This window comes from Diadema antillarum, unplaced genomic scaffold (assembly GCF_040938485.1).
Source record: "Diadema antillarum isolate AM-2024a unplaced genomic scaffold, OU_Dant_1.0 seq00001294_RagTag, whole genome shotgun sequence".
Classification (NCBI taxonomy): Eukaryota; Metazoa; Echinodermata; class Echinoidea; order Diadematoida; family Diadematidae; genus Diadema; species Diadema antillarum.
The window spans coordinates 510,515-654,693 of NW_027272073.1; the positions used below are offsets into that span (position 1 = coordinate 510,515).

The 144,179-nt window shown below is 38.4% G+C and overlaps 3 protein-coding genes across 3 annotated transcripts; all 3 read right to left on the reverse strand.

Moving 5' to 3' along the window:
* Positions 1-20,930: 20,930 nt before the first annotated feature.
* Positions 20,931-95,263, reverse strand: LOC139708029 (hephaestin-like protein). Its single transcript, XM_071620017.1, has 18 exons — positions 94,757-95,263; positions 80,652-80,848; positions 62,669-62,910; positions 60,416-60,625; positions 59,337-59,474; positions 50,298-50,464; positions 49,238-49,361; positions 43,492-43,663; positions 42,158-42,438; positions 37,918-38,129; positions 37,514-37,658; positions 36,206-36,422; positions 29,686-29,922; positions 26,459-26,928; positions 25,636-25,800; positions 23,675-23,857; positions 22,687-22,806; positions 20,931-21,280 (listed from the first exon to the last, which is right to left on the reverse strand). The coding sequence occupies exons 1-18, from the start codon at positions 95,261-95,263 to the stop codon at positions 21,174-21,176; spliced, it is 3,894 nt and encodes a 1,297-aa protein (XP_071476118.1). The 3' UTR covers positions 20,931-21,173.
* A 13,220-nt stretch (positions 95,264-108,483) lies between these two features.
* LOC139708030 (uncharacterized) lies at positions 108,484-109,167 on the reverse strand. The gene has a single exon (XM_071620019.1). The coding sequence runs from the start codon at positions 109,165-109,167 to the stop codon at positions 108,484-108,486; it is 684 nt and encodes a 227-aa protein (XP_071476120.1).
* An 11,047-nt stretch (positions 109,168-120,214) lies between these two features.
* LOC139708031 (uncharacterized) lies at positions 120,215-120,877 on the reverse strand. The gene has a single exon (XM_071620020.1). The coding sequence runs from the start codon at positions 120,875-120,877 to the stop codon at positions 120,215-120,217; it is 663 nt and encodes a 220-aa protein (XP_071476121.1).
* Positions 120,878-144,179: the final 23,302 nt, after the last annotated feature.

The following is a 144,179-nucleotide window of genomic DNA, read 5'->3' on the forward strand; positions in this document are numbered from 1 at the left end:
AAGATTGAACAGAAACAAGTTCTTCATTTATTATGTTTATAAGTTCATCAGGATTTGGATGAGAAAAGAACAAATTTGTATCGTCTGCAAAACAAACGAAGGAAAGGATCTTAGATGAGTTCTGAATATCGTTGATATACAAAATGAAAAGAAGTGGACCTAACAGGGAACCCTGAGGAACCCCGCAAGAAATTAACTTAGGTTGGGAATCGTGACCGTGGATACTTACAAATTGTTTTCTATTTGTCAGATAATCAGAAAACCATTCTAGCGCCTTACCCCGAATTCCGTAATGATTTAATTTATAAAGTAAAATATCATGATCTATTGTATCAAACGCCTTTGAAAAGTCAAGAAAAACACCAACAGTATGAGATACATCATCTATAGCATGAGCTATCTTATCAATAAACTTGAGTAATGCGTGAGTTGTACTATGTTTTTTGCGAAATCCAAATTGAGAATCAGTAAATATTTTTGACTGAAGAAGAAAATTAAGGGTACGTTTATACACAAGTCTTTCGAGTATCTTTGAAAAGGAAGTTAAAAGGGAAATAGGACGATAATTACTAACAAAATCTTTTCGCCCTTTTTAAAAATGGGAACAACTCTGGCTACTTTCATTTTGCAAGGAACTTTACCACTAGATAAGGATTGATTCAAAATAAAAGTAAGGGGTGAAATTATTTCATGAATCACGTTCTTAACCAAAAAAATTTGTGATTCCATCGTATCCCGAACTTTTTTTGTTATTTAATCTATCAACAATCTTTATTATTTCATCTTCAACAATCGGTACAAAAAATAAAGATGCCACATTCCTATTATCCAGAAAAGAGTGAAATTCCTGGTGCGCTGAAGGGATTTTGTCAGCCAGATTTGGGCCAATGTGTACAAAGTAATCATTAAAAACTTCAGCTATGTCTATGGGGTCGTCAATACGAACATCATCCTCTTGAACATAACTAGGAGCATTATTGTCAGTATTACATGTCAACGCCTGATTTATCACCCTCCACGTACCCTTCACATCATATTTGCATTTATCGAATTGATTCATGAAATACATCCGTTTGGCTAACCGTAATGAAGAAGTAAGGATATTACGATACCGAGTATATCGGGACTTATTCATAACAGTGGGTACTTTACGATATTTACGAAACAGTTTATTTTTCTTATTAATGGATTTTAAAAGTGATTTAGTAACCCATGGCTGCCGAGGTACTTTTTTATGATTTGATTTAAAACATTTACGACAAGGGGTAACAGTATTGAGCTGAGTAATGAAAATATCTATGAAATATCAAATGATAAGTTTACGTCATTTTGATTATAAACAATCGACCAATCAACGAGTTTTAACTTTTCTCTAAGCCTGTTAATATTTGAGTCTGACATCACACGAAAACCGGAAGTGTTGTGCACACTTTCTGTCAGAGTGTCAACGTTACCAATAAGTGCATACACAGGAAAAATGATCAGAGATATCAGTAACCACAATACCAGGTGAAATAGGAGAAGATAACTTGTTAACAAATATATTATCGATTAAAGTAGAAGAAATATCAGTGATTCTTGTAGGTTTTCTTATAAGAGGAATGAAAGACTTAGACAGCATTTGATTGAGAAATTCTTGACAATTATGGTTATCGTAGTTTAAAAAGATTTAAATTAAAATCACCCATAAGAAAACATGATTTATTTCTGAAATACTGGTTCAACAAAATGCCATCGAGTAATTCAACGAACTCAGTTAAATTCGAATTTGGTGGCCTGTAAATTTCCCCGACAATTACATTTCCTTTATTTGGTACTTTTATCTCGATGAAAATACTTTCAAAAAATTCTGTCATAAAACTGAACTCCTCTAATAACCGATGGTTTAAATTTTCTGTGACATAAAAACCAACTCCACCTCCTTTCTTACATAATCTATTGTTTGTTATAAGTTTAAATTGATCAATGTGAAACAAGGAGGAAGGTGACTTCTCCTGTAACCATGTTTCACTGAGGCCGATGACACCATGAGTAAATCGTAGTTCATCAATGAATAGAAGAAATTGATCAAAATGTTGGTTTAAACTCCTTATATTAAAATGAGAAATGAAAAGTTGATTTGGGTCAGAATGGGATGATGAAATGAGATCTTTTTCTGAGCAGTAATTTGCAGAAAACATATATGCTGGAATGTCATTTAGATCAAAATCTAGTTTTAATTCATCAGATTCTGTAGTTAAGAACATTTTAGAAGCAAAATTATCATCGTTCTCATTATTTGTAGTGGTTACGGAACTTCCACCTTCCGATAACTGAACATCTGCAAGAGTATCATTCATATTCATTGGGATAAAACTCTATGCAAATCATCCTATTTTCCACAGTATTTTCGTTGAGAAATGTGACAAAATGAGCAGGAATACTAAACATGACATATTGCCATTGACCAAGATACATGGTGGTAAAAGACACGGTATAATATTTGTCCTGGGGACATGTATGCACCTGAGTAGCTATTGCCGACATTGGGAAAACATGTTTACGTAAGAACGGGGAAAAATACACCAGCATCAACGCATGGAATTCGGAAGTGCAAATAGCGAGTGAGCGAATAAAAAGTACTGGGGTTCTGCAAACACGAATGGAATGTGTCACTCGATTGGATAACGCGTGAAACAATGTATACAACGGATACAGTGGATACATAGATTCAACTGGTGCGAATAACATTTCTGTAGGTTCAATTAAGAATTGCGAACATGTGACCTTCCCTAAGAGCAGACATGCACACTTGGCATTGCTAATAAATACGAAAATGTAACATTTAGACAAAAACGCAAAAACAAACAAAAGAAAAATAAGCATGTACAACACTGGCTCTATCTTAGAGCACATCACTGTCATCACAAGTGATAATAAGGTGACAAAAAATGTAAAACTATACATTTCTTAGAGTCATGAGATATCGACTGCCAACCCACCCTCCCCTCCCTGATACAATTTACAATAATTGCAGACTTAAGCTTGGTCCATGAACTGAGTTTAAAATTGAGTTGGTGTAGTTAAAGATAAGGTTCAAAGTAAAGTACACTGCATCATAGAAAATGAATATACCAAAACCCCTCAAAAAGGGTCCTTTTGCATTATACCGTAAGTTTGTAGTAAAGCATGGAGTGAGTACTTCAGAATTCATGAAAAAAATATACAGTATGTATATTTAAAAGAAAGATGCACTCCATTCTGGCGTTCCCCCCAATCAACCATTATAAATCAGAACACATCTGAGAAAGTTGTGGAGAGAGAGAAAAAAAAAAACCAGGCAGCAGTATAACTGTCTATATTATAAAAATATATAATGTAGTTTTATGATCCTCCTGTTGATAACAAAAATAATGCATTTATCTGAATCATATGCCAGAATAACCTTTAAAGAAAGACATACTCTTATAAACAGGTAACATTTAGTGAATTTAGTACATATCTTGTTGGTGTTTATAGTGACAGTAAAAAAGGAGAACATAGCATTGGTTTTACGTACCAGCTTACGATATAATGTTGTCTGCCCCTCCCCCCCCCCCCCAAAAAAAAGGAACAAAATATCTTGAAGATGTTATAACAGTCTTTCCTCTATGATGATAATGACTTGCAGAATATTTCAACAACAAAAAAGCGAAGATAAGATATTTAGAGATAGGCACTACTTGCTGTTGGGTAAGGTAATGCTGACAAAATTGAATTTGAGCAGATCCACGTGACCATGTTTGTACTGGCCTGGCAAAAACTGCGTCTTCGGTGAGAGGCTCAGACACGACGGTGGGAATGCTATCATGTTTAGTTAGCTGGTTCTCTTTCAGACATTCCCATGTTCAGTTTATCATCGTCTGCACTACAGTAACTGAACCCTATCTAGTTGTCATTGAAAAAAACCTTCAAACGATCATCAACCTTCCCTATCCTGCCATATTCTGTGTTTATGCAAAAACTTGATAATAAATGCATAACTACCTACTTTTTCCCATTTGAAATGGTTTTATTGAGAATTCAAGGCAGTGATAGGCCTGTATACCTTGCCTCAAATTATCTTGGAGGAAATAAGAGACGTGACATTATATTCATTATGGAACAGGGCGTCAAAGTGACTCAATCGGTAATGCGTCGGGTAGATGCCACAAGTGATACAGCCCACGGGTTATTACAGCTCAAGAGTCCTACGCTGCCCACGAACTAGTGGAGACACTTCACGCACAAGCTCGACAGGATGAACAGCGCCATCTATAAACCAATATCAGTTTCAGGAGAGTCTAGCTCATTGAACTTTTTGCCTACTCTCGAGCTCGTGGCCATGAGTCCAACACTAGGCAAAAAGCCCCGTGATGTAATGAGTGTTGAACTCGTGGGCCTTGTTTGCCAAGTGTCGAGCTCATGGGCGGTCGATATGGCTGGTGGGTTCCAGACTCGTTGGTGTCGAACTCGTGACGTGCACTCACATGACTCGTGGGTATATTACTAAAGTCTTTTTTCCCCCGATGCCTAGCTCTGGGCGGTATTTTGACTCGTGGGTGCACTATAGCTTGTGGGATGACCCACGTGAGTCGGTCGGGTACAATCAAACAGCTCTGGTTCAGTCTGAGCGAGTCCATAGCTGAGCAGTGTAATCATGAAGTTCCATCTTGTATAAGATCTCTGTTACTACCAGCTCCGATCTTTTTCTTGGGTAACAGGTACGCTCTAAAAAAGATGAAAATGGTAAATCAACATTTTGAATGTTGTCACTCCTCCAACCTTTTGTAAATGTAGAATTTTACACTCAAATGTTGATTTTACCATTTTTATCTTTTCGAATGTATCATGGTGATATGAGATCAAATTTAATACCTGATAATGTATAGTAAATAAGATATTCCATAACATGAGAATTATGATAATAAAGTTGAATAAAAAGGAAGGAAAACTTCTTCCACTGAATACCCCAACTCTACGTGGAAGGAAGTGACGCATACATACTGGACGATTAACCTCATTTAACTAGTAGCTAATTGCGTGAGAAAGTACCGCTCCGAGACATATGGATGTCTACTCGCAAATTGTAAATAGACGACTATTCTAGTTCCTGCCCTACGATAAGACCTAATTGCATTGGAAGATAAAGGCGTTTTGACTAGACGGTTGTTGTTGCGAGTGACGCAAACAGTAAAAGTGCGTGAACCTAAGTTCGTGCGTGTGTGTGTGAGTGTGCGTGTGTGTGCACGTGTGTGTGTTTTCAATTGTTCGATCAACCGTTCGATCGTTTCTATTGTAAAATGAAAAAGGGACAGTTAAATGATTTACAAAGTACTCTTCCCATTTTATAAAAAGTTGATATGATAGCAACTCTTGCTTGAATGGCAAGAATCCAGCATTCTGATTGGCTGTTGCTATGGGAAATTGACATTCTATTGACATGCTATCCTAACATGAAATGGAGCCCAGGCAAAGTGTTGACGGCATAAGCGCGGTTTTTCATCTCAGCGTCTTATTTTCTTCTATTCCTGAAGTCATGATTTCTCAAAATTCCCCTACGTCGTCACAGTTTTCATACTTTATTCACATAATACAATAATTTACAATGCAAAAAACAATAACACGGTCTTCTTCTTCATTGTCTTTTCATTTTTCATCTTTTGCATCTCCATATCCTACACAATGCTTGTCTTTTTCTTTCTTTCTTTCTGTTTTTACTGTACCGTTTGTTATCATTTTTAGGATTCCTGTTAAAGAGACAACCGGATGATTTTCAGATGCTAGCATTTGAACATCTTTAATACTGGGTACATTAGAGTTAAAGAATTTATAGTGTTTGGTATGAGGAATAAGAAAGCTTCGAAAATACCATACAAATCACAATGAACGAGGATGATGTCATATATACAATGTATATATATATATATATATATATATATATATATATATATATAATGATTACTATTATATTATTATTATTATTATTATTATTATTATTATTATTATTATTATCATCATCATCATCATCATCATCATTATCATTATATTCACATAAGAACACATAATTGGTTGCTCAAGGAAGTAAAACAAAAGAAAAAAAAGCATGCGTAAATTCCACCCAGGTGATGTTGCTGAGAAAGTAGTAGGCCCTATACTGTAATGGAATTACGTTGCTACATTACTGGAATATGTGAGCCTTCTATGTCGTCATCCTTGTTCAGTGTAATATGTCTTTGGATAGTTTATTCAGAGTATTGTTCTATCTGCTCAAGGGCCACTATAAAGTGCCACAAATCCATACGCGGCACTATTGTATTATGTTGTACTCATGAGATTACAAAAGTCGTCTGGAATGTTCCTTTAAGCAAATGATTGGTCAAACTCTGATCAATTGCTGGCTAGCAGCAAGCAATTGCTTTTGCTTGCTGCTGCTCACTTTTAAGGCCATTCATGGTCAGGCCCCAGGATACTTGTCTTCCTTAATCGAGCGGCGTCAGCCTCGCCCTGACCTTCGTTCATCTGGGTCCTGTTTTATGAAGAGTTATAATTGATTGTATAGTCGATTTCTATGGTAGCTCTATGGCAGCCTGTGTGGTATTAAGGAAATTTATAATAGATTTTGATAAAACGGGGCCCTGGCCTTACTTTCCAGCTGCCCACTATACATCTCAAGGGATGTGGAGACCGGGCATTTTCCTCTATTGCTCCTCGCCTATGGAACTCCCTCCCATCTTTTCTCCGTGAAATTTACCAGCTGGATCACTTCAAAGCCTTACCCAAGACTCACCAGGCATCCAATTGCTAACTCTCTTGGAGGAGTCTGCGCCTTTGAATGTTTCTATAACAGATATGGCGCTATATACTGTGGATCCTCATCCTCATCATTATCATCATCATCATCATCACCACCATCATTACCATTATCATCATGATGATCACCATCATCATCACCATCATCATTATCATCATCACCACCATTATCATCATCACCGCCACCATCACCATCATCATCATCACCACCACCATCATCACCATCATCATTACCATCATCACCGCCATTATCATCACCACCACCATCACCATCATCATCATCACCATCATCACCATCATCATCACCATCATCATCGTCATCACCATCATCACCATCATCATCACCATCACCATCATCATCGTCATCACCATCGTCATCACCATTATCATCATCGCCATCATCATCGCCATCATCTTCGCCATCACCATCGTCATCACCATCGCCATCACCATCGCCATCACCATCGCCATCACCATCACCATCGTCATCATCACCATCATCACAATCGCTATCACCATCACCATCGTCATCACCATTATCATCATCATCGCCATCATCATCGCCTCCATCATCGCCACCATCATCATTATCATTACCATCATTGTCATCATTATAATCAAAAGCGTTTGCTCGCTGCTTGTTTTCATACACACGGATTCAAGCAGAAGGCAACCCTCAGCACAAGCAAATGTTACTCTCAATGCATACGGCCCTATAATGTATGACCATGAATTTGTCTCATATGTGGCACACAGAATTAGAGGACTGACGGCTTTGAACAAGACTATCATTCAGAGAAATTGTAGAATTCCGGAATAGTTGAAGTTCTATGTTAACCGAATGTTGATTTTTTTTTTTTTTTTTTTTTTTTTTTTTTTTTTTTTTTTTTTTTAAGAGAGAAAGGGTGCCGCGAGTTTAGGGAGAGAGACAAAGAAATCATAGAAATTATTTATCATTATTCCGGGTAGGAATTGAAAATCATGATACAATATTGCTGGTTAATTTATGCGACTACTCTTTCTGAACATTCACCCTTCTGTGCTACGAGTCAAATGTGCACTAATTTCACTCACGTACCTTTGGAGAGCAAGTTAATGTGGCATGCAGACGGTTAAAGAAGAATGTCTAGGTGGGAGGCCGTGTCAGACACGTATCGACCTGGTCGATGAAAACCTTTCTTATTGTCACTGAGAAGACCTTCTCATATTACCATCACACACACACACACACACAAACACACACACACACACACACACACACACACACACACACACACACAAGCATACATGCATGTGTATGTAAAATGGTTTACAATTTGTATAAATGTATACTGGATTATATTCATTTCAAAGTTTACTAGTATTCCTAATCATTTACACATATTCACGAATTCAGGCATAACTCCTTCGTATGTATTCACACTCACAAACTTACAGTACTGCATTATACAAAGCTCTGATATACACTGTACGTAGGCCTACATATGTGTTTGGTGTTTGTGTATGTGAATTAAGGCCGTGTCACACCTTTCCGGGCAGCGTAAGACGGCACAGATTGGGGCATGGCGCGTGTTAAACCTATGGGAAAAACGTTGGGTTAGGGTTTTTGGTTATGGTTATGGTTAGGGTTAGGGTTAGGGTTGGGGTTAGGGTTAGGGTTAGGGTTAGGGTAGGGTTTGATGGTTAGGGTTAGGATTAGGATTAGGGTTAGGTTTAGGGATAGGGTCCCCGATAGATTTTTAGTTTCCCCAATCTGTGCCGTCTAAAAAAAACACGCTTCCGGGCAAGTCTCGCGTGCAACTTGCGAAGAACAATTTTTTACTACCCGGAGGTCACCGCAGATGACCCGCACATGACAATTACTAGCAAGTGGTATCTCACCCATAGTTACCCGGAGTTGCTCACGCAAGTCCCATTCACCCGCAGCCAAGTTTAGGACCTGTCAAACCTTTCCGGGCAAGCTAGGCGGGCTTGTTGCGTGTGGAGATTTTCTAACACGCGGGACGATTTTTGCAGGCGGACAAGGATTTGGGCAAGTTTCGCATGCGTCTTACCGGCTGGACCCGTGCTACTTACGTTATACTTTCGTGTGACCTGCGTGTCAGCGGCGTGGGTGTCGAGTGAGGGCTGACAACTCGGTGAATCCCTCTGAATGAATGGCAGAAGTCCCACAGAATGTCATTATCTTGACGCATACGGGACTGCGAAGTACCTGCGTGGGAGTTGCCTGCGAGGTGCTGCCACTAAGGGCCTCCAACTGACGTGCTGCGTGGACCTCTGCGGGCAATCCCCGTGACTCACCCGGAAAAAGTTTTGGTCATGCTCAAACCTTGGCTGCGGGTAAATCGCATTGCATGCGCACCTCCGGGCAACTACGGGCAAGATACGCGCTAGGTACGTTCAGCTGCGGACCAACTGCTGGGAGGTCCGGGTATAGCAAACATGTCTCTGCAAGTCGACCCGCAAGGCTTCCCAAGACACGGTGTGACAGGGCCTTGAGCATGCTCAAAACTCGTTCCGGCTGAGTCGCGGGGGTTTGCCCGCAGAGGTACACGCAGAACACCAGTAGGAGGCTCTTAGCGGCAGCACCACGCAGGCAACTCCCACGCAGGTACTTCGCAGTCCCCGTATGTCACTCGTAGATGAAAATGGATCAGTTTCAAAGCTCTCACGCAGGTCACACGGAATAGATGCAAGTAGCAGGTAAATAGCACGCGTCTAGCAGTAAGACAAGTACGGAACTTGCCAACATCTATCCTTGTCCGCACGCAGAAAATTATCCTGCGTGCCGGAAAATCCCTACTCGCAACAAGCCCGCGTAGCTTTCCCGGAAAGTTATGACAGGGCCTTTACTTTTGCCACAGGAAAAACAAAACACAAAAACAGGCAGGCAAATTTCCAGGTTATGAAAAACATCATCGCTAATAACATGCTGGAACCGAATCATCTATCTACACGTAATTTACATAAATGTCAGTGTTGTTGTTATTGTTTTATCGGCTGTAGTTTCTCATTAATGAAGACGTGACTGAAGTTTTCGTGAGTTTCACGAGTTCATCACCTCAGAACATTATTCTCCCCTTCACCGGCCCGAGGACTTCATGTGTGTAGAAGGAAAGAACGTCTTTATGTTTGCAGTACGTGCTTCCCTCAGATTCAAATATGGAGCTCTCAAACCGAGTGTGCGTGGATAACGTGTGTTTATACATGTTCACACTGACACACACACACACACACACATACATACATACATACATACATGTGCATTATTGAGGATTACTATAATCATTTTACAAAGTACAGTGTATTAATATACACACGCATATGAAATAATGTAAACACAATCACGAATGCACTCATACATGCTTGTGGGTATTCACATACACAAACAGGATGTGTTGCATATACTAGGTGTTTCAAAAAACATTTCCCACTTTTGATCATTAATAGCTCAAAAACTATTCATTCGATAAAACTGTCATTGATATAAATAATAGCTGAATAGAGTACAATTTGGTTGGAGATAATTTGAATGTGAAAGCATTAATCAGTTTCATTAAATCTAAGATTGATTTTGAATTAAGGTTTCAGATTTTGGTCAATTTTTAACCCTCTGTACAAAAATTGAACTTTGCACAGGAACCAATGATGTGTATGTGAGTGTGTGCTGACAATGGCCCTTAACAATGGACATGCCTGAACCACCTGTTGACTAGGCGTCGGTCTCGTGCTCCCAGGCACATGAATGCTTAATCAATAATTCATGTGGATTGCCCTGTGCACTGCTAGTCTGGATTCATGCACGGTAAAGGGTAACCTGCATGCACATGGAAAAAGGGAGCACACGTTTCCATGTGCCTGCAAACACCACATTCCATTCCAGCTGGCAATCATTTTCAATTTTTGCTTCACATATCACTACATTTGGGATATAAATAAGCATAAATGATCTAAAGTTCCTCATTTTAATTTAACTGTCTACTAATTAAATAGTCTGACAAATTTTTCGCTTTTTGATAAAAAGAAATCATTTTTTGGTAAGAGTTCAGCAGCATTTAGGGGCGATATGTTTCACAGTAGATTTATTTAAGGCTCCATTTACACAAGTGTATACTCTAATTGATTTTCTTTGCTTCCTGTCACCATGTTTACGATAGAACAGAAGGTATTCATTGTAATTTCGTTTTTCAGAAGTATATAGGGAGAGCACTGTCGAGACCCAACGACAGTATCGGCAGGCGTTTGACTTTACACAGATACTGCCAGAGGCTGAATAAAGACTAGTTGGGATAGTGGAATTTCTCATGAATAAGTAATGAAGCATTCAAACCCTAACCATTGTTTAGGACCATTGTCGGGGTGTTAACCACACACTCCCATACACACCCATTGACCCCTGTGCAAAGTGAAATTTTGTACAGAGGGTTGAAAATAGAGCAAAATCTGGAACCTAACTGTGAAATTAATCATGGATTTCATGAAACTAATTTATGTTTTCATATTCAAACCACCTTCAACCAAATTGTACACTATTCAGCTATTACTCATATCAATGCCAGTCTTATCTGATATATAGTTTATGAATTATTAAGAATCAAAAGTGGGAAATGTTTTTGAAACACCTAGTAGATATGTGCTAGGTGTGAGTGTGTTTGTGTGACTATACATACTTTTGTATTCATATGTGTATGTATGGATAGGTGTATGGTGTCTTAACTATGAATGGTATGAATTATGTTGGTACTTTGTTGTTTCGTAACTAAACAGCAAAACGCATTTGCCGCCGTCCCACCCTTTTGGACCCGATGTCTGGCCTGGAGATGAGAGTTAGAGGGATCATTATAGTTTTAGTTGAGACCTAATTTTAGGTTTTCAACATTTTTTGGAGAGATAATGAGAAACCTCTTGTGAAATATGAAAGAGCGTGTAATTCCAAGAGGAATTCAACGTTTTGTAATTTGATGAAAATTGGTTTTGAAATGGCTGGGATATCCAAAACAGAGCGATTTTAGTAAAGTGTGGGACCCACACTTTATAAGGATTGCTTTGTTTTACTTTTTTTTTTTGATGTTTCAGTCATTCCAACCCCGATTTTCATCGAATAAACTTTGAATTCCTCCTAAAATGGTATGCACTGTACTATTTCGTAAGGGTTTTCTTGGTATCTTGCAAAAAGTTAAAAGCCCAATTCTCATCTCCACCAATACTGCACCATCCTTTTAAGAGGTTGTCTACAGAATATTATTGTTTGAACTTCATAAGCGTCACCCTTCGTTTGCTTTGAAATATTATGCAGCGGAAGGCAAGAGCACCAGAAATTTTTACTTCAGTCCCCAATCTATATTTCTTTTGAACAGAAATGAATTAACAACGTAGGATGATATTTTACTTTTAAAAAATCCACAATTGTCACCCACGATGAGATCGTTGAAATTAAATTCTAATGCAAACGCTCTCTGACGTTGAAGCGGGATATACTCCTCTAAACACCCTCTCCATGCTTGGTTGGTGTCCGTAGTAATACTTTGATGATTTGAGGATTTAGTTTGTGCAATTCAAATAAATGACAAAAAAGGGATCCTCTTTACGTTTTCATGACACTTTCACAATTCCCATGACACGGGGAAGATCCACGAAAGAATCTTGTTGCTCCTTTTCCTATGTCACGGGAGAATGAATAGAGAGACAGAGGGGCGAAAAAAAAATGCTGCCGTCATCAGAATGATTCTTTTCTTCCCAAGACGCGCATGACATCATGGCTATTAATAAGCAGGAACCGAATCAGCCATCTAGTTATTTGCATAAAGATGGCCACGTGTTTCCTCGACAGTAGTTTCTCATTAATGAAAACATTGCCTGTAGGTTTTCCTGGGTCATAGGAGGACACGTCAGAACATTATTTTTCCCCGTTCACGATGCCGTTCCCGAGGACTTCACGTCTGTTGATGGAAAGTACGTCTTCATGTTAGCAAGCAAGGGATCGTTTAGTTTTGGTTGAGACCTAACTTCAGGACTGTTCCTAACATATTTGATGAGGTAATGAGAAACCTTGTGTACGGGGGGGGGGGGGGGGAGTAAGCCCCCCCCCCCACACACACACCCCCCCCCCCCCCCCACACACACACACTCACTCACACACACACACACACACACACACACACAAACAAACAAACAAACACACACAAACACATACACAAAGTAGCCTAACCGTGCAATTGAACGATCTAGCGCAAACTTTCGGGGGGGAAGAGAATATATGGAAAACTTTAGTAAGTACAATAAACGGGTGCACGTCACGAGACCGACACCCACGAGTCATACAGCCCACAAGTCATACAGCCCACGAGTCATACAGCTCACAAGTCATACAGCCCATGAGTTCGACACTAAGCCAACGAGGCCCAATGGGACCAACACATTACGCACCGTGTTGTATCTGTCGAACTCGTGGGCTGTTTTTACCTTTATAGTGTCGAAGTCATGGGCTTTATTCGCCTAGTGTCGAAGTCATGGGCTGTATGACTCGTGAACTGTATGACTCATGGACCTGTTTTCAATGTCGAACTCGTGGGCTGTATGACTTGTGGGTGTCGGTCTAGTGGGATGACCCCGAATAAACATTGAGGGACATGGTAACCGTGACAGTTCAGTGTTGAGAGCATTATTGCAATCTGCATGTATTCTTAATGTGAAAACATAGTTCTGATAGGTAAGGGTTTGAGAACACGTCTTATTGGCTTGCAATTATATCGGAAGAGTCTATCAAGAAACTTACCTGGTTGAGGCGATTTGACGGGATGAAGTTGTTTCGGAGTATTTTTTAAGATCAAACATAAAATTCGGTATATACCGACTTTTATTCCAGAAGGATGCCAGGTTAACTCCGTCTCAGGGACAACTACAGGCCCTATTTCGAACAATTCATACGCAGTTCGTAATCGCCATATTCTACAGGAAAATGGAATGTCCCAGACCCCTTCACAAATTCGTACCAAAGATACCAAAATAAATGGAGAAAAAAATTAATTAAGAATCAATTATGCAGTTTGGCTAAAAACTGAATAGCTGCAAATATTGAGTAGGAATTCCTCTACAAACTGCATTTATTTTGGAAGATGAAAGGTTTTCTCATGGAATTTGAAGGGACTATTATCTCATTAGGTGCGTGCGCAGAAAATAGGGGATTTTTTGAGTGACAAGAACTCGTAGTCTGGCTTTGCGGACCCTTGGACGGAGTTAAATTTGAGCTGAAGGACAAGTCTTGGGAATTTGATGGATGAAAGGGTATATATCTCACTTATCCAAGTTAGTGAACCTCATTTCTCCCAGCTATTAGGGATTTAGAAAAAATTTTGAATTTTGAATTTTAACACACGTCTCTATGGGGAATTATTTGCCCGTGCGAGCCCAATAGAGCATGCGTGTAATGTACACAAGTCAATGGGAAGTATCCTTCCCATACAAGTTCTGCTGGTTTATGTTGATCTATTCTGTCAAATCCCTCCCTCCCCCCCCCCCTTCCTTCCCCTCTCCTCCCCCACCTCCTCTACCCCCTAACTTTGCTTAACTACAGTTTGCTTTCTTATTATGTTCTTGTGGTATACTAGATCTTGGTATTACATATAGTAGTCATCAGTATTACATAACTTTGAATGATTGTTGCATTTTAATGTATTTCTCTTTTTTTGGCTACCGCACTGAAACAGCTCAAAAAGACATAAAGTTAATCTGTTTGATAAATCAAAGTCTTTTACAGTACTTTGTAAGCAATAAGGTGATGATGACAACCCCTAAATCAAGGATAACTGCCTGCATCTAGTATGTATTCATCTTATGAAGAACTAATCAATACTGCAAGATTTATTTTTGAAAAAAACCCCAAGGGGTATCATTTTCAAGCGTCCCTTTGAGAAGCTCTACAACCTTTCAATGTGCAAGATCACCGTGATGACGGGTGATCAAGAGGTTGCAGGTTCAAATCCTGCTAGAGTATTATGTACGCCCATGATTTTTCATCATGGCTACTCCTAAATTACTGATCAATTTAGTGCTTATTTACGTCGATGTAGGGCAATTTGTCAGTCAATTGCAATGAAAACATCTCGACGGAAGAATTTCATGAATTTGAATAAAGTATGGTTGTGTATCATACAAAAATAAAAAAATAGATTCTATTCTCATATTCATGCAGTATAATACAGCATAACAATCCTACTTAACGTCCATTTTCAACGTCCATTTTCAACATGAATTATGATGGTTATGATAATAATAACAGATTTAGTACTATCTGGTTCAGCAAATATTATTTGAATACTTTGGAATACAGTAACCTAAACAATTTCTAGATGTCTACTAGTAGTCATGATGACATTGTATGTATATTGTATAGGCCCTATAATTCATTTATGTATGTACACACACACACACACACATATATATATATGTATGTATATATATATATATATATATATATATATGAGAGCTATGCTCCGTTCTTAAGATCTTCAAGATCTAGGATTTATTATTTTTTTACGGCGTTCTTCTTCTACTGATTCGTTAACTATATATATATATATATATATATATATATATATAACGAAGAATAAACCGGTAATGCAATATTTCGCCAATATAGAGTTTATTGAGGAACTCAAATTTTCGGTGGCTTCCATCCACCTTCTTCAGGAGTCTCGACATTCCGCGTCGAGACTCCTGAAGAAGGTGGATGGAAGCCACCGAAAATTTGAGTTTCTCAATAAACTCTATATTGGCGAAATATTGCATTACCGGTTTATTCTTCGTTAAATTGGAGCCAATACGTGAATTCGCAACATGTTTATATATATATATATATATATATATATATATATATATACATGTATATATACACATATTTATGTATCACTTATATAGAATAGAAAGCTCCTTCATTTCATTCATGTGCGCATGTTGCGGTGTGATATAAGGAGATCTATAAAATATCATTGCTGGAACTAGAAAATGGGGCATTGACCCTTGACTTAAGTCACTCTCCCCCGTCCAATTAGAATCATAATCTTGAAAAAAATCTATTATAGGTTTGCTTTGAAAGGGCAAAAAAACGAGGATTGTTCTGTTTTATTTTTCCTGTTAAAGTCAGAGTGCTGCTATATGTCAGTGGAACTCACAGAGCTAATCATCACGGGTGGCACTCTCTCCACGCAGATATTATCTAACGGATACCTTATCACTTTCTCTCCCTTCTAACATACATGTATACACACAAAAACACACAGAAAAGACTGATGTGCCTTAGAATATATATATATATGTATACCAAAACATTGGCCAAAATAAACGCGACACCCCGTCAGGAGTTAGCCACAAACTGAAATTGAAACAGGTTAGTCCCAATGTTAACAATTTCAGTTTTTGGCTAACGGATATATATATATATATATATATATATATATATATATATATATATATCCGTCGGGGATATATAGTTTGTTGAGGATTGAAAAGTGCTCAATGCTGTAAAGGAGAGCATTATTATATATATATATATATATATATATTGAAACAAAGAAGGGAAATCTGACCAGAAAATAAATGATAAATATTGAAAACTTTGAGCGAAGAAAGTGGGTTTCCAATGGAAAACATTTTCTTTGCTCAAAGTTTGTAATACAGTATATGTATATATGTATATGCTTATATATATATATATATATATATATATATATATATATGAAGAGTTTGTTCGCAAAAATCGATAAGTCCACTTTTGCCAAATTGAGATATTTGCGATTAAAGGTCAAGAAAAATAAAGAGAATAATAAGAAAATTTCTACTTCAATTGACCATAACTTCAAAAATATACCTTTATATGTAATGACCAATATATAATTTAAAAGGTATTATATTGTACTTTATGACAGAGACCGTACTTCAAAATCTTCAAAAATGGACTTATCGGTTTTTGCAAACAAACTCTTCATATATATATATATATATATATATATATATATATATATATATATAAGTGTGACGGAGACGTCATAGCGATTTAGGTAGACTCAAGCTCGAATACCCGACGGACCAACCTTGCAATTCTTTAGGCGCATGTTCCTTTTTGGGGCAGAGAGTTATGAAAAATAACCAGCCACGTGCCTCAACTGGTTCTTCTGATGACATTCATGTAGCAGTGAATTGGGATAATGTTTTGCAAAAGAAGTCACCATTACAACAGCATTTGGCTTCCTCTGAATAATTTTGCACATGTGAGATATGAGAAAGTAAGGTAAATATATATATATTACATATTGATTCCTTTGTTCACACAGAACCATTCCAACTCACCTTTGATTCCCCTTGTAATAATGTCAGTAGTCTTGAAAGCAAGCCCAAGAAAATCATTAAGTTGAACTGGATGAAAGAACTCAATCAAGTTTGGATGATTATATTTTCAATGTTTTCCACACAATCTCAGACTAGAACAAAACAGAACAAAAACGAATATTCTTTCATCACAAAATAATTGTTTTCCTTCATTTTTTTTCTTCTTTTTCTATCAGAGCAAACATTCAGATCCCATTATCTGTAATCATATACATGCATTGTAACTACCTCAGGGCATTATCCAGCACCTATTTTCTTTTTTTAAAGTTGAAAATACGACACAAATCAACATTATTGTTTATTTGACATACACGCATAATAATAACATTGCTTGAAATTAGATAAATTTGAATTGCGTATTTCTGCATTACATTATAAAAAGACATGATTTATTTTCTTTCAAATAGACTACACATCTTTATCACAGAATATGGAAAGATTTAGCTTTTCAGATCTACATCGTGAACAAACCTTGCATACACAGACAAAGATCACAATCTCATATGGATTCCATGCAGGTCAGGATGTGTGGAAAAAGAGGAACTCTGTGTGATATGCGGCCAGACTGGTTCAATCAAGAACTCTCACTTCGCTAAGTCAATGAAAATTTCTGTTTGTGACAGGAATTAGTATCATCTTTGATAAACACAGGCTAAACTCATTCAAGCCTGGAAAAATTTTTGACTGTAATGATAAAGAACAAAAAGGGGATTGTCAATAGGTCTTCTCCACTCATTGACACAATATACACTATATTATGTAAAAACAATAAGACAACATGGAAGGGGGAGAAAAATTAAATGTACAAGAGTGAATGACCCCTTCTCAAGGTGCAAAGGCACTTACAAAACTTCATGGCTGTACAATGGATAAAAGTCAATAAAAAGTTCTGTACAACCAATAAGTTTACACATGTACAACAATTAATAAGAAACACAAAATGCAAAAATCCAGATATGTACACTTACACTAATTCTCTACCAGTCAGACCGGTCAAGGCGCAATGTTCATTACAAGGTACAAAAAATTCCCTGCTGCACAGCATACCACCAATATTTGAAATAATCTTGATTTGAAATAATCTTGACTAGTTTGTACAGGTATATTCCAAACCAGAGGCTGGCACTACTTAATGCATATGAAGGAAGCCTGTCATCTGTCCTTTTATTTTCTTTTGTTTCTATTAAATGCACATGCTTTTCAGACTCCTCAGCATTCTCACTGCAGCATGAACAAAAATCTCATTCACTTTCTCTTAATTTTATTATCCCTCTCATACGACTTTCTTTCACTTAAAGTTTGCATGGGTGTCTTCATGTTTTGTTTTGGTTTTTTTTTTTCTTTCTGCTCTAGATTGTATACCACATTACAAGCATGCATGCCCTCCTTTCTTATCCTGCTCAGTAACATTGAAACTCAAACCTTTCTCAAGGTCACAAAAGTATGATCCACTTCATCAAATTCCATTATGTAAATGTCACATTAATGACCACTTTCACACCAAACAATATTGTGTTTCTTTAAAATTCTGAAAGCACAGGAGTGCATGCATAGTTTAAAATGAGGCCTAGCCTATAGTTGCCCTAAGGGTTCTGATGTTGAAGAGATGACAGAGATTTGAGTTACACTATGTTGCAAGTGGGCTTTATTGACACAAAATAAGAAATTGTCATGCATCATGCATGGCCTTCAGTTTGCTGCTTATATATCTCGGATTGTTCATTATAATGGCACACAGGTTTTCTGTCGTTTTTTTTTTTTTTTGGGGGGGGGGGGTGGGCATTCAAACTGCATTCATTTCCATCTGTGCTTTGATAGAATTCAACATTTATGATGTTAAAGGACAAGTCCACCTTCACAGACATGTGGTTTGAGTGAAGGCAACTATATTAGTAGAACACATCAGTGAAAGTTTGGGGAAAATCAGACAATGTGTTCAAAAGTCTTTCTAAAGTTATTTTTTTTTTTAGTATCTGTGCAGTCACTACTGGATGAGAAGACTGCCACAGTGTATGATGTCACATGCGTACAACGATATAAGGGAAATAAAAAGAGAATTTCACAAAACTTTATTTTTTGAATAAAGTGCACATTTCCTTGACTTGTTACTGATGTATGTTAAGGATAATATTACCCCCCTTGCCATCTGAAAGAGAGAAAATGAGCGTTCTTTTTTTATGTGAGATAAGTAAAATTATGTTGAATTTTTTTTTTATACTTTCTTTATGTCATTGTACGCATGTGACATCACAAGCTATAGTAGTCTTCTCATCCAGTCATGACTGAGCAGAAACTTCAAAAATTCATAACTTTTGAACGGATTGTCCAATTTTCCTCAAACTCTTGCTGTTTTGTTCCACTAATATTGCTGTACTTACAAAACCCACATGTCTATGAAGGTGAACTTGTCCTTTAAATGTGAAGCTCTTGTATCTCTACACACCACTGGGACACCACACATCCTTACTACAACTCTTCGGCTGATTAACGTTAATGGATGTTGTACGTGAAGCGACATGCAAAATATTATAAGAAGGATGTCAAGCATGGTAGCAGTTGCCTTGTAACAATACCACTATAATTACCACAACAACAACTGTTGACATGGTATGCCATACACTTACAGTTAGACAATAGGTGTCAAACAGGTAAAGAGATTTGAACTTTCTACAGATTTGAAGAGATTTGATTCAACTTGAAGCATGTTCTCAATTTCTTTCAATCAGTGTGTTTGGTCACCGAGGAATGGTGTGCAGATTTGCCATTACAATTTGCCATTCCACCATCACTAAAATGGAGCAATGTGAATGTGACTGTCTATAATGTATTGCATAGAAACTCACAAAATATTGGCTCAATGAAACTTCCTCCCTTTTCAGAAAACTAATATCCATAAACTTTCAAGTGCTGTTGTGAAATTCATACCAAAGATTTGTCATCACAATGATAGCCAGCAATGCATCACAACATGTTCATTATCTTTAAAAACAATATGTACTGTATATCAATATAAAAACAGCCTAATGACAATGCTTTGTTTTTTAGTCTTTTGAAATCCACATTAGCATGTTAAATGAAAAATATTCCATTCTGAGCCAGTAGAGTAAAGAAACCACAAATTATTCTAATTTGCACTTTGGTTTGAAAGCTCTTGTCTACAATGAAAGATTTCAAGGATATGGCAAGTTTAAATAAACATTACATGTCATTTATAAAGTACAGCTTTAAAGCATATGTACTAAAAATTTAAAGTGACATTCACATATTCAACAAAAATTGTACTAATGCAAAGTGTTAAAATGCAGACATATAAGAAGAAAATTATAATTTTCCTGAAACACTCATTACAATCAGTCCATAAGACTCCACTATAGTTTGTTCTGTCATTAGAACAGATAAGTAACATTTTAAACCCAGCAGGGGTGAAGAGAAGCAGATATATATACCATCTATCTCTATCTGACTATATAGAAATGAAGCAATATAAAGTTTTGTCTATCTGAAGGTAAAAGCTTAATTTTCTGTTTCGAGTCAACTGCTATGTATCAACATTGCCAATTCCTCGCTCAAATTTGAGTAACAGCGACAGGTAGGTCTATTTTCATTTTAATCCTCATAATCATTCTATTTTTAGATCCGTTGGTTAATCCATCATATGCGGTACAAATGACCTTTATAAATCAAGGACTGCTCATTACTTTCTGATTAGGTAGTTTCATGTTGCAATTAATGACTTTAGGATAGCATAGAGTCCTCAATTCGGATATCAGCAAATTATGTACATATCACAACCAGATGGAAAAGCCTAGTAGGATTTACTTGTTTACGACTACACATATCAACTGCTGTATCTGATGGTATCATCATGGAATGACATTGTCATATTGTATAGACAAAAGAAAAGTTTTTTTTTTTCAGTGTGATATCTTGTACCATTAGCGATTCTTTAAAACAAAAGCACTCCAACATGGAACCTCCATTTAAAACGATGTCCACAGTGTAACAGTCCATGCCAACAAGAAGGTGAGAACAGCCATGCTTTTGTTTGTGGGAGACATCAACGTTGTAGTTTCTGGGGTGGTCGTTTCTGTAGTTAGGATGAAATGATGGAAGAAAACACCACAAAATGAACGAAATATATCTCTTATTGTGCTTGCAGACTTACCTATGAGATGCCATCTGGCTTTGGAGAGGAAAATTTCCCTGGGTTCTGTTGACATCCCAGCTTGAAGTGGGACCGATGGGTTGAATTTGACAATTTCACTTTTTCATGAAAATCCAAGATCTGATTTGTATCGTTTTGTTGGCAACAGTTGTTCAAGAGGCCCCCGGGAGATCCATGATTGGGCTTTAAATGACCAACAACCATGTAATCTTTCTTTTCTACTATGTACAAATCAAAAAGTGGTGCTGTACAATTCAAAAAGTGGTGCTGCACTAAGAAACTCTGGGAGGGAAAAACAGATAAGTTATTCAAGATATTTCAATTGTCAAAGTCTTCCCGTTATTCTTCAGCTTTTGTTTGTGGGAGACATCGACGTTGTAGTTTCTGGGGTGGTTGTTTCTGTAGTTTGGAAGAAATGATGGAAGAAAACGCCATGGAATGAAAAAAATATATATATCTAATTGTGCTTGCAGACTTACCTATGAGATGTCATCTGGCTTTGGAGAGGAAAATTTCCCTGGGTTCTGTTGACATCCCAGCTTGAAGTGGGACCGATGGGTTGAATTTGACAATTTCACTTTTTCATGAAAATCCAAGGTCTGATTTGCATCTATGTTGGCAACAGTGGTTCAAGAGGCCCAAATGGAGGTGGGGGTGGGGGAGGGGAGGGGGGGGGGGGAGATCTAGGATTGGGCTTTAAATGACCCACAGCCATGTAATCTTTCTTTGCTACTATTGCAAATCAAAAAGTGGTGCTGCACTTAGAAACTCTAGGAGGGGAAAATAGACAGGTCATTTGAGATACAGCTGTATTTCAATTGTCAAAGTCTTCCAGTTATTCTTGGAGCAAGTTTTACAAAGCATACTACTTTGTAGAACTATTTTGACAGACCATCAATTCTATTGACCTTTCTTTCCTGACCCTTCCATTATCACATACTATCTCATTTCCATAAACACAATGATTTTGAACAAATAGTTTCACATAGGTTCTACTTGTTCTATTTTCTCTTCTGCTTTCATATGTATATATTTTGTATTACGCTTATTTGTTAAAAACTGTGTATCAGAGAATTTGTGAAAGTGGAAATTCTCACCTCCAACCTGGCTCTTATCTACTAGCATTCAGTTTGCTTTAGCTTAATAATGAATACTGGTAAGAAATTTACCTCCACCACTTCAAAACAAAGCAGCATTCAAATAAGGCCACTGGTCCCAAGTTAACTTCTCCATCTATAGGCATTTAAAGCTCTTCGTTAGAGAAACAAATTTCAAACACATAAAATTGAAACATCCACTCCAGTGGTCGAGCAGAATAAACCACTCACCATCTGCATCGTGAACGATGTAGTAAGTCTCCATTCCTCCAAGGATGTGGTCGTTGACATGGCAGTGGAGCAGCCAGACTCCGGGGTCGTCGAGCACCATGTTAAGTGTCAAGAAAGTCCCTAGATTTCACACACAGGATTTGAGACATAAGAGTAATTTGACCATCTTGCCGGCAATTACAGCTCATGCTAGTAACTTATTCACTTTCACATTGACTGCTACCATCACAGATTCTTACTTTAATATAATTCAACATCCACTGAAAACTGACTACATCATTAACTCAAAATACCGCCAGCTTACATCAAAATGAGGTGATAGCTGCACTGTCCCTATAAGCTTCAGCAATGGTAGTACACAATATCTATGACATAATTATCACTATCTACCAATATCATTATTATCTTCATTAATATACCAACAAAAATAGAGTAGACTCAATAATCATACATTGATATACATGTAATATGAAATGAAATAACATAAACTTAAAGATATGACAAAAATAAACTAGAAAAGCACTTGTAACGTATTGTTGTCCACACATGACATCATGAACTCTACTAGTCTCCTTATCCAGTCATTACAACACCAAAATTAAAAAAAATAATAACTTTTGCATTGATTGCCCGATTTTCCTTAAACTTTCACTGATGTGTTCTACTAATGTTGCTGCTTTCACTCAATCCACATTGCTCTTTGGGTTTGGGCTTCCTTTAACCTCCTCCTTCTTTGTCATAGCTCAGGTCTACCAACATTCCCACATCCAAATCAGGGAGATTCCACAAACCAATCAGGGAGATGTCTGTGTGTTACATGCATTTCAATGGGTGAAACTAATTCTCAAATCAGGGAGATTTTAATATTCTCTTATTCAGACATGAACAGATTTTGACATTTTCAGGGCGACTCCTGCAGAATCAGGGAGACTTGGCGGCTCTGGTAGGTATGAAACAAATGAAATAACACACGATATCAGACACACACCTGGTATGAGTTCGGAGACGTCCAGTCTGTTGGTATGCTCCGTCTCGTAGGTCAGGGTGTGGCCATGGAAGTGAACCGTGTGGAGATCCACTTCATCGCCGAGACCGATGAGATTCCACGCCACTCGCTCCCCAACCCTCATCTCCAGGTGGTGGAGGTTGTTGTACAGGTAGCCATTGATTCCTGGAGGGCAAAGGTCATGAGAAAAATGAGAGAACGATGTGGCCCATTGGTGAATGTCCAAGCAGAGACACAATTTTCCTCGTCCGAATGAAAGCAACACAAAGACTACAAATCCATAATTTTTCAGTAAACTTGACACTGAGAGAACCCATCAAATAGCATATCATTCACTGAAGAATAGCTGTAATTTTACTATGTGAAACATACAGTTGTCAAATTTTATACTTACAAAAGTTTATTCCCTCAAGTAATGTCAACTGGAAATTTGTGTATTCTTAAATTTTGTTTTATAATCTGGTCACCATCTTTTCAGAGGTAAAAAATAGAACAAAAAGATACAGGTGCACAGACATATCTTAACTATTTTCATAGCACATGGGACTAAGACATGAAGAGACTTCTTTTTAATTAGCTTGAAAGAAATGCACATACATCTGCGCAACAAATAGGCAAAAATCTTGTGGATTAAATTTAATAGCAGAAGACACACACAACACCCACAGGTTCAAGAGAAGGGTAAACCTGTCCCTGCGGGATGGAAAAATATCATACTTTGGATGCGATCTACGAGGTTGCAGAAGACAATGGGTTCAGATGTCATTCTTCATAGGTCTCACTCTTCTTCATCCTTCTTCTCCTCCTCCTCCTCCTCCTCCTACTCCTAATCCTTCTTTTTCTTCTTCTTCTTCTTCTTCTTCTTCTTCTTCTTCTTCTTCCTCTTCCTCTTCCTCTTCCTCTTCTTCTTCTTCTTCTTCTTCTTCTTCTTCCTCTTCTTCTTCTTCTTCTATCTTCTTTGATCTTCTTCGATCTTCTTCGTCTTCTTTTTCTCCTCCACCTCCACCTCCTACTCCAATCTCTTCTTCTCTTTTCAGTTAGAGTACAGTTAACCATCTGGTATGTTGCCATGCTTATTAACTGGTCTGTTGTAATTTCCCTGTGTGTATTCAGGGCAGATTCCCTCACTGGGTTTTCATAGCAGCCTTCTCTTTGTCAAGAAGGAATGAAGTGGGATCCTTTACATGCCTAAGTTTTGACTCTTTTGCTCATGGCAATCTCCATTTCATGTCCTATCACAGGGACAGCGTGTTTTGCTTAACTTCTAGAGGGAATGCATGAAAATTGTTCACCAAGATTCAACAGACTTCGAACCTGAACCATGTGATTGCAAGGCAAACTTGAATGATATCACTCACATCAACTGAACATCAACAGAAACTTCACAATTTCATAGATTCTCTAATTTTTATTTAATCTTGATTAAGTCTTTACTGTTGTGCTTGTAAACTTTCACTCTCTTCTTTTAGAGTAACTTTTAACTTGGTTGGATATGCAATTTTCTCATTGTTGGACATCCAGGTACCTAATGTGACACAAGTCATGGGAAAGCAGCAGCTAGGGTAAAAACAAACCCAAGATCACCATACTTTTGAGACAAAATTATCAACTTTTCTTCTGTCATTTGCTTTGAAATTCCCTGAAACCATCAGATTAATCTTATAGCCACAAAGAAATTCATGGACACATCACAGAAAAGAACAGTGGATCGATGACTCTGAACGCCAACAGTCCAAGTTCGTGACTGCCGTATCGTGTCGTCTCTACATCGACACATAGATTTGTGCACTGTGATGCTCGTGTGCATTGCAGGCACCCTCCAGCTCCTCCCATGTACAGGCAAGCTTCTTCTATTTTTTTCTTTTTCATCCCAGCTACCAGAAAAGATGCGTACCCAACCTTGAGAATAAGTGCTAGCATTTTTGACAAAAATTTCCTCTTACCGTGCATAAGGTTGCTTTCTTCGAAGTCAGGGTCGCTCTCATCCACTGCGTCTGGTGTCAGGCAGTAGTGCTGGATGTTCTGCCTCAGGTACCAGCTCTTGTTTTCATTCAGGACCGAGAAGTAGAGGTGGAACTCCCGGTCGACGTCTCTCCTCCGCCCATTCTCTGCAACAGGTACGGATGTCACACGATCAATCATAAGCACTGCTTTGGTTCTTGGCAGAAATACTTCAGTTTGACCTTTGGAGTATTCTCCTTGTATAATTTCCCTAGCAAGTCTGTAATTATAGGTTTGTTGACCATCTTCTAGTCACCTGAGGTGAATCACATTTTTTGTCCCTTAACCCGTTGAGGACGGACTGATTTTGCTACAGCACACATTTCCCATAGGCACCTGCCCGAGTATACTCGGGACTTGTCCTCAACAGGTTAATGCATTATTTCACCCTCACAATTTTCATCATTAATTGCTAGTATTTCATATCAAAGATCAAGAGGAAAAAAGATTGTCTTTTATTTTAGATTTGTGTTGCTCATATATGTTACTGCTATTTGTGAAAATTGTGTAGTCTCTGCCTCATAAAACACTACGAAGAATTGGAAGACTTGTGAAGGAAAACGGATACATCATTTAAGGATAAATATGTGATTTCTAAGACTTGATGACTTGATCTCTTCATCCGTTGAGAACAGACTTATTTCGCTATAACACACATTTCCGAAAGACACCTGCCTGAGAATACTCCAGACTTGTCCTCAATGGGTTAAAGGGCATGAATGAGGACTTGCACAGGTAGTCTAGAGTAGCATTGTGCAGACCTACCTCCGAGAGTCCCTGGACGACAAAGGACCATCGGTCCCACGAGACCACTATTGGTATCTTCCACCCGCAGGACACCGGAGTAGTACACTGAGGTGAGGCACGCATCTTCGGTTGCGGAAGGTCCGTGCTCTTCAGACACGTACCAGGTGTACGTCCTCTGTTCTTGGGGCTGGACGGGCGTGTCGCTGACAGTCCGATTCCCGTAAACCTCGCCCTCATTGGCCTTGTCGTAGAGAAGATTCTGGGGATGGATGCTGTATGGTCGCGTCGCCATGTTCTTGAAGACGACCTCGATGGTGTCGCCGACCTCAGCCCTGATGACAGGGCCCAGAAGTCCAAGGGAGAGGTCCTCGTTGGACGTCCGCATCACCTGCCGGACGAACGTGCCATCCTCGTACTCTCGGAAGAGGGCCTTGCGGTACCTGCTCCCAATCATGGTATCTCCTCTATTTACAAAGACGTACCCGGGGCTGAAAATATCATGTGAACATTGACAGAGTTCATAATTATACTGTTTTCATGGGAGAAAATGCCTTTGATGTTGTTGTTTTTTTTAGAGAGAACAAAGATATAAAGAAATTGGGGATTTGTTACTAAACATGGTGAATCATGCATGTCCTAATACATTCTAGCTCATTAAAGTACAATGATATTAAAGATATATATACATGACTGCATGGCTGCACATTAACCCATTTTTTTTTCTACAGGTCCAACCTGTCTGCTGGACCAGTGGTTACCCAGTTTTTCCATTCTTTACTGGCCCATTTCTGAAAAAAAGTTACAGGTCCAACAGTGATTTTTACCAGTCTAGACCATCGGACCAATGCCAGCATGCAGCGTTGCATGAGTGTCGAAGTGTCAAACATACAAAAACTGGCTGAATATACATGTACTACACAGCTGAAGAACTGCCCTGTGCTCTCTCTTTTGTGTGTTTGGTGGCTTTATAGTACATGATGCAAGATGACATTTAATGAAGTAACCACCTTAAAGGGAAGCAGTCCTGAGATTTTCACTGTACTGATGATTAAGAAGAGTAAAAAATATAAACTTTCACCAATTTATACGCTTGGACATCAAAAATTGTCTCCGTACGCGATTTTTGAAAAATAATTCCTGCAAGCGATCGTGAAAGAGCCGGCAAAAAGATGCTACGTAGTGCATGCCCTACTCACCAAGTTGACAGCCGTGCCTCTAAAAACCAATTTAAGTGTTCAAATGATTAGTTGCAATTTTATCATATAATGTGAAAGTTTGTGGTTTTATAATTTTAAACAAAATATTTCAAGCTTAGATATATATAATTTACGAAAAATTAATATTGCAAACATAAATTTATATGTATTCTTAAACCAAATATACCATGAACTTGACATCAAATAGGCACGGTCGTTTTCTAGCTTCCGTCCGTGTTGCATACTTCTTAGCGTAGAAACCACTCTCGCGCGCAAATCCTTACCATACCAATGTATACATACACAGTACACTCGACTCCGTCCAGTCGATTTTGGCATTCAAACCGAAGATAACCTGTGCATGAGAGAGTCGAATTCTTCAAAGAAAATATTGTTTGTATCTCGATATTTCTGTAAGTAGTCAGATAATCGCCTTTCCTCGAAAAAAAAAAAAAAATGACGTGAGCCGGGAAGGGTAAACACAGGGGGTCGTAGGGATATAATTTCGCTCCACTTTGCCGTGCATGTCCAGTCGGCACTGGCAGCAGCTAGCTCAGTGGCACTGTACTGCAGTCCAACCCCGGCTGCAGGCCCACGGTAAATTAAACATAGCTAGCCACTTTCCTTACCTCTCTACGCTTTTTTCCCTCGGTTCTCTTCGAAGTCGATGCTCGAGGTGTTTCTGTTTTATAACTCATGTGAGCAAATGGTCAGGATTGCATCTGGTTTCAGGAGTTTTCTCGGTTTATAACCGAGGGCCACAGCCTGCCGGTCCACGTAAAAACATCGCTTCACAAATTGTCCACGCACAGGTAGGTCACAACACGATTTCGAGATTTTGTAGGCCCTAAGTTTCTTATGTTCGGCATCGTTGTACCGATATTTCCCAGCCATACAGCTCACCTTTCACGATACTTTTGTTGGTCTGGGACGGAAAAAAGGATTTTCCTGGGAAATTTTCTGCACGATTCGAGCAAAACTACTGATGTAAGATAGCCTGACCAGACGACGCTGAATGCGGTCGCCCCTGTAGTGTACTAGCAGGCCTGTGTAGAATCGTTTCTACCTACAAATATGTACACTGTGTACGTACTATAGAACATGCATGAGCGGCGACAGGTAGGGCTGCAGCTGCGCTTGAGACTGGAAAAGTGCGAAGGGCAAACCGCGTACGGGGTGCGTACGCGTATCTACCGTAGATCTATCATCTAGTTGTACCGTCCACACGTGCGAATATAATACACAATACATACACACACACACGAACACACACACACAACGTAGAAACAATGTCAAATACGAGTCGGAGTAGCCACCGACATCTTCATGCATCCGGGTAAACTAGGGAGCGTACGGATAACGAGCAGAACACGGCTGGGAAGAGTTGTGCATCGACGACGTATGACTCTCCGCCAAGACTTGCTCATTAGCATATTCACCATGCAGAGTCACACTTTTTCAACCAAAATGTACGAGCTTATTTGGTGATTTTAAAGTTTGTTTTTGGTGAAAGTAGTTCATTGGAGGTACCAACAACAACATATTTTTTTAAATTTCGTGAGGACTGTGTCCCTTTAACCCATTGAGGACGGGCCAATTTCACCACAACCAGAGACTCCAACCCCAACCACCTTCTGATCTGGAGATTCTCCCGCCCGAACCCCCTAGCAAACGGGAGACTCCAAGTTGATGTGTGCGAAGCACGAACTTCCTAGGGTTCTAGATGTTCTCTGGTGCTATCTAAGGCTTATTTTCTCAACATACAATGGCAATAAGTAAGAAATCCTTTCCACCGGGAGACACAGAGCCAGGGCGGGAGAAATCAAATCTCCAGCGGGAGAACAGGAGATTTTGCAAAAATGGGTTTACGGCACGAGATCTCCCGTCGAAAACGGGAGAGTTGGAGTCTCTGCTACAACACACATTTCCCATAGGCACTCGCCAGAGTATACTCAGGAGTTGTCCTCAACAGGTTAATATTCAAAAAGTAAGACTGAATGTGGTTGAAAGTGAAAAGGATAAACATTCCCCAACTGCAGCCATCCTAACCTTGCTTCATCCGTGAGAGCCTGGCTCCTGACGGGGTCGTGGAGAACCGGGGTGTAGTCCCACTCCACCTCCACTGCTCCGATGAAGAACCGCCTCACTGTACCACTCTCAGGGACCACTCCATCCTCTGGCCCCGTTTCCTGCTGGTTGGAGGAGGAAGAGGGGTCTTCTTCTACCTTGTAGAGTGCATACATGCCATCCACAAGATGTGTGTTTGTGTGGCATTCAATGAGCCATGTACCAAGGTGTAAAATATATTGCATGATTAAATTGTCATGATGATAGAAACAATTATGATATTTGATAAAAATGATAACAGCAGTGATAATATTGTGAAATAATGATGGCACAGATGAAAATCAAGCTGGGGATGATGATGACAGTGAAATGATGATGAGATATGATGACGTTGATGATGGCGAAGGTGATGATGATGATGATGATGTTGCTGCTGATGATGATAATATGCATTAATCTTGTTGATGATAGTGATAATAACCGGTGATGAAGAATATGATAATGAAGCTGGTGATGAAGATGATGATGATCAGGCCTGGAGATACGGTGCAATTAACTCTGCAAAAAGGGGCGTAAGCTTTTGAATTCGTAACGGTCATCGAAGCAACGTGCGGAGCGAAGGACAAAAAAAATTCTCCAAAGCTCACCTCCTCGTATCTCCCTTATTTTACCACCAAATCCTTTGAAACCTCACACATATATCTAATATGGATATATATCTTCCTTCATATGATTTTTGGGCGAAAATACTGATGTATCTTTCGAGATATGTGCATTTTTCGGTTTGAGTCGACCGTGGGAAAGGGTTACGATTATTTCCCGACATAAGTCTGCGCCTGCATGAATATGCATTTGATTAACATATTGCTAGTCTGTATACACCAGACTCACTACCTGCGTAGTCTCGTGTTTGCGCAATTGGTAGTTGGTGAAAATCAGAGCAAAAAGACAAAAGAATTTAAGAGAAAATACTGCACATGCACAACTAGATCATCCTCCTGCGCATGCGTTCTCTACCGGTCAGCGCATGCTTAGCCAATCAGCGGTGTCAGGTTTGGCGCACGGCGACAGGGTTTGGTTTTTGGTCCACAGGGTGGTGAGTGGGCGAGAGACAAACCCTGGAATGTGCGTCAACTGCTTCATGCAGCACAAAAACCGATACATCGGACGGCGTACTGCTTATGCTTTGGATTTTACATGGGTCACTAGTGACAGTGATCACAATTTTTACCGACATATCCGTGCGCCAAATGATACAGAAAAGATATTTGGAAAACAGTATGGATATACTACCATAAGTCATATACCGAAGTTTCATTTTTGGGCAATGAAGCAAAATGTGAGAAAAAAACACTTGTTTAGAAACCAAATTTTCTGTTTTGGAAGCTAAGTTTTGACATTATTTTCACAGGTTTATTTTCAATAAAACCCCAAAAAACGCAACACTGCTGTCTACAAACACTACAGAAATAAAGTCTCCCGAGAAATAGCCACTGCGAAAAGCACTTTCTACTCGACAAAAATTCAAAACTTGAAAACTAGCAACCCAGCTGCGTGGTATCGTGGTATACGTTCGATGACGTCAGGTAAAATCCAGCCAACTCGAATCACTGTACCTGATGTCGACTCAGAGAACTATATCGAGATCTCTCAACGCATCAATGAACGATTTGCCTCATATTCTGTAGACCTCATACCAATTAACCCCAGCCGACTTCCAGCGTATCTACCATCTCGTCACCCTGTGCCACTCATACAACCATGGGAGGTGTATCGCGAACTCAAATCGATCAAACAATCGCGATCCGGTGGACCAGATGGTATTTCGGCCCGTCTCATCAAAGAATTTGCTTATGAACTGAGTTGTCCCTTGACCAAGGTTCTCAACTGCGCATTTGGCAAAGGCATATTCCCTGACGTCTGGAAGAGAGCAATCATTACCCCTGTGCCGAAAACATCGCCAGCAACAATCGACGGTATTAGACCGATCTCTCTCACAGACCACTTTGCCAAACTAGCAGAGGGCTTCATCGCAAAATGAACCCTAGATGACATGAAACCATCCCTTGACAGCCATCAATCTGGTAATCGGCGAGGCATGTCAACATCTCATTGCCTAGTGAGTCTTCTACATGAGCTCTACCTCAACACTGACAAGCCTAAATCTTCATCTACAATAGTCCTCACCGACTTCGCAAAGGCGTTCGATCACATCGATCATGGTATCGCGATACAAAAGCTTCTAGCAATGAATGTCCGCCCATGTGTAGTGCAATTGATAGCTAATTTTCTAAGTGACCGGAAGCAGTGTGTCCGATACTTCCAACAGTTATCTGAATGGATTTCACCACATGGAGGTGTGCCTCAGGGGACTACGCTCGGTCCCATTATCTTCTTGGCCATGATTAACAATGCCTGTCTCGACGACCCAGAATCCAGTCCTGCCCTGAGTATCTACAAATATGTCGATGACCTAACGCTCGTCGAATGTCGCCAAAGCGAACAAAGACCTGTCATCCAAGAAGCCGTCGATGATCTCTGTGAATGGTCTCGTATGAATAACATGAATCTAAATCCAAAGAAGTGTGTCACAATGGAGTTTTGTTTCTCGCGGAACCACCCCGACCCCCCACTCGTTTGTATCAACAACGAAGTCCTTCGCCAACTGGATTGTGTGAAACTACTCGGTGTCCATATCCAAAAAGATCTCAAGTGGCATACCCACATTTTGGAAATGTTGAAAAACGCCAATCGCAAACTCTACATGCTACGGCTACTCAAAAAGTTTGCGCTCCCACTGTGTGACCTATTAACTATATACACGTGTTATGTCAGGCCAGTGATGGAGTACGCTACTCCCGTTTGGAACGCCGGCATCACAAAGGATCAAGCTACCAAGCTAGAGTCCGTGCAGAAGCGAGCCCTCCGAATCCTACTTGGTTCGCAGTATACGTCCTATGACGAGGCTCTCCTCCTCGTAGACCTACCTACCCTAGCTCACCGCCGTACTACATTGTCCCGCAAATTTGCCTTGAAACTTTCTGCTCCTACCTCAGGTCTTCGCCATCTACTCCCAACTCGAAATCCCGGCATACGGACAACGAGACACACCCAGCCTATCCCCCAACTTAGATTCCGAACAAATAGACTCCGAGATTCCGCAATACCATATTTTGTTACTCTCATCAACCAGCCGTAATTATGTCTTTAACCAATCGTTAACCGACTCTGAAATAATTGTATCAAAGATTTTGCAGTATATTGCTTTATTTTCTGTCACCCCATAGCATGTGTATTTAAATGCACTGATCATTATTATGCATGTGTTACACCGCTGTTCGCATGCTCAGGGCACAAGCAAACTATTATGTCGTACTTGTGGGTGTACGTGTGTGTCTGTGTTGTATACTGCTTGGGTATAATTATGCGTATATACCTGTATGTTCGGAAAAGTATAATATGCGTATGTATATGCCTTGTGTACAGCACATTATGTCCTGTATGTGTGGGTGTGAATGTGTTTGAGCGTGTATAATGGGTATGTGTGCCTGTGTGCATGAACTACTATTTGCCTGTTTGTACATATGTATGTACCAGATCGAACACATTTATACTTGCATTATTATAAATGAGTGGGTGCGAGTACAAGTTCATATAAATTGAAATACTCACGGTAGGTGTGGCTCTGTTTGGTTGTATTATTATTACCGCAACGCGAACTGAATGGATTTAATCACGGAATTTACTATGTCCATTTATGTGTTTGTAATTTTTTTTTTCTCCTTAGGAGTGATTGCAAGTGATTTCAAGCTTCTGATGCAATGTAACATGTGCAATTTGAAGTTAACATATTGAAGATGAATCTGATATATTTTTTGAAGATACTGTGAAGTTTTTACAGCTTTGTTTATAGACTCAACACTGTTGTTGTTTTTTTTTGCCGCTCTCATGTACTTCTGTATTATATATTCACATCCGAAATCATTTACCCTTTATTTGTGTGCGTTTGTGTGTGTATGTGTGAATGTGTGTGTCTGTGTGTGTTTGCGTTTGTGTACGTGTGTATATGTGTGTTGGCGTGGGTGCGTGTGCGTGTGTGTGTTGTGAGGGTATGTGTGTGCATCTTAGTGTTTCACTTGTCACATGATTGGTTTATGCCATATTTCAAAGCACGCGGAATAACTGGAGCGCTAATATTTATCACTTGGTTCAGGTTATATTTTAGTACACCATGTAATAGCAACAAATGTAACCGATACTCATAAGTGAGGCAATAATTTTTATACTTTTGATATGGTCAATGATAAATAAGTGATTGATATTTTTATTCATGTTGATTGTTGCCGTTTAAAGAGGTATTCTTACAGCGTGAAGCAAACTTATTATTTTCTCACAGTTTTATCTGTGAATATAATATGTACGAGTGTATATGTGTGTGGGCGTGAATGTGTGTGTGTGTGTGTGTGTGTGTGTGTGTGTTGTGAGGGTATGTGTGTGCATCCTAGTGTTTCACTTGTCACTTGATTGGTTTATGCCACAATTCAAAGCACACGGTATACAGAATAACAGGAGTGTTGATATTATCATTTGGTTCAGGTTATATTTTAGTACACCATGTAATAGCAACCCATGTACCCGATACTCATAAGTGATGCAATAATTTTTATATTTTTGATATGGTCAATGATAAATAAGTGATTGATATTTTTATTCATGTTGATTGTTGCCGTTTAAGTATGTATTCTTACAGCGTGAAGTAAACTTATTATTTCCTCACAGATTTATCTATGAATATAATATGTACAAGTGTATATGATCATTATATATTGTTTCCATGCAATAATGACTTTTTATATTTCATTGTGTATACAGTTGTACTACTCCGCAATTCAGCCATTTGGCTGCCATGGCAGTATTATGAATAAACCTGATTGAATTGAATTGAATTGAAAAACTAACATTGCGAGTTAGAGGACAGTTTCTCCTTCAATTTGCTGCATAGATTTATTCATTTGATGGCTTCTGAGGTGAGATATTGCAATTGTCCTGCAACACTTACCCAGCGGTTTTGCTTACACAAGCTGTTTACTTTATGCAGATGAGGCTTCGAGGTCATATCTATGCTTTTGGCGAATTAATTGCACCGTATCGCCGCACCTGATGATGATGACATTGGTTTTGATAAAGTTATGTGGTGATAATGATGATGACGTTAAGGATGATAATGATACAGTGTACTAATGATGATGACAAGGATGGTTGGTAATAATGGTGATTATGATAATAATGCTGCTGTTGTTGATGTTGATGACAATAATATGATGATGATGATGATGATAATGATGATGATGATGATGATGATGACAGCCAAGTAGGCCTATTGACTGGTACAAGTTTGTACATTTGTTTCTCATTTGATTCAAATAATTAAAGAATAAGAGGGTGAATCATTCTGGTGTGCAGGACTTGTGCAGAACACATGACCTGTCATGTTTACCAAACAGCTGTTTCCATTTCCAAAATGGCAGACACTATTTGCTTTGAGACTGCATATATAGACTGTATCATACAGTAGAGAGCAAATCTGGTGACCTAACTTAGATGCTCGAGTAAGAAGAAGAGACCCAATAATCACCATATTACATTAGTCTGGTGAAACAAGGTAGAAATTTGTGAAATGTGTGTTTCATACTATACAACTTATCTATGCATGTGGAATTTGTCAAACACTGGCACAAAATAAAAGTTACTTACATACAATAGGCCTATACATAATGTTTTGAATATCAATTCAAGCCTTTTATGTAGACTGTCCCCCTTTCTGACCAGAAAGTTCTAATATGGATAACCAGATATGGATAAACATTTGTATGGCATATTGATCTGCAATGTTTCATGTATCTAAACTGCTATTCTTCATATTTGGTTGCATGAATAAAGATCACTATAATATTGTCTGAACATACATCATGTATCGAAATGACATCTTGAGCCCTGTCTTGACATACAAAATAATATATTTGTTTGCATGTCCTCATTATATGTGGTGCAAGTAGGTGGGGCACTTTTATAAACTACCATAGATAGGAATCAAACACGATGTAAAAGCACATTGTGCAAAACCCGTGCGTAGTTCATACTGCCAGAGAGATTCATACAATATATATTCATGAGCTCAACTCATAAAACATGATGGTGCACAAGGTATGATGCAACCATACAGTTATTGTAGATCAAGACATTGTGTCTATGTGGTTTAATATCATACCTCGTATTTCCCTACATCTAGGAAATATACAATACTGTACAACATGATATTTTTAATAGCAGAATGAAATTTTCACGAAGTGCCTCTGGCATTCAATGCATAAAGTGTAGACAAGAGCCTTTGCATGCATTTTTTTCGCAAATCTTGGCTCTCGCAAAATTAAAATGTACATGAACATTCATGGTTTTACACTAACTTGGTGTATCTGAGAGCACGTAATTTATGAACATAAACTCACCAGGGTTTCTGGGTGTGCTCACAAAGGACTGGGTGGTGCCAGGGAAGAGGGGCACGCTGTCCACTCTCCGCCCCTCCCAGAGGAAGCTGAGCTGGTGGAAGTAGGCTGTGTGCTGGTCTGTGTCCTTGCCCAGGTCGAGAATGTGCCAGGCAACCCTTTGACCCGAGGTCATCACAGGCTGAGGCAAGTTGGCGAAAGAGAAACCATTGATACCTACAGAGGACAACAAGCAGGCACAAATAAAACAATTGTAGTTCCAAGCAGGAACAAGAATTACTCTATTTCTGTCTCTTCTCTTTCAAAGCTCTAACTAGAAGTTTACTTCCATATCTCACAAAATCAGAAATATCTCAAAGACAAAAAACAAAGAAAACCAACCAGACCAGAACATTGGCTTCCTGACAGCCTAGGTTTTTGAGACATCAGCTATGTAATGCTGATGATGTCACACATGTCAAACATTGTTTTTAGACTCAGTACCTCAAATTTGAAACACTATGGCAACATAAATCATTTCAGGATCCGGACATCTACACATGATGCACTCAAGATATCACACCTTTGCAACTAGATTTTGAAAAAAAAAAGACTTGCGTATCTATCTTGATCTCATATCTATTTTCATCAACTTGAGATATTTCAGAGTGAAGCTGTTGAGAAATAGAGAAAATAATTAAGATATATGTTATAATTTCCATAATATCTTCAAAACTATTTCTTTTGATGCAAAGAGCAGTATCATTGTAAAGATTCATTTCTCTCTACTTTTTAATTATAATGAACTTACTTATTTTCTTTTAAATAGTGTTATTCTGCTTTTTATTCAAACAAAGGATATTAGTATTAGATTCACTCATTCATTCACTCACTCAGCCAGTCATTCATTCATTCATTGACTCATTCATTCATTCATTCATTCACTGATTCATTCATTTATTCATTCACTTATATATTCATTTATTCACTCATTCATTCATTCATTTCTTCATTGACTCATTCATTTATTCATTCACTCATTTATTCATTAACATATTCATTCATTCCCTGAATCATTCATTCATTCATTTACTCACTCATTCATTCACTTATTCATTCATTCATTCATTAACATATTTATTCATTCACTGAATCATTCATTCATTCATTCATTTACTCACTCGTTTGTTCACTTATTCATTCATTCATTCATTCATTCATTCATTCATTCATTCGTTCATTCATTCATCCATCCATCAATCCATTCATCCATCCATCCATTCATTCATTCATTTAGACAATCACAGAGAGATGGAAAGAGACTGCACCTGTCAACAAATTCGAGCTCATAAAGTCTCCATCTTCAGGATCAGTTGCACAGGAAGTATAGTTGGCGATGTTTTCATCAATGTACCAGCTTAGATTTTCATCGAAGATCATGAAGAGGAGGATAAACTCCTGGGCAACGTCAGTCTGAAATCGAATGCAATATCAGCTAAATGTCTTCAGTATCTAAATTGCACGAGTATCAAGAGCATTTCAAACCCTTTGGATGGAATATTCTGTATGTTGTCTGTATCGCATCTCTGATACCAGTTAGAAAATTCATCTCTGCAGCCCTGGCGACATTCTCTACTACCTTCATCGGCATTGACCAAACTACACAAACATCGCATTAAAAGTATGTGGGATTCTGATGAGATTAAAAAACATATATTTTCTTTTCTCTTACCCTCTGGTTTGCATCATTCAGAGTGCCTTCCTTGCAGATCAGGAGAGGGCCGACCAGACCCGAGTAGAGGTCCCGCACTTCGTCGAAGGCTGATGAGTAGGTCCAGACGAGGCACTCGTCATCCAGGTCCGTGGGGCCAAACGAGGGAGGTACGCTCCACTCGTAGACGTACGTTTCTCCGGGTGCTACGGCACCATCCTCCCGAGAGGCAGCTGCAGAAAAAACAGAAAAAACTCTTTTTTAACCCTTACTGTTCTTTGTTTCCTGATTCGCTGATGCTGAAGTGCTTTCTTTGCTGCTCGGCACAGGCGTCTGGAACTATTGTCAATGAATAGACCATCTCCTGCTTGGCAGAAGGACGCTAGCATGAAATTTGGGTTCCACGACCATTGCCCCCGCGACAATTGCTCCCATGAAATATTTGCAAGCTAAGCCAAACATAACCATTAAAATACCCTGATCCTACTCCTCACATCAAACTAAACCTAAAGCCCTATCACAACCCTAACCCTACATCCTTGGAGTAAATCTGACCGGTTGCAGTAGCAAATGTTGTGCCACCTGAAACTTTACCACAAAATCAAATTTTTGTTCATAATTTATTATAATTTGACACAGTTTTGAAAGCTGTTTCATTATACGTGTATAATTCAATCATCATTTGTTCGTGATATTTTGAGCTTGCAAGCCTGAGGGCCCTGCTGCCGGGCAGGCGACAAGATATTACACATAATCATCTATATAGGACGTTTTAGCGGCGCATTAAAAACGCGTATTGTTGTCCGCTCAATTTTTAACGTTCAATATCAGAGCATATTGAACGAAACGCATAGGCCAACGTATTAATTCCCCATAGGCTACCATTGTTACTTGCCGTTCAAGATCACACCGTATTGCGCGAGTGCTTGCTGAGTGCGTTAACGCTTGCTACTAGTGCGCATCATTTTGTTACATCACAAGTGCGCATAATCTTCATACTAGTTGCTTTATCGCTTTATACGCAGTTTTAGGGGCTTCCCCTTTTCAGCGCTGGGATGCGACTGCCGAGTTAACTTCAAATACGAGTAGAAGCCCGGTATTTTTGTACAGTTTATGCTTTCTCTACATAATTGGAGATGATAATATTGGATGGCATTAATTCATGGAATACCAAGGAATATTGCACTCATTAGGGCCAATATTGCACTCGTCTTCGATTCGTGCAATATTGGCCCTAACTCATGCAATATTCCCTGGTATCCCATTCATAGCCATCCAATATAATATAAATATCATCCTGATCCCATTGTGTCCCCATGACTTTCCTCTTGGACCGAGGCACATTGCGGCACCTGACTGGGCTTCCTAACCTTTACAACTATGTCAAGTTTGGATGGTTTACTAAATATTATTAAAAAAAGAGTGGCAAGTTCAGCTACATTCCTGAATACGTGAAAGGTTAATCTTTTTTTTCTGGTAGATTGTATGTTTATCAGTAAGCTACTATGAAGGGGAGGGGGGTGGGGTGGCTGTACACATTCACAAATTAAAAATTAGGGCAGTTTCAAGGAGGAAATTCGAGGAGATACTTGTGTATTACATGCATTTCAATAGGGTTTAACCCTCAGTGTTTGTGTGAGAAATTGTGCACATTTAAGTCATTGGCACAAATGGAGTTAATAATTCCCCAGATCAAGGAGGCTTTTTATATATCGCCTGATTATTTTCAGGTAGCCTCCTACAGAATTTAAAAGGAGGTTTGGCTGCTGGGAGTCTCTTAAATTCTTTTCACATCAGTTAATGCAAGAAGGAGTTGATTGCTTTCTGTTTCATTTAAACAATATGCAGATTTCTCAGAGCAATATGGCCGAAGATAGAAAGCATAAAGAGAATTCAGCCTTTCCTAGACACTTGTATTTACTAGCTGAAGTTACTCAGTTTCAATCAAAGCCTGTCAGGCACCCACCCCCCCCCCCCCCCTGCAAAAAAAAAGTTAACCATTTGAAGACTTTAGTCCCAAATAAGCTTGAGCAGCTGTCTATGGGAAATTGGGGTTATAGCAATTATGGTGCACCAGTTGCAAGGAAGTTAGATACTCAACAATTCTAGAAACTTTGTATGGGGGTAAAACAGTCTCATAGAATTTAACTGTATCACTTCTATACGCCCCCCCCCCCCTTCTCCTAGCTCCCCCTTTATGTTATACCAAACAGGCAAGATAATTTCTTTCTCAATACAATGGATGGAATTCAGTGAGTCAAGCAATGTGACCTTTGGACTCTAGTATATCAAAGAATTGACAATGGCTCAGATTAAATGTGATTACATAGTACATAGTACATAGCTAAGTTTGTAGATACAGTTCAGGGGACAAGGTGATATGGAAAGAGTTTGATATGTATGCAAGTGTACTCGAATCAAAATGCAATAGAAAAAAATTGGGGTTAATAGCAGACAAATGAAGGACTTCCAACTTTACTAGCTCTTCATCAGTCAGAGTCTGTAGAAATTGGTTTTATAGACTTATAAATGTCCAATAAAAGCATCAGTTTGTGGAATTACTGATTCAGCACAGCATGTGCATCAATTAAATTACATTAACCCTAACCAGGCCGGGCTTTTTGGAGTGTTCTGTGGCCGAGGGGGGGGGGGGGGGGGGGGTTGATTCAACCCCCTCCCCCCCTCGGCCGTCGATCGCGCAGTCGCCATGGAAATTGGCACATGCATTACCTGTGGTGTAATCTACCACATCATACAAAAAGAAATGGAAATTTTCTTTATATTAATTAATTATGCTAATACATGCATAAAATCATACATTTTGCTCTGAATCAGAAAGTAAAGGTCCTAGAATCCTAATTTTTGGTTATAACATTCTTTGTAGCATTCCTAACAATGTACTTGAAAAAAAAATCTGGTATCAAACTTAAATACATCTCATGTATTTTATTGTTTTATGAATTTCTTATGTATTTCTTTGTTTTTCGACCTTTTGTTTTTATCATTTTTGCAAAATTTATGACAGAACCTTTTTCAAGCATAATTATGCTAAAATTAATTGATGTCAGCCTATGTAAAGTGAAAATAATCATATCTTTATGAATAAGGTGAGAAAACTCCATTTGCATAGACTTTATACACAAAATCACGTTTTTGCGCCATTTTCGGTCTAACGGGCTTGTATAAAAGGTCGTGCAGCGACGTAATGGTAGGCACGATTTTCGCGAAAGTGGTATCAAAAGATGTGCGAGACTTGGAAGTAAAAAGTCAGAGAACGGCGCGGTCAAAAACTTTCGCTTGGCGGAATAGTCACAAAAAATGTCGAGGGGGGTTGATTCAAACCCCCCGGCCTTTTTAGGGTTAATCAATACATAGCTTCTAGATTGTTACAACTTCTTCTTTTCTATTTTTATTTTCATTCATTCATTCATCAGTTCATCAATCCAACAAGTCTTTCAGTGAACCTCTTATATTCACTAACTAAAAATCATTATTTTACTTGAGTTCCTAAGGTTGTCTATAATTATAATTGATAGCACTGCATAGTTTTATGATAGAAAATTGAGCAAAACAACTAGAAAGCTTGCCTGCTCAATCTTCTCCTGACATACATTTTTAAGCCTAAAGACCCATGCAGGAAAAAGGGATCAGGGAATTGAATTGATAACTTAGCATTAGAGAGCTCACCAAAATGAATTGAAATATGGTATGTCTTAGTGTATCAACTGCATTGTATTAGTCACAGCAAAATTCTGGCCAATTTGATGGAAAGAATGTATATTACAGATTTAGATTTTGATATTCATAATGACACCCCTGCACCTATATATCTGAAGGTTTCATTTCAATAGATTCTGAGTTTTGATTAGAGTTAGTTTATGGAAACATTTAATTTAGTGATGATTATATTATACCCATGATAGTGTGCCATGCAGTGCTCAAGATAGCAGGGGGGGGGGGGGGGGTAAGGAGGGAAGTGACATGCCTTTCTATGTCAGTAAATCAAGATTTTACACCAGCCAACATGCTCCCTTATGTGCTACTAAAACATATTCCTCGGAAGATTTGCCAAAAGTAGACCTATGTTACCTTCATGAGCATAAAGTTTGCTGTTATTGATTACAGTACCACAACCGAACCCCTGTTTTTACGGGTCTTCCTTTCGGCAAAAAAGAAAGAAAGAAAGAAAGAAAGTCGAATTATAGCACATCAGTAATGTGGTACAGTGGTAAACTGGCCAAACAGGTTCAGGATAATGTACCGTCAGTGCCGTCTTCATAATTCATCCCCTCGTTGGTTTTGTTGTAGAGCACGCCTTTTGGATGGATGCTGTGGGTGAAGTTCCCATTGTTCCTGAAGGTGACGCGGATGGTGTCGCCGACCTCCGCGCGGATCACCGGACCCAGAATGCCCAGGTACTCTTCCGCGGAGCTGCGCTCAATGACCTGGGTGAACTGCTCATCAGTGTACTGAACATACCTGGCTTTTATGTACGAGCCAGGAATTCTGTTACATTCATCGGAGAAAAAATTGTACGACGCGCTGTGAAGAGAAACAAGGCGAAAGCAAGACAGAGTTTGTAACATTCTGGTTTTCACTCAGCTCTCATATCTGTTCTCAATCCCTTGTGAAGATCAATATTCTCATGTGAGTTATTTGTGGTTGATCTGCCATAATTTAGCATTTACAGAATTTGTATGAGCGCGTTTCACTAAATGAGGTAAAGATGTATCTATTTCGTTCAAATCTTTATTATAAAATATATTTTCATGTTACCATTTAACAAAGATACAAATGACAACTTTTAAGCATATCCACAGGACCTACAATGACACACAATATGGCATGGTCAAATGATAACATTGATTATCATTATCTAATGATAATGTAACTCTCCTCCCCCCGAAACCTTACGATGTCCCCTTGCAGATTTTTAACAGTTGATAATTTTCAATATAAAACAGCATACGTACAGTGCTTATTCATTGGAGATCCAGCTGGTAGATTCAAATAACCTTTCCTCCAAGGTTTTCTCGATATAGATTAAAAGAGTATATGCGTACTGACAAAATAACATTGGAAAAGAGACAGTTGGGTAGAATGGGGGTCCCTGTCTTGCAGAGTGTGCAATTCATTAGGGGGGGGGGGCGGCAGGGAGGCTTGGGGCCCTCCACTTTTTGTGTACCACACAAAGGAATACAGAAGGTGTCATCACTTTGCCCCCCCTTTTTTTTGAACGCAGAAGTACGTACATTGTAAGTGGCACTAAAAAGAAATAGGTAAGAGGTAGAAATCTTGAAGTGTGAGTGCGATAAGGTTATGTCTACTAATTGCGCACTAAAGACCCCCCCCCCCCTTTTTTTTTTTGGCTTGTCAGCTGAAGAAACCCAAAAGTGGAAGGGGAGAGATGAGCTGAAGACCGTTTTTTTTTTTTGCTTGCTTGCTTGCTTGCTAGTTTGTTAGCTCTAAAACTTGGAAGTGCCCCCCCACCCCACTTTTCAAAATGCTCTGCGGGTCCTGCAATTTACTACCAGCCTGTATATCACTGTTGGAAAATGTCTGTCGAAAATGTGTTCAGATGGCGTAGATTTGCACCTGTCTGGCTCAGTGAGTGGAGTGCCATCCAGACCGTTCATTCCCGTTGGGCCGTAGTTCCACACCTGCGGTTCAGCGGCGATGAAGTACTCCCTCGTTTGGCCGGAGAGCAGCTCGGGAGTGTACCCTGGTCCACAGTCCTGATTCACTCTGTACAAAACTTCTGCTCCAGCTGTAGACAAGTGTTCAGTTGAAAGAGGAATTCATCTTGGTCAGACTAGTTTTTTGTTTTGTTTTGTTTTGTTTTGTTTTGTATTGTTTGCTGTTGTTTGTTTCTGCTTTTCAAATTCAAATTCAATTCAAATTAAAATGCTGAAATTTTATTTCCAATATCACATTTTCATTGTCAATACAAGTTCATGGAAAACAAGAATATACAATGCATTACAACAATATATATATATATATATATATATATAAATATATATATATATATAGAAAGATCTATAGATCTATAGATATAGATATAGGGCTAACATTAACACATGAAACTAATTGTTCAAAATAATTGTGTCATTGGAAAAGAGAGGCCCAAGTTAAACAAGCTTGTCGAAAGCCATTTTCCGCTTTACTCCATGGGCGTACTCAATCTCAAATTTCAAAGTTTGCCAGAGCAATTAAATGGAACCCAAACCCAAAGAGAAATGTGGATTGAGTGAAACCAGCAACATTAGTAGAACATATCAGTGAAAGTTTGAGGAAAATCGGACAATCGATGCAAAAGTTATGAATTTTTAGAGTTTTGGTGTTGGAACTGCTGGATGAGGAGACTACTAAAGGTTTTGTTGTATGTGTGGACAATAATATAAAGAAAATATAAAAGGAATTCCACAAAAATTCATTTTTCATGAAAATTACACATTCCATCAACTTGATACTGACATATGTCAAGGGTAGCAATATTCCCCCTACTTTCTGAGAGCGGTAAGTCAAGTGCTCTTTCATAATGCTAGAAAAGTGAATTTTTGTGGAATTTTCTTTATATTTTCTTTATATTGTTGTCCACACATTATGTTATAACCTCTAGTAGTCTCCTCATCCAGCGGTTCCAACACCAAAACTTTTAAAATTCATAACTTTTCCATCGACTGTCTCATTTTCCTCAAACTTTTACTGATGTGTTCTACTAAAGTTGCTGCTTTCACTCAATCCACATTGCTCTTTGGGTTTTGGTTTCCTTTAAGCCAAAGTGTACGTGTGCCTTGTCACAATGGATCATCTGGACATGAGGTCTAGAACCAGCCCACAGCAAAGCCTATCCGCATCAAAACAGATTGAATGCTATCTTGCCACGTCACACAAGTCTTAATTCCTGCAATGAATTTCTACACAATTTACATCACATTGATAATGCAAGCAAACATAATCATAGTTTTTCATTAATGCATCAACAAAAGAAAAATGTGTTTTGTCTATATTACACGGGGGAACATGAAAGAGGTATTTACTGGACTGTAAATTAAACCATTTTGCAACACATCATGCAATTTTGCATCAAGCTAGTGTTTAATCTGACCATGATAAAAGGTGAAGAGCAAACTTGTAAACTAACCTTTACAAAATGTGGGCATGATAAAGTGGGCCCGACTATCTAATCACTTCATATATCATTCACAAACTATTAGCTAATACAACAAAAGAATTTCCTCCCAGTAGTATTTAAGAAATCAAAAGGGAATTTTCCCTTAGTGTTGTTTCATAGATCAAAAAGGTTTTACAATCACTTATGACTATCATAAAAGATTTCTAAAGCAGTACTCAAGCCTGCAAAATATGTTCTTCTCGCTTGCATTTGCAGGCCTATAATCTCAATCAATTATGTTTGTAATTTGGGTGGGACAATAATATATTTCTCATTGAGATTAGGGTGTTTTTCCCCCATAGATATGCATAAGTCATCACCATTTGGGCATCAGTTTCCGAGCATGGTGATACTTGTTTATGGTTATCTTTATTTAGAAAACTTTGACAGTTTCTTTTTATTGAGCCTTTAATGTGTGATGGTACTGGCAAGGCACGTACAACTCGTGTGCCACGTTTACCTATACGACGTGTATGAGTAAATGTTTGTTCCCACACATTAGCATTCCTCCAATTGTTGAAACCAAACAAGACAGTACTGAGTGTACAGTGAGTTGGGGGAAAATGAGATGTGATCACTGGGATAGCTTAATGTTTTATTCTCCATTAGAGCATTATCTCAAAAGTTCAAGAGACTTTATGAAGGCACTTGGTAGGCCTATCTATGTGTACTTTGCATTATCCTGGAACGAAGTAAACAATAATGTGTTATCTTTGGGAGACCATAGAGATAGCAGTTCTTTTATTCCCCTATCAGCATCTCAAGCTTCATAACACACACAAAAAAAAACAACAACAAACAAACAAACACAATACAAAGCAAACCAAACAAAATGAGATAAAATAATAGAAAAGAAGGGATACGCCCCACTGACAATCTCAGGGGAAGTTGATGTCAGTGTAAGTAGCATGAGTCAAATTCATTGTCACACTTCACCCTTAGTTTTATGGGGTGTGGTCTTTTTTTTTCTGTGATGTTCAGTTTCTAAAATAAATTCCAGTAAATTTTCATAATTTCACATCATGTACTGTACAAGGCCTGCATAAATTGACATCTAAATGTTTAGATTTGTGGAATTAATTATGGTCCTTGAGCAGAAAAACCTACTCTGGAACCCCCCCCCCCCCAAAAAAAAAAAAAAAAAATAGATAAATAAATAAAATAATAATAATAATAATAAAGAAAGAAAGAAAAATAAATAAATAAATAAATGAATAAAAAAATAAAAAAATAAATGAATAAAAAATAATAAAAAATACAAAAATACAAAATAAAAATAAACAAAATAAAATAAAATACAAAAATTACACCGAACAAGGATGATGACATTATGACATTGCAGCTTCCATAAGAATGCTTGAGTGGTGGCTCACCATAAGAATGCATGAGTATGAAGTATAAAAATATAAATTTTGAAAAAGTTCTTTAACATGGGCTCAGATCAAGTATTAGATGATTTTCAGTGTATCCTCGGGTATTTGGAAAAAAACAAGAGACCCGCAGGTCTAGCGCTCACCTGAGTATCGCAAGTTCACCTTCACCTTTCACGCAGTCACTAATCCAAATTACCCACAGCTCTACCAAAATTTGAACAGGCATTCTCAAGCAGAAGATGGAAATGTGCAATTAGGGTCCAAATTCGAACCCCCACTCATAGTATCAATTTTAGCTCTATCACTTCTGGTTCTAGAGAAGAACACTTTTTTTAAGATTCCTTAATTTGGGGGCTGGGGGGGGGGGGGCTGGGACCCCCTGGGTGGAGCATGGTGCCCATTTTAACAAATTGAGATCCTAACCCCCTAGGGATGCTACCTGTCAAGTTTTGTGAACATCCATCATGCAGATTTCAAGAAGAAGATGAAAATGTACAATTTAGGCCCCAACTTGGACCTCCCCACCCCTCCCCCCTGCCCGCAAAAGGGGGGGGGGGGCATCCCTGGATCTGCTGTGAACAAACTTGAAACTACAGTCATTAATGTACTAACTCATAGAATTAACTAAACTCTATCACTTCTGGTTCTAGAGAAGAAGATTTTTAAAGATTCCTTAATTTGGGGGTGGGGGTTGGGGGCTCCCCTGGGGGCCCCGGGTGAGGCATGGTGCCCATTTTAACAAATTGAGATCCTAACCCCCTAGAGATACCTACCAAGTTTGGTGAAAATCGGTTCTGGGGTTTTCAGGAAGAAGATGAAAATGTAAAAAGTTGATCCACGACGCATGACGCACGACGCACGACAGACGCCGGACGCCGGATGCCGGACGAAGAACAATCGCAATAGCTCACTTGAGCCTTCAGCTCAGGTGAGCTAAAAAATGTTCTATGTGACCATGACCATAATGTTGAGATGGCAATGCATCAAAACTAACTCCTAGCAAAGTGCCGTCTCAGTCCATTAAAAAGGCACTGTTTAACCACGGACTGCTATAGCTCCATGGTTTATATTACGGCGCGCTTGTCACTTTTGGAAGTTCCAAACTTCAAATTCAAATGCATGAAAAAAAAACACTCCAGCACAAAAAGTTTTTTGACTCATACTTCCACTATCAAGAGATCTATGAACAACTAATCTGGCTAATAGAAACCATTCATGGAATGGTATAATTATTTGAAAATTAATTCTCTGTGGGAAATATTGTGCATGGTAAATCTGATGGTTACTCAAAGATTTGATTTTTGAAGCACGTGTATTGTTGATTTTGATATGATTTGATATGATTTCATTTGATTTATTTTTTGTATGGCATTGCTATATACAATTTAATCAATTTTCAGCAATTTCCTTAAACAATATTGTACAAACAAATATGACATTACACAGTAAGGTTATTTTTTTCCAATTTCAACAAGTTTTGCAACAAAATATAATACATCTGTAATACAATCATAATCACATGCATTACGTACGTGTAGTAATTTAGATACAGGAGCCTCATTTTTCGTAGCTTCAAATCTGTTCAATATCAGAGGCTCTGATAGCACGAGGGACCACGCAGACCACATATTTCAAACTGAAAACATTGTTAACCAGTGTCTTCAACCTTCGATGTGTATCTTGACTTTTTTTAGCCAGTGCTATGGTGATAACTTTTTGGTGTCGGGTTCATTTGCTGCCTTCAGCCCATTGAGGACAGGCTGATTTCGCTACAACACGCATTTCCCATAGACACTTGCCCGAGCATAAATGAGACTCGTCCTTAACAGGTTAAACAACTTATAACAACTGTTGGTACAGCTGCACAGAAAGGCTGCTGGAAAAGGCATATAGAAATAAAACTAAGATGCCGTGGGAATTACCCAAAAATAATGCAATCAGTCTTGCATCTCAGTGGTGGATCCAGGGAGGACCGCAACCGGTGCACGTCCCCCCCCCCCCCTTTATTTTTGTTGAAACAAAAGAAATAAAAAGAAAAAATGGGGGGAGGGGTGCGTGCGCCCCCTCTTTACGGAATTCCTGGATCCGCCCCTGCATCTAATGCAAACATACCAAGATCAACAGATGGAGACAATAGCTGCAAGCAAATGCTTGGTGAAAATTCAAAGTACAACTGTTGGAACTCCGCCAATATGACACACAACCAGATAAAAGAGAATGTACGCAATTTCACATAATGATTGAGCACAATAAGCGGTTTCGCAACATATTCAAATTTCATGCATACCTTTTCAACAGAGGTTGTTCTTGACAACCTGAAAGCTTGTCCGAAGCTTATCCTATACTGTACTTATCAACAAGTAATATATGCAAAACTGGATTGAAGCAACTGAATTTCATTTAAAAAGAGCAGGTTATTTAGCTTGTCTCTATGCTTCTGGGAATAAAACATTCATAAATTTGAATACAGTTTGAAAAAAGCCTAATCCATGCCATGTTCAAGTTGGCATTCATAACACAGTGTCAAATAAGACTTAACGCAATGGTAGAATGGCTTATCAAAACCAGATTTACCTAACATAGGAAGGTGATGAAATCCAAATTTACCCAAATTTTACATTTATAGTAATAGGCCCTACCTTAGCAACTATACATGGTGAATTTTACGGTGAAAGGGTTTATATTTGCTAATTTATCCTCCCAAAATATGATTTTTCTAAATATTTTTTTTTGTGTGTATAAAAGCAAATATGCCAACAAGAAAAATAACTACACCGAAAGGGCAACTCACCAAGTTTGTGAGTGACCACATGTGACTTGGCCAGCCAGGTGCCTGGGTTGATTGCTTCCATATTCCCTGTGGCTATGACAGCTGGTGTCAGGCTGAGAGTGTCAACACGACGATTTCGCAACTCCTTGAGAGTGAGGAAGATAGACAAAACATTGGAAAGACATTTCGGCCCAAATTCACGAAGGTGGTACGATGGAAACCATGGTTTAAACCATGGACAATTTGTATGGAGCACCAAGTGTCGCATGGCCTATTTCGTTACGAAATCAGTCATCGACGAAATGACTGATTTCATAACGAAATAGGCTATGCGACACTTGGCACCACTCTACATACAAATTGTCCATGGTTTAAACCATGGCTTCAATTGTACCACCATCATGAATTCGGGCCTTAAGCTATCCATTTCAAGCTTGAGATGACATGGTCTGATAATAATGTATTATGAAACAAAATTGAAAGTCTAACTGCACAGTCATTTACCTTGTGTGTAAACAAAACATTGAAACAAGAGGAAAGAAAAACACTCTACATAGTCCAGGTGTCTCCTGCTGTCATGCATAAGCCATTAAGGTACTAGAAAATCAGGATGGAAAAGAAAATCATTTTGATATAAAAATACTCATTTACTGTGGTTTCTGGAAAAATGGGATTACCTAAAGTGATTCTTGAAATGTATGATATCATAAATAAAATGCTCTGCCTCTGTAAAAAATAAATTTTGCAAAAATTCTTTAGTTTGCATCAAAATTTTGCATCCACTCTATAGTGGAATGGTACAACATTTTCACACAATTAAAAAAAAAAAGAACAAGGGCAGGGCTTCTACAACTAAGATATACATGTATGAGATTTGCAAATTGTAATTTAATGTGAAAAATGTCTATGTCAAGACTGCTTCATAAAGCTCTAAAACATAACAAATATTTCTTGGTACTCTTCCTCTTTCTCTCTCCCTCTCTGATAAACTTCTGCAATTCTGGTCAGAAAATATCAACAACTAGAGGGTGCCGAGAGTAAAAAAGGTTTTGCCCCAACAATCCCCCGTGGTATGTCTCACCAGAACGTTTCCATGGAAACTGACGGTGTGCACATCAATCTCCGTGCCGATACACATAATGTGCCAAGCCACTGTGTCCCCTAGACAGACGTCCAGTCCTGGCAGACTACCAAACAGGTAGCCGTTGACGCTGTCCATCCTGTTACTTTCCAGAAAGTCTTCGTCCTCTGTTTTATTTTTTTTAAGAGAAAAAATAAGGAACAAGAAGGATGTATGGTAAATGTTTCAATTTTAGCAATACTTCCACACTACTGCTGAAATTACCAATTAGTGCATTGAATGCAATCATGCTCCACAGAAATAAAAAAAAAAGACAGTCTACTGGTTGTGGAAGCCTGATATGCCGTGTATTAAATCCATGGCACATATATCATAATTAGGTCATAGACATTGTCAGCCTGGGTTAATTTATAAAATGTGCACATGAACTCCACAATAGTGAGATCATAAGTCATCTGATTTGATTTCTATCGATGCTATCATTCGAACTATATACTAGTTATAATTGTACCATGATTTAAAATATTTCAAGATATTTGTGTATTCCTTTCATATTCAAATAGTTATATATGAAGAGTTTGTTTGCAAAAACCGATAAGTCCATTTTTGAAGATTTTGAAGTACGGTCTCTGTCATAAAGTACAAAATAATACCTTTTAAATGATATATTGGTCACAACATATAAAGGTATATTTTTGAAGTTATGGTCAAAAGAAGTAAAAATTTTCTTATTATTCTCTTCATTTTTCTTGACCTTTAATCGCAAATATCTCCATTTGACAAATATGGACTTATCGGTTTTTGCAAACAAACTCTTCATATGTTGTAAATTTGTTGTATTTGTTTTTTTAAAAGATGTGAAATAAACCTGAAACTTGAAATTTGAAATATACTCATACCAAACACAACTACACACCAAATTGGATACGCGTACAAACATTCAGACCAACACAAACGTATGAGAATTTTCACGGTTTGCCGAACCTTTTTTTCTTCTTAAATCATTCCTGCTCTGAAGAAATAAAGACACTAAACTAATTATTTAATGACCTGGCCTTTGCTTACAATGGTGGTCCCATATTATTTTTCTCGGTGATATTGCAAAGAATGATAAATCCAAGAGGTCTGAAATGCCATTGACGGACTCATGACTTCCGAAAGATAGAACTTTAAAGTCTGAAGTTAGAACATTCCGCATGTTTCCATCAACAGAAAGGCATAATCTGCTATGCAATGAAGGTTTTAATAGTCAGAGTACTTTGAAGCACATTTTCGATGGTAATCATTTTCACAGTGTCATCACCAAGCACACGTATGTAGGGGTGGGAGGGGGATACCATTGACCTTGTTGATCTCTGACCCCCCCCCCCAAAAAAAAAACAACAACAACAACAACAACAACAACAACTTCTGCGACCCCTGGGTGTTAAGTCATGTTCCTTCCCTACATCAAATTTTATATGCATCACAAATTATTCATAACTCAGTTTTGACCACTGCACAAAATCTGAAATATGTGCTATTGACTGACAAAACATAAACAGCTTTATTATTTGGTACCAATCCTGTGTGTTTGCATGAAAAGATTCTCCTATGTAAGAATATATTCAAGCATTCCAAAAACAAATGATCATGAACCAATCACAGAAAGGTATACTACTCCATATTATAATGTATCAACTGCAGTAAAGTCAAATGTATTGAACATATATAATAAATGAACCTGTTTGCACTCTAAAATATCACATCATATTCATAACTCTTTTTTTTCATCACCTCATACGTAATACAGATTTTACAAACTGATGCCTGCATTCTAAATGTCAAGTGGTATTCCTTTTGCAGTAGTACAAACAACCTAGACCTACAACATAGAAATAGTTTTCAGCTGAACTAAGTATCTAATCAATGTTCTTGTTACAGATTGTGGGCATGACGGACAGCCTTATCAAAGAGTAGGAAGTATCAAAATACATTTTTAAAACTAGAAGTGTCGCTATGGCGACTGGTATGCCTCCGCCATAATGCACGATTCTCCTAATAGGTCTATAGTACGTGTGGACAATGTGTGATTACATTTTCACAAAACTGGCAAAATATCAAAATGACATGTTTGTCACAAATGCATCAAATGTTTACCTTCCTTGACCTATGTTTAATTGGATGAATAGGAGAGCATGTACTTTAACTTCGACTTTGACCCTTTCATAAGTTTACGCACTTGAGTAATTTTCAAGGTATGGAGAAAAAGTGCAATTTCTGTATTGAACAGTAAATTGTTATCATTTTCATCTGGCCTTTGATTCATAAGAGAATCACTGTCAGGCAGAACATAAATAAATATGTACTAAGTTTAAAGATTACTTGAGCCGCTTCCGAGATATGGAAAAAGTAGTAAGTTCAGCACTTTCACTTGATCTTTGACCTTTTGACCTTTGACCTTCTTGGCAAAAGAAAAAATCCCAGAGAATCTCTAGTGGGTAATATACATGCATACATTAAGTTTTAAAAAAATAATCCTGCTGGCATTGCATAAATATAAGGAAAATAGTAAAATTTCAAAATATTGCCCTTGACCTTTGACCCCTGACCTTTGACCCCATAAACCCCAAATTCCCTAGCTAACTACTGACAGTCAGTACATGCATGTATACTTTGTTCCATAAAGATACTGAACAATTTCCAAGATACAGAGAAAAAAGTGAAATTTTAACATTTTACTTGACCTTTTGACCTTTGACCTTTTGACCTCATGACCCCAAACTTTCACCAAAGAATCTTAATTGGGTAATACATGTATACACTAAGTTTCAAGAAAATATCTTCAGGCATTGCATAGATATGGGGGAAATAGTGCAATTTTAAGCATTTGACCTTGACCTTTTGACCTTTGACCTTGAGCATGTGCACCCAAAAGTTGATAGGCACAACTTCACCCCCTAATACACATACATGCCAAGTTTCATTAGTCTACCTCAAAAGGTTTTGATAGTTACCCTGATGTCCACAAAATTCATTACGGACGGACGGAAGGACGGACGGACGGAAGGACGGACGGACGGACGGACGGACGGACGGAAGGACGGACGGACGGACGGACAACCCGAAAACATAATGCCTCCGGCACCACTTCGTGGCGGAGGCATAAAAATCTGTGCAATGCACACATGTTTATTCTCCCATGTACAGTGTATGCCCACAGGAGGGATCCCAGTCAATAAAGTATACCCTTTAAAAGGTAGCATACAAAATTATTGCTGTGCAAAGAAAAAAGTTATAAAAAAACACATCAGCATATTAACATACTTTGAATGACTCCCATATAAGACATGGAGGTCAATATACAAAAATAAAAGTAATTTGTGGCTGATGTGACTGAACAGTTTATGACCCTTGGTTCAAGGTTTCAGATATGTTTGTCAAATTTGGGTTTGGTGTCATTTCGTGAAGGCGTTTTATCTTTATCTGATGCAAATTTCAAATATTAGCTTTTGAGCAGCATTGAGAAAAAAAAGATAAAAGGGTGGAGGGGGGGGGGGGGGGGGGGGAGGGGGTGATGCCAGCAAATAAATGATAATCAAATTTCAAATCATTCTTTGACTTTCAAAACTCAGACAGACTGAAGCTATCAAACTACTTGAATATCAAATTTCAGATTTTTTAGTTAAACCACCTTCAGTACTTTATCTCCCTCTGCATCAGGTTCCTGGCTACATTCTATTCTCTATTCTTACTAAGATATTAACACACACATACATGCACACATACCCACACACACACACACACTACTGATGAAATCTGCCTTTCCTTCTAAACATGGCTAAAAATATTCCATGGAAATAATCATGAATAGTTTTTGCATTAATACATCAATTTTATAGAAATATATTGCTGCTTTGAATACTTTATTTAAAAGGTATGATTTGCTTGTATGAGCAAATCATTTCAGGATGAGAAGAATATAGACAGGGCAGAGCCAGGCAAAAACTGCCTTTTTTTCCAGTCAAGGTTTTCTCACTTGATTCTGGTACTTTAGACCATACTTAACAAAATAAGCTTCTGCGCCATCTTGAAATCTGTCCCGAATCCAAGATGGCCGCCAAAAATCCAAAATGGCCGCCAGAGGACCTAAAAAGTGCCTTCTGTGGTTAAGATTTGTCTGGGGATGGATTTTTTAAAACTCTATTTGATGATAAATGGTAAGAGAAATAAGATTCAGTGGATTAAAATTAGAATCAGTTTCTTTTTTATTGCGAAAATCCAACATGGCCGCCAGACGCAGCTCCCGAAATTAATAAATGTCATAATAACCGGAGGGCCAAACCCTAAAAACTCGCTTACTTAACGAGTGAGTTCCACTCTCTCTACAAACTAAGTAGACCATGCTTATTTTCAAATTTCTATTGTAACAAACAACATACCACTGGTCTACCTAAAAAAAAAAAATTGTTGCGAAAGCCTCCAAATCCAAAATGGCGTCCAAGATGGCCGCCATATCTACTGAATTTGCTATTTGAAAGATAGAATTTGATAGAAACATCAGATTTCAACAAATGCGATGTCATATGAAAGAAAATAAAATTTTCTACAAGTTGATACCATTTTTGTGGGAGATTGTGATAACTGGATTGAGATTTTAAGGAAAAATACTCAGTTTTTGATATTTTTCTGAAAAAAGGAAAATCATGAAAATGCTTGATTCAGCATAAATCAGAAAAATACGGAAGGATTACCTTGAAACGTTTTTAAGAATTTTGTTTAACATATAATTAATATTTGGAGAAAATTAGGGGTCAGTACCATATGCGGTTCAGGAGTTATAATGTCTCAAACTTGAAAACTCACTATGTAAAAATTTCCACTTTAGCTGTGACAAGACCTTGTTGGTCGTAAAGAGAGTCTGCACGCGCCAAGACTACTACACGCACCACTGGCACTGATGCTTGTAGCAGTGCCAGTGGTGCGTGTAGTAGTCTTGGTGCACGCAGACTTTTTTGACAAACAACAAGAGTTTGTGCCTGCAAACTAACTTTTCATACCAAGTGGTAGCTCAGGTGACGCCGATCGCTATCATTTCAAAGTAGATTGTTCTGGAGCAGATGAGATGAAGCAAAAAATGTCTTTCAAATAGAGGTAGAAGCTTGAAACAACCATGCTATAGAAAGTTTAAAACAAAATTTGGATCAATCACTAAAAAACTTCAAGATTGCAGGCCATCAAAGCTGACATAGTTTATTGCGCCAAATTAAATGTATTATTTTAATTTTGGTACAATTTTGTCTGTTGTGCTATCCATTTATAGTTTTTATATATTTTGAACATTGTAGTGCCATTTCAAACCGTCATGGGTTTTTATGGAGATATTTTTAAAACCAGTGATATTCTACTCCGAAAAAGAAAAAAAATCCAGTGGAAGTTTCATTTTTGAAGGAGTTAATAACGGAAATCAGTAAATTTAAAGTAAAATTGGAGTGAATTTTGAGTGAAAATTTTCATTTTCACTCATTTTAGGGTGACCTTAGGGATCACTCGTCACTCTTTGAGTGATCCCTGAGATCACTCTAAAAGGAATGAAAATGAACATTTCCACTCTCGAGTGATCCTGATATCTAAAATGTGAAAGCATCTACCAATGGCATTAGTTCAATTCAATTTTGACACTATAACCCACATGAAATCAGCCTAAAACGATGTAAGAAAAATCTAATCACAGTGAATACACTTTCAGCAAGCTTATTTGTAAATTCCATTCAATTCAATTCAATTCAATTCAATTCAATTCAATTCAATTCAATTCAATGTTTTATTTCATTTTTCGACAAGAACATATAAACATCACTTCTTCTTTTTTGGTAACAGAAAATCAGGTGCTCAAAACTATGTAGGATGAAAAGAATATAATAATTGTAGCACCTTACAATCATTACAGATTATCATAAAACTTGAGTGATTTGAAGTAAGTAAACATTGTGGATAATTCGAAAAATGGAGGGACCCACTATAAAGACAAGTCTTGTAGAATGTGGGCCCCTCAGAAATGTGAATATACAGCATGAATAATCATTTTGGACAGTGTTATTTGAACAACATACTGAAAATTAATTTCGCACAACACATTTAAAAGCAACTTTGAGAAATTGCCGCCATGTCGGATTTTTCGGGGGGGGGGGGGGGGTGCTCGGATCAGAAGGGCTTTCAACGACATGTACGGATCAGATATTATTACACATATGCCATCCTCATTCACGTTTCTACAACAGCAGAGAAACATACAAGTACAAAAGCATATCTTTGATACAGAAGCATTTCTTTTTTAAATCAAAGATCGGGCCTTACCCAAACACTGAAATGAGCTCCACCCCCCCCCCCAAAAAAAAAAATAAATAAATAATCCCTCAATATGGTTTAAACAAGGACAATATATATGATAGACAGCAATACAAGAAATTCTAAAAATATATCAAATTATTAATCAAGATTTGACTCTGACGCAACACACTAAAGGTATCGTTTACCGTTGGAAGAGATATCACATTCGATTTATATGTGCAGGTTAGTTGTATCACAAAACATTCTACCATGTTAAAATATATATATATATATATATATATATATATATATATAAAATGAAGCCTAAAACATACGGAGATATCACCATTTCTTTTCAAGAAACCATAACATTGATAACTGTTGACAGCTTAGTATAAAAAACTAGAAATGTCGCTACGGCGACTGGTATGCCTCCGCCATAATGCATGGTTCTCCTAATAGGTCTATAGTACAATGTTTTGACAATGTGTGATGACAGTTTCACACAATTGGCAAAATATTAAAATGACAGGTTGTTTGTTTGCCACAAATGTGCTGAATGTTCACTTTCCTGGAACTAGGTTCAATTGGATGAATGATTAAAACGTCAGAGTGCAGGTATTTGGGGAACTGATGATTTTTACTTGACTTTTGACCCTTTTATAAGTTTATGCATTGAGTAATTTTCAAGGTATTGAGAAAAAGTATAATTTCAGTATCAAATGGTAAAATAGCATTATCTAAACCTGGCCTTTGACCTTTGACCTCACAGTTCCAAAGAGAATCAGTGTCAGGTAGAACATGCATAAATATGTAAGTTTCATGATGATACCTTGAGTTACTTTCGAGATATGGAGGAAAAAGTGCAATTAAGCACTTTCACTTGACCTTTGACCTTTTGACTTTTGACCCTTTGGCGAAAACTTCCCACAGAATTTATATTTGGTAATACATGCATACATCAAGTTAAAAATCAAACCTTCAGGCATTGCTTAAATATAAGTAGTGATATTTTGAGCAGTTGCCCTTGACCTTTGACCCCCCCCACCTGACCTTTGACCCATGACCCCCAACTTTCCTAGATAATCACTGCCCATCGGTACAAGCATATATATACTAAGTTCCATGAAGATACCTTTAGCCATTTGCGAGATATGGAGAAAAACATGAAATTTCAACCTTTTTTTCACAAAATAACCTGTGACCTTTGACCTTTGACCCCATGACCCTAAAATCCAAATAAAGTATTATCCCCCAGGATATACCCTCATACCAAGTTTGATGTAAAACCACCACACGGTTCTTGAGATATCGACAAAAACAAAACGGGACGGACGTCCGGACGTACGTACGGACGGACGGACGGACGGACGACCCGAAAACATAATGCCTCCTGCCACTTCGTTGGCGGAGGCATAAAAACATATCAGAACAATCTACTTTGAAATAATAACGATCAGCGTCACCTGAGCTACCAATTGGTATGAAAAGTTAGTTTGCAGGCACAAACTCTTGTTTGTCAAAAAAAGTCTGCGCGCACCGAGACTACTACACGCACCACTGGCACTGCTGCAGTGGTGCGTGTAGTAGTCTTGGCGCGTGCAGACTCTCTTTACGACCAACAAGGTCTTGTCACAGCTAAAGTGGAAATTTTTACATAGTCAGTTTTCAAGTTTGAGACATTATAACTCCTGAACCGCAAATGGTACTGACCCCTAATTTTCTCCAAATATTAATTATATGTTAAGCAAAATTCTTAAAAACGTTTCAAGATAATCCTTCAGTCTTTTTCTGATTTATGCTGAATCAAGCATTTTCATGATTTTCCTTTTTTCAGAAAAATATAAAAAAATGAGTGTTTTTCCTTTATATCACCATTGAGTTATCACAATTGCCCACAAAAATGGTATCAACTTGTAGAAAATTTTATTTTCTTTCATATGACATCACATTTGTTGAAATCTGATGTTTCTATCAAATTCTATCTTTCAAATAGCAAATTCAGTAAATATGGCGGCCATCTTGGACGCCATTTTGGATTTGGAGGCTTTCGCAACAAATTTTTTGAGGTAGACCAGTGGAATGTTGTTTGTTACAATAAAAATTTGAAAACAGGCATGGTCTACTTAGTTTGTAGAGAGAGTGGAACTCACTTGTTAAGTAAGCAAGTTTTTAGGGTTTGGCCCTCCGGTTATTATGACATTTATCAATTTCGGGAGCTGCGTCTGGCGGCCATGTTGGATTTTCGCAATAAAAAAGAAACTGATTTTAATTTTAATTCACTGAATCTTATTCCTCTTACCATTTATCATCAAATAGAGTAAAAAAAAACCCATCCCCAGACAAATCTTAACCACAGAAGCCACTTTTTTGGTCCTCTGGCGGCCATTTTGGATTTTTGGCGGCCATCTTGGATTCGGGACAGATTTCAAGATGGCGCAGAAGCTTATTTTGTTAAGTATGGTCTGAAGTACCAGAATCAAGTGAGAAAACCTTGACAGGAAAAAAAGGCAGTTTTTGCCTGGCTCTGCCCTGTCTAATAGTATGAAAAAGCAATGATACATCTCACCGCACTAGAATAACGTAATACTTCTATGTGTTGATCATACTTGAATGATCATACAATGTTTGAACAATGTATAAAAGTGGGGAAAATATATTTCAATTTATTAAGAATTACACAAACACACACACTATACACAAGACTCAGTTGTACCAAATAATTAATACCTGGATCCAGCGTGGTCGACGTCGTGAACCTGTCAATGTTCTCCTCGATGTAGTAGCTGAGGTTTTCGTCGGTGACAGTAAACATTAGGAGGAAGTCCTCGGCGACGTCCGTCCTCTTGTTCTGGTCATTCAGAATGCCTACGTTGGACAGAGAAACCAATGGAACCAAGGCTTAGTGAGTCTGCTTTTAAGTGAATTCCCACATGATATCTCTTACATATTCACTTAGATTAAAATTCTGATAAATTGACCATTATATTCCATGTAAGTAACATTTTATTGTACATGCAGGCTGGATATCATACATTATTCTATTTGGTATATATCAAATTTGATGTATTTTCATTGGGGAATACAAAAAAAAACTACAACATAAATTGCAAATGACAATGGCACCCATAACAAATATGTGCATACATTCCACGTGTATTTTCATATTACAATACAGACTTAGAAATTCAAAACACTTGCCTATCTTGGCATCAGAAATAGGCAATCATGACATGTGCGTGTTTGTGTCATCTTCAAAAAGAAGTCGCCCAGCCCCCTTGTACTGTATATAGGTCTGAAGTGCACAGCAATATCTTGAGTTCAGGCATTTTTAACAATTTTGTTTACTCATATTTCTTACGTGTGAAATTGACTTCAAGTATATTTAACCCAATAAGATAGGTGGAAGTGTGCCTGAAAACTATAAGATAAAATTGTCACTGTATTAGTTTTACTGATAACTGGGTTTTTTTTTATTCACTGTTACTGTGGAAAAAAAAAAACCCACTTATCAGTAGAACTGATTCGTTGACATGGTCATGAATAGAATAGGCTTAAGATGAGTGAAGCCTGATTTCAGGTTAATCTGATAATCCTTTCATAGTGGTGACTATGGAGTTCTGCATCCCCTTGTTGTTTCAGACACACAATAAAGAGTATCTCAATATATGTCATGCCCTTTCTCTTGACAGAAATATAGTGGCACCTGTAGGTTGAGTGTTTTGTCACATATTTCAGTGGCATCAGAGTACAAAATTTTGATGAATCATATCATTTGAGTGAATCTCCTCTTTTGAAATCTAATTTACCTGCCCGACAGATAAGCATGAATCCGACAAGGCCACTGTTAGTGCCAAAAGTGCTCTCGATGTGGGAGTGGTACATCCAGGGCACGCAGTTGGGACCACCCTCGGCTGGCCCTGCCCTTTCGTTGGCGACCCACCGGTAGGTGTGACTGGTCCCTGGTGGGAGGTAGTCCCCTCCCCTCTCCGGGACATTGTCCTCATACACAGCACCTTAACAAACCAGGAAGGGCAAAAAGAATGATTAAAAAACAACAATCACAAGCTCAATTGTTTACGCAATTATGTTCTACCAGATTGAAAATTGCTGTTTGGTCACTCCACTGGGCTAGCAACATATAATTCCCTTGTATACATATTGACCAGTCTTCTTCTTAAGGTCAACTTACTTCCTGGTCAAATATACATTCTACCATATCAATAGAACCTTCTTTGAGTGTAAAAGGTCACTAATTGATTGCTGGACATCCTGGACTGACTTGCTGTGGTGTGTGGGGCAAGGATTGAAACTATAGCAAACACAAGGCAGAGGCAGATCCAGGAATTCCATAAAGGGGGGGGGGGGCAAACAATATTCTGGTGCTACTTCCGGGTTTCATCTCAATTTTTCTTTTTATTTCTTTTGTTTTAACAATAAATAAAGAAGGGGCGCGTGTCTCTTGACATACTCAGCTAGCACAAAATTCCAAGACACTGTTGAAAAATTCACATTAATTCAACACATACACACCAAGGTCAACAAACAGTACATGCTAGACACCTCCTGATGTATACGTACTAGTAAACATATTTTATTGAGGGATAATATCTGCAATAAACGGGCAAATATCAGCCATCCCAAATTCGTCCATTCCTCTGAACGCCCTGAGCAAACATCCCGCTGATTAGAATGTCACAAAGAGACGAGTTTGTTTTGTATTCAACAAATATTATACGAGAGATGAGAAAAGCTTCCATAAAAAATTAAGCAGGACTAAACAGTCTTCTCTCCTCTGACTTATTTAAAGGAGAATTAAACTAAATATATAAGCGGCTTCAGGGAAATGCTTCCAAAGTTAAGGTTTGCTGCTACCATTGCAAGGTGAGAAGACTGCTACAGTTTGTGACATCAAACACATAGGTCTACGCACAACAATATAAAGAAAATATATCTATGTAAAAAAATTCATCATACCTCTACTTTTCAAATATAATAAAAGAGCATGTCCAGGCTTTCGATACCTTTTCCGGAATGCAGGTTGAATGATATTACCCTTAAGATACATGTACGTCAGTAACAAGTTAAGAAAATTGCACTTTACAATTAAAAAAGAAAAACAATTCTCCTCACAATTTCTTCATCACTGTCCATGCATGATGTCACAAAAGAATAGTCTTACTGCATCCTGGTTGCAGGTCAGAAAATTTCCTTGTAGTATTTTCAGACCTAGCAAGTCTCACATATTACGCTTGAATCTCACAGCTCAAGGATCTTTCTCAAGATCACATGCTTGACAAGCTTCTAGTCATTCATTTGTTATTTTCAAAAAAGTTCCCTGAACAGAAAAAATTGATTTCCAACCACTAACACTGTCATATATCAATTAAAAAACAACACACACATTTTGTTATCAGAATAAAAAAGCCAAAATGTTATAGTTAGTATGCAGCAGATTGCACAATTTACATCTTCAAGATACCTCACTGCAGGGAAATTTACAAATTTTACAGCCAAAGTGATCAGTGAAGTTTGTTGATATACAGGTGTAAATTGTACACACAAACTACGCTGCACCTTTTGTGCACTTCATAACAATTGTGATTTCTTCTCAGATGTGTAAGATTTATGTTTATGGATTTTTTTTAAAGGCTATTAGAAATATATAATCAAAAAGGCAACTGGAGGATGAAAGGAAAGTTGACAACTATGGCAAGATATAGGTACTCACATACAACACAGCTACTCCCAAAAAGACTGACACCCACGAGCCATACAGCCCATAAGTCATACAGCCCTTGAGTCATACAGCCAACAAGTTATACAGCCCATGAGTCATACAGCCCATGAGTCATACAGCCCATGAGTTTGATGCTAAAGCAAACAAGGTCAACAAGACCGACGCATTAAACCCTGTAGATGTTGTAATGTCACACTCGTGGGCTGTTTCTACCTGGTGTGGACTCACTTGCTGTATGACTCATGGACCTTTTTTCGGTATTGAACTTGTGAGTGTCGGTCTTGTGGGATGACCCCCCAAAATCCTAATTCTTACTATCCTTCGGAGTCCTTGAAGTAGAAGACTCCATGTGGATGGAAACTGAAGTTCTTGGATGCCATGTTATTGGCATGCACCAAAATCGTGTCTCCGACCTCGGCGTAGAGCATGGGTCCCAGAAAGCCCTGCCAGGCGGACTTAGGGACCCGCTCCGTGTAGGTGTCGTCCGTGTACTCATAATACAGAGCCTTCTTGTACACGCTGCCGATGCGGTCCGGACCTCGAATCACATACTGGCCTTCAGGACTGCATGATGGATTAAAGGAAGACAAAGATACATTAAATGCAAATTAACGGACCAGCTCCTTGCTTTTCCAAAACATCAAATTAAGCCTGGTGGCTATGATATGATAGACTGCAAGCTGTACATGTAGGAGAAGATTACAAAGCCTTCTTTTTCTTTCTAACTAGTGTCAGCATTGAAAATCAGGGGTCAACTTTGCAGTGGGGTGGCGCAAACGTCACAAGGGCCTTTTTGAGATCTGTGAAATGAGCTATGTTGCCTGGAAAATTTTGTTTAAGATAATGTTAAGACCCAAATAAATCTATAGCCATGCAAAAGGAGAAAAAAAAAGCCACAGTATTAATTCTAAAATCATATAAAAGGATATAGTCCAGTCAATCTAGCGATTTTTAGGGGGTAACCCACCACTAATTGCAACAGTAGGAATTTCACTGCAGAGCAAGTCGTTGAGGCCTCCTGAACACCATACTAAAAGTCCCAAAAAATCCAGCGGGGCAAAATAGTAAAATTTGCATAATATGCAAATTAGCACCTGAAATGAGAGGAAATTGACAGATCTCAGCTTCCTGTTATCCAATTTTAAAGATTTAAATGTATAAATTTATATTTTGTAGGTCAATCAACACGATAGATGCCTTTTCGAATTGGTAGTACAAAAATAATTTACATAAAATGCAAATTAGTGGTAACTGTAAGAGTACATCCATAACAACAGTACTCACATTGGCATAATGCACGTTTTGCATATGGGGACGCGGGGTTGAGGGGGTAACTTTGGGCGCCTCCCAAGGGGCCGCTTTAAATGTGCACCACTTTTTACTATATAAGTATTGTAAAGCAATGTCTCCTGTACTGATTACATTGCATTTTTTGAAAACAAAAATACCCTTGCTATAAGACATGATCGAATTTTGACAGTATTTACTTTTGGAACATATATATTCGCGTTATATGATATTATATGTTTTCTATATTGCCAAGAGGATAAAGGGCATTTCGGGGGCACACGCCACAGGGTCGCCCTTCTATAAGCACCCTCTTTATTGTGTAGATCTTGTAAAGCAAATCTTCTTCTATCATATTCATGACTTTTCATTTATATAAGAGTGTATTTGCTGTATTGCTGGACCTACATTTAAAACCATTCACGCTAGAACAACTGCATTTGCGTTGCTAATATCCATATCTTGTCACAAAGGGCGTGAGCGAAGGTGTAAATTTAGACACCTCCCCAGGGATTACCTTTGCATGTCCACCTTTTTGACAATGTAGTTATTGTAGAGCAATTTTTCCTCTACTTATTAGTTGCATTTTTTTGGGAAACAAAAGTGCCTTTGCTATACGGCACGATGGACTTTCGAAAACATGTACGTTTGGAACATATATATTCGCGTTATATGATATTATATGTTTTCTATATTGCCGTGAGGGTGGAGTATTTTTGGCACATCCCACAGGGTTGCCATTTGATGCGCACCCTCTTAAGTGTATAGATCTTGTAAAGTTAAGTTTCTTCTATCATTTTCATAAATTGTCATCGATGAAAATTGTATTTGATGTATTGCCGGAACTACTTTTACAACCATTCACGCTAGAACAACGGTATTTGCGTTGCTAATATGTGTGTTTTGTAATAAGGGGGCGTGAGCGTAGATGTGAATTTGGACACTTCCCAAGGGATTACTTTTGAATGTTCACCCTTTTGACAATATAGTTATTGTAGAGCAATGTCTCCTCTATTAATTAGTTGCATTTCTTGGAATCAAAAGTGCCTTTGCTATTCAGCACGATGGAATTTTGAAAACATGTACGTTTGGAACATATATATATTCGCGTTGTATGATATTATATGTTTTCTAAGTTGCCGTGAGGGTTGAATATTTTTAGCACATCTCACAGGGTTGCCATTTAATGTGCATCCTCTTCACTGTATAGATCTTGTAAAGTTAAGCCTCTTCTATCATTTCCATGACTTTTCATTGATAAATAGTGTATTTGCTGTATTGCCGGGACTACTTTTAAAACCATCCACGCTAGAACAACGGTGTTTGCGTTGCTGATATCTGTGTTTTGTCTTAAGGGCGCGTGAGCGTAGGTGTAATTTTGGACCATTCCCAAGGGATTGTTCTTTAATTTTCACCCTTTTGGCAATATGGATATCGTTAAGGGATGTCTCCTCTATTAACTACAATGTATTTTTGAAAACAAAAGTGCCCATGCTGCATGGCATGATCGAAGTTTGAAACATGTACGTTTGGAACATGTATATTCGCGTTAATGATATTCAATGTTTTCTATATTGCCGTGAGGGTGGGGTACTTTGGGGCACATCCCACAGGATTGGAATTTAATGTGCATCCTCTCACTGAATAGATATTGTGAAGCAATGCTTCTTCTATCATTTCCACGACGTTCATCGATATAAAAGTGTGTAGCTGTATTGCCGGAACTACTTCTAAGACCATGCACCAAAGAACGTCGTATTTGCGTTCATAGTATCCGTGTGTTGAGCGGAGGTGTAATTTTGGACACTTCCCAAGGGATTGCTTTGAAATGTTCACCCTTTTGACAATAAAGTTAAGGTAGAGTATTTTTTCTTCTTTTAATTATATTGCATTTCTTGAAAACAATAGGGCACTTGCTGTACAACCGTTGGAAAATTGGAACATATTCGTGCTAAATGATAGTGCATGTTTCCTATATTGCCCTGGGGGTTGGATGATTTGAACACATCCCACTCGGTGGCCTTTGATTGTGCACCCCTTTGACTATATGAATATTGTAAAGCAGTGTCTCTACCATTTAAAAATCATGAAAAGTAAAGTGTTTTTATTTACAACCCGGCAAAACGACTTTCTACATGCATGTACAACTGAATTTGCTTTGGCATATAATGCATGTTTGGTTAACCTGTTTTGGGACCACGAAGGTCAAGGTATGGGTGATTTGGGCACTTCCCAAGGGCTTGCGTTTGAATGTCCAACTTTTTGACAATATAGATATTGTAAAGCAACGTCTCCTGTATTACCTGAATTGCATTTTACAAAAATAAAAGACTATGTGCTAGACAGGTGGAAGAACTTTTCAGAGGCATGTACCCATGGAACATTTTTTTTTTTCGCTGTTGTATATACTGCATGTTTTTCATTGCCTTTAGGATTTCACCTTTTCATCTTATAGATATTGTAGAACAATAATTCTTCTATAACTTCCACTGAAATTTAATGGAAATGAAACGAAAAGGACGTTATAGAGGGTTGTTTGTTTGTTTGTTTGTTTCGCTTCAAACAGCTGTATTCACGTGTATATACTGTGTTTTGTACCGGGCTGTGACGGTATAGGGATAAATTCGGGTACCTCCCTCCGAGTCGCTTTGACTCATGTGCACCACTTTTTAAAGGTACTACTTTCATGGAAATAGTCTTTGCTAGACGGCCAAACGACTTTAATAAAAAAAAAATCTTGTATGCTTAGAACAACGGAAATCGCGTTGGTTGATGCATGTTTTGCAAATGGCCGTGGGGATTTGATCGATAGGGGTAACTTTGGTCACTACCCACAGAGTTTCCTTTGACTGTGCTATCTTCAATATCTCAAAACCCTCAAGGGTGCAAGAGCTGAATCATCCAGGTTCAAATAAGCAAATCTCCAAATAGAGTTCATTAATTACAAAATTGGACAAGTTATAGATGTTGACAGTTGTTTATATTCGTACTTTGATTCTACGTAATTAATGGATAAGCTAGCATTATCTGTCTGATAACAAACTATTATTCGCTTAAAATTATTCATGCTAGGTTTCTAATGCTGAAAAGTTTGTTTTTGGTGAAGAGAAACTGAAATATCACATTTGAACACTCTTGATATGCTCATATCGGGCACTTTGGTGCATTTGAATATTCCGTTGGCTCGGTACCCTTTGCATATTATGCAAATGAGGCCCAGATTATGTACATGGAATTGTTTGCATCACACTAAGTGACATTGCAAACATATGTTTCAACACTTTCGGTGTTCCAATCTGAAACTTAGAAGCATAGTTTTCATGGAAACACTGTATTTTTATCATTATTGGAGCTAATTTGCCTACTATGCAAATGAGGCCCAGAATATGTACATGGAAATGTTTGCATCGCACTAACTTATAGTGCAAACATATGTTTCAGCACTTTGGGTGTTCCAATCTGAAACCTAGAAGCATAGTTTTCATGGAAACACTGTATTTTTTATCATTATTGGAGCTAATTTGCATATTATGCAAATGAGGCCTAGAATATGTACATAGACATGTTTGCATCGCACTCACTGACATTGAAAACATAAGTTTCAACACTTTCGGTGTTTCAATCTGAAACCTAGAAGCATAGTTTTCATGGAAACACTGTACTTTTATCATTATGGGGAGCTAATTTGCATATTATGCAAATGAGGCCCAGATCATGTCCATGGAAATGTTTGCATCGCACTAGCTGACATTGTAAACATAGGTTAAAACACTTTCGGTTTTCCAATCTGAAACCTAGAAGCATAGTTTTCATGGAAACACTGTATTTTTATCATTATGGGAGCTAATTTGCATATTATGCAAATTTAGCCACTTTACCCCATTGGATTTCTTGGGACTTTTAGTATGGTGTTTAGGAGCCCATAACAAGTTGCACTGCAGTGGAATTCGTACTGTTGCAATTAGTGGTGGGTGAAACCCTATTTTGACTGGACTAATAGAACATATTGAGTTCTCAATATAATAAGATATGCCCATTTTCAATCAAAATAAATGATATAATAAGATACAATTTTATGGTCCAGGAAGCAAAAAATAAAAACATAATTAAGATTGATGTCCACATATCTTTTCTATCAAGGCAATGTAACACAAGTGGATATATAGTCAATTCTGACAGTCCTCTGTCATTTGCATTTCTAGAAATACTTCATACTACAGACATTTATCAACCTGATGTCAAAACTGAAATAGAAGTGGAGGTTTTGTCAATGTCATTGCATGATACTCGATTCATATCTGTATTATATTTCAGCACTGAAATCCTAACTTTCATGACTAAAGAAGAAATTCAACCTCCTCCCAATCCCCCCCCCCCCCCTCCCCCTTCCAGACACAAGCTTATCATTCTCAAAACTCCAGACATAGACTGAAATTGAGGACTTTATAGTTGTGAATCAAGTTGCACGTGTGGGATTTGCCTGTCTGGCAACAGGTATATATTCTGCCAAGTTTATTTATTTTGTTTGTTTGTTTCTTTGTTTGTTTTGTTTTGTTTTAGTACTATCAAGATACAGTTGGTTTGAAAATAATTATATGAGGACCTGAAGGTTTGATCTACATTTTACTGGACTACATGTATGTAGCATAACCAAAAAAAAAAGTGACAAGCAAATCTACAACTATACCAATTATATTAAGTGTACTGCAGCACAAATGGTTCCTTTAATGCAAGACCTGTCTTTTTCAAATGACATTTCTTCCATATCCAGCACTGACTACTTGACATATGCCTCTTGTTTAAAAAAACAAAAGAATCCTGAATTTATTGACACTTTGAGGGGATATCCTGGCTCATAGGACATCAAGAATATCCAAAAACCTGAAACATTGTGGTTTGGTTTCCTGTGCAGTGGAAGCCACAAAAACATTAAAACAAAAATATAAAATGAAATCTGTCACATACTGTAAAAAACAGAAACTTTTGCGTGCATGAAACTTTTGCAAATTTCGCAAGGAGCCAAGATTCGCAAAAACATCATGCACATCAAAGGTTTTGTCTAGTCAATGCATTGAATGCCAGTGACAAATTGCAAAAGTTTTATGCCGCGAATGCTTCTGGTTTTACAGTATTCCCCCACCTCCTTAACCTGTTGAGGACAGACTGATTTTGCTATACTATTTCCAACAGACACCTGCCCAAGTATTCCTGGGACACATCTTCAACTGGTTAAAAAAAAAAAACTACCAGTAATCGAGTCATTATTCTGTTAATGTCCCCTCCAATTTACCCCTCCCCCTCCATTTTCTGCCACTTCTTCTGCATAGTCCATTACCATTTTACTTTATAGGCCCTAATACCATTTGATGGGAATCCCAAACCAGGTTCTTTCTGGAAGAATGCCACAGTCTACCAGAGAAAGGCAGAAGCGACTTCCTTTAGCCTTGCACTGGGCTTTACATCAGAGATAGCGGTGGCCTCCAGATTTATGTGGTGTCTAGAGGTCAAGTCAGATTTCATGCAGAGGAAAGGGGGGGGGCAGGGAGAGGGAGAAGAGGTACATGGAAGGGAAAGTCCCTTTTTGAAACTGATCATGCCTCATGGTGCCATATAACTAACAATTACAGTTGAACAAACTTTGCAAACAGTTCACAGCAAACGACTTGTGTACTTGTGTGTGTATGTGTGTGTGTGTGTGTGTGTGTGTGTGCGTGCGTGTGTGTGTGTGTGTGAGTGTCTGTGTGCAGTAGAAGATAAGGTAAAGGAAAGAAGGGTAGTCAAATCAGAAGTGACATTTATGGAAAAATGGAAAAGAACACCATAAGTCTTTCATGATGGTAATGAATGCTTGCAAGTTGTGGACTTGAAATTTGGGTTATATTACAATTGATATTGGGGCATAATGTAGCTTGAAATAGTAATGCAATTGGTGAATGAATCATGAGAGCACATTTGAGTACTTTGCAATTTATTGTAATTGCCTATTTCAGGCACAGAATCATTTTCAATTTGTCACATGACTCCTACATTGGCAACACATTTCAGAAGATTAAAATTCATGTTTCTATCTTCAATATGCAATTTCGTATGCATTTCTTTCTGTATTTGTGCAAAGATATTTTTTACAACTTTAACAAGTTCCATTTCAACCGTTTTCAATACAAGCTATACCGTGAAATTCTAAGTGCCAATCTAATGACACCAAAAATTATGATTTTTTTACAGCTAAATTTCCCTTGGGACATGGTGCATTCACATTGCTGTAGCTCAATTTTCAGAACTTGTCTAACCTTGATGACATTGCTGTAGGATGATTTTCAAATTATTCAAATTTATGAAGTTCTTCCGTCGTGATGTTTTCATTGCAACTGATTAACAAATTGCCCTACATCGACGTAAATAAGCACTGAATTGATCAGTGTTTTAGTAGTAGCCATGATAAAAAATCATGGGCGTACATACTCGAGCAGGATTCGAACCCACGACCTCCTGATCACCGGACAGGCGTCATCTCCACTAGACCACCGAGCTTTCGCCCGACAGCAAGTGTTGGTTCTAATCCTTATAGCATGCAGCGGGTACTGCTTTTGTTATTCAAATTTATGAAGTTCTTCCGTCGTGATGTTTTCATTGCAACTGATTAACAAATTGCCCTACATCGACGTAAATAAGCACTGAATTGATCAGTGTTTTAGTAGTAGCCATGATAAAAAATCATGGGCGTACATACTCGAGCAGGATTCGAACCCACGACCTCCTGATCACCGGACAGGCGTCATCTCCACTAGACCACCGAGCTTTCGCCCGACAGCAAGTGTTGGTTCTAATCCTTATAGCATGCAGCGGGTACTGCTTTTGTTATTCAAATTTATGAAGTTCTTCCGTCGTGATGTTTTCATTGCAACTGATTAACAAATTGCCCTACATCGACGTAAATAAGCACTGAATTGATCAGTGTTTTAGTAGTAGCCATGATAAAAAATCATGGGCGTACATACTCGAGCAGGATTCGAACCCACGACCTCCTGATCACCGGACAGGCGTCATCTCCACTAGACCACCGAGCTTTCGCCCGACAGCAAGTGTTGGTTCTAATCCTTATAGCATGCAGCGGGTACTGCTTTTGTTATTCAAATTTATGAAGTTCTTCCGTCGTGATGTTTTCATTGCAACTGATTAACAAATTGCCCTACATCGACGTAAATAAGCACTGAATTGATCAGTGTTTTAGTAGTAGCCATGATAAAAAATCATGGGCGTACATACTCGAGCAGGATTCGAACCCACGACCTCCTGATCACCGGACAGGCGTCATCTCCACTAGACCACCGAGCTTTCGCCCGACAGCAAGTGTTGGTTCTAATCCTTATAGCATGCAGCGGGTACTGCTTTTGTTATTCAAATTTATGAAGTTCTTCCGTCGTGATGTTTTCATTGCAACTGATTAACAAATTGCCCTACATCGACGTAAATAAGCACTGAATTGATCAGTGTTTTAGTAGTAGCCATGATAAAAAATCATGGGCGTACATACTCGAGCAGGATTCGAACCCACGACCTCCTGATCACCGGACAGGCGTCATCTCCACTAGACCACCGAGCTTTCGCCCGACAGCAAGTGTTGGTTCTAATCCTTATAGCATGCAGCGGGTACTGCTTTTGTTATTCAAATTTATGAAGTTCTTCCGTCGTGATGTTTTCATTGCAACTGATTAACAAATTGCCCTACATCGACGTAAATAAGCACTGAATTGATCAGTGTTTTAGTAGTAGCCATGATAAAAAATCATGGGCGTACATACTCGAGCAGGATTCGAACCCACGACCTCCTGATCACCGGACAGGCGTCATCTCCACTAGACCACCGAGCTTTCGCCCGACAGCAAGTGTTGGTTCTAATCCTTATAGCATGCAGCGGGTACTGCTTTTGTTATTCAAATTTATGAAGTTCTTCCGTCGTGATGTTTTCATTGCAACTGATTAACAAATTGCCCTACATCGACGTAAATAAGCACTGAATTGATCAGTGTTTTAGTAGTAGCCATGATAAAAAATCATGGGCGTACATACTCGAGCAGGATTCGAACCCACGACCTCCTGATCACCGGACAGGCGTCACTCCAGCATAGCAAACTATCTCATAAATTCATAAATTTTGAAAAGATTGTCCAATTTTTCTCAAGCTTTCCTGATGTGTAACTAATATTATTCACTTAATTCACATGTAAGGGCCTATACTTGGGTGAACTTGTCCTTAAATTTGTCCTTAGTTTCACATACAAGTGTACATGGACAGACTGAAGTGGAAAAGAATCTAAATGCAAGTAGTACCATACATTTTCCAACCTTGATACACGATCAACCCTTTAAGCTTTATGCATTATGAGTGCGGATTAGCACAGAAAACCTGCATAGCCTTGTACACACTACCCAAAGTCCCTGGTGCAGAAAAGCTTTACTACAAAATGTTCCCTTTACAAAGACTGACACTCATTCTTTTCAATGTCAATTTGTTTTGCTCTATCATGGTATTGATGCACAGCCCTCCTACAAAAGTGATGCTAGGATAGGTCTCCTATGACTTTCTCAAGGGGTTGTTTTTCTCTCGTTTCAATATGATTCATGCAAAATATTGCAGTATTTGGCAAGGTAATGATCTCCAGCTACCAGTGGCTATATGATTCTGATATCATTTGGCTAGTAGCCATTGGGTAAAAAGACCTTGAATCTCTACGAATCATGAATTTTTAGGAGAGGGAAAAAACGATTACATGCCAGATGATGTATGACTCGTGTTATTTAATGTGCAGTGCTCCACTGGAAATAATTGCATTTGGATGTGAAAACCTTGCTTTGCTGAAAGATTTTGATAGCAATCTCAATTTTCATGTGTCAGCGTGAATCAATCCCATGATAGCTAACACTGAACCTGTTCACTCACATATTCTAAAACATATCACATTTGTATCTTATGTATGTTTATTTTTTAACTCATTATATGCCATGGTGTAAAACTCCTGTGTGCCACATCATTCTGAGCAGTGATAGCAACATAGTCAAGCTTTGAGAAAATGTTCTGTTTCTCAAATCTATATAACTTTTATAGATTTTTGTTACCTTTGAGATGTAATGAGCAAAGTTTTACAGAAAAATGTCAAGCTCTGTTTTGATGTGAATTGTACTATGAATTTATGATGGCTTTTCTTTCAAATGACCTGTTGCCATATAAAAAAAAAAGGTATAAAAGGTATGATTTTTGCACACAAAACAGTGACAGAAACTGAGAGTTTCTCGCAAATCCAGTAAAGAATACGCCTTGATAGTCAAGTGAGTTTCTTTAGCCATGTGTGAAAGGTGGTGAATAAAATAGATTTTTGCGTCGCGATCTAGAAACCAATAACTCTTGTGAGTGAATAGGCCTTCTGCATGTAATTCAAGCAACATCTTAAAGGGTGCATGTGTACAGTTCTGGTCGAGGTGAGGATTTAGCTTTTAACGTTTTGCGAGATATTCAGAAACCACTCTCAGAGATGTCAAAGAGCATACAGTTCTAAGGGGTATCAAAAGTTTAATCGATGAAAATCGGTTTTGAAATTGCTGAGATATCCAAAAACATGGTGAAACAAAGAGATCCTAATAAAGTTGTGCCATGTCGCTTTTTATTATTAGCACTTCTTTGGATATCTCAGCCATTTGAAAACCAATTTTCATCAAATAAATGTTGAATCCTTCTTAGAATTACATGCTCTTTCATATTTCATATACGAGGCTTTTCATTATCTCACTTAGGGATGTTCAAAACATGAATCCCCACCTCAACCAGTACTGTACAGTCCCTTTAACACCTTGAGACATATCATACATGTGCGTTCTTGTATACCACTTCTGTCTGCATTTTTTTTTATCACCATGGACCAGCTCAAGAACAACCATTGGCTGAAGCAGGTCCCGTACGAAACTAAAACAAACTGAATTGAACTGAAAATCAATCTGAATTACTTTTTCAAACTTTTCCTAGAATCTGTAAGAGGACGCTATATGAAGTTGGGCCTTTGGAAGGTACATAACTTTAAAAGTTTGGTCTTGATTGTTTCTGGAAGAAATTTCATGCCAAATACAGGTAGATTGGAGAACTCAAATCTGTCATTTCATTTGATAGTAAAATAAGACATTAAAGGGAGGCACTGATCAATGTCACTTTATTACATTTTTCATTGTTTTGGGCATAAAGAATAATATTTCTGTTCAGATGCAAATACACAATCCATAATGGAGGTGTTCTCTCTCATATCACCTTGTTCTAGTATTACAACTCTGCAATGTTTTAAAATAAATGGCAATTCCAAACATATGGTAAATATCAGGGCTGCACACTAACCCATTTTTTCTACTGGTCCGACCTGTCTGTCGGACCACTAGGTATCCAGTTTTTCAATTCTTTACATGTCCATTCCTGAAAAAGTTTCTGGTCTGACAGTAAATTTTACTGGTCAGGGACCGTTGGACCAGTGCCAGTGTGCAGCTTTTGGTAATTATGTAGGAGATTTTTTTGTTTGTTTTCTTTTTCATCTAAAGTTCAGTTGAACTTGAAATGAATATATCTTATAGTATAAAGTTTTCTCAAAGGTTTTATACCATTTTCCCAGGGTCAATACTACTTTTGCTCAAATCAGGTCAGCATTTATTTGATATCTATGCCCTCCTGTACCTCGTGTGAATCATATCACTTTCCGCAAGGTGTTTGTTTTTTTTTTCGCTACATAGTACATTCCTCACTTCCTTCAGCTTTTACCGTTTTACATTTATCTCAGGATATCTGTCCATCCCAACAGGGCAAAATAACAGTTTAAAAAGCTGATATGGAGGGGGGGGGGAATGATTTTGTTTATACATGCAGAACTGAAATCAAAGGCAGTAATATGTTCTCCACAGGGTGCTACATAAGCACTTGCCCAATTGCCCAGGGAAAGTGAAAATCAAAGTCGGGCAAGTGTTTTGGAACAATGAGAAAAAATGCTTGCCCGAATTGGGCAAGCAAAAAGTTTTGAAGCCATCTTTACTTCTCACCACTTATGTGAAAAAGTCCCATCACTCCAACACTAACACTCTATCCAACCAAGTCTGTTACTCCCCATATGTGCTGTTTATTCAAATGATTGGGTTTTGTCAAACCCTTAGCTTTACAAGTGATTTCTTATATCTTATAGTTTCTTTTCGGGCAAGTATAATTCATGTTTGGGCAAGTGTTCTGCAACAGTTTGAAAATTTGCTTGCCAGACCGGGCAAGTGGTAACAAAAAGTTATTTAGCACCCTGCTCCATTCCATACACTGCAAGATTTTCTTTAAAAAAACAAAAACATTATTCAAATGCAAGTTAAGCCTGTACCCCAAGCTGCCATCTCCATCCATCAAACTGTGATATGTTGCTTTTGTTTTCATGACACTTTTTATGAGGGTATGGCAAGAAAGTTGAAATCAATTGCAAATCCTGAAAAGCAATTGCAAATCTTGCAACTGAGTGCACATTTGCAATTATTGATTGCTAATCTTTTTTCCTAAAAGAGTAAGCTGTGACTGATCACAAGTGTGTTGATCTATCACTTGCAAAATTTGCAATGGATTTGCGATTGATCCCAACTCAACTTTCTTGCCATACCCGTTCATCTTTATCTCAAAGTTTGTCCGATTGTTTATTGTTTCTATCAGATATGTGGTATGACAAAGTTGTATGATAATTATACTGTCATTCACACAGTGGTCTATTGCATTGCTGATATATTTGTGCTCTGCAGTTTATGCCTTCTGTATCAGAATATATATTTTTGAAACCATCCAACAAAAGTTTAGAGTTCATGACTACAGTTAAAATTTTAGTCACTACAGAGTGTGGGGTATCTTTTCCTTTTTTACTGTGATATCCTCAAATTCTCCAGACCATAAAGCTTCACATGAATTATATTTTACTTGCTCAATTTTACTTCCATTTCACTATCAAAGTTCTTAAATAGTAACAAGGTTGGCTGACCAAACAAAAAAAAAAAAATTTGGGGGAAAAGAATAAATCAGCTTTGAAATTAGTGTGCATTCAATCACGTGGGGAAACCAAACGTTTAACCCTTTGTGTGCTTTGACTGCTGATTTGCACAGATAAACCAACTGTTGTACACACTATCTGTTGTCCATGGCACAGAAAGGTTAAATACAGCTGGTCAACAACAAATACCAAAGCCAGATGAGCATTATGGACTGTAGAGGTGTGAACTCCAAGAAATTCTTTACAGGTTTTGAAATTTGGCCTTTACGGGTTTTTTTCCTTTCTCCCCTTTTTTTCAGCAAAACCACCTAATTCTGCACAGCTTCCTTTACTCTATTATCTGCCAACTAATCATGCTACCATGCTAACAGATCAAATATTTGGATGTGAAGGTTATCACTGCACTGCAGTTACTGGTAGGCCCTATACTACGTAATTGATTTTGGAATATATCTGTTCTTCAGTTGACATGATCCTAGTATTTTCATGTTACCAGTACCATTGTATTAATGCACCAATATGCATTAAAGCTGTATGCACAGTTTCTGTAACATGAAGAGTTTCATCACACACACACACAAAAAAAATCCTCCATCACATAGAGCAAAATAAAATCTTTCCAGTGATATCTCATTTGCAACATTTACAATAAGGAATAATCTTAAACTTATGATTAAAAACATACCACATTTTCTTCTTATTTTCTTTGTTTTTAACAGTTTTAATCGCAAATATCTAAACTTAACAAGAATGGAGTTAAGTCCTTTTGCAATCAAACTCTTCATGCGCACTCTTTATTAGTTCCTAGATGTGTCAGCATGTATACACTGAAATTGGAGAGGTACCACTGAGCAATCAGGGAGCTGGATGTATCCCATCTACTAGTACCCATATTATGTGCATTACATGCATCATTCTCAGTAAGCTAAAATAATTCAAAAATCAGGGAGGCTTCAATGAGTTCCTGTCAGGATATGAACACATCAATTAACCCTTTCTGTGCCATGAACTTTGGACAGTGTGTACAACGCTATGAGGTTTTCTGTGTCAATCAGCACTCAAAGCACATTATGGGTTAAGATACTAGTACATTTACAGGAAGTCTCCATCCTGCAGAATTAGTGAGATTTGGAGCTCAGTCAGTAATGTTGTATGCTAGACTACTGTATACGCCATATATTTCGTGAGTCTAAATTTTCGCGAATCGGGAATTCCCGACGATTTCGCGAGTGGTTAAATTCACGTTCATGGTGGAATCCTGTACTGAACGGAGAAGTGTTCACACGTACGTCACATTCACATCGGGATCAAAGTCAATATTTTTGCGGGTCTATAATTTCGCGAAAAGCACCTGACTCGCGAAATTCGCAAAAATGAAACCTCGCGAAATATTCGGCATATACAGTATTACATTACATCCAACAGATGGATTGTTGAATCTACAGTAATACCTCAATCAAGTTTGACAAGCAAGACTTCTAATTTTAGCAATGTGCTTGAACAATGTTCTACATACTCTTGAAATGAACGGTCACCTTTAACTGCCCAGGCTTTCCAACTATTATGTTGCATCATGCAAAGGTACATTTTAGCACTAGCTTCTTTCTGAAAAGTACTCACAATATCAAAATGAAGTGTTACCCCATTGAACACTGATCTTCTTTGATAGGATTTGCAAACATTGTTGGCAGACCCTGCGCTTTGACCAAGTGGATGCAAAGGCTGTGTTGTGGACAAAGATTAGGGGTGTATTGCCTCAACAATGATGATGATGTAAACAGAAGTGGTACTTTAGACCAGATCTTTTTGTCTGAATAAATAACAGAAGTTTTGTGGCAGAATTCTGAGAAGATTTGTAATAGATATATGAGGTGGCATTCACAGCCCACTAAAAATTTGCTTTGAAAATTCCCCTTCATGAAGTCACTCGAGATTGTACCAAGTTCAAAGTGGATAGCGATAGAGTTATTTCTTCAAAGAAAGTCTTGTACCTGAAGGAGTATGTGGACTGTAATTGCTGAAATAGGCAAAATGGTAATAGTTCAAGGAAAAGGGTGATTCTTCCTACATCCAGTGGATTGAAATGAGTCATGACAAGGGTCATGCAGGCTTAAGGGAAACATATATCCTAAGACCTAAGGAAATACAGCAAGACAAAAAAGGAGACATAGAAAAAAAAACACACACACAGAGGAAAATGAGAGTGGGAATATAATTACGAATGATATATTTCATATGTTACATTATGAACTGCAAAGATATACTGCAGATAGAGAGTGGGATAATATGAGCAGAAAACAGATGGGCAGGCAGTGAGTTAAAGGGGTAGGGACAAAAAAAAAACAAAAAACAAGAGAATTAAAACAGGAGGGGAAAGAACACAGAGACAAAGCATACAGAAAAACAGAGAAGAAACATAGAATGAATTATAGAGATCAAGGGGGAGGGAGAGAGAAACTTGATGAAAGGAAGAGCAGAAGAAACAGAGGAAAAGAGAGAAATATACTAGCTAGGGAATGGGAGGTGAGTGATCTAGGGTGTGCATGTTCACCCACAGCCAAAAGGAGTGGTATCAAAGAAGGGGAAAATGGAAATAAATTATTACATTCTACAAACACTGTCTTTTTGATAAGTTTCTCTGATGTTTTGTTTTGTTTTAGAGTTTTGTTGTTGTTGTTTTTTTTGCACGATGCATATGGATACTTCACTTTATTTCAGTACGCCTACTCATAACTAATTTCTTATTTGTTGTTTACTATGTTCAATCCACATTATCTTGTTACATTATTTCTGCCGCTATAGAAAGTGAGATGTGATATTATGTTCTCAAAAATGAAATAAACTTCAACTTGAATTAGGCACTTATACTTATTGTGTGTGACAAATGTAGTATTAGGATCAACATTGCAAATGACAGAATCAATTAATCTTGATTTTTCTTTTCTTTTCTTTTCTTTTTTTGATATTGATAATTTGGTGCATGCAGTGTTTGTGAATGGCATGGGAATGTACTTTTTTATACAATGTTTCAGCTAACCACAGTTTGCCAGGGTGAGGTATAACAACAGCAGCCCAGGGTCATGCTCCAGATCAAAGTGCCCTGCTTGTAGCTGAGTTACAAAAGCTTGAACTGATGTGAATGGCAACAGATACGAACAACTGTTAATGTGCATTCAAGCAACGTACAAAAGAACAAAATTTTGCTGGCATGTATCTGGCTCACAAACAGCAACTGGCACCATGACAAAAGTTTGTTTTTTTTGAGAAGAGAAGGAAGTTCAAAATTACTGAACAGCACACTATCAGCTGTTCCTGTCTAAGCATCGAAGAAGAAACAAATCATGGCAATATCCTCATCTTATGCCACAGATGTTAACTTGTGGATTGTCTTACAAGTTCCATACTATGTATGACATCTCATCAAAATGATACATCATTGAATTTTTCTTAACATCTATATACAAGGAAGTCTTAATTTGACGGACAATTGAATAGTTAGGCAACTATGACAATAGGTTTGCTTAGGGCCTACAGATCACACAAAAACTAAAATGTCACCCAAGTATCAAACTTCACAGGTTTATGCCAAGCACAGTAGAATAATCATGCAGATTGTAGAGAGAGAGAGAGAGAGAGAGAGAGAGAGAGGAAAAAAACTCAGCAAGCCTTTTATTTTTGATCTACTCCAAGCTGTTGGTTCCACCACATCGATCAGAGCTTGTTAGAGGCTAATACCAAATTTTCACTATTCACACTTGGCAAAATGTCCAATTGTTAGGGATTGGGAAAAAAGAGCTATTCATAGTCACATACAGCTGTAACCATGTTTCTTGCGTGTGGGTGGGTGGATGGATGGAATGCATTTGTAAGTACACAATGGTCTCTTTTGTTCATTCAATGTCAGAGTTCTAAGTTTCCATTGCAAAAGTTATGAAAAAAGAGCAATGTGAACAAAAGAGGAGGTTCAGGGTGCTTCAACCACTGAACATACTGTGACAAGGTCATCATAAGAAGGGAATCCCACTAAACTCTTTTATCTAAAAAGCGGGGGGGGGGACAATTATTTAGGCCTACTAGAGTATGAACTCATAAAGGGAATTTGGCATTTTGAATTTGGCATAAAATGACAAACAACCGCAAGAATGACACAAGTAGGTTCAGGGGATGAAGTACAAAAGCTTGGACTTCTGAAAGTATATTTTGTTAAAAACATGATACTATGAATTTTAGAATCACATTTTCATCAAACTATGAATGTGAAATTAAGAATACAAAAAAAAAAAAATGAAACTGGCGGTGATGCCCCTAACAAGAGTGATAATTACAATGATGAAAGCACTTAACAGTGGTAGGGATTTCAAAACATTTGTAGCATTATTCCCTTTCAAAATCTTTACAGTCAGCTAGAATCAATGTACAGTATATCATAATTATTGTAGTAATGTTTCTCTTCATGGATATGAAAAAGTCATTTCAGGCATACATGTCATTAAATATGTAATATCAACAATATTACCTATAAATGTTTCATAAGCAATTTCTATACTTTTCCAAAGTGAAAGGGAATTTAATCTCAAATACATATCTCTCACAATCAAATACCCTACATGCTGATCATGATGGCACAACAAACTGCCATAAACTCTACTGCAGGGGCGGATCCAGGAATTCCGTAAAGAGGGGGCGCGTTTACAAAATTAAATGGGGGGCGCACGCACCCCTCCCCTCATTTTTTCTTTTTATTTCTTTTGTTTCAACAAAAAATAAAGGGGGGGGGGCGTGCGCCGGTTGCGGTCCTCCCTGGATCCGCCCCTGCTACTGGTCCAGAAGTTGAGTATATGATTGAGTGCCTTGAATGTGATTGGTTTTGTGGGTGTGTATAAGCCCATGCAATCTAGTTAAACCAAGACACTTGGCAAGGGGTAAACTATCTCTAACAACTGAAAGACATAAGAGAAGTCTGGGAACAATCAGTAGCCCCACCTGTCCGCGGTGATGTTCTCCCCCGTGACTTCGTTTCTCTTGTCTGGTGAGTAGTCCCAGTCTTCCTCGACGATACCCACGTAGTAGACCCTCTCTCTCCCCGCCACTTCGCGGGTGAAGAAAGCGGCGAGGACGACGACGAAACTCAGCAGGTACCCCTGCAACCTGAGATGCATCCTGTGCAGTCTCTTTCTGTACTATTGTTGTAGCAAGATACTTTCACTGTCGATGCTTTCACAGGAACTCTCGGGAACTAGATAACACTAGATACCACCTACCACCTGCATCTACAGCGAGTAAGGTTGTTCAAACTGAGGGGCGTTAGCACAGAGATCGCTTACCGACTCCACTTGGTAGGTGCCGTGGTGTTGTGCAATCTGTAAGTGTAACTCTCCAGGAGCTAGGAATAGATAGCGTGGAACCAGGGCTGAGAGTTATGTATCGGAGGCAGTTCACAGAAAGCAGGTTAGACCCGAGGAAACAAAGGTCTGATTTTGACCTCAGGTGAAAGACGTCGTCGCATCATCGCACGCGTTGATCAAAGTACACGAAAAACAAAATTGCTGAGGTACCGCGTTGAAGAAAGTTCAGGCAGTGTCGGCTGCTGCAGTTTTGAGTAATTGAGCTCCTTGGTAAAAGGTAGTGCGCTGCCCTCTTTTTTAAAAAGGCGAGATTGGAGAACAGATTCATACAAAGATCCTCTGTCATCATCTGAGCGAATGATTTCTATGCTATTATGATGGTAGTGGGAGGGTATCAGCTCCCTTCTTTGTGGGAATATGTACATTAAATAATTGTACATTGACTGTACCACTGTCTAGAATTCACTTCCTCGTGAGCTGAAAGATTCAAGTTTCATAACGTCTTTTAGGAGTAACCTAAAATCCCATTTGTTATCCTATTTGTCTGACAGTGTGTTTTGAAGACAGACTTTTATGTCTTGATCTTTTTCATCTTCTTCTTTTTTATGCTATATATATCTTTCAGTCTTTTTGCTTTTGTGTAGAGCGCCTTGAACATTAAATCAGAATGGATAATGACGCTACAGAAATTGTACGTATAGTGTAAGTATTATCATTATTATTACAGTGGCAGATCTACGGTGATGTGCATAGAAAAAAAAAGTATTAGGCCTACGCCGATTTGTCGCTTGAGGGTGAGAAGTGGGCGCAAAAAATGTGGAGACTTTTTGTTTGTTTGTTTGAATTGAGAATTGTCACCCCCCAGCCCCCCTAAGCAATTAAAGCCAGATCCGATCATCCGCCCCTGTTTTGTGTTGACTTTTACACAAAGTCGATTCGTATATCATAACTCAAGTGTGGCTCGAAATCCCTATTGCGCTCAATGGCATTAGATACATCTAAGGAGCGTGTGTTTGATACATCGTCTTCGTTTGTGTCTACTAGTATATTTGAATCCTCTATCTGCCACCTTCTTACGGTTATTTGGTGTGCCCCGCCCCTTTAACCCTAACTTACCTGGGCTATTTCAATAGCGAGCTTGAATTCCGGGGGGGGGGGGGGCAGGGGCGGATCCAGGGAGGACCGCAACCGGCGCACGCCCCCCGCCCTTTATTTTTTGTTGAAACAAAAAAAAAAAAAAATAGTAAGAAAAAATGGGGGGAGGGGTGCGTGCCCCCCCCCCTTTAATTTTGTAAACGCGCCCCCTCTTCACGGATTTCCTGGATCCGCCCCTGGGGGGCATTATGGCCCCCCTTCAGATCTCGGCCGTTGATCCGCGCCATCGCCGCAAAATTTTGCATGGACATAAAGCCGGATGTAGTCTACAAGACTGTTAAGTTAAATTTTCCAAAAATTTGCATTTTCTATTTTAAGTTGATTAAATATGCAAATATATGCAAAAAACTCATTTTCGTCTGTAATTGGCTTATAAAAGCGTATGGAATACTGATTTTTGGTGTAAATATTCCTAGTGACATTCCTAACATCTATGTGCAAAAAAAAAATCAGTATCAAAGTTAATTTCTTATGTTTTTTATTGTTTTATCATTTTTTAATTTCTTTTTTTCGAATTTTGTTTTTGTTATTTTTTCAGCAGAATTTGACATACACATTTTTTGAAGCATAATTATACTAAAATAAATTGATTTCAGGCATTAAAATTAAAGATATGAATCTTAATATGAATTGATTGAAAAAACACAATTTGTATTGACTTTGTACACAAAATCACGTTTTTGAGCAATTTTGGGTTGACGAAAATTTTTTGAAGGGGCGTGGCTTCGGAACGGTGTGCCCGGGCGCGACAAATTTGGTCTCAAAAGTTGCGGGAGACTTGAAAGTAAAAAGTCAGCGAGCGGCGGGTCAAAAAAAAATTTGCGCGCCGGAATTCGTCGGGGGGGGGGGGGGGGAGGGGGGCAATTTTTTTTTTTAATTCGTCGTAAGTTAGGGTTAATATTATGTTAGATATGCGCGTGCGCGTTCCCTCCTTCGAAACCACCCTCAATATCTCAGAACTATAAATGCTATTTAAATATTTTGAACCACCCATGGGCTTACATTTTCGTGGCTTCTGAGACTCCCTCCCCCTAATTTCGGACCAAATGCACCCCCACCCACCCCCATCTCAAGCCAGACACCTCTTCAAGTTGAGGACAGGCGCCAAGTGAGTTACTAACTTACAGAATGAAATAATCCTGGATGAAGAATGAACTATGTGTTTACCAACTGTCACAGGTTTCTTCTAGTGTGATATTCGAGATTGCTATTTCGAAGCCCCTTCCCCCTTTATTTTCCATGAGTCCAAAGAGAAAGAGAGAGAGAAAGAAAACAAAACTTTTCAAAAGAATATCCACGTGAAAAGTTAAATACATCCCCGTTTTATCAATTCTCGTTGAGGATTTCGAACCCCCCCCCCCACTATAGAGATTCTATTGAAAATTTGTTTGCCCTGTTTTTAGACCTGCGGCCGTTTGATGCCTTTGATCACAAAATTCTTGTAGCCAATTTACGTCAATACGGAATTAATAGTGTTACTATATTCAGTATAAACTTTTAAAAAGCAACTTAGACAAAAAGTTTTTGTATTCTTTATTATTTATTCAAGATTTCATGCTTGTTCACAAAATAGGAATGCATACAAATGTATGCAAGTACATCTCATATAGCCAAGACTGAATATATACAATAAGTATAAGAAGCAGTAACAGGATAGTAGACAGCTCCACTAAGAGAGCTACATTATTCAAGGTAACGAACACGCAAATGAATTGCAACATAATAAAGCTTGAAAATCGTTGCAACCCCCGTGCACACAATCTATATGCTTGCAAAATAGTTTAAATGATACTTGATAGGAGTTGGGGGGGGGGGGGTATTTACAAAGAGAGCATGGGAACATGAGGGGGAAATAAGAAATGCATGTGTGGTGCCTATTTGTCCTGTCGGACATTGACAAGAGATAGCAAGAAAAAGTTTAAAGTGTCAAGTCATTATAAGCAAATTATACTGATTAAATTGATTAAATTTCTCATAAATCCCATTCAAATGTCGATTTCAGGGGAAATATATGATCACAGGCAAGTTTAAAGTATCCATGAGTTCAGCCTGAAGCTGATAATAGAATATGTTTGATCGACCTTTTGAAAGTAACTATTTTTTGTAAATTACGAAAATGCTGAGGTAGCGCATTCCAGACATCAGGACCGCTACGTCTGACTGATTTATAGGCTAGTGAAGTACTAGGGGTTCACTAAATGTATATCTGATGCTTGTCTCGTGGGATACAAGTGAACTGCACTGTTAAGTTGAAACATTGTCGAAAAAGAGACAGGTATAGGTCTTGTTTAGAACGAAACATGAAGAGGGCAGTCTGTAGGAAATGTATATCATCTACTTTTAAACATTTTTTATTTCAAGAACAATGGGTCTGCATGTTTCTAGGAAACCAGACCCTGTATAAAACATATGCGAAACAGCTTTCTTTTACTCTTGTGTACAATGTATCCATGATATAGGGTTTTTTTACCCCCCCCCCCCCCTTGAGGTTTTCCTTTTTCAAAATTGTCAGCCGATTTTTGGAAGGATGGCAAAACACACGAAAAAAGGTTAAGATTTTTATTTTCTTGTCATGACCCAAACTTCAACGTCCCCCTCCACCTTTCAAAATGCTGGATTTCCTAGATTTCGTTGGTCCGACCATTAAAAAAAAAAAATTTCTTTAGATCTTTCTTGAGTATAAACGACTCCGGACTCCGTCAGTTTCCAGTTTCCCTCTTGACAGAATACTAATTACCTCTCGCGACCCCATTGCCATTCCGTTCTCTGTTAATGGATCATCACATACATGTTCGTTCTGGTTCTTTGCGTTTGATGCATCTATATAAGCGGGTTTTTTTTCTCTCTCTCTCTCTGTCTTTTTTTTTTTATGATCTATTATTTTTCTTTAATTTATGTGCGTAAGAGCTCCTTTATCACATGTTTTGTATAGAGTAGGCCTGTATGGTTACAGAATCAACCCCCCCTTTTTTTTTCCTAAGAAAAACAACATGGATGAATTCCCCCCACATTAGACGGCTCATACCTGTAAATAAAAATGGAATGTCCCAGACCCCTTCACAAATTCGTATCAAAGATACCAAAAATAAATGAAGAAAAAAAATTAATTAATAATCAATGATGCAGTTTGGCGAAAACTGAATACCTGTAGATATTGAGTATGAATTCCTCTACAAAACTGCATTTTTGGTTGGAAGATGAAAGCTTTTCTGTGGAATTTGAGGGGGACTATATTTTCATTCGCTGCATAGACAGAAAAAAAAAGGTGATTTTTTTTTTTTAGTGAAAAGAAACTCGTAGTCTGGCGTTGCGGACCCTTGGACAGAATTTGAGCTGAAGAAACCCACTTTGGAAATTTGATGGATGAAAGGGTATATCTCACTTATCCAGGTTAGAGAAGATGAAAACACCTCATTTCTCCCAGCTATTTTTACAGAATTTTTTTGAAAATTGAATTTTAACACACGTCTCTATGGGGAATTATTTACCCGTGTGAGCCCCAGAACCGCGCAGTAACTAGTCTAGCTTCTGGACTCTTTTTACTCGTAGGGGTGATTCAGTGTACGCGACAAGGCGTATGAGGGGCGTGACACCCGAGGATTGAGATACGCCGAGAACTGCGATACCCGAGAAAAAAAAAAAGGGTTTTCGTTGGGCGCGCAGTCTCTCGATTATCGCCATCAGAAAAATTTGCGCCCCTCTCTTGGTTTATCGCACCAAGGAAAAGGGGACGGAGCCCAGACTACGCAGTAACCTCACAGAAACTCTTACACAGGTGTAAGAGTTTCTGTGAGTAACCTGCTAACATCGCTGCAGCCGCGGTTAGTGCACAGAGACTGGAAAAGCGTTCGATAGAGGGCGTATCAAAAACGTTTCTTCATTTTACAGAGCTCAGCTATTTCTACTAGTGAACTATCAAAAATCCATGAGAAGTCCCACTGAAGAAGATGAACATGGCACGATATATATATGGCTTTCTCCCCTCTCTCCCTCCCCTTTCTCTCTCTTTTCATTCTCTTGAAACTCAACAATTAGCCAAGTTTGATGCTCTATATTAAATCTATTTTTCCGTCCTAAGAGGACAATAAGCTCAACATTGTTTATTGACACAGTGTACAGTTTACCGAAATGACAAGAGATTACCGATACTAATGCCAATACAATGTAGACACTTCTATACTAGCCCACTCAGTTCATGGATCAGCGCAAACAGTGTTTGAACTAGCCAAGCAAGCGGAAACGAATCCATTGTGCCTTTCGTATAAAACGCACCTACAGATAGGGTTCTTATTCTTTTAACTGATATCATTTTTTTTTTATTCATAATGTCGAGTCTTGCATACAGCGATATCAATATTTGGAAGTAATATGAATGCAGGTGGTGGCGCCTAAACAATCGCGTAAGTTTGGCCAGACTATCATAGAATAAAGGATCACGCCTTTAGATTGACAAGCATTGGTATAACTTGGCCATTCAGGAAAACGTCGCCGTTGATTAAAAAAAACAAGGAAAAGTAGAAATTACGCGGTGCGTAATATTATGTCCCCCGCCGGAAGTAGAGTTTTGAAGCAAAAATGTACAACATAGGTCAAAAATCAAGGTCAAAGGTAAAAAGAAGTCAAAGGTCTAAATTCTGTGTAGAAGTTTTTGAAGCCCTCACCTAGTGCCATCACATAAAGCAAAACAGAATCAAAATCGGGTTAGAAAGGGCGAAGGAGTAGCATTTTGTAGCCAATGTACAATAAAAATGTCGGTCAAAAAATCAAGGTCCACAGGTCAAAGAAGTCAAAGGTCAAAATTCTGTGAAGAAGTTTTTGAAGCCCTCACCTAGTGCCGTCACATAAAGCAAAATGGAATCAAAATCGGGTTAGAAATGGCGAAGGAGTAGCATTTTGTAGCAAAAATGTACAATACAGGTCAAAAATCAAGGTCAAAGGTCAAAGATGTCAAAGGCCAAAAATTCTGTGTAGAAGTTTAGAAGCCCTCACCTAGTGCCATCACATAAAAGCAAACGGAATCGAAATCGGTTTAGAAATGGCGAAGGAGTAGCATTTTGTAGCCAATCTACAATACAGGTCAAAAAATCAAGGTCAAAGAAGTTAAAGGTTAAAATTCTGTGTAGAAGTTTTGAAGCCCTCACCTAGTGTCATCACATAAAGCAAACGGAATCGAAATCGGTTTAGAAAATGGCGAAGGAGTAGCATTTTGTAGCAAAAATGTACAATATAGGTCAAAGGTCAAGGTCAAAGGTCACAAACTGATATTCTGTGTAGAAGTTTCAAAGCTCCCATGTAGTGCTATATATCATATAAAGCAAACAGAATCAAAATTGGCTCATAAATGACAGAGAAGTAGCAAATTGAAGATTTTGATCACACACGGACGCACACACGGACGGACACACGGACGGACACACGGACACACGGACACACACCAGCTGCACACACGTACGGAGGCCCGTTTTCATAGTCCCCCTGCTCGAACTCGTTCGGCGGGGACAAAAAAAAAAAAATGTTTTACTGAACGACCATGAAAAAAAAAAAAAAAACTCTTCCACATTACATCATTTTTCTCGTTTAATATCATTTAGGATTTTAATAGAGTCCTAATAACCCAAATGGGATTAATCTTAGCTGAGACACAGAAAAATTGAATCGCGAGAAACTTCCATCTGCATCATACAAACACTGAAAAATTAATGTCTTTACGATGATACATTTTATTGTTTATGTATTACCAGGCAATGTTATGTGCTGATGAAATCATGCGTGGCGCCTTTCTAAAACACTGTCACAGTTTTGTATGACACGTGATTTCACTTAACTAAAGTAATTCGTCTCATTATCTGATATAATCAAGTGTGTAATCTCTACATAGACAATTGTTTATTTCCTATGAAGTTTTTCATGCACGTATTTAACATACTCACGTGATGATTTACGTGTAGGCCCTACTTTCTAAACCAAGACAAACTCGGTACTAGTCATTCTCAACTTTTTCCATTTCATTTTTGTTTCAATCATTTATTGTCCCATATCATTAATATTTGTTTTGTTCACATGATTATATATATAGTTTCAAATACACAAACAGCATTTAAATGACATTATAAAAACAAAAGAGAGACATCATTTGCCAACATAATAAGACATGGAAAAATAGTATCATATCATCATACTAATATATCATTTTATGTATCGTAATATAATTGATAATGAATACAACAATACTGACATTGGTGGTTTATTTTCCGTGTCTTGAGGGTACAAAATGCAAAAATCCTACAAATCATTCATTTTATAATCACCAAATAAAGTGAAATACCTAAATATTCTTACTCTGATGAGCTAAAAATATCCTCCAACTTCTCAACATATCACATTAATCATAAAATAAATAGATATCATCAACTTAATCCAGACCTTCTCTACAACATCATCTTTACAACCCTCAAAAAAATGCCAAAACCTTACAAACATTGTCAATCAACATTTTTCAGCCTGTCAGATCCGGAATGATCCCCTCATTACAAACCTGACAACGAGAATCTTGAAAATTGGAATAAATATTACACAAACAGGCTCACTAGGAGACTACACGGCGACGGCCGCTTGAATTAATTGCACTGCAAAATTCTATGACATTCTGCATTGGTTAAAAAGTGGCACATTTTTTTCGTATTGTATAGGATTTCTGAAAGCACACTTGAACGGTTTAAAAACCTTTGGTCTTCAACCTATTACAGTAAGCCTACTCAGGCCCGTAGCCAGGATTTTTTCAAGGGGGGTGCGGTCACTAAAAAAAACCGGACCTTCGGTACCAATACCAATGATGACACACACACACACACACACACACACACACACACACACAATTATATATATTTATATATATATATATATATATATTCTTTGGACGACCGAACTACAAAAAGTTGTATAAGAAGTTGCGCGCGAAGCGCGCCGCAAAATTGTGAATTTTTGACTGTTTTAATGACGTTTTAAAGTCTCGAGGAAAATTTGTATTTTTTGTCTGTTGCATGCAAATCGCGTTACGGTATTTCATCTAGGAAATAGTCAAAAACTCATTTTTGCCAGGAAGTTGCAAAGTTTAATTGTGTTTCGAGACTCTGCGCGCGTAGCGCGCCGCAAAAATTGAGAATAGTGATCAACACTACATTTCCGAATTTGGCCTGCAAAGAAATCCGCTACCTGTAAGTTAGAAAAGAGATTAGTAAAATAATGATAAAATAAACAACAAAAAAAAGAATGAGTTTCTACCGCCGTATCCAGAACAGAGCCTGAAAACGGTGCAGGCTCAAGAAATCGTTTGTACTATAATACGTCTTGAAGTACTGTGTGATACTGTTGACTCAGACTACAAAGCTGTAAGTGAGAAATTGTAAATCCAATCCGACTCATTACCTGAGATATTTATGAAAATATATCAATAAAGAATGTAAATTAAAATAACGATGCGTCACAATGCAGTCTAACGCTCTCACAATGCTATCATACATAGGGTTTTTTCACTGACTGTTTTTTTACTCCGGAACTCTTGCAATATTCAGGCTTTTCCTATAGATATCTTTGTGAGACGTAGATATAAAAATGTGTCAGGTTTTCGATTATAGTAATTTTCGAGGAAAATTTCTTTTAATTTTTTATCATATATGTAAACTTGAGGCTATTAGATTTTCATCCACTTACCTCTGTTCCTGTGAAAAAAATGCAAGTGTCAACCTCAATGTCATCCACGAATCGCGCGTACTCGGGCGGCCAGTGGAAAAAAAAAAAAAACCACCGGTCACACGCGCCAAGGGCCATGGCATGCAGTGCCAATATAATAATAGCTCGCACAAATTGATACATAACATTTGTGTTTGTGTGCATGGGGACGATCCGATGGTTTCATTACAAACAAAAACGGGTTTTCGTACAATTATTTTTAACATTGTTAAAACGTACTCTTCCACATTTACGTAGCGTATAATGTGTCTTTATATTTATTTGGATTGTTATCTTGAGAATTGCTAAAAAACCGTTTATTATGAAAAAAGTGGACCTTTCAGAATTTGGGGGGGGGGGGGGGGGTGCGTACGCACCCGACGCACCCCCCCTGGCTACGGGCCCTGACTACTGATCCAAGAAAACATGTCTGATTTTTAAATGTCCTAAACAACGCAAATATCGAAAAATCGTTTGACATGTCATTAGATATGAATAATATAAATTACGCCAACACACCTTAGCCATTTTGAAACTCACAAAAACTCACTAATCTAGTCTTCTTTCACCAGGCCCCTGGGAGCAACTTTTTTTCACAGGGGTGCTGAAGCCCTGACCCACCCGTTCGGTTGCCAGACCATATTAGCAAACGTTCAGTATATGGGGGGGGGGGGGGGCAAGTGAAGGGAGGGAATGTGGGACATCGAAAACGAGGGTGAGAAAGCCCTCTACTACACAAGAAAAACTTTTTGCACTCTTATTGAAAATCAACACACTTTATGTGGTAAATTTTTTCCTTTGTGTAAGTCCATGGAAGGGGACCTACGGGCATAATGACGGGGGAGGGTGGAGAGATTTTGAATTTTCACACCTGAAATTCAGCGATCTGGTGCACACTTTTGGTGAAATTTCTTAAAAAAGTAAAAAAAAAAAAAAATATTCACAAAAAAATGTGAATGACCATTAAACCGGGTTACTATCAACTCTCGTTCCGTGTGTGCGTCATCACTGTGAGGCGGTATCCCCTCCCACCCTAGAGAGATTTTTGAATTTTCATACCTGAAATTCAGCAATTTGGCGCACACTTTTGTCAATTTTTTTTAAAAAGTATGAAAACAAAATATTCACAGAAATGTGAATGACCAATACATTGGGTTACAATCAACTCTTGTTCCGTGTGTGCATCATCACTGTGAAAATAACTGTATGGAAGTTTGATGAGGCGGGGATGGGAGGTGGCTACCATGCGACGGAACTTTTGCATTTGTAGAATTTAATTACAATGGTATGATGCACAATCTTGGTGGACTATATATCCCCATATTTGTATCAGAGAATCATTTGTTGGTCTTTACTTTGTATAAGTCCATGGAAGGGGACCTAAGGGGAGAGGGTGTGGGAGGGCATATCCCCTCCCACACAAGGGAGATTTTGGATTTTCAAACCTGAAATTCCGCGATCTGGTGCACACTTTTGGTGAAATAAAAAAAAAGAGTATGAAAACAAAATATTCACAGAAGTGTGAATGTCCACTAAATCAGGGTATGATCAGCTCTTGTTCTGCGTGTGCGTCATCACTGTGTAATAACTGTATGGAAGTTGATGAGGCGAGGATGGGAGGGGTAGCCAGGCCCCTTCCACATCACGATTGAGCTTTTGCATTTTTAGAATTGAAATACAATGATCTGATGCACACTCTTGGTAGAATAATTTCGAAAGTTGTGTCAGCGTTCGTATGTGTGGGTATGAAGTTCATGGAAGGGTACATGAAGGGGGAGGGGTGTGAGAGGGGGTATCCCCCTTCCCATACGAGGGAGATTTTGAAATTTCAGACCTGAAATTCAGCGATCTTGTGCACACTTTTGGTGAAATTTTTAAAAAGTATGGAAAATAAATATTCACAAAAATGTGAATGACCATTAAATCGGGGTATAATCAGCTCTTGTTCTGCGTGTGCATCATCACTGTGTGATAAATGTATGGAAGTCCTAGGAGGCGGGGTTGGGAGGGGTAGCCCCCTCTCACACGACGGAACGTTTGCATTTTTAGAAGGAATACAATGTACAATGATCTGATGCAAAATCTAGGTGGAATATCCTGGAATTTGTATCAGACAAGTGTAGTAAGTCATCTATAGAGGGAGACCAAGCGTGGGAAGAATGTGGGAGGATGTTTCCCCTTCCTACATGAGAGAGCTTTTGCATCTTTATGATTGTGATTCAAAACTGTGGAATTTCTGGCGCACACTTTTGATTTGATATGTTATGTAATGTTAATTAATGCAAGGGGTGGAGGCTAATACAGCAAGGGGGAGGATTTAAGAAGGGGGTGTCCTCTAACCCCTTTGCCTTTGTATTTTAAGGATTGAAATGAATATATTGTCTCTACACAATTAAAGTCATTTATGGTGGAGTATTTGAAAAACTGTCAAACAAAGAAGCATAAGTATACTAAATGTAGTACGGGAATAAAGGTAAACTGAAAGAGAATATCCCCTTCCCACATTTTGGAACTATTGGATTTGTTTAAATTGATCTGGTGTGCACTTTTTGATGAAATATTTAGAAAGTGTCGATCTCAAAAGTCTACTAATAGTGGATGGAAGTTGGCCTAACGGGGGAGGGTGTATTTTCCATTTTCAGAATTGAAATTAAACGATCTTGTGCACTTTTGGTGAAATATCTGGACAGTTTCTACAAAAAAGAAAAGAAGCAAGAACATTTTCCGCATCGTGGGGATTTTTTTTTCGCGGGGGGGGGGGGAGGGAATGGGGAGGGCGAGGGCAAAGTGATGAGTTTGCATAGCTCCCTCCCAATATTTTTATTCCATGATTGATGCTGTTTAATACGAGGAAACTGTGGCACTTTTAGAATCCAACTGACATTATCTCACAAACACATTTTGGTGGAATTAGGGAAATTATCAATCCACAAAGTGTACTACTACTGCATCTATGGAACGTATATGGAGGGGAACTAAGCGGGGAAATGGTTAGGGCCTAAATGAAAGGAGGATATTATATTCCCACACGAGGAAACTTTTGCATTTTTAACAGAAATGACGGATCTTTTGATGACAGAATCATTCGGAGATATGTCAATCTTATATGGGAAAGGACCAAAGGGGCAGAATGTGGAAAGGGGGTAAAAATCCATTATATTTTCAGAATTGAACTGCAACAACGCCTTGCACAGTTTTGGTAACTATTGGGACAGTTTTCCATCACAAAAAGCAAGAAAATCTCCGACATCCCGAAAATCATTGGGATGGGGTAATATGATGGCAACTGCCCCGCACCCCTGCATACGAGGAAGCTTTTTGCATTACTCTAGAATAGAAAGGAAAATATCGTGAGAGGGGGTATTTTCCTTGAATACGAGGGAGATTTCGCATTTCAGAATTGACTGGTGCACACTTTGTGCGAAGATTGGGACAGTGTCGAATAAAAAAAAAAAATCCACATCTTGGAAATTACTGGGGGAGGGGGCGCAAAATGATAAGCTGCCCACTCCATCGACGCTCTCCTGAAGGGGTACCCTCCCCCTAAATGAGGGAACTTCTGCATTTTCAGATTTGAAATTCAGCAATCTAGTGAGCCCTTCAGGTAGCATATTAAAAAAAATAAATAGAAAAGTAGGAAAAGCAAAATATCCAGGGACAATGAAAATGCTTTAATACTAGTGCTGTCTGCACTTTTAAGCTAGTTCTGCATGGGAGGGGATACCCCTCCCACGCTATGGAGATTTTGCATTTTCAGAAGTGAAATTCAGCAATCTCATGCACACTTTGGGTGGGATATTTGGGCAATTTTCTATTTAAAAAAAACAAGCAATTTGCCCTGTAAAAAGATATACGTTGGGGGTGCAGAAGCACCCCCGACTTTTAATTTTTCACAGGGGTGCTATGCCCCCCTGCTCAAAAAGTCAGGGGTGCTGCAGCACCCCCAGCACCCCCGGCTCCCAGGGGCTTTCACGAATATTCTAGACAATGTTATGGCAATGTACAATAAACATTGACAAATGTTTATTGTACATCAAAACAAATGACTGAGCTCTGCACCTGTATGTTGTCTCTACCGTCAGAATACAATGCAGGATGTAAGTGCATCTGTGTTTATAACGGACACTTTCCTTCCGGTTTCCATGGTTACAAAGATAATAACGTATCGCTAAGATTACATGAGAGCTATTCGCTACACCGAGTGTCCAAAAATATCACAAAGGTCCGAAGCTACACAGGTCGTGTTCCTCATACCACAATAGCCATGTGTGATTTTGAAAACAAAACATGTATTATAATAATATTATCAAGAATCGAAATAATATATCTTATTGTCCATTCCAAAACGAGTTAAACGTAGGTTCAAAACTGGAGTGTTAATGTCTTCATTCAACTTCGTTTGATTGCAAGTTACATTCATGAGGAATACATTTTCGAATACCAAATTATACTTATCAAACTAATAGCCATAAAAGTTTGCCTTGTTTGTATATAATCCTTATGATTTTTTTTTTTTTTGCTAGTCCATTACTCACAAAGATCATCAAATAATATTTGTAATATATACGCTTGGAAGTAGAAACAAGAAAAACAATGAATGTGAGCAGAAGAAATGAAAACCAAACCAGTGAAATCTGTATTATTTTGATATGACTTTATTCTTATGAACATAAAGCGTTTGGTGAGCTTTTATTCTTAACTTGCGATCAAAAATCCCCGAGTGATTCCACTTATCGGATCTCGGGTGTTCATCCTCCGATGTAGTTCCTCAGTTGGGATCCACACGTCCCTATTTGGAATGGCGGTGTCAAGAAGAAGAAAACGGTCGCTGGGTTCATGATATGCGGCCAGTGGACTCACGTGTCCAGAACTGAAGAGTTTGTTATTCACGATAAAGTCACATTTAAAGTTGACAAGCACGCCCTGACGAGAGTCGGAGTGAGAGAGCGCCACCACCGCTCTAGAACGGAAATTGTCGACACCACAACTGTCGGCGTAGGATCTCTCAAAGTGATCGAATAGGCCATGTTGTCGAAATAGCTCTTCGAGATCACTCAAGCTGGCGCCCTCTACAACCAATTTTTCGCTGCTCACGACTCTGGTTGTCTCGTCGAAAGTGAACATGTTGGTGTCTGAAAATGGAACGTCCCTGACATCGCAAGCTACATGTTGCCGCTCATCCGGGTACTTCAGTCCAAAGTGGCGCGCACTCATATGGAGAGCGGCCGTATGCACGCCGCAGTATCCGCTCGTGCTTTGCTTGCTGAAGATTCTGACCAGTAAAGTCTGTTTGATGCTGGTCTCATTTAAAAGTCTTTGTCCCTCCGATGACTGAAGCGGAACTATCTGTTTCGATGTCGTTTCCATGTTTTAAACGTGTTCCCATACGATGCCGTCTATTGACGTAAAAACAAACCAATAAAAAAACCATGTAGTCAGATGATGTCAATACGTTCAGTTTACTAACTCACTGTTATGATACTGATGTTGATCATGGTGAGCTGAAGAAACCAAACAAACAAGTTCGACAAAATGAGTCAGTGATTTCATTTGATCTGTTTAATGCATAATGTATTTGTAATTCAACTCCAACATGTCAACACGTCAATACTGTTTTCAAATTTAGTACAGGCCTATTGCTATCGAGAGCAAGAGAGAATGATATTACAAAATTATTTTCACCATCTCAAGTAAGTAATGAAAAGGGGCACTTTCCGTGATGCTCTGTCGTTACTGAAGGCAACCCTGTAAACTCGCAAAGAATATCGTAATTCATAGGCCTACACTTTGGAAAATTTGACGCACCCTGTGAACGTATCAAAACATTTACGTTTCTCGTTTTGGCTTTCTCGTTATTGTTAGACAACGTCAGCGTCAAAGATTTGATGTCTGCTGCTTGTTAGATGATTGGCAGGCGTATTCATAGTTTAAAGACGTTCAAAATAGATACACACACCTGAACAAAATGAACGTTCCCCTAAAAGTGTCGTCTCTTTTATGTTTCATTTCTTTATTTTCAACTGATCATGCGTTTTCAAGCAAAACACCAGAGTACACCATAGGCCCTACACCCAAACCACCTCCGCCACACACTACATATTTCAGGTTCATAAGCATTGACTAAAGGAAATTATCATGATCATTACTTGACTTTTGTGATCCTCCCTCATACCATCTCAAATTCACGCGCAGTTTCGTAATATAATATATTCCAGTGAATATTATATATGCAAATTTCCGAATCTTTTCTTATCCTTGTACATTCAGTCATCTTATACCTGGAGCTCTGCAGATGGTGGTGGTCTCTCAGATTTTGAAATTAATACGTTGTTCACTTTGTTGTTTTGTTTCATTACATTTCTATCATAACATGAGAATAAACGCCATACTGAAACTGTCTAATTTTCGGCTGGTGTTTATTATTCAGAAGGCTCATTCTTCCGAAGATACACAAATTCCCTATGCTATAGATGTTCGTTACTACGAAAATGAAACAGGGTTTGTTAATCCGAATATTATTGTGGCATTATTCCAAAGGATCCTTTATCCGAAAATGAAATATGGTTCGCCAGTCTGAAGCTTTGACTGTATGAAGATGAAACAGGTCCGATCACTAACAAACCTTCTCAATAAAGAAACATTCGGACTACAGGAACTTCGGGGGGAAAGGGGGCCTCCGGGGAGTCGAACAGTAATCCTCTTTTCATTGCCTCAATATTATGTTATTTTGAATGTTTTGTTGCACTCCATGCAAGGGAAATATGCCGGCATCTTTATCAAGCCTTTTCATTCCAGCGACTTTGGACAGTGTGTAAAAACCTGTACGGTTTTCTGGGCTAATCGGCACTCAAAACACTCAAATGGTTAAATTGAATTCAGTAGTCACTTCTCCCAAGGGAGTGGGGATTTAGCTAATCTGACAGGTATATATGTAGTCCATGGGCCAAGACCCGAAAAATGGGTTATTGGTACCACCTGAGGTGGCAAAACGTTTTTGGTGTCATTTTGTTTGTCGGACATAGATAGGCTTATTAAGATATGATAGCATTTCCAAATGAGTAGCTTAGTCATAATAAATGAATTTTTAACCAATTTGGTCTCGTGTTTATATCCCTATACTTCTGAATCAAAACTAACCGCTATACAAAGAAGAGCACTGTCTTCTGTATGTCCACAGGTGTTCTGTTGTAAACGCGGTGCGTTTAGTCTTTATTCAAGGTAGCGAAAGCGTGATAGCGGTAGCGTGATAGCGCGTCATCAGTGCAGCGCGGACTCAAAGATCAACATTATCATTGATAATTATCATTGATAACATAGAGCGATGACTAAGCACTTAATGTTTTCCTAACTTGTGCTAGGCCCTACATCATTGTGTTTGTGTGATTTTTGTTTTCTCCCTGTCGGATTTTGGCACTTGATAAGTAATTCTCTTAAAAGAATGTTGAACAGGCATACGAATATTATCTATAATGCATGTGTTCCGACAGTCTGAGGGTCATCTGTTTTGTAATGAGTATTTTCAGGAATTTAAATTCACGTTAGAGGGATGCTTGGTTTATTATGTTCAGCTGCTATTTAGAATGTCTTAACATCAGTGGTGATCTCCAATAGAGGAGGATGGGCTGAAATGCACAGGGCCAAGCATATGTGAAATAAATGGAAAATAATTTAGCTGCCACTTCTATTGTGTAGTTACCTTTAATAGGCAATACAAAGGATGAATAAACTGCAAATGAGCAAACTATCGACTCTTTCTCTTCCTTACATTTAATATTTGTCTTTTTTCCCGCTCTTAAGTCTCGCCATCCTCTTCTCTCTCTCTCTGTTCTTTTCTTCTGCTTCTTCTCCTTCCATCAATGAGACAAACATGTATTACGTCTTGAGATCTCTTCTGTTGGTACTTGGAATGATCGCGATGTTAATACTTCAATAAATGTTTAAAGAAAACTCTCTTTCTCCGTGATCGCGCAATATTATAGACCCTCTGAATGCCACATTGATTCCCTCTTCTTATGTTTGTGTATTAAATCTGTGCACATTTGACATCATAGGCACAGCAAGGGTTAACTGCCGAATTGCCGAATTACCCGACCTTCGGGTATATTGATTCTTATACTTAACTATAATCACCTGCTTTGTACAAACAAATGAAATGGATCTCAAGCGAGCGTTTGCGACTGCTGCTTATGAAAAGGAAAATACATTTAGGATTTAGAAGAAAATGAGGGTATATACTTTTTATTTTGTTGCCATAACGCGACTTGCAGTTATGTATTATTTGCAAGATTGTGTTATGAAGAATTTAATGAATAAAATCAAAATGTACTGCAAAAAATGCAAACACACGTGCTGTTCGTACAATATTCAAATTAAACTTTATTCGAAATAAACGTGGACGCACGATAATCACAAATCTGAAATACTGTATCTCACACGTCAACATGCTGGATACATGGACTTCTTAATGGTGTTGATGTCGTAACCTTCGTAACTTTTACTGATTTCCTGTGATTTGTTCTTTTTCTTGAGAGATTTTCCATCCAATTAAAAGAGAAATATCTGCAGCACTATTTTCTAATTTAACACTGACACGGCAAGTCCCATTGATAACTACAACTTTTAAATGATATACGTCAGTTATGCGGATTTACATGTTAGAAGAGTATGTTATAGATACTAATCAATTTACATCCCGTAGAGGAGTTTTGAAGTTGCAATGTAGCTACACAATAAAAAGAGTTAAGGTACAATACTAGTATACATGTAGTTCAAAATGATATGTGAAATGATCTAAACAAATGAACGTTTCCCCAAAATCCTGAAAAGACGCCATAATCGTTCACGCAACCATAACTATAATTATACTTTTTTTTTCTCTCATTATTCATTCTCGTCATCAATTCTGATTCAACAACTTGAGCGTTGATTCAAGAGAAAACAATTTAAGATATTGATGTGTCATTGGGTAATATAATGATCTCTAAAGTTGACTGTTGTGGATACAAAAAGTGTGGCTTACCACGTGCTGCTAAACCGAAATGAATTACTCGAGCGAATGCAGACAGCTCCTTAAAAGATCTTATTTTATATAATATCTGGATACATAGTACGCATTCATGTCGCACATGCTATTATCTAAAAGTTAGTTGTTCCCGTAGGGCACTGTTTGATGACTACCTTTGTTATACAATACATCAGCTATCATTCTAAATCTATACATTTTGATCATGGGATCCAAGATATATCGGGGATCCGGGTGAGGTATACGTAGGCCCTATAGGTTAACCAAAGTCGCTACATTGTTCAAGGAAAGCAGTGTACCGGTAGTCTGGTCACTGGCGCCACATGGACAGACTGGAGATCATCGAAGCTTCCAGGGATGCAGGCTGGCATAAAACTGGCCAAGCGCTGTTCAAACAGTTCTTTGCATGTCAGCTTTGCGCAGTCGTTGCTCCGCTCAACTGTCTCGTACATTATTTCATGCATGCATCTACACTTTTGCTTCGCACATATAATATAAGTTACGTTCAGACGGCAATTCTTAACCGCAAGGATCTAACCTCAATGAGAAGTTCTATGGGGCGCCAAGTGTGGTATGGTTGATTTCGTTACGAAATCGACCGTGCGACATTTGGCTCCCCATAGAACTTATCCTCAAGGTAAGAGATTACCGTCAGAAACTAACTGTAGTTGACACTGACCATATGAATCATATTGATAGCTTTGCTCTCTTTGAGAATAGCGGAAAGCAAAACTCACCTGTCAACGCATGATGTGTCCTCATACACATACACACACACACACACACACACACACTCACACACACACCTATGAAGAAAAATGTTCCCACATTCTTCTCGTCGCGTGATATCAGAAACGCTTGGTCCACGGGTAGTCCAGAAAAAGATCGGTTTTATGAGCGTCTATCCAAATTTCATGAATGTCTTATTGACAATAGTTCTTCTTGAAAACCAGAACGCTTACCGGAGGTTTGATCACTGTAATTCTTAAGTCCTTGAAATATATTATGGAAACTGGATTCTAAATATTGAAAAATGTGTTTTTGTTTTTGTTTTTGAGGGACAGGTAAATAGAATAGCTCGTCACAACGTCAGGACGGGAGAAACATCCAAACAATTTGATAATCTTGTAAATTTTGGGTAAATATGGCCTGAAGGCTCCCATTATCTTGCGATCAGGAAACCACGCTTACGTCCGCTAGTAGGGTCTCGAGTGTCCATCTTCCTGTATAATATGTCCTTTGTTGATATCCAGACCTCTTTCTTCTGGATAGCAGTATCAAGCAGAAGCAAACGGTCGCTAGCTTCGTGATAGGCAGCCAGAGGACTCAAATGTCCGTAGGTGTGTGATTTGTTATCATGGATAAAGTTGCTTTCGAAGTTTATCAGGATACCCTGGCTGGAGTCGCCATGAGAGAGCGCCGCCAACGCCTTCGAACGAAAATCGTCAACGCTATTTTCGCTCGTGAGGTATATTTCGCATTGGTTAAAGATGCCGTGCTGATGAAATAGTTCTTGGATTTCCATCAGTGTTGCCCCCTGTTTGACCAAAACTTCGTCGGTCACCACTCGGGTGGTCTCCTTAAAGGTGAACATGTTGGTGTCCGTAAACGGTACGTCGCTGACGTCACAATCGCAGTGCTGCCGCTCATCCGGGTACTTCTGGCCGAAGAGGCGCGCACTCATGAGGAGGGCGGCAGTGTGTACTCCGCAGTAGCCACTCTTGAGCTGCTTGCTGAAGATCCTAAGGAGCAATGTCTGCCGGATGGATGTCCCATTGAGAAGATTCTGTCCCTCGGTTGACTGCAGAAGTATGTGCTGATCGGGCGTATGTGCCATATTTGCATCTGTTGCAGCGGGGAGGTGGTGCCTTTGCAGAATAGAATGAAGAAGAAGGTTCATGCTGCGAGACGTGTCATTTTATGATCTTTTATCGACATTATAGTGACGTCATGAGCAATTAGACGCACGCGAGCCCCTTGTCGGCGATCCTAAAAACCTTTGTACAGTAAATCTCATTCATCGTGCTATGACATCATTATCACTGTGTGATATAGGCCTAGATACATAACTTAAACTATGTTTGTTTGCCCATTTTTTGCCCCTCAAGGATGGTCTTCGGTATTGCATGTATATCATTGTTGCGGTTGATTGTTATTTCTTTGAAAAATACTAGTAAAAGACTGAATAATTACTCTTAGTTTGTGGAACTTTAAACATGATATGCCATAATGCGTACATAGGGTCGTCGTGTATCATATATATTTTTCACTGTTGCTTCGTGCATTGTTCGCAACTTACGAGGTCTCTACGAAATAAAAATCAACATGGTGTATATAGCTTTGTTAATCTCCTTTTCCACTTTCAAGGGTTATAACTTTAAAGGTGAAATGTTAAGAAATGATATATGACGTACACGCCAAGATCAGCGTATTGGGACGTTTTTGTGTTATCACATTTCTGCCCAGTCCCTGGTGTTGCTGCAATATACTCAAACATAGTCAGCAAGAGACTTTAACAAGGCCTCTTGTACTGAATAAAGTTTTGGCCAGAATTCACATATCATTGATTTTGCAAAACGTAAAATACGTCGACTACCCCCACAAACATCCAATAATGAGTCCAAGCGAACAAGTGTACGGTTCTAGGTGCGCTTATCGCTGTTAGTCCACTCGACTATCTACTCTAAAGCCACGGATATCATTCAAACTACCAGTATACTCTTATGAATTTCGTGCTTATGCGTCTTCAAACACGTAACTCAAAGCGTTGTAGAATAACTTCCTGATTGGTAATTTGATTATGACCATGATCATTCTTAGGAATAATGTCAAGATGAACATTATTTTTACAATATCATCATTATCATTGTGAAGGTTTTGAATTTGTTGTGACATTTCAGACTGTATTCAATGATGTGTGTTGAATAGTATAATATAGTGTCTGTAAGGATTCGTAGGGTCTCACACACAAATTCCCTTACCTTGATATTCGCTGATCCGAAAATGATACAGGGTTGATTAATTCAAACATTTTGGCCTGACTCCGAAGGTTAGTTATTTCGAAAGCTCGTTACTTGAAAATGAAATAAAATCGTTATTCCGAAAGTTTGTTAATCCGAAAATGGAAGCAAAAAGTGCCCACAAATACGAACCTTCGGAATTACGAACCTTATTTCTTATTCGGAAAAAAAAACCTTCTGCATTGTTCGGAATAACGAACCTTCGGAGTAATGAACCTCATTTCATGTTCGTATTAATGAACCTTCGGACTAACGAACCTTCGGAATAACGAACTGTATCCCACATCACATTTCTCTGCCCTCCTCTTACCCTTTTGATGTCCTACTCTAAATTTCTACAAGAGAAGGCATCATCGGCTTCCACGTTTATTCGACTCGTCGCATCGATCCTTTCTGTTTGTTTTTTGGTTTTTATGCCTCCGCCACGAAGTGGTGCCGGTGGCATTATTTTCACATATTACGATGGTGATAATGGCAGTTTGTCGCAACAAACAATCGCAACACAATAATGTTCATCATTTCTTCACCCTCAACGTTGCAGACTCAGAGTAGCAGGATAACTCAGGGGCGGATCCAGCAATTCCATAAAGGGTAGGCGCCTTCACAAAATTAAAGGGGGCTTATGTCCGCCCCCCCCAATTTTTTTTTCTTTTGTTTTAACACATGTTACTGCTATAAACCCACAGCCGAATTAGCATTGACGAGTCCTGATTAGACGTGTAGTTCAGCGTCGGCATGTATGCCGACTTGGAGATATCATATACCTACAGGACGCCATATGTCATATCCATTATCAAAAATGAGAAAAATAAATATGGATACAGCACTTGTTCGGCTGTCACTATTAAAATCATTTTTGTACTGGGAAAGGAGCTATAACGAACTGATATCTTATAGGTTGGCCTGCAATCCGATCATGGCTATAGCCATTACAAAATATGATAGGCACGTATGTCATACTCACAACTTTTTTTTTTGCCGGTAAAGCTTCTCGTGTACGAAGTAGTCGGCCGAGACCGGATAAATGGCTGGGGAAACAGACGTGCCTCGTGAATTCTGCACCGTAACCCCGAGTATTTGTACAAAGCGCCTATATACTAAGAGGCCAAAGTCCAAAAGGAAAAAAAAAATGCAGGGCATATACATCCAAAATCATGACGCAGCTCCTTTCCAGTCAGAATCATAAATGATATACAGCTGTCACTTTATATGCTGCACTTTGGTTTTTAAAGCCAATTGTCAATAGTGACAATGGGGTGATACTATTGTCTAGCAAATACGAAGGGCACGTTAAGTTCATAATATGCAAACATTACTGACTTTCTGTGGACCGGTGTGACGTACTTCAATGAAGAAGTAAGTTCATCGTCATGCAAGTAACATGATGTAAGGAGGTCATGAACTTGCGAGTCTCCCGCGCTTTTTAAAGGACAAGTTTACCTTCTTTTACATAAAGATTGGAAGAATACAGTAATATCCGTAGAATACATCAGCGAACGTTTGAGGAAGATGGGACAATCGGTTTAAAAGTTATGATTTTTTAAAGTTTCAATGCCGCCATCGCTGGATGAGAAGACTGCTACAACTTGTGATGTCATCGGAGTTGAACGATGTGGAGAAAATATAACAAAATTCAACATAATTATTTTCACTTTTCTCACCTACTAGAAGAGCACTTGACTTGCCTCTATAAAAGGCAGGGGAAAAATCACCTTTAACGCATATCACTATAACGAATGAAATTTCGTGGAATTCTCTTTATATATTCTTTATAATCGTTCTATTTATACGCATGTGACATCATACACTGTATGAGTCTTCTCATCCAGAGTGAATGCGAAAGGCTGTAAACATTATAACTTTTGAATGGATTGTCTGCATTTCCTCAAATTTTCACTGACATGTTCTGCTGATATTGCTGCATTCACTCAATCCAAATGTATATGAGCGTGAACATTGCTTGTCTAACTCGACAAACATTACATTCCCTTTCTATGAGCGTATTCCAGATTGATACAGAGGAAATCTATATTCTTTGCCTGAAAACAGCTGAAACCTTAAAATGTACTTTTAATACACAAACACCATTTAGAGAGAAGTTTTATAGACAGTATAATATGCCTCACCCCCCCCCCCCCCCGCATCTTATTTACCTGGATTGGGCGAATATGAATATGACGGATATTTCTCTACTGAAGTTAAACCCGTTCCATACCGAATCCTGAGATGCCCATAGACTTAATTCGCAGGTCACCAGGTTCCCGTACGGAACGGGTTAGTGTTCCTACTCTTTAGTGGCCCGTTGCATAAAACTTACCGTTGAATTTCAATGGTAACTATACCGTCAAAATTAGGCGTCACAGCCAATCAGCATCAAGGATTATAAGCTTTACCGCTAATTTGAAGACTTACCGCTAGAAAGGAGCGGTAAGTCCAGCGGTAAGGGTTTTATGCAACAGGGCACAGATTTTGATTATGATTTCCCTCTTCAGGAGAGCTAATGTTTAATACTATGTGTCTCATATAATGAATCATTATTTTTTGTGTTTCCTTGTTGTTGTTGTTGAATTTTAGCTAAAGTCAAACAACTAACTTCACAGAGGTTTTCCATTTTTAGTCACTACCCCTGTGAGTCGGTCACTCTTTGCACACGGCAGGTATGCGTTTAATACGTATCAGTAAGAGATTAACCTCGAACCGAGGCACTGGTCGAGGCGTATCAACACCAGGTTCCAGGTTTGACCGGATGTATAGGACCACTGTGGCATGAAACAGTAGATTAGTTGGGCTTGTACATTATGGGTCAGGAGTTGACCGGATGTAGCACAATGTGGCCTATACTAGTATATAGTTGACTTGGCTTCGGACGTACAACGGGAAATACGAGGCTCGAACCGCGTCCGGTGCGTTCTTCCATATTCCCAACCCTGTGTCCCTGTGGGTAGCTGATGATAAAGGGGCTATGGTAAATGACAGCACTCGCTGGAAGATGAGGGCATTCACAAATCAGAGGCTATTCAGGGTAAAGGAGTATTTTACAGATCACAACGTGTCTTTCACAGTTCTTGAATTTGCTTCCATGAAGGTTCCTGCTTAATCCCCCTTTAAAGAAGAAATTCATTCCAAAATTCATTCCAAAATTTCATCAATTTCATGAGAAAGAGAAAAAAACCTTTAGAACAGTGCAAAATAATGACAGTCGGATAAGAAAAAGCACCTTTATAACGTACTGAAATATTACAATTTTTCGGCAAACACTTCTTGACTAGTCGTCGTATGAATATTGAAATTAGCAAGTTGCTGATGTCATGCTTTCACAATTTCTTCTTCATATTATCATACACAGAATTAGTGACAGAAATCTCATACTTTACCTGCTTAGATATAAAGCTTGCCTTTAAAACACCCAAAATAAAAAGAGAACAAATGTTTACTCTGATATATTTTAGCATGGGAATATGCTTTCAACTCGCTCATCAATATTCATAAGGACTGGTCAAGAAATGTTTTCGAAGAAAATGTGAAATTTTAAAATGTCATGTCTTATTTCTTATCTGATTTTTTAATTTTTTGTTCTCTTTCCTTTGAGTTTATTTATTTTTGGGGTGGATTAATTTCCACTATAAAGGAAACAGAAAAAAATGTGTACGTGCCAATCAAGATAAAGGCATAGTTTATCATTTGCAAATGAAATAACTGCTCCCAAAGGTAATCAGGACCTTTAAAAGAAGATGAAAATGCAGGAAAAGTCTTGCTTGATAGATGTTGCTACGATTGATCTCAGACTTTCATCAGTGTGTGTGCGCGCATGCGATTGACGTATCTTCAAATCTTCGCCGTCAGTGGTCACTACTCGCATAAGTTTATAAATGAATGTAAGCTTCTACCGTTTCAAAGCGGGTTGGTTTTATGATTTACTTTAATTCTCTCTCTCTCCCTCTCTCTTTCTGCGTCTGTCTCCATCTCTCTGTCAAATAAACAACAAATAAACAGAAAGAAAATCAAGTACAATGCATATCCAAAAATAAGAACCTTGGATTAAATGAAAAAAAAAAGTTTAATATCAAAAGTACCTCACGTCGTTGGCCGCTGGGGCTATAAAACTTCTTTACAAACCTAAATAACATATCATCATCAACCACAACGACAACAAAGATATGGAGGCCTACATGAGGAGATTTGGAAATGTACACTAGCCCTCTACTTCTTCCCTTTTATGTGCAAATCATCCAACACCGTTAAACGTGATTGCGTAATCATAATTTCATTACAAGATACGATGAAAGATATAATGACAGTTGAATAATTATCAAAACCCGCATAAATTTTGACGATGTAATAATGATTACAATGATACCAATGACAATACATCCTGATAAAAATTTACAATGGTAACAACTATAAAAATATATCTAAAGATAATGATCAAAGTCGTTTTATAACAATATAAGATAAAAGGCAGAAGAAATCATTATGGTGCATTTCTTTATATGTGACCGTGCACCTCAAAACGAACATAAAGTCGCACACACTGATTTTGCGTGAGGACTGAAAATAAGTGAAATGGGTCAACCTAGCCGAACTTGACTTTTTCATATTTTCTGAAAAAACGGGTCTTCTTTTACATTATGCTAAAATTTGGTATCATAAAACTGGAAAGTGTGTTTTTTAGCAGTTTATCTCGAACATTTTTGGTAGAATAGTGTGATTAGATGTGTCTTTAGAATCCCTTTTTCATTTCTGATAAACCTTGTCCACACTCTTCACTTTCAACTCTAATAACTTTTGAAAGGATAGGGCTACTGCTTTGAAAGTTTGCATTAATTATGGACAGAATAGGTTAATGAAGTATGCCTAATTTCAGTTTAATCTGATAATCCCTTCATTGTTGTTACTCTGCACTTCCTGTTTTTTACCCATTCATCGCACAGCCAGCACGGTTTGCTAAAGATTAAGCGCTTAAATAGACACTGTACTTCAAAGCCTCTTTTCTCAGTTCACACTTTTCCTGAGTTTGTGCTTTCTTTCCAATATTTAGATAGGTTAGGAGAGTCCATTTGATTTGAGTTATACCTCATTTTAAAGCTTAAAGTCTGTTCTTTCAGAATATGGTCTTAACTAAAAATTCATGTCTGGCGACTATTTGTTTGTTTTGAGGTGCAGGGTCACATATATTTTACCTTTTTGTAAAACAATAATTTTCTCCTTTTAATAATGACTAAACCCCAATATAGACAGTACCCTTGGAGGCTATAAAAAGAAAATAACCATGTAACTTCCGATGTACATATAGAGCAAAATGCTATCATGATAATATCTCAGCTTCTCTTTTTGAGCCTCTTCAATACATCTCCATTGTTAGATGAATCGTAGAGGGATCATTCAGATTGCACTTAAATGGATAAATTGCCTTCTTAATGAAAACACATTGCACATCATTCGAAACCTCCTGCACAACATGCACACGCTTTATAAGACCACAAAACCTTCACCACGACACGTACCATATAACAACAAAAAAAAATGCGTTTTCATACTTTTCACAGCTGCTTTTCCCTGTAGTTTGATAAGGGAGTTAACGTACATAACGATAATGATCACATGGATGTAATTTACTTCTTACAGATCAGCTTTGAGGAAATACACTAATTTGATCAAGCTGTTCGTTTGTGACTTGCTGTTGTCTTTTGTAACAGAGGACAAAATTCTACTTTTGTGTTAGCATTGGAACGCATCATGAGACTTTCCCAAGCACCCTTCTGAACTTATTTTCAAACGACTCAGTTGGGTGAATATCTTTATACTTAAATCTAATCTGAACCCTGCAAGCACACAATATCACAAGAATCATACATAATACAATTCGTTGAATAGCTCCAGGGTGAAAATGCGTGTTTTGTGTTTATTAGTTGTTTATTTTCAATTCTTTTGTTTGTACCTGCTTCATGCATGGTGTTTGATTTGGGGAGGGGGGAGGGAGAGGAGCGAGTGTGCAGAAAATGATACCGACTCATAGATTTTTATGCCAACATGCATACGGAAACTGTATCACGACAATGAGTTTATGGTGAAATAGTTAAAATTGTATACCAAAACCCATTACAAAAATCGACTAACCCATCAATTTTGGATCGATATTGATGAAGCAGATCAGATGGAATTCAGCGAGGTTGTGATATAACAGGGGTGATGTTCGTTTATCCGAAGGCTCGTTATACCAAATGTTCGTTTTTCCGATGAATTCGATATGTACCTACATGTTCGGTAATCTTACCATGAAATAAGGTTCGTTAATCCGAACATTAAGTTTGTGGTGCTCTTCCGATGGTTCGTTATTGCAAAAATGAAACACTCGAATTGAGACTATCAATCCTTTTGATTAACGAACTTCATTTTTTTTTCGGATTAACGAACCTTCAGAATGACGAACCTTTGGTATAATAAACCTTCGGAATAACGTACCTTCGGAATAACGAACTGTGACTATGCAATATATAATATATAATATGTTTCCAAGATACGAAAATGTACATAAATTTTATCTCTCATGCTGGACCCGACATGAAATTCGCAATTACAAATCCTCTTTTGAGTGCAGACACGTTATCCTTTGTATTCATCTTTTCGAACAAATCTCTCGTTGGGACCCACAATTCTCTTTTATGAACGGACGTGTCGAGAAGAAGAAAGCAGTCGCTTGCTTCATGGTACGCTGCCAGTGGACTTAAATGCCCAAGGATGATGAACTTGCCGTCCAAATTTAACTCCATTTCGAAATTAACAACCACGCCGTGACTTGAGTCTGCGTGAGAGAGCGCCGCCATCGCTCGAGAACGAAACTCGTCAACACTGCTCTCGCTGGTGTGACACCTTTCGCAGCCCACGCCGAATGCCTGGAAGAGTTCCTGGATCTCCTTCAAAGTGGTCCCCTCTCTAAGGAGATTCTCATTCTGCATTACTCGGTTCGTCTCGGGGAACTCGAACATGTTGGTGTCCAAGAAAGGCACATCGCTGACGTCACAATCGCTGTGCTGAAGGGTGTCTGGATATTTCTTGCCGAAGTGGCGCGCGCTCATGAGGAGGGCGGCAGAATGGAGACCACAATATCCGTTGACGAACTGCTTGCTGAAAATGCGGATGAGCAGTGTCTGCCGTACGGCGGTCCCAAGTAGGAGACGCTGCCCCTCTGGAGATTGTAGTACTACGGCGTTTTGCGAAATATCAGCCATATTTCATCGGTGGTCCCTGATGCCGTTTGCAGGCTGAGTCGATTCTAATGGACATAAAATTGTTAATCAAATACAGCCAGCATGTCACGATGATCGTTTTCAAGTGAAGTCAATATGTCATCACCATTATCATCAACAGTAACATAACTATTGCTACGTCAAGTAAAATTATGATGAAAAATAGTGTCAACGTTATTATCGTTATTGTCATTAATCTCATTATCATAACTGAACACCCATCAAACGCGGTCACTATGATAGGCGTGTAATTATGTGTTGGTCTGCGCATTCTTCAAGCCTACCTGCCAGCGACTTGATAAAGCAGATCAGCTGATAGTGGAACATTTTGTTATATTAAATGGGTTAGTCAAATACCGGTTAGTGATTGGCGAAACACAGTCACGTGATGGAGGCACATTCGTTATGTTCGCCCATGGGCGAACATTCTTTGTAATGTTCTCCCATGGGAAAACATTTTCACGTAACAAAATGACAGAAGGCCTAGGACCGCGCGCACAGTGAATTTGGCTCTGCGCGAGCGAGCGATCGAGTGTGTCGTGCTGGTGGTTGACGTTGACGTATATCTGACTAACCCATATTATACAACAGATGATGACTTTTGTTGTCGGGAACATGTACCAAACGTTCCACCCTCAGGGTTTAAAATGCTATTTCGGGAGGCTATAAGTCCCTCGACTTCGTCTCGGGACTTATAACCTCCCTCAATAGCATTTCAAACCCTTCGGGTGGAACATTCGTTATGTTCCCTCCCCCGCCAGTCATCATCTATAATAATGTTCACCTATGGGAGGACTAGGAGATATTAAGACTGATGTCCATTTTAGTCCAATTTACCTTCTGACCCTGCTCGAGAGAACACAGTGTCCCACAGTGTGTTCACAATGTGTTCACATTATTATAGTCGACTATGTTAAAACGCTTGAATTTAACATTGTGGAGATGATTTCACACTGTAGTGTGGTTTCTCACAGACAGTCAACATAACAGGTTCTGTTTCACATAGCACTTTGAATGTGTTCACAACGTTGAAACGTTCGAATTTAACAGTGTGAACAGATTTCACACTGTGTTTACAATGCGTTCACATTGTGTTTCACATTGTATTTCACACTTTGGAACTGTGGCTTTGGAGTGCCTAAATACAAGCGTCTACTCCATGCTTTAGTAAGATTTAGTAAGAAAATATTTTAAACTATCCATATCGAAAAAGTTAGTGACTTTTTCTTTTCCGGAATACACAGAGTGTTTATTCTAGGGCCCAAATTCACGAAGGCAATGCAATCTTTGTCCATTAAACCATGGACAAAGACCGTAGTTTTGTATAGTTTTGTATTGGACGCCAAGTGTCGCATGGCCTATTTCATAACGAAATGACTGATTTCGTAACGAAATAGGCCACGCGACACTTGGCGCCCCATACAAAACTATATGGTCTTTGTCCTTGATTTATTATGGACAAAGATTGTTCCACCTTCGTGAATTCGGTCTAAGAGTTGCAGGTGGTATTTCGCAGATGTTGTGTGCTATAGACCTAAGTTGTAAGCTTTCCTCCTTCAACAGCATTTCAATCAATCTATTCTGCATGTGTCATTCCTGTCTCGTTTCATTTTTTATGTCGTTTTTGCTTTTCTGCCTTTTTTCTGCGCCTTGGGCCTTAAAGATGATATAAAGTTTTGGTACCTCAAAAGTTTCCCTGAATTTCCTTGTCTTAGTTTGTGTTTCAGGTTAAAGTACCTTTCAGCTACACTGAATTGACGGCCAGCGCATGCGCACACAGACATATTATCCGTTCATGGATTTGAAATTTGTGCGCATGTGATGTGTGCGCATGTGCTGGCCGTAGTATTCAGTGTATGTAGCACTCCCAAGGTCCTCTCGACCGAGTCACATTCAGTCATCAATTCGAACAGAAAGGGACTATTGGCATAACCAAACGTTCCCGAAGCCTGTTTTCAATACTTCAACTTAATTGGTAAGTCTTCAAATTGAAGAAATTTTTGGATTTTAAGTTGATATTTACCCGCGATACTAAATCTGTCATGATCCTGAATGCTACAATGCGAAGTCCCATTCGCTATATGCGTATGGGGCTGCTGGTCGCAGTTAATTGCATGATTACTAAGACATGAGAGCACTTTGGGGCGAGTAAGTCTCACAGTGTTAGTTATATGAAAGGTACTTTAACCTGAAACACAAACTAAGACAAGGAAATTCAGGGAAACTTTTGAGGTACCAAAACTTTATATTATCTTTAACCGGCTCACACAGACTTTCCCGATTTGTGTTCCCGAGTCCCGCACGAGCTCCAAGACCTCAAGATCGTGTGGGTTTGCTAAAACAACAACGACAAAACCATTACATTTTGTCAGTCCGAAATATCGGAACAGTCTTGGGCCGAATATAAATGACAGTTCTTTTTCTTCATTTTAAAACACAGTCTGAACAACGGTTACAGTTTGTTATTCCGAAGTTCGTGACTCCGATAATGAAGTAAGTGTTCTTAAGGACTTTATTTTATTTTTGGATTTCGGTACCTCGGAATAGCGAACCTCTGGAACACCGCACAAAGGTTCGGGTTAGTGAACCCCAACTATTTCATTTTAGGATCAACGTACCTTCGGAATAACGAAGAACACTCCGTGAAAAAACAACAACAAACGAACAAACAAACAAAACACACACACACATCACTGAACAAACAATAGTTTCCACTTAAATAGGGTAGTGTTAATCAAAGCATATTATAATACCCGATTAAAGCCCCTTTTATTGCGTCACAAACTCACAATCATCCCGAATCGTCTCTCCATGATCATCCGTGCTACTGTACCTCCGACATGAATAGGCCTATTAAAGAGTAAGCAGTTTACGGATGGAGGCACTCCCTATTCTTTCTTGAAGGCACCGTGTGCATCTATGTAGCCTCCGAATATCATATATCATAATCTTGGATCCGAGAAGTTTGTACTAACACAGGTTTTATCCAGGTTTGAAATTCCATGTACTGTATACAAATAATCCTAGTGCAAATTACCATGTGACGAACATAGATGAAGGCTAATATGCACACTATCATTTCGCAGATAGCAGACGTACCTAGTGAGCGGAAGAGGTCGAAGGGCACTTGCGAAAGAAAAAAAGAAGAAAAAAAAAAGGATCCACTTCGAAACTCATCTCCTCCTGAAAGAGATTCCGATGGAGGCCTAGACCAGTACGTGTAGGGTAACAACTCCTCAGCCATCAGAGCCCACACTCGAGGGAGACAAACATATTGAAAGGCAGCCCTCAAATTCATTAGCTCTGTCCGAAGCCTAAGAAGGCGCCAGACTTGTACATTTGTGAGGAGAGCAGGAACAGTTTGTGTTGCGGAACGGTGTAGGTCCATTGAACTGCTGTACAATAATAAAATCACCAGTCAGTATTTCGCGGATATCCTACAGTAGTAGACGATGTATGTACACCTCCATGTAAGGACCGTGAACTCATCCAGGGGTCTCAATGCTCTTCCTTGAGAATTGAGATCCGATCAAAGTAGCTCCGTATGAGTTTCCGGTGTTGTCCGCGTTGCTACCAAGGAGGTTCGAGAAATGGAGTCACAACAGTCTTGTTCGCTTTGATCTCATGCTCGAAACCGCCACTCAAAAAATATTTGAAGTATGTGTCAAACTGGAGCTGTCTCACAGATAGGAAGTCAATTGATTCAATTGGCATTGCATCATGACTCGTCACTCTCAATGGAAGATATGTCTTTATGATGGTAATTACTTTTCGCTATCCCTATTACAAACGATAGGCGGTAGACAATGGTAAAGGCAAGGGGGTGCGCGAATAGAAATTGCTCAAATATTGCTGAAATAGATATCAAAATTACTGGACTGTACATGTCTGTACGCTAATCTGACATATTAATTGATAAAGAACTATATTTGAAGATGACACCATATCAGATTCATTTGGCGGAAATAAAGAGAAAAGTGATAAAACCGGCCGTCCATGAGGGTAAAATTTCAAACACTTTCACAAAATACAACTCAGATTTACACTTTTGCACATATTTTTGAACGGAATTGACTTTTGTTTTGTATGCTTTATCATTAGGTGAAATTTCATTGCATTTGATATATAAACGAGCAGCAAGTTATACCCGATATTATGTTAGCGTTAAAAATGAATCTTCAGATTGCTCAGAAAGATGGCAGCTCAAGCATCGAACATCAAAGGCACAAATGCACCTGTGGAATTATTTTGTCCGTCCATAGGAAACTGACAGCTGATTGAATGATTATAGTCAGTTGTAACTCCATCTCTCGAACCTCCTTGTTGCCGCCTTGTCTGTCCGTGTACACACCGTATTCTTTATAGTTCGAATCGTATAATCCACTGAAAGGATATCGCGATGTTCCACGCCGAATCACCCAGGATTAAGATCCGGGATAATCCGTCATGGTATCCTGGCGTGAAATGTAAAGGTAATGGGGCTTTAATGTAAAGGGACTCCTACTTATAAAGTGAAAAATTTTCCGGAGGTATTGCAACGATATTGCCGAGTCTGCACATTGCAGTGTACGCCTCGTGGACAAATTGAGTCATAACATAATAGTCTATATCGATCAGACAAGTGGCGAAACTCTATTCTTCTGTAGTCAATTGTGACGTACCGAACTATAGGCCCGACTTGCCATAGAAATTTTCCAGCCTCCAGATTTCCAAGATTGAATGGGAGTTCCAGACGCCGGAAAAGTACTCCAAGTATTCTCTATTATGCTAGTGTGGACGCACGGTCGGTTTTAATGTAGGCATGTTCTCTGAACGATTGTGCAAGGAACTTTGTGGGTGCCACATAATTATGAACCTAAGCTGTTCAGTGGCCTTCTTGGTGATTTTTTAAATATTGTGTTGAACATTAAAGTCACTATACATGGACAGAGTCAGTCGTAGAGACCTGGGGTACGTCTCATGAAGTAAAATAAAAGTCTTTACGCTCATAATGTACTCTGTAGATATTTTTCAAATCCAATTCATGAACTCCCATAAGTGTGTCTTATGAGTGAAAAGTCTCTCATAAGACATTCATGAAACGGACCCCAGACGTTTTTTTTTTTTTTTTTTCACATTTTTCCAAGGAGGAGAAGAAAGGAAAAGAGGATCGAGGAACATTAATTGGGGAGATAGCACTTCTATTTATTTCCTCAACATTTTATTAATGCTAACGAGTACATATCAGGATAGTATTTTCTTCCGTCCACTTCTTCAATAATGTGTGCATTTGTGAGTGCATGTGTGTGTGTGTGTGTGTGTGAGAGAGAGAGAGAGAGAGTTTGTGTGTGTGTGTGTGTGTGTACCTCCCTTGAACATTGTTGGGATTAAGTCAACTTAATTATGCTGAAATGCAGTACGATAAACGTCAGGGTGCCGATACGGGGACGGGGTGTGACGGGGGTACATAGGGTATGCGCCCAAACAATTTCAGGGGTGTCACCGATGAATTATAAATTTATCTCTTCTTGGAAAAACAAAATTTTACCCTCGATATGTTCTAAATGGGGACGAAATTTGAACAGACCCCCTGAAAACTGTAAGAATGGAAAGAATCATAATTATGATATTTCGTTTCACTCTGGAAATTGGTTTGAGATATTTTCTGTATAAGATAGTAAATAGGATTTTGTCTTTTGAATAAACCGTATAAGCTGAAAACGTCAGCAGTGCGAAATGTTCGTTTTGTAAAGAAGAGTTGAAAGATATTGTACATTTATATATATATATATATATATATATATATATATATATATATATGAACGTGAGTCAATCTGGAATGAAACAGAAAAGTTGATAAATAATGGTTCCACAGACCACAGAAAAAAAAGTTTAGGCTGGAATTCTTTTTTTTTTTTGCGGGGGGGGGGGGGGCTTTCCTTTAAACCAAAAGTAGAAAGAAAAACGACGCTTTAAACTGTGTTGTGATTCTGATTAATCAGATTGTGATTAAGCAACATTGCTTGGAAAAGGTTAAAGAACAAAGTTTCTACGTTTAAGTTTATGAATAAAAAGAATATTGAATATCATGCAGATGAGATATATCCTTATTCTGTGTCGAGTGCTCTTAACAAGTTCAATTTAAAGTGGCAGTCACTCTAACATTTGTTTATGTAAACGACAACGAGAAAAATGTTAAGAGAAAATGAGAGTATGGATGAAGATGAGTTGTAATATATTGATATTGAGACTATAGAATAGTCCTTGGAGGGCTAAAACTTTTGAAAAAAAAAGCTGAAAGGCAAAGATGCTTTAAAAAAGCTTTCAGAATCAAATGATATATTTCACTATTGCATATAGTACTGACTCTAGTGCACATAAGACGCATGAAACTCACAAAACCTGCATCTGAAATGCACACAATACACTGTATTAGAAGATTCGGCATTTTGTTCTATTAAACCCTGTATAGAAAATAACAAATATAACGCCGTGTGTTTAATTCGCCTCCCTCAGACAACAACAGCATCACAAAATCATAAATTCAGCTAGCAGTGCTTACGCTCTGTATTTGAATATTTGAATACTAGTTTTCAAACTGATTGATGATGACAATCGTGAACAATAAAGAACCCCGGAAATGTTCGTCTAAATCGAAGTGTAAATTCCTACAAGTGTATAAGACTGAATGATTTTACAAATTTACTAAATATTGCGTTTCCCAAATTTACAATTATTTATAGTGATTCGGCAGACATTTTGGTTATATAGATAGTTAAGCTTAATTGATTTCGTTGGAGTACAAGTTAGAATGTTTGGATTTATCATACTCACTGGAATAACAGAAAAGAGTGTAGTTGACAATATTTTTTCCTTCAGTTTACGCCGGAACCTTTCCGAGACATTTTTTTTTTTTAAACTAACCTCCCACTAATACGAACTTGAAATATTACTCTCTAATGCTATATAAGATTGTATTACCTGTTCATTCTGTTTATAGTACATGACATAATTATATCGATGATATACCGGAGCGCCGATCAACTCGTATGTAATAGACCATCTACACTATCTCCTTCAAAGAGATCGTTTCACACCAAACGTTTCAATTTCATCAAAGGCCGCTACTCACACTTGTATGGAATAGAAGGCGATTATATCTATATAGGTTTAATTACAAACCCTATCCTCAAAGCAGTATCATAGTATTAAAGCAATCAAACAACGAGGAAGATCAGACCTGACCGTGTAACGACTCGCATAAATGACCGTCATGCCACACAAACGGATTCGTTCGTTAGCCTGCATTATAAACGTCATGCACTACATATTATTTATGATAATTTATGTACTACGTTCCTGAATGACATTCAGACCTTGACAATGAATGACGCGCACGGAAATGCAACTACACCGAGACGTCATGCTCAGTATTAAATCTGTATGAAAAATTGAATAGCATAAAATCCAGGTTTTTGGCATTATCCCAGTTTCACATCTTCATGATAACACCATGCTTTTACTGAGAAGATTAGACTCACACAATAAACCATTGCTCATGTATGAAATGCGATACATGAATGCGTTTGCCACTACCTACTAGTATGTCATTAACATTGTGTAGGTAGCACAGCAGCGCTGTTAGGCTGATAAGGTGTTCTATATATGTCACGGTTGACTCGTTTGGTACTCTAACCGCTTGCTACAAACAGAGAAGACCCTCCGCGATATCTTAAATTACACAGCCACTGGTTACCGTGATGTGTTTATCTGTTTATTGGGGCTTCCAAGCGTGCTTAAGAGACAGACTAGAGTAGTAATGTCACAGTGGCGACGTTATTAAAGATAAATGACAATTAAGGGCAGGGAAAATGTTCGAAGCAGTCGTTCAAAGTAAATAATACTCACGATTATCTCGCAGCAGCAAACGTCTGCTATGTCAAGACTGCACTTTTAATAGCACTCACCACTCCGCTCAGGTGGTTACGAGCACCCGCGGGAGCTCGACGAATCCGCAAGGAGTTGGGTGGAAGTGTAGGGTGCCCTTTATACGGCTTTTCACTCATCCAGTGTAGTACACACGCATCAAAAAGGGCATGTTTTTAGACGTACGGTGTCATGTGCGTTTTCCCACTTAAAGGGGAGGGGGTGCATGCGTTTCGTTTTCATTTTGCTGTCGCCATTAAGGGTCCTTTTTCTCAATGTAGGTTTTTGACATTTAAGGGAGGCAAATTTAAAAGTATATTCTGAAGGTCCCCAAAAAGATGTTGTGAATTTAGCAATAAAAAGTGACATTGTTCAACTTCTGCCTACTTATTTATCATTTTACAGGAAAGTATAATTTTGTTGTATTTTTCAAACAGGGGTATGAAGCATTTTTGCTAAACGCCATTTGGGGTTTTGTAGGCCTACTAAAAGTACTTGAAACAACGCCGCTATAGGTGACGCCATTTGGGTACGTTTTATAGGTGTGGCGCCATTCAGCGGCGCCAAGATGGCATGCGCTAATACGCCATTCAGGGTGTATTTTTGAGGTGTTTGGATGGACGTGAGTGGGTAGCATATTAACTGCTCAACTAGCCCTGATCGCATTGCCTGAACTCTGAAGAAGGAGATGATATATTCTCAACATTTTTACTCCTTTTCTTACTCTATATAGTGAGTCGTATTCGGCACGCCCACAGAATGATTTTGCCTGTACGAGCCGCATACAAGTAGATGGACGAAAATTTTTTTTTCGGCCACTTTTGTATTTCACCACATGCAAATTAGTAATACCAGGTGATGATGGCGCCACTTCACAATTGGTTTGTAGATGAAATGAGATATCATGTTCAGAGTACAATTCCTTTAAAGGAATCTTTGAGTGTGACGTCATACCGAAGGCGGTAGTTCACCCTTTAAGCCTTTCTGTGCTTCGAGTGCCGATTGAGAGAGAGAACTCCATATTGTATGTATGCAGCGTTTAAAGTTCCTGGCACAGAAACTTAGCTCATCACTGAACAGCTGATGTTCATGTTGAGCACCGATGTTCAAAACAACTGTTCATGATTGGAGGGTAGGGCTACATTACGGTTGATGCAAGTCTACGAAACGTACGAGGTGATCATGGCGATATCATCTAAAAACAACACCAACAACAAGAAAACAAGAGAGACGAAAGTTCTGATGGAATGACACGAATGTTTATTGAGGTATCATGCACGCTTGTCGCATGTCAGAGGTACAAGAAATGGAATGAGGAAAACAAAGTGGAACATAATGATCCCGTTGAAATCTAATGTAGAATTACTCTGATTTTATTACTCCCTGCAGGGGTACTTCATTTTTTTCATGTTTCATGTCCAAAAACATATCAAATGTAATCTTTCTTCGAAAACAGTCACCCAATTTTATGAGAATGATATTTTGACAATTACATTCGTTAGCCTACTCCAGTGCACTTTTCCTTTGTCATTATACTATGTATAGACAATATTAGGGGGACGGGGATCTCACATATTTTTTTCTCTTTTTAACGGAATGATAAGCTAGATGCACGGTACTTGTCTTATTATACTTACACACACACACACAAACACACACACACACACACACACACACACACACACATATATATATATATATATATAGAGAGAGAGAGAGAGAGAGAGAGAGGCTGAGAGAGAGAGTGTGTGTGTGTGTGTGTGCTATGCTCGTTTTGCATTGCGTTGAGAGTCCCTCACCACATAGCCTTTTGTCAATAGTCCATGGGCCAAGACCGAAAAATGGGTTATTGGTACCACCTGAGGTGGCAAAACCTTTTTGATGTCATTTTGTTTGTCGGACATAGATATGTTTATCAAGCTATGATAGCATTTCCAAATGAGTAGCTTAGTCATGATAAATGAATTTTTAACCAATTTGGTCTCGTTTTTATATTCCTATACTTCTGAATCGAAACTAACCGCTATACAAAGAAGAGCACCGTCTCCTGTATGTCCACAGGTGTTCTGTTGTAAACGCGACGCGCTTATTCTTTATTCAAGGCAGCGAAGGAAATATCCAAAGGGTTATGATGTCCACAGCTGTCACGCAGTGCACTTAGTCTTTATCTAGAACAATGTACGGTTATCATTATCTAAAGTTCTTAATAAAAGGGATTATCTACACTGTTTTTATACTACCCTTTCAACAAATACATCAGTTTTAAACAAAAATCACTCTGTTCATTTACAACATTATTTATCATAGTGTATTGTAGTGTACCGGTACATTGTTTTTGCATTATCTTTCATTGCTGGATGGAAATAAAGCGACATTGGCGTGGTATTAGCGTTTTTACCGTAGCGTTTTCACCGGAAAATGATAAATAATTGAAAAATACGGTAAAATTCGCAAGGAATTGCTTTGTTGTTGTTGCTGTTTTTAGATAAAAGGATATACACTGTATTATAAGCTTTGGATATTCCTTTGCCGTCTTGAATATTAGACTAAGCGCTGTGGACATCATAACCATTGGATATTCCCTTCGCTGCGTTGAATAAAGACTAAGCGCACCGCGTTTACAACAGAACACCAGTCCTGTGAACATACAGAAGACAGTGCTCTTCTTTGTATAGCGGTTAGTCTCGATTATAGGGATATAACAACAAAACCAAACTGGTTTGAAATTCATTTATTATGACTAAGCTACTCATTTGGAAATGGTATCATAGCTTGATAAGCATATCTATGCCCGACAAACAAAATGACACCAAAAAGGTTTTGCCACCCTAGGTGGTACCAATATCTGGCCTGGCCCATGGACTACAAGGCCATCTCGTTGTAACGGGCGAGAGAAGTGAGCCCACCCAAGCGCGACAGCGTGAGGCAGCCCACTCGGCTGGGCGCTCCCTCCAGCGAGAAGCCTTGACAAAAGGCTGCTCACCACACAGCAACACGTAAATACACAAGGCGTAAATATTCATAAATGAATGATACACGCCAAAAAATTAAAATAACAACAACAACAACACACAAAAACAGAAAAGGGAATTATGTATCCTACACTAGCAGCGACTGCAGGTGCTCATGCACCCAGTGATAATGTACCCCTTCGAATACTAGCGTCTGGATCGACTCCATTCATTTGCTTGAATATATCTTCCGTTTTGACCCACTCCTCCTGACCGTCGAGCCACGTGTCCAGCAGCAGGAAGCGGTCACTCTCTCGATGATATGCTGCTAGCGGACTAAAATGGCCTACCTTGACCACTTCCTCGCCCTGCTTCCAGTGATACTCGTAGTTGACCACGACTCCTTGGCTGGGATCCGTGTGTGAGAGCGCCGCCGTTGCTAGGGAACGGAACTCATCCACGTTGCTGTCGTCTGCGTGAATTCTCCTGGCGGGAATCTCGAAGGACAGGAAAAGGTCTTGGAGCTGTTTCAAAGTGGCTCCAACTTCGCGAACTCGTTCTTCGTCGAGGACCTTGGTCGTCTCAGGAAAGGAGAACAAATTGATATCCCTGTAGGGAACGTCGCTGACGTCACAGAGTGTCTGTTCCCGTTCGTCGGGGTATTTTTTCCCGAAGTAGTGCGCGCTCATGAGAAGGCCAGCGGTCTGGACCCCGCAGTATCCCATGGCGCGCTGCTTTCTGAAGATGCGGACTAAAAGTGTCTGTCTGATGGCCGTGTCGTTCCAAAGATTCTGACCGTCAGCAGAGTACAGGGCTACCACATCTCCGGACTCCATGCTTGTTACTAGAAAGGAAAGTCAAGCGGCAAAATGAAAGCTATAACGTGACTAATGGACTTTAAAAATGTCAAAGCAAGCAAAATTAATACTACTAGAATAATCTCCTGCTCTTCCTGTTGCTGCTTTAATCAACGATTAGAGATCTAGCAGGTTATTCAATCGCATTAATATTATGCGCTCATTTGCTTGTGCATGAAGCCTAAAACAGCTACTGTATGAATGATACTTTACTACGGAGAAGAAGGGAATCACCGTTATTATGGGAGCTCGTATCCCATGTCCCATCCCTGTATGTACTACTCAGTAGTAGCCGGCAAAAACCCTCCAATCATTCCACTAAAAATAAGATTATTTTATTGTTGAGCGACTACGTCCATTATTTTGACCTCAATGTCATAAATCCGAAGCCGCGATTTACCTTCCATAAGACCAACCCATTTCATATCTCCGTTAATTAAGTGGAAAGTGTATTGTAAGTAAATCTCCGGTCTTTATTATCTTCACATGAGAGACACTGTGTCTGTGTATTGTCAATATGAATTTATTTTTACGCACTCTTAAAAACCCTTGCAATCTGAACCATACTGTAAAGATAGTGACTAAAACAAATCAAGGAGTAATACACTCTATCTATAGATATACCTGTGTCACGTACATTGCATTTTACACTTTCTTTCTTCCGTTCTTGTTTCGCCGGAGGGTCTATATGTATGCATGTTCGTCGACCTCCATGTCCGTTAAGTGTACATTAATGTTTTAGACTGAATCGCATTGTACCCGCATGAAAACAACGACATCCTCTCGAATCTAAGCGGAAGTCAAATTGATTGGCCTGAACTGGACTTTGGTTTCCGCACCGTGTTTATAAGGAAGAGATCCATAAGCAACATGTGCAATCTTTTTTTTTTTTTTTAATCTTAAAGGGGATGGCCAGTAAATGATCAGTGGGAATCAGTGGGAATGCTGGGGGATGATTGTTCCGATTCTTGTGGGATTCATTTAAGAGTACATTGTGTATCTATTGTTGTGTGAAAGTTATTTATTTTTAGTTAAAAATTGCCCTTTACAGAAATAAAGCATGTCTTACTTACATAGATTTTCTGACGTTAAAGCAAACGGGTATCTTTGAAAGACTTTGTATATATGCATGTATGTCCCATAATATTGCATTGAAGTCAATGGCAAGGACAGCAGTGACACGATGCGCTCATTACAACAAAATGTATTGCATTCTTGATAATGGTAGCATTAATGACAAACATGCGTGCTGTAAATTTGGCATTTGTTTCCTACACGAATGTAGAGACAGTGTAATCGCAAATACTCTCTCAACAAACACACACGACAACGTTTGTTCTTCATGCAGTAAATAGAGTGACTGAAAACTACTATTAAAAGTTATAATGTCACGACAATTGTGTTCTTCCGAGTTTGAAAAAGCCCCTCCCTCCCTCCATCCCCTCATGAAGTGTAATTTGCTGATCAGTTCAACCACCTGACTTTTTAAGCGTGAAATTTCTATAATTGTATTATGTAGGTCTATATATCGTATGATAGAACCTGCAGTTATAGTTAATTATCAAATTAACTCTGCTTCAACAGCGGTGGATTTTGAAACAAATACACTTTGCAATTAAATTAGAAAGGTGTAGTAAATATATTGTTTCAAAGCGAAATCAATAAAAGCAGCGAACAATCCTTCTCATTGACGAGACTACTGCTATAGGGTTTATGATAATGAAACACGGAGATTGTGAGAATAATCATATTGGGCCGGGAGCAATACTTACGGACACTGCACAAGTTGAGAGAACTGTAGGCCTATACAGTATAGCACTGCTTCCGCAGACTTAGCTGGTATGATTTTATTCGTGTGGGCACCAGAAAGAACAGCATTAGCGTGCACTCAAGGCGATGAAAGTCCAAGTCGATCTTATGTAGGGTTATTAAACAGTGGAATTTTCGTCAAGAATGTAAACACGCACATGTGCGTTCATAACAGCATTCGCGAGAGACAAGTTAGTGTAAACGGCAATACCAGTATTCTATCGGTGGCTCTTAGTCCTACTGCATGAAATGCTGGGGGTTGAACGTATACAGTACACCATAAGGGGAATTACTATAGTTACGAAGAATGGTTGGTTATCATATACCATAGTGCGTGATCTTAACTAGATTACACGCACGGCAATTGTGAAGGTGCATCAGTACGTGTTAATAGTCCGAGGTGAAAAGAATATATTTGATGAAGTACGTATTTGGAGTGCATCTATGAGCAGTCTTGCAAAAATGCATTGATGAGCTTAATTGGGGTCAGCCCACGAGCTCGACAGTATATACAGCAGACGAGCTAGATATTGGAAAAAAAAGGTCCTTGGGTAATACACCTGTTTCAACATCCCTGAACCTATGAGTCATACAGCTCATGAACTAGACATCAATTGACATAATGAGCTAGTCAGCATATCATAATTATTTGTACAGCGTTTAATATTGTCCATTTAATGGCACCACAATATACCATAATTATGTACAGTATAGTACCTAGTAAAGTTTGTATGTAAGATTTGATTGTGTAAGAATCATATTTTCGATGGTTATTGGCAAGCACAGTAAATTAAGCTAAGTTGCCGCCTTCGTAACCTTACGCAATTATCTTTGATTGGACTAATTAGCATGTTTAGCTACTTATCATAAAATGTTTATTGTTAATCTTATTCCAGGAACTCTTGATATAGCTAACTTTGATACAGACAGTACTTGTACAGCTTTTTGATGGTTTTCTGCAACCAGGAATCCATTCGTAAAGGCAGTTTCCCATTTGATGCAAGTATTATGATAGGCATAAAGAGGTATTGTTTACATGATGTCACCATCAATATCGAGCAAAATATGACCCGGAAAATTTGCAAAGTACAAGGCTCTTTGTTGCTTTACTTGTGTATAAACAGGTTTTGGAGTAAAGTTAAGTTTGATTGTCACCTTAGAACCTAGGACAATTATTTTATTAGTCTAATAGCATATTCAGCGTATTAGTTCAATTAAAATGCAATATTTTGTTATTTTCAATGCAGGAAGCCTGAAAACAAAAGGTACGACTTTCTAAGGGTTTCTATTAAGAGGAATCTATTTTTAACAGTGGTTTTTACTCAGGGCCTACATGTATTTTTAATTGGTGCAAGTGTCTGAAATACATCGTAATTGGCATAATGAGCTAATTTCCATATTTTTTACAGTCCAAATAATAATCATCTATTGGACCTTGAAGAGTTGTTAGATTCAGGATAATATGTTTCAATCATACAACAACGAAAGACTTTAGTTTGTTTTTATGAGAGGATGTCCCTCACATTTCCACACGCCCCCTCATAAAAACAAGCGTCCCAAATTTATGTATTTTCATAGTAAACCCTGAAAATGTGTTATCCTTGTTTTCAAACTTTCTTTTATTGTGCTGAAGTGCGGCGATATTTCCACGAAGGAATTTCATTTATTGTACATGTGCATATGACAATGAAATCACTGATATCCAGAGAGCAATATTGTTTTTACAGCTTTCTTAAAAGAGGACATGGACTTAAACTTCGAATTTCAGAAGGAAGAGAGTTCCAAATATCGGGTCCGGTGTGTCCGATAGATTTCAGAGCCATCACAGTTTTACGAGGATTGTATGAATGAAATTTATTAGATTGTCTCTTGCATGTATGGGACAGGAATGTATGTCCTCGTTTAACTGAAATAATAATGATTAAAAAAAGAATATGGCAACTGACAATTATTATGTAAGTGAAACATAAGAGTGAGTTTCGCCCCCAAAAATGTCATTTTAATCTTGAATAGTTTTAATTCCGCGAATAAAGAATCTGAATGGTCCCGATAACCCTGAGTTGGTGCATATACCTCTGAGCTTTCCTTTGTAGAAGTGATATGCTATCAATTTGACTTTTTAAAGTTGCCCAAACAATTTTGCAATATGAAATGTACGATAATACCAAGGAGTTATGAAGCATAAATAAAATGTTCTTATAGGGACATGATACGTAAGCTTATGGAGTGTACCAACCTTATGAGATACTTTATCAGAAATAGGGTTATTGAACCTGAGCATTCATTTTCATATTTCATTTATAAATATTCCGAGATATTTGATACTTTCTTTTTGTTCCTATAATATGCCATCCACCGTGAAACTCAAAATAAAATGTTATATTTCAATTTTATGCTTATTATGAAAATGAATAAAATTTGTCTTCTTTACTTTGAGTGATAATGTATTGCTCTTAAACCATGTGAATAATTTTGGTTATTCAGTTTTAAGAGTTTTCTTAGAAGGGACTGAAAATCAGAATTGGAACAGAATACAATGTCATTAATATTGGTGTCATTGGCAAGCAAAATATATTGCAGTGACGTAGAGATGAGATTGAAAAATCATTTATATAAACGAGGGCCCTGTTTTATCAAAAGATAAATTTAACGTTAAGTCAAAATAATCTATGATTAACCTCTCAAATCAACTCTAAGTCCACTTAATCTATGATTAACTTCCAAGTCCACTTGAAGTCCGTCTTATCAATACACCCAGAGTTGACATCAACTCCAACTTCCCAAAAAATCAACACATAAGTTTTCTCAACCGCTCCACAGAAATAGTAGCTGTCCCAATATGGATCCACGTGCTATTGGTATATACTTCTGAGTTAACAGATTCATCATACACAATCAGTCATATTTATACTTTCTATTTCATAATAATCTTTAATGAACCATTCAAGTGGAATGCTACGAACTCCATGGCATATCATATAATCACTGCAATCTGCCTATAAGGAGAGTGTGGTCATAGTGTGCCGATCGAATGCCTTGCTTATAGGTCCATGAACACGCCGATGACATGTTTGTTCAGCTGAGGCAGTCGACACTATCGTACAATTACATGTATTTGGGTAGTGCCATTATATCTGTAAAATAATGAAATTTCCTTAGACAATTGGTCTTGGTTAGGTATATCATTTCGTATTAAAACACACACACACACACACACACACACGGTCGAGCTATAAATATATCGGTCTGTTTACTGTATATCGGAACAAAGCATTTCTGACGTTCACAGTATTTGATGTTTGTATTTCTTCTATGCCCCCATGAGGGGCCGTGTTTGAAATACAATTCATTGTCATTGTCAGTGAGCGTCATTGTTATTGTCATTTGACTAAGGTTATATATAGGGCAGCTCTATGGTTTGGGGTGTACACACGGGGCAGCGAATACGAAGTAGGCCTACATTGTATATCGGACGGCCGTCGACGTGTTCGATATCGCGTGGTGTATTATAATATTAGGGAGGTGAGATCGAAAAGGTCACCTCCCTTTTTAAACCGAAGACGCCGTTCCCTATGTACAATGGCTTCGAATGTTCATAGTGAAACCGTGCGTGTTTTCCTGTCACTGGTGGTGCTCAGTACTGTGGCAGGAACTGTCTACCGTGAGTTTGCTATACGTGTAACTGTACTTGATTACATGTAGGCCTATTTGATTCTTCTCATGATTTTTGGTGTGCTTTTTTTTACCATCACGCTATTACTATCTCAGATCACAATTGTCATGTGGGTAATATGACCTGACTCTTTTTTATAGGACCTACTTCCTCATTCATGTAGCAAGCCGAATCATATGACGTAGTTTCCGTGTATTAGGTCCGAAGTCGAAGTCAAGTGATTAGGCCTATCAGGGAGGTGAGACTCTCACCTCCCTGGGCCTATAAAGGATGAACGCAGCTAGTGCTCATAGGAGAACCAGAACGTTCTAATGGAAGACTCTCCTCAGAATCCAATATCGGGATTATTTAGGTTTATACTGCTACCAGTGTATTGCTATTCATTGTTGTGAAGTACCTTGTGCATAGTCTTCGCGGAACATTGTATTCGAGAAGGCCCTGTCACGTTTCCGGACAAGCCTTGCGTCTTGCTTGCGTTTGATATGCTGAGAGCAAAGTTTGCTACCCGTAGAAACCCACAGATAATGGCCCGCACATGACACTAGTACAGTACTTATACAATGTAGCAGGTACCTCGTAGTCGCCCGGAGGTGCGCACGCAAATCTGAGCTATTTACCCGCAGTCGGGCCCTGTCACACCTTTCCTGGCAAGCTACGTGGGCTTGATTGCGGGATTTCCCAGCAAAGAGGGCAGACAAGGATTTGTGCGAGTTTTGCATGCGTCTTACTTGCTGGACGCGTGCTACTTCAGTTCTACTTGCGGGTATTCTGTGTGACATGCGTGTCAGGTGGGGTCTGACAACTCCGTGAAGGAATTCCTCTGATTCTCTGAAGGACTAGCTGTTTAGTGGCGGAGGTCCAAGAGAATGTCATAATCCTATATAACCGCAGCCGACTCCACTATTCAGCAGAAAGGCAGTAATATTAACTGACCCTAGCAGCATGCACGCGGCCGGGTTAAAGTGATCTTATAGTTCTGGTTGAGACCTAGGGCGCGTTGCATAAAAGTTACAATGGTAACTTTGCCATCCAGTGGTAACTTCCATGGAATTCTTGATTTTGATTGGCTCGTTGAGACTTAAAAAAATAAAGTTACTAAATATATTAAGAAATATGAAAAAATAAAAAATGACGTCATCAAAAGAATTGCATATATTTGAATATTTTTCACTTTTCCTCGACCGATTTTCACCCAGATTTCAGTATGTTGTAGTTTAGGATAGTATTATCTATCGAAGATACGTTAAACTTACCTGCCTTTTTTTTTAATGACGTCATCAATGTAAACACACACACACACACTTAGCCTTCTCATGCTAAATTTGACCATTTCGTGTTGTCTCTATGGCGATCCATTTTTTTTTTTCCGTTCAGTGAGAAGTAGCTCAGGAATCCTTGTGCCGCTTTTCCTCAGCTTTTGGTATGTTGTAGCTGACACTATAGGCTATCGGGAGTGTGCCCTCCGTTTTTTTTTAATTGAATGGCTGGATTATGTCTCAAAATTGGTTGAAATTGTATACTTAAGACTTCATTTGAATGAGATGTTGAGCAATATAGTCCTATCATGTAGTTGCTATAGCTTTTGTACAAATGTAGACTATGTCAAGTGCAACATTTTATAAAATAACTAGAAATGTCGATACCTCCGCCATAATGCATTATTCTCCTGATAGGTTTGTCATGTGGACAATGTGTGATTACATTTTCATAAAATTGGCAAAATATTAAAATGACATGTTTTTCTCACAAATGTGTTGAATGTTCACCTTCCTTGACCTAGGTTTCAAGTTTCAAGTTTCAAGTTTATTTCATATTTCCACTTTCTCAGTGATGGGATTACAAAATGATTGACAATAAAACAAAAGTACAAAATATATACAACCATATCTTATGTTGAAAAAAAAAGACAAACAAACATTACAAACAAATATAAATGGTCATTATCATCTGAGGATATCACAAATCAATGTCAGAAATATGATGGGGCCTACATAAAAGCAGTGATGCTTGTAAAAACTGTAGGTTCCCGAATTTATAGGCGTGAAATTATACGGAGAACGGACATGTTTATCTCGACCAACTTAAATTGTACCAGTGCAAAATCAGTATTAAGAACGAACTATCGAACCACATGAATACAGTATCGCTTAAACGAGACTGTACATATTTCGCCGTGTTTACAAAAAAGTGATATAATGGTATCGTTAAATGACTTGGAGCTGCGGACAAAGACAAAAGACTGGGGGTATTTAAAAAAAAAAAAATGTTGCTAAGAGCCGGGTAGTGTGTATCCACTAAGTATTAGCCGTTTTAGATTGCGTTTGAAGGTGAATAAAGATAAGGAAGAAGTGATATCTTGAGGGAGGTCATTCCAGTATCTTATGGGATTCCCAGGTGTACGCCTACTTAATAAGTAGGCGTACACCTGGGAATGCTTCAAGCAAGTTCATCATCATGGGTCATCATAGGTGATTTTTATTTAATAGTTCAATCCAATTAAATTAAATTCAATTTTATTCAAAAACCGAATATAGATAACAAGATAAGCAAGTTTGGCCAAGATCGGACCAAGGAGTAGCGCAAAACAGTTATTTGACCTCCGTAGACCCATAGAGGATTTCTGGCACTCCACGGGTACATTGACTAGTACACTAAGTTTCAAGAAAATATTTCAAGGCATTGCATAGATATGGGGAAATAGTGAATTTTTGAGCATTTGACCTTAACCTTTTGACCTTGACCTTGAGCATGTGCACCCAAAAGTTGGTAGGCACAACTTCACCCCTAATACACATACATGCTAAGTTACATTAGGATACCTCAAAAGGTTTTTCAGTTACAGTATACTCTGTCCACAAAATTCATTACGGACGGAAGGACGGACAACCCGAAAACGTAATGCCTGCGGCACCACTTCGTGTCGGAGGCATAAAAACTGTCTGATCAGACATAATCTTGGATATGTAAAATAGGATCGAAATCAAATAAATTTCAGTCTATATTTTAGAAAGTTTTATGCTCTATCGCCCTCATATTTTGCACACCTATAGACCATGGTACTCGGATCATTTTATAAAATAACGACTTCTTGGTCGGATGCGATCCTTGGCTAGCTAAACTGGGGTCGAGGGTCAACAACACTTATTTCTGTATTATAATTGGCGTGTATCTTTGGAAGTAGGCATCTAAATGCCCGATGCCCGCCATATTTCAAACACATGTAGACCATGTCCTGGATCATTTCAGTGGCGGATCCAGGGATGACCGCACCCGGGCGCCCCCCCCCCTTTAGTTTTTGTTGAAACAAAAGAAATAAAAGAAAAGAAGCCGTAGTCCTGAATGTGATGCTTTATAAACCTATATCACCCTATAAGTGTAAAACATTTACCCCAAAACAGTGTCGGGCCTACCCCCGTTACAACGAAGGTCTCGGGACAGACAGTTTTCTTTTGTTATATCGAAATTACATTACAATCAAACAAATGCAGTATACAGAACCGGTCATAGTACAACAATGCTTTGGAGGCACCGCCTGCAAACAGATGGTGGACTGATCACGTGACAAACTTTGCAAAGTTTCATCAGTTGCTATAGGGTCCACACTGACCAAACAAAGATCGAGAAGATTGGCGAGGGTCCAGGAGATCCCTGGATTGAGTGAAAAGTGTAGCCGGAAGTTTCAAGAGAAGTTTCGTGACAGTGAATTCTATGTCTGATTTTGATAGACCTATCCAATTTCGTTTGTTTGATATTGCCCTGTCAGTTTAAAGAGATATAAGAGTGGAATAGCCTTCCACTTTCTTTTGATTGTTCTTGAGAAATTATAAGTGTCGTACAAGAATTAATAACGGGTAACGTTTCTCCTTTCCCTCATCTGCAGTTCTACATACGACTACAGAATCCTCTACCATGACCAACACCACTATACGGCCTGACTTCCCCGTACGTTTAGTAGGAGGGCCATCGGACAGCGAAGGTCGGGTCGAGGTCTTCTACGACAACCAGTGGGGGACGGTGTGCGACGATGAATGGACAAACGTCGAAGCGAGCGTGGTCTGCCGACAACTCGGATACAACACCACGGTCTCCGCTGCGGTGGGGAACGCTTTTTACGGCCAGGGGCGAGGTCCCATTCTTCTGGACGATGTGAACTGCTTTGGATGGGAATCATCTCTTTCGCAGTGTTCGTCAAATAACTTCTACGATCACAACTGTGGTCACTACGAGGACGCTGGTGTGGTGTGTCAATACAAGGGTGAGAGAAGCACCCCAGTCATTCCCCCCCCCCCCCAAAAAAAAAACAGCAACAAACAAACAAACAAACAAACAAAAACAAAAACAAAATCAAAAAAACAAACACACACACAAACAAAAACAAAAACTGAACAAAACAAAATATCAAACAGGCACACACATTATCCATCTATTTCACTATTCTACAAACATGCTATACCTCTTCCTCACATGCACACACTCTCACAATATTCACAAACTACGAAAATTGGACCATTAAAGATAATGTTACGGGTTTTAAATAGGGTTACTTATAGTTTCAATAATGGCACAATATATTTAACCACACATGCCAGCTTGGAGTGGTAATGATGTCGTCGCTTCCAAAAACCCTCGACGTTTTGCATTCGAAAGACATGTTTGGTCGATTACTGACAAAGTGCAAGCCCCTTCCCTTGTGAATTAGCGGGGCTAGATAATTGCAAGACTATATGTGACTATGCATCGCAAGACGAACAAAAAGTCGCACCCCTTGATTTTACGTGAAGACTCAAAAATGGTAAGACTGGTCAGCCAAGTCAATCTTGAATTCTCATATCATCAGAAGGAGTTACTCTCCTTCTACGTCATCCTTAAAGTAGAAATTCAAAGCCAAGGATCAATTTTTACAATTACACATCAATGAGAAGCTCAGAAGTCATGTAGAATGTAATGAGGTGACGTTCCGTCACTTGAGCTATTCTAGAAGATGCAAAACGGTCACAGACATGCAGTGTTCTGGTAGAGCCTGTAAAATAAAGGGGACCGTAAAATAAGGGGGAAAAGTCTTTTTAGCAGTTTTTTTATAACCCCTTTTTGTTTAGAGTAGTGTGATGACTTATGTCTTCTAGAGGTTCCTTATCCTTTGCACACTCTTCACTTTCAACTCTAATAACTTTTAAAAGGATGATGCTACTACTTTGAAAGTTGGCATTACTCATGGACAGAATTTGATAATGCAGCATGCTTAATTTCAGCTTAATTTGATAATCCCTTCATCGTTGTTGCTCCAGTGGTTTACATGTACATTCTCTTTTGGTCCCATTCATACAACACCTAGCTCGCGTTGGTATAGATTAACCGCTTGAATGAACCAGTGCACTTCAGTCAGAGTCTCTTTCCTCAGTTTACACTTTCCAGAGTGTGTTCTTCCCCCCCCCCCCCCCCCCATTATCTAGATAGGTTAGGAGAGTCCATTTGAATTGAGTTATACATCATTTTAAAGCTTATATAGAGGCATGCTCTTTCGGAATTCATGTCTGGCGACTTTTTGTTGGTTGTGTGGATTCAAAGATTTTACGTAAAGGAAGCATCTTATTCTTGTGGATTTCATTCTTTTAAAAAGAAAAAAAAATCAGTAAATGTGTGCAAACATGTTGATTGATTTCGATGAAACCTCTGCCGTCCTGATTTTACCTTGAACTTTGACATCGTGTATAGAACTGTAATAAAAGTGTTGATTTAGAAGGAAGCAACCAATGTCTATCATTATAGTTCCCTTCTTTCTTCGTTCACCTTTCCACATCTATTCGTGGGGCTGAGACATTACAAGTATATTTTACATGTGAGTTTTAACATAGCTTTTTCTGCTTATCTATCGTTTGTTTTGTTCATGTGCTACTCAGATTACACTGATAAAGGGCGCGTGATCGGAACGCTGGTGTTCGTAGGTGTATCGTCACTCATTATCATCATCATCGGGAGTGTTGCGGTGGCCCGTACGGTTAGAAAGAGCCCGGGATCCAACAGGTCATCCGCAGTCACAGCCTCTAGCACGGCTCCAGCCTTTCCATACCAGAATTTAGCACAGTCAGCCCCAGTACAGCAGTCGGTCTAGCTAAAATGAAAGACAGCCTATAAGGCCTGATATCCTCCGGTAGCGCTCTTCACGAATGTAGGGATATCGTGATTGGCTGAAAGCCCACGACCGGTCGTGGATATTCGACAGGTCAAATCTCTACGGCTGGAACTAAATCCCGCCGATCACTATACGACTCGTGAACGACTATACGACCTTATGACCTTGAGACAAGGTCGTACGACCTGGCATCGCACACATACGACCTCACCTTACAAATATAATTAAAGTCTTACGACCGTTCTGGCTTCGTGGAAATTCAACATGTCAAATTTCTACATCTGGCACTAACACCCAGTCGTACGAATGGAATCTGGCAAGACTGGTGACGTCACACTTCCGGTCTTAAGGTCGTACGACCGGTCGGATCGCGATTCGTTTAATGTGCGTCGGGCTTAAGTGGCAGATCTTGTGGCCCAAACTGTCTTAAACCCGCCGCACACGTACGACGATCCGTCGGAAGTGTGACGTCACCAGTCTTGCCAGATTCCAGTCGTACGACTGGTTGTTAGTGCCAGTCGCAGAGATTTGACATGTTGCTTTTCCACGACCGGTTGTAGACTTAATTTCAGCCAATCACGATACAGTATTATGCTAAGAAAATAGAAGCCCAGGCAATGCGTACTACGTGCGCTCCTATAATTATATGAAGAGTTTGTTCGCAAAAACCGATAAGTCCATATTTGCCAAATGGAGATATTTGCGACTAAAGGTCAAGAAAAATAAAGAGAATAATAAGCAAATTTTTGCTTCTTTTGACCATAACTTCAAAATTGTACCTTAATATGTAGTGGCCAATATATCATTTAAGAGGTATTATTTTGTACTTTGTGACAGAGACCGTACTTCAAAATCTTCAAAAATGGACTTATCGGTTTTTGCGAACAAACTCTTCATATTCACTGGTAACCTACTGTTAAAGCAGAACGGTCGTAGGACTAGTAAGTTGTAAGGTCAGGTCCAGAAGTCTGTGTTGGCAGGTTATACGACTGGGTCCATGGAGGTACTGTACTGTACCTCCATGCTGGGTCTTAAGGCCCAGTCGCACGAATGGAAACTGGTAAGGCTGGTGACGTCACACTTCCGGTCTTTCCCTTTGACGATCGTTGTTATGCCGCCGTCGATGGACAGTATGTAATTTGGCATTTGCAACACGGATGGATAAGGCCATTTAGACTTCTATCCCTCTGATGTACTATACAGAAAGCAGCTGGTGACATAAATGACCACTGACAGCGCCTATACGTGGAATCCAGAATCATATGATTAATACAGAATTGGTATCTTGAACTTCCATTTATACTGGCGGTCTAACATCGCGATTTTACTCACTTCACGATGTTCAATCTGAAGTAACATACTGTTGTACATACGAAGAGTTTTTAAAAGAGTGGATAATATTTCATTTTAAATTCTTTGAAAGCAGACTTTTATATAAAGAAATATGTAATTTCCTTTGAGAGTTAAGATTGATACTGTATGAAATTCGAGATGATGATTTGACGAGCACTCTTTCTCAATGAATAGCTATATCACTGAAAATGTAAATTGTTAAAATGTTTAAAGTTTATGATTTTTCTTTTAACTGCTGGTCAGTTTAATTGTTCTGGGTAATGAAGTTCATTTGAATTTCGAACTGCACATTTTCAATTAAAGTCAAATTTCAGTGTCACATTTCAAATAATTGCTGCAATTCTCATATCTTGGTCCCAATTCTATACGGTATCTCTAAATGATATTTGTACCTACATGTATGTACTTGTGCCTTATAATAATAATAATGATAATAATAATAATAATAATTACAGCATTTGTAATGCGCCATCGATCTAGTAGCCTATTCTGAGGCGCAGAGGGGCATAATCATAAAGAGAATAACATACATTATAATCATAGTTGTACATAGGAAGGTTGGAGAAGAAGAAAGAGATAGAAATATATACCCGATGAGCAATTCAATGAATATTCAATCAAAACAAGATGCGAACATTATGACTTCAGAAGCTTTTTAAATGTTTCAAAGGTTTCTGCTGATCTTATCCTCAGTGGAAGAGCGTTCCAGAGAGATGGGGCTGCAGAAGCGAAGGCTTTTTCTCCGAGAGTCGGGATTGTTATTTACTTTTTCATGAACGGAGATTTCTGCCAGGGACGTATTCTGAAACAAGGTTTTGTAAATATTCTAGAGATGGAGAATGTACTACTTTCTATGTATGAAGAAGAATTGTAAACTCTATTCTCTTGGATACTGGTAGCCAATGAAGCTTTTTAAGAACTGGGGTAATGCTGGAGAAGCGCGATGTTCCACTGAGGACCCGAGCAGCAGAGTTCTGAGCACCCTGTAGTTTACAAACATGAACGACATTTAATGCGGACTGAACATGAGAAATCTATCCCTCAAAAAAGAAACATTCGACAAGAAGATAAAATTCACATTTTAAATATATCTACAGTACTCAAACCATATAAATTGACATTTTCATCGACAGGCTGATTATCACTATATACCTTAAAAAAAAAAAACAGTGCTAGATCCAAGACATTTATTTTGGTGATAGAAATTTTGGCAAAATGGCACCAACTTCCCCTCTGCATTAGATGTATTACCGCTTGTATCTGTGTTAAAAACTCATCTTTTTGATAATTGTTGATATTATGTGAATAAAGAAAAGTTTGAAATATTATATTTTCATGTGTTCACGCAGAGAGACTATCCTATGGTGTTATGCATTCTAAGCACTGCTTATTATCATCATTATAGTTATTATCATTATTATCATTATAGTTATTAATTATTACTATTATAGTTGTCATTATTATCATTATTATTATTATTAGTAGTAGTAGTAGTATCGTCATCATCATCATCATCAAATTTTGATTATGATATGAGATTGGTGTCATTCAGGCAAGACGCTCTGAAGAGAGCTGACATACGTAAAATATATTTGAAGCAGTTTCCTATTGCGATGAGATGAAGACAAAGTTCATCCTCTCACAAGTTTCCTGTTGACCTTCACACAAACCTTGATCAAATTCTTCTTTTGACATGAAATCAAAAGGCAACAGTTGTATCGATTGCAGAAGACCAAAAACGTTATTTTCGTGATGTTCTGGTACACAGACCAGTTTACGGGAGAATGATGAGTTGCCGACATAACCAACCGACCTTTCATAACTTTGATATCAGTGTTCCGGTAAATACCACTATAACATTGTATTGGTGAAAACATGCATATAGGCAACTACCTGTTTCCTAACCAAATAAAATAGCCTAGATGTCAAGTGACGGAACTTCAACAATGTTTTGTTAATTCTTACTGGAATGTAAAGGTGGAAATACAGATTTGATATTGCAGTTTAACTGCATGAACTGGCATCGCATTATCGTACCAAAAAAAAAAAAAAAAAAAATGTTGGACGTTGACAGAAAAGGACATACAGTCCACTCACGTTATAACGAGCTCGGTTATAACGAAATTCTGGTTACAATGAAATAACAATTCAGGCAGCAACATTAACCTAGCTTTGAATATATCTACATGTATATTATGTATATGTATATGTATATATATATATATATATATATATATGTTGATAAGGAAGTCCACGTGTTGGCAAGATAAAAAGATAAGTAACAAAGCTGCAACAAAGTTCATGCTGTATTCACCAACGGTTTATTTCTTCACACAAATTTTCGGGCGTCTCGCCGCCCTTTCTCAAGTGTTGTTACTTATCTTTTTATATATATATATATATATATATATATATATATAAAGTGTAAAAACAGTCGTATAAACACCGAAGGAGCCTAAAAATTAGACTGACGTTTCGGTCAAAAACCTTTATCAAAGTTGATAGAGGTCTTAGACCGAAACGTCAGTCCAATTTTTTGGCTCCTGCGGTGTTTATACGACTGTTTTTACGCTTGATATCTATTTACTACACACCGACGCAGAACTTTCATATATATATATATATATATATATTAATGTTCGGTTATAACGAAATTTCGATAATCATAACAACGAAATAAAAACGCCGGTCACGAGGACTTCGTGATAACGGGAGTCTACTGTACCTATTATGGCTCTATATCTGTGTATATTTAACTCCTCTAATGTAATCAAACCTGCGTTAGCGATCATCTCCTATAATATTGTGACAGTGGTACCCCCCCCCCATATTTTTTTTTCTTTATTCCATTTACATTATATACAGTTAAATACATGCCATATAAAGAGGTTTACTGGCAATTGTAAGACTGAGTGTTGGAATAGGCTATACTCATAAGTACAGTGCATTACCCATGCATGGCAATGTCATTACGATGCGAGAATGTTGAGGCACATGTATACGGTAAACAATGTACAAGTGAATTGACTTTAGCTGATGAAAATTAGGCTGCTAGGTTCCATCATAGTAGAATGATTGTTTACAAATAATGCGAGTAGAAGGGGTCAAGGTCACCTTCACACACTAGCACGTGATTGATGCCGACGGCAAGGCCCTGGGTACGCGCATCGCATACACACAGCATTGTTTAACACGTGCGTGATTTTCAGCCAGTTTCACACACGCATTGAGCTCATTTGCATATAGCTCACCCAGGAGAATTGGACTTGTACGCGTATAATCTTTGTATCACAATGCGTACGTAGCATATATTTCTGTGTAGAGCGAGAATATATCTCTGGCAATTGCATGAAATGCACAGAATTGCAGATTGCATTACCGAAGTGGACGTAAAGTAGGTTCTTTTGTCGCAAATTGAACTTCAGAGGGATCCAAATGTCAATCCCTTCTTCAGAATCTGATTGGTTAACTAAGTCTCTTTTTGGCGGCATGCTACTTTACTACTAACCAATCGCTGCTCTGTCCGCAAAAACTCTCAGCTAATCACAGTTAATAGAGAAGGGATGAGTGACTTGAGGCAAGGGTGAGCAAAGGGGTACTGATGTTGGAACATAACCCTGCCCCCGTTAGAGCTCATTTGCATAGAGCGTACCCTGGATGTTTTGCCTTGTAGGCTTATAATCATTGCGACGGCAATGTTATGGAAGATGTTTTTGTTACTCTCTTAATTTCTAGGACTTAAATTTTAAATCTTTCTTACGACTTAAAATATTTTAAGTCTTTAAGACTTATTTTAGGTGGCTTCGATTAAAAGTTGAGTGTCGAAGCTGTTCGCAATCTAAATCTAACAAGGACTTAAACTTTCAGCCAATCAGATGACTTGTAAATGACGTCATGCGCTATCTTGAACCGCCTAAAACCGGAATTGGCGCTGGCCGTCACTTTGCTTCATGCGATGCTAGATAGCGTAGTCATACACACACATTCAGTGCACAATATGTACATTGTACATGTACGTACTATAGTACTTGTATACTATCGACCATTTGCAAGGAACAGTTGAGTTGGTCTTGAAGGCAGAAGTCATGCAGGCCGGAGTTTTTTGAGGGCATGATCTGACGGAAGCTTGACCAAGTTGCTTAAAGGTGAGCATATTACTGTATGAATGCTTAAGAATGTGTTTGATAACTCTGGGACTCAGTAACCAAAGATAAAAGATGTTAAGATGTGCACTAACCGCCCTACATTTTTGGCGAGTTTGAGCCTTGCCGCTGTATACAGCGCTGTCCATCCCTGAAGCGCCAGTGCTAACGTTATTAGCTATTCATGGCTAATGTGTCTATCCAAACATTGTAACAAGTTACATGTAGGCTAACGTTATACTAGTATTGTGGGGGCTCTATTTCGGTGAAACTGCAAGTACAAGTGTAATAATACAGGGACTCTTATAAAGCGCCCATTCTACCTAATGATTTACGATGTTGGTGTCTTGACTGAAAAAGCTATGGGCATAACAGGCTACTGTAGCGTAGGCCTAACTGTCGTCTAACACTGAGTAAACAGTAACAAGTTAGTGTCAGTTCACCCCTTCTTACACTCTTGTAAGGTTTAATTTATCAATTTCTACGTAGAAAGGCACAGTTCTAGGCCTTATCATGCCCCACTATGCTGTGATAAAATGTAGGGCATATGCTGTTAGATGGGTCTTATTTTTAACGTTGTGTTTAGGCCACCAATAGTACGTAGACCCTATGGGCGCTACAATAGAACTGCGACCAGCCCAAACACGAAGCCCCCTGTGTGATGACCACCCCAGGGTTTAGGGTGCCAATGTTGCAATGCCAGTGCAGTGGCGTCAAGCTCTGAACTGTAAAAACTTCTATCGCATGGGCCATATTGGCTGACATCACCAATTTCCATTGACTCCCATATTAAAATAGGGGGTCTACAATTAATAAACAGTTTCTGTTCCATTGCATGACTAGGTCTACTGAGTCTGATGTCACAATAAACAATTACCTTTGGCGTGTGCACTCAACACTCTTACTATCAAGCGTGCATCATGTCACTCATTTTACTGGAATAATCAACTTCAATGCTACTTGCACTCGGCTGCGTACATGTGTGTGTAATGCGAATGTGCTACTGATTTGCATTCCATGAAAATACTTCTACTATTATTACTACCACTCAGTAGTAGGCCTGGACACCTAGGCCTTATGGTTGCCATTTCTGCACTGAATTCAAGACTCTTTCTTGAACTAGTAAGTCTGTTAGTGTTATTGTTGAAGGCGTTGTATGAAACAAATAATGTATGGGATTAACTCGTGCAATGGAACAAGATTTCGCACCTGGATAAAGGTATTCTACTCCAGTCTTTCTCTTTGTAGCATAATCAATGTGGTGATCTGTGTTTGAGTAGAAGGATCTAGACTTAAAAATTCTACAGATCTACACTTCTGGCTGAGATGTATGCATTAAGCATCACATACACCAGTGAGAGAATGTAGTGAAGTTTTACAATATATGAGGCCTTTTTTTATTTTTTACTTTTAATATTTTTTAAGATAAAGGGAATGCAAATTACCTGTTATTTGTATAATTTGTACTCCAAGGAGTACTCTGTCAGGACTATCCCTTCTTGGTGTTTAGATATGCAAGACATCCCTGGTATTTCTAAAAATTGATTTTAGCGATAACATCTGAAACAAAAATCAGAGATATCGGTCTCATTTTTTCCTCCAGCATGAAATACAACCCTCGAGACCAATAAGAAATAATTAATTACATAAAAATCTAGAAATGTGGCTATGGCGACCGTTTATACCCCCGAAGCATATTTGTTTTCTTCCTTTTTTTTTGTCAAGCGTTTCTGTTTTTCATTTTCCACTTCCTTATCACTGATATTTCACAGTTTTTGTGTTTATTTTCAGATCAATGCGGACTTTGCCCAGTTGTACCGAGAAAAGTGCAGGAGATGGTGAACAGATGGGGGCCATTTTACGTCAATAGAATCTTGCACTTGCCAAGCGAAACCACCCTTAGCTGCAAGACATCGTAAGAAGATGTGAAGACATGGATGGAGACAGTAAGTCCTTCTGCCAGTCCTCATAGATCTTGTGGCATTGATTATAATTACTGGAACAATTTCTGTCCAAAGTGTAAGAGTAAAACTTACTCATTTGTTTATGCTTCATTGCTATTACACCTTTCAGGAAAGTGAATGTGTACGAGTTTGCTCTTCATAGACTGATATTGATAATAAGTCGAAAACTGAATGTTAGGGATTGTCAGAGCTGATACAATACGTCATATCTAATATGTTAAAGAGAATGGGTGAAATACTTAAAGTTGAAAAAAAAAAATTGTATTGTGTTCCATTCTATAGGAATTTTGCAGAATGTCACTACTTGCAGCGATGCTTCACAGACCCAACATCCCCATGTAGAAGAAAGGGAGAGGACCTCTCATGCTCCCGAGGGATGCCCAGCAGTACCTGGTGCAGAATGACTATGTGCCTGTAAGTACAGTATATGCTTAATGTTTATAGACTTGAAATCAGTTTATGATCAAATCATTGAGCTTCCAATTTTGAGAATTATCAATATGCATGTTTCATTGGGCTTTTAAGTACCAGCTCATGTTTAGAGAAGAATATTTGAGCTTCGTATCTTACAAAGCAAGACTCGTGTAGAATCTGCATGTACTCAGTAACAGGTGGAATTTAAAAATCTGAATTTCTCATGCTGTCGTGAGAAATGCAAAGTTTTCTTCTCTGATATATCAGTGTTTTTGAAGCGATTCTTCTCAAACAAACTTTAGAACATTCAGCAATGAGTATTGTGTAGGGGTATCTACCGTGTTTTGACAGATTTCTTTTAAATTCATTAAATTACGGATTAAAAATGCATGCTGACTTCTATTGATTTGTAATAATATGTACATCAAATATCTTATGAGTCTGGAACATGTAAATATCAAGTAGGCCCCACCCCGATGATGGCAAAAAGTAATCTGATTTCTGGGAATTTTTTTCAAGGCTTTGAGGTTTACCAGATGAGACAAAATGTTTTAAAATAATATGTTCCGAAATATATCAGAAATATTTACTTGTACATCACAAACTAAAAGTTATGTGATGAATATATTATTAGTACATTGTATTTAAGATCAATATGTAAAATTATATTTTAATATTTTTTCCCTCCAGAGTGCCCTCTCACTGAGAACTTAACTTCCCTCTATGTGATGCAAAGTTTATTTGATAATAATTGTAGCCTTTGTCATTTGCTCAAACGATTCAAGTGAAATTTAGTTCGAAATATCAGTAGTGCTATACATGTTTAATCTCTTTTCAGGTAGGAACCAATGTTCATGGCATTGCTGATGCAGAGACTCCAACCCCAGCCCCAAGCATCTTCTGATCTGGAGATTCTCCCACCTGAAAGCCCTAGCAAACGGGAAACGCCAAATTGATCCACGCGAAACGTATACATCACGAGCGAGAAGCGCGAAGTTCAGTGATGCTAAAGATGCCACCTTCAGCCAGCCCTGCTAAGTCAGATAAGGGAGTGACTAGACGTACATCCAGTATTTTCTCATCCTGGACAAGACCATACTAAGTCCAGGCTGGAGATGACCGGAAGCAAGAATTTGACAGACTCTTTAAAGCCCACTGTGTCTTCATCGTCAAATATGCTTGGGTGCTTGAAGCATTCTTTGATTTTGTGGCGGCATATTCATGTACTGCTACAATCCCAAGTGAGGGCTTCGTTCTGGGCATTAGCCACGAACTTCAAGAACACGTCAGTGTATGATGCTAGTAAGATTTTGCGACATTGTGCCACAAACCCATGCACACAAGAAGCATATCTGACTTGCCCTGATGTGCAGCAAAGTTTTCTTAATTTTCGGTGAATTCTTAAATCAAAGTAACACAGGTAAAATGCTGCAATGTTTCCTTTGAAGATACTATCATGCATAATGTTTGACTCATGGATATTGAGTTATGTTATGTGTGCCTCACTTTTCCATTTATATTGAGCTACAAATCCATGCACACAAGAAGCATGTCTATCATGCCCTGGTTGTAGTAAAGTTTCATTGTAATTTTTTTTTTGTGCATTTTTAAATGAAAATAACACAATAAGGAAAGTTAATGCCGCAATGTTTCCTTTAGAGGTGCTATCATGTATGTGTGTGCCTCACTTTTGCATTTGCATTGCTACATGAACATTTAAACAATATTTCAAGTTTTTATACATGTCCAGTTTCAATTTATTTATTGTTCATCTTTGGCTTGTTTTCTGTATATTATGTCTGGTTGATGATGAAAAAAAAAAGTGATGCCAGATCCGCATTGATTTAAATTGAAAGAAGAAAGTTTAAGTTCCCCTGAACACTTTTGTAATTATTCAACGATTACCTAATTTTCATCACTCCCACAGTGTTGTTGAGCCATTGTTCATCACATTTATTGAGCGCTGATTTGTTGCTATTTTCATTATGACGTTGTGGCTAAACACTTTAATATGAAACTCTCTATTTATAAAGACATAAACTTTGGTTTTCCAGCCAAAGTATGTGCTTGAACCCACGAGGAAGGATAGATTCAGCGCGGATGGGCACCTTAAACAAATTTAGAGCATTTGACTTGAAATTTGGCACACATGACCACTATGGTATATAGATATGGAAACAATGTGGTGAGCAATGTGTTGCCATGGTAACAGCTTTTTTTAAACCAAAAAACATACAAAAATATTGTGGATTCAGCTAACTTCCTTTAGTCTTCGGGCATTTAGCTAGAAATTTGGCACAAAAGACCACTGTGGTATGTAGATGTGTAAACGTATTCTTTCGTAAGTGTCGATCAATGTGTTGCCATGGTAACGGCATATTTTGAATGAAAATCATACAAAAATATTGTGGATTCAGTTAACTCCCTCACTCTTTGAGTAATTGGCTTGACATTTGGCACATGCAACAACTTTAGCATATAGATGTGCAAACTTAATCTTTCATCAATGGTGAACAATGCGTTGCCATGGTAACAACATCTTTTCACTAAAATGCATACAAAGATATTGTGGATTCATGTAACAACCTCAGTCTTTGAGCATTTAGCTTGAAATTTGGCACACCTGACCACTATGGTACGTACATGTGCAAACTTAACCTTTCGTCATTGTTGATCATTGTGTTGCCATGGTAACAACATAGTTTGAATGAAAATCATACAAAAATATTTTGGATTCAGGTAACTCCCTCAGTCTTTGAGCATTTGGCTTGAAATTTGGCACATGCAACCATTGTAGTTCAGAAATATGCAAACTTCATATTTCATCATTGTTAAACAATGTGTTGCCATGGTAACGGTGCATTTTCAATGAAAATCATACAAACATTTTGATTCTCCTGTCTCTGTTTAGAGCATTTTGGCTTCAAATTTGGCACATGTTACCTCTACATTACCTAGATGTGCAAAAAAATTTTTGTCAATGTGGAGAATGTGTTGCCATGGTAACAGTATATTTTGCATGAAAATGATACACTAATGTGAATTCAACTAAACCCCTCACCCTTTTAGCATTTAGCTTGAAATTTGGCACGTATGACGGCTATGATATAGGGCCTATAGTTGTGCAAACTTCATTTTTTTCCTAATGTCCAACATTGTGTTGCCATGGTTACACAATTTTTAGTAAAAACCATAGAAATCGTCAGTTTATTTATCTTGCTCACTCAGTTTTTGAGCACTTGATTTGAGAGGTGGAACAGTGCATTGCCATGGTAATTTTTTTCTTCATTAAAAAGTAAGAAAAAATAATCCTGGTTGAGCTAATTCCCTCAATTGTGGGTGGGGGTATATTAATCACAATGAGTGATAATTCTAGTTAAAAATTCAGATTGCATCACTTCAACATAGTGCTTTGTTACGAGATATGACATCAAAGTAATCAAGAAACTAGTGGTCCATCTCACTTGAACAGTCTCTTGAGATGGTTCCCTGTCATCAGTTGAGATGGATTCTTAAATATCAATAGATTAAGCAGGAATTTGTATATTCTTTTGTCAAACATTTTGTCTATACCAAAATGCAGTATGGAAATGTACTTATGTAAATCCATTTCAGACAATCGATATTCAAGGAATTTTAGAAGTGAGTTTAGAATGTTAATTGTTATTTGAGCTTCTTAATGTTTTAAGGTGAATTTACTTCAGAGTTTACATAGATCTTGCTCCCTACTGTTGTATGTAATACAGTTTGGATTCAATTGTAAATTTTCCCTACGGAATAGTGGAAAAATTAGGGA

What these genes read in the sequence shown, in the direction of transcription:
- LOC139708029 (XM_071620017.1), bottom strand. Translation starts at nt 95,263, where the DNA reads ATGGAAACGACATCGAAACAGATAGTTCCGCTTCAGTCATCGGAGGGA. An exon ending in CATGCTTATCTGTCGGGCAG is followed by an intron (nt 59,475 to 60,415) that starts GTAAATTAGATT and finishes TGTCCAACGTAG; the next exon opens with GCATTCTGAATGACCAGAAC. An exon ending in CCACTCACTGAGCCAGACAG is followed by an intron (nt 42,439 to 43,491) that starts GTGCAAATCTAC and finishes TTCTCTTCACAG; the next exon opens with CGCGTCGTACAATTTTTTCT.
- LOC139708030 (XM_071620019.1), bottom strand. Translation starts at nt 109,167, where the DNA reads ATGGCTGATATTTCGCAAAACGCCGTAGTACTACAATCTCCAGAGGGG.
- LOC139708031 (XM_071620020.1), bottom strand. Translation starts at nt 120,877, where the DNA reads ATGGAGTCCGGAGATGTGGTAGCCCTGTACTCTGCTGACGGTCAGAAT.